Source organism: Trematomus bernacchii, unplaced genomic scaffold, assembly GCF_902827165.1.
Source record: "Trematomus bernacchii unplaced genomic scaffold, fTreBer1.1, whole genome shotgun sequence".
In the NCBI taxonomy this organism is placed as follows: Eukaryota; Metazoa; Chordata; class Actinopteri; order Perciformes; family Nototheniidae; genus Trematomus; species Trematomus bernacchii.
Genome location: NW_022987429.1, coordinates 2,347,848 through 2,469,743, shown reverse-complemented (window position 1 = coordinate 2,469,743; position 121,896 = coordinate 2,347,848). Strand labels below are relative to the sequence as shown.

At 40.4% G+C, this 121,896-nt stretch overlaps 1 protein-coding gene and 1 long non-coding RNA gene across 2 annotated transcripts; both read right to left on the bottom strand.

The window, feature by feature from the left end:
- Positions 1-1,927: 1,927 nt before the first annotated feature.
- Positions 1,928-90,493, bottom strand: rxfp1 (relaxin family peptide receptor 1). The gene is made up of 18 exons (XM_034141575.1): positions 90,405-90,493; positions 84,757-84,894; positions 45,568-45,651; positions 34,369-34,474; positions 30,428-30,499; positions 28,515-28,586; positions 26,589-26,660; positions 26,256-26,327; positions 25,409-25,477; positions 25,197-25,268; positions 24,316-24,387; positions 21,182-21,253; positions 20,408-20,479; positions 19,736-19,807; positions 17,771-18,000; positions 4,420-4,830; positions 3,983-4,201; positions 1,928-2,370 (listed from the first exon to the last, which is right to left on the bottom strand). Exons 1-18 carry the CDS (start codon positions 90,445-90,447, stop codon positions 1,928-1,930), a joined length of 2,391 nt encoding a protein of 796 aa, XP_033997466.1. The 5' UTR covers positions 90,448-90,493.
- LOC117491546 lies at positions 36,333-37,028 on the bottom strand. Its single transcript, XR_004556778.1, has 2 exons — positions 36,850-37,028; positions 36,333-36,739 (listed from the first exon to the last, which is right to left on the bottom strand). It is a non-coding gene; the product is annotated as an uncharacterized LOC117491546 (long non-coding RNA).
- Positions 90,494-121,896: the final 31,403 nt, after the last annotated feature.

Genomic DNA, 121,896 nt, shown 5'->3' with positions numbered 1-121,896 from the left:
AGGCCAGAATAGGGGTGATGTGGTCGCGCTTTTTGTGGCCAGTCAGCAAACGTGCAGCAGCGTTTTGGACTAGCTGTAAGCGTTTAATTGAGGCCTGGTCCATACCCACATACAGAGCGTTACAATAGTCCAGTCTCGAGGTTACAATACAACAAATTAAATTACAACACATTTAAGAACATGTCTTCCCGTCAACATGTAATGCATGCCTGCAGATATTATCAACATATCTCAACGGTTGGTTCTGTCTATTCAGCATGTACATTATGGGATTGTAACGTAAATACAAGTGGCATTTACAACAAATTTATTCTCTAATAGTATTTTTGTTATACATTCATACATTTACAATGTAATTTACAACATCAATTAAAAGGTACATTTCCACAGGAAACAGTAATTCATTGAACAAGGTATATACAGGAGAGTTCATGAATGTCTTCACTAGAGATCAGTGTAGAAACATTGCTGTGTGGTGGTTTGTTGAGTCAAGTTCAAACCCCAGACCAGCTGGGAAATGTTCTTTTACCCAAGTTAATTACATTCTTTGTTGAACATACTTGACATTTGTCATTCAATACATTCAATATTTCCATACATAAAATGTTTGGTGGCAGAGGTAACAGAGAGCGTCCATCCTTCCTCAGGGTTTGGAGGAAGGCAATAAACAATTACAATGAACTTGCTGAAGTTTAAAAAACAAATGCCAGTTGAGGTCAGTTTGATGTCATTTAGACTATATCAGAAAATGTTACTGTCCATTACATGACATAACATTTTTTTTTTTTCTCAATACTTGCAACACAGTGTAAAACAGACAATAACAACACACACACACAATACAGTATGGGGCAGGTAAATACATATACATTTTTTTTAAACAGTAGCAGTGCCTGTGTGTGTGTGTGTGTGTGTGTGTGTGTGTGTGTGTGTGTGTGTGTGTGTGTGTGTGTGTGTGTGTGTGTGTGTGTGTGTGTGTGTGTGTGTGTGTGTGTGTGTGTGTGTGTGTGTGTGTGTGTTGTGTGTGTGTGTGTTGTGTGTGTGTTGTGTGTGTGTGTGTGTGTGGGGAAAGGAGGTCTTATAATATATGGGCACATTTTCCTGGCCTTAAGCCCCCAGACAGATGGCCGCTCATCTGGCATGATGAGTGAAGGGCATAAAAGCTGGAAAGTCAATCTTGGGTTGACTTTCCAGATTTGAAATATCAATAATGAACTTAAACACTCAACATATTCAAAGTATTTTGATTTGGATTAAATCCTTTTTCTATCGTCACATCATGCACATCACATCACACACAGTAAAATGTAGACTTTGCTGGTTCGGGGACTTGAACCAACAGACTGCGCTACTATAGCATTCACCAACACATCTAATGAGTAGTACCCACAGAGGCGCTATACAATGCTTTAACAGTTGTAGTTGATCCTAACTAATACTTGTATGATTTATCACCATTATAAATTATAATTGTCAAAAGTTTACTTAGATAACAATAGATGTACGTTCAGCTCAGAACATGGACTGGATAAACAGCTGTAAGAAAAAAATGATGAAAGAAGCCTTCTGGGGAAACTAAACTGAGCAATGAAAGCTAGGTGGAACAAAAGCCAAACTGAGTGGGAAATAGCTTCTGTCCAGCAGTGATATATATCTTTTTGAAGCCGATTTCTTCATTACAGGAGCTGTACTGCTACATAAGGGATTTCTGCCCTGACTTCATCCATTTCTGTGATGGCTGCTGCTTGGGCAATACATGCACACAGTGGGATTTACAAAGATAATAATGAAAACTAATGATTTTTTAATCACAAGGGATACATCTGGTCACAGATCTGGGACTGAATAATTACTGAGATCAATGAACATGAATCACGTTTAATCTGTTTAGGTGACTCTTTGATAATTATTCATAAACAGATACATGCTAATCGACACCCACATTGTTTGCTTGTGTTTGTGTGTGTGTTTGTGTGTGTGTTTGTGTGTGTGTGAGTGGCACTTCTTCATCCTTTGAGCATACTGACAGCACTGTATGCTTCTTCGGTATTTGTTGTGTGCATGTGGTGATGACATTATATCCATCGTTGGTATTTTCCACAGGTGTGAGCTTAGCTATCGTGGCGGTAGTTTCCAGCGGGTGACCCGTGGTGGGGCCATTGCTGTTTTCCTGCAGGGGCCACATTTCTTGCCATGTTAGAGATGGATGTTGAGCTGGGTGGCCGCTGAGCAGAGGCCTCCTCTGCCTGTAGTTTGCCCATACCTGCAGAATAGTCTCTTTGAAAGGCCGTGTGGTCAGCGTGTAAAGGATGGGGTTTAGGGCGCTGTTAATGGGCAGAATAAATATGACCACCCAGGAACTGATGGTACCTTCAGAGACAGAAAACACAAGTACAGAGCTGTTAAAAAGTAAAGTTTAAAGATGATTAGGTGGACATTGTTATGAATTGGGAGGCTACTTCAACACAAGACCTTTTATCATACCCATTTGTATATTAAATGAAAATCCCCTTTATCCCTACAGGGGACCTAATTAGGGAGCCACAGCTCAGCAGGTTATTTATATAATGGATTATGCACAACACTAATGGGTCATTTGGGTATACAAACTGCTCAAAGGTGGCTCACTGTTTATAAAGTCATTAAAAAGCTTCAAAACAATCCACAACTTAGGCGTAGGCTCCACGGGGACGAAAACGGGTTGAATCCGCATATTTCTCATGCGTATAGCCCTTTAAGCTTGACGACGCCGTAACGGAAACGTAGAAACAGACCCCGCAAACGACAACGGGTCCAAAGGTGGATAGATCTGGGAACGGAGCGCTCTGGGGGGTCCAACGGGGCCGTGGGGTCGCCTATACGGTCATCCGTTTCATAGCCCCGCCTCTCCCCGCCTCTCCCCACCTCTTCGCGTACCCCGCATCATTGCTGATGTGTTTCGTTAACAACAACAATAGCTATTTTAATTACCTCTCAAACTACCTAAACTAGTTATAAATATGTTTATTTTGACTGTCGAGTCATCATTACTGGATCAGCTGCTGCATGAGACAGACACTGACGCTGTGAGAAGAGAGGAAAAAGAGACAGGCTCTGTGTATTTTATGATCATATACCATTATATCGTCGTTATTCATTTGTTTTAAAGCTCAATACATAACAAAGAAGACCTTTGACCGGCACTTTTATAATTTTGTCCGGAAGATTTAAACTTTAACACACGTTGACCGGCGAAAAACTCTGCCCGGATCCCTTGGCCCCCACCGCGGAGAATACACAGAAGTGCAGCCATGACAACCATTCTTCTTCGCTGCTTTTGTGGAGGAAGTTGCTGCTTTTGTGGATGAAGTTACAGCGCCACGTACAGGCTCGGCATATGTACTGCAGCTTTTCCAGCGGTTGGATGTAAACGGAGCCGTCTCGTGGAGCTTGACACAATCCGGTGTATATTGCGTGTGGGCGGAATGCGGTTGCGTTTGCGTTACTCCGATGCGTTTTGCCGTATGGGTTCCCGTGGAGCTGGGGCCTTAGTGGGAATACCTGCTTGACCACTTTGAAGTGTAAACAGACAAGGCAATTCACTTAAGAGACAAACTCAACCAAATGTCTCTCTTCGGATCTGCCTGTAAACTTGAAAGGAGGCTCTTAATAGTGTGTACTTTATTTCTGTGTCATGCAGTTTTGTCATAGCAAAACAGTTCAGCAGAAGTGATACAGATTGGGGGACCTATTTGCACAGGAATCAACAGCTGATAAGTGGTTTATGCAGAAGCGGTTTGAGACATTGTTATGGCCATTTCAAAGCTTTTTACCCAATGTAAATATTGGGATTTAATCACACTATGGCTGTCGTTACTGCACAACATATGCAAGCTACAAACTTTTCTGAGCCACTTCTCTAGCCTACTGAAGGGCTATTTTTGATACTCAACACGTAAACTTTCATCTGAGCATTCCTATAAAAGTTAACGTTTTACTGTACCAGGAATCTCCACCTGCAGCAGCGACAGGATCTTGAGAATGAAGATGGGGATCCAGCAAAGGGAGTCAGTGATGACGATAGAGAAGAACCTCTTGGCGATGGTCACCTCTTTCTTGATGTGGTTGCTGTATTTGGTGGTTTGAGTCCCTGTTCTCTGGATGTTATAGAACATGCTTGCATAGGATAAGACAATGATGAGAAACGCCACCAAGTTGAGACCTGCGGAGAGATATTCACTTAGTTTCTTTGCAATGCAATTGGAAAAGCTCATATGTCCACTGTGGCTGAACAATAACAACAAAAAAGCCAATAATCTGCAAAATAATACAGATATTGTCACTGGATAATGAGACAGTTGGTACAAAAAGCTTCAGTGAGAAGTGAAGAAAATCAACAAGCAAACAAGGGAAAAACTAATAGCAAGATTAAATCCTCACCCAGGAAAATGACGATGGAGTACACATGAGCCCAAGCTGTCTCTGGCTGCTCAGAGTGAAGCGGGAAGCAAACTCCATTGGTGCCGTAGAAGTTGCGAAACAGCCCCTTGCAGACCAGCGGCAGAAGGGCAATGATAAAGCCGAACACCCATATCCCGAGAAGGATGGTGACAGTTCGTCTCCAGCCAGGCGTCAGGTACTGGAAAGGGTACACGATGCATATGTATTTCTCCAGAGTGAGGTAAGTGAGGAGAAGGACGGACACCTCGGTGGACAGCATGGCCAAAGATCCGATGACCTGACACTGACTGCTGTCCATCCAGGCCTGAGCGTGCCGGTTGTATTCGCCGCGGTACTTCAGATCATACGCGCCAATCATGAAGAGGTAGATGCCCATCAGCCCGTCTGCGCCTGTGGAAAGGAAAGCTGTAATTAACTATTCAGAAGAAGAGTAAAGGTGTGTGTTTATCTAGCGCGCTATAAGAGGCTAAAATACAATGTGACTGATCACCCCTTGAGCCTTCTTAATCAGAAATGTGAGCACAATGCCAGCTGAATTGATTTGAACATGCAACATAGACACCAAGACTGATAAAGCAGGTCTTTTCAAAGCAGTTCTCTTCAAAGGGAACCGCCATGTCTTAGAAGTGAGAAAATGTTTAAACATGACCTACATGAAAGGCTTCTGGTCTACTTCTGTAGGGGCTTTTAGCCTTTTCGAGCCAAGACCCTCCAGAATACATGTGTAGGTGCGTTAATGTCCATATGAAAAAGACGTGTATAGGTCAAATGTAATCCCCTATAGCTGTCCACAGAGAGAAGGGGAAAGGCTGGGACGTGATTCACCAAGGGAAAGAAATGGGGCGAGGAGAAAGCGCTGCAAACCTGTGTGAACAGCTGATTGATTGAGTCATTGCTGTGATTGCTTCCACAACCCTCTTGCATCCTTTCAGAAATGATGTTGTCACCCCCAGGTGAAGAAACAATGCACTACGGTACAGAGATGGATGACTAATTGCACACAGATAGCCAATCAATCTTGGAAATCTATGCATAAAAAAGGATCATTGATGAATCCACTAACATTCAATCATGCCTTCATAAGTTCTGAACCGTTAGAAATGTGGTAATTGCAGAGCAGAGAGCCACCTGCTTTGTTATCAAGACAGAAAAACTGTGAGAAACAAATGTATTGCCCATTTTACATGCTGAATATATAGAAAATCAATACACATTGTCACACTGCATTGTTAGACAAGAGGCATTTCAGTGAAATCCTGAAGAACACCAAACCACAATAATCCAAACACACACATACATATTTATATATAGAGCAGTAGTGGTTTCATTATTATGGTAATATTAACAGTCATTCCTGATTACACAAGGGTCCAATGTGTAAGTGATGGGTACGCACAGGATGATTGCATGTGCGGTTCACTATTTTGTTTGTTTAACTTTAAAAATGACGATTTGCAAGCTGAATTACCTTGCGTTTTGTTCCAATTATGTCATAGCGAGGGGCTCCTAGAGTCTCCACTATTTCAATTTGCCCTACGGAGGCGTATTTCTGTTTTTAAACATTTCAATTTTTCTCCAGATTAAGCTGTTTCCAGTCTTTATGTTCATGCTCAACAAGTAATAAAATACGCTGATTACCATACAATTATGCTGTGAATAAATATCTTAATATATGACCACAAATCATACAGTAAAATTGGATAATAGTTTTTTTACCTATTAATTGATATTTTCAGTATGGATAGTTGTACACTAGGCAGTTATCTCTGGGCTTTTTATGTTACATCTCATGGAAAACGCGTGTTTGCAAAGCTCAACAAAGCACACATAAATCCCGATCCCATGTTTTATACTTTTTCTTTGTCCTCTTTTAAATCCATCACAATAGTTTGAGGACAAGTGCTGGTTGGACTTATTACTGTAATCATCAGAGGAATTCACCAATGCTTCATCAGTCACTCCTTGATGTTATTAATACTAAATGAAATAACTTAAACCCGCTGAGAGTGAGTCATTTGATATGGAAACACACCAATGCTCTTCAAAGAGATGTTTTTATTTTACACACAGTGAATATATATATATATATTTATTTAGACATTAAAGACTCCCTGATGGTTTTTATCTTAATATTGGTCATGTGAAAATTAAATGGCACAGCAGGGAGGAAGCTTTGTTGTGCTAAACATGAATGTGGCAGCTGAGAAATGCCATTCAAAAACTACGTTCTTCCTGTGGCTGCAATTATAATTGTTATTTAATTAAATGATAAACATGTAAATACATTTGCCCCCTTAATGACTCAATTTGGTCCTCTGTGAGATGGAGTTTTTTAAGAAAATTAATAAATAAGCCATGTGAATGAAAACGAAAGGTGACATTGGCAGGGAACAATGTGAAAAAGGTGTGAAAGGGTAAAGCTCAACATAACATAAAGTGACAAGTTAATTTTACAACAAAGAAAGAATAATTATTTCAAATTAATTGTAGCTTTGGCTTTTAAACAACATTACCAGCTGACCTTTACTCTATCTGTTTGTACTTTCTTTATCATTTCTTTGTTTGCAGACTCAATTAATTCCACACCTTTAATAACTGGATTAACCCTTATGTTGTGTTCGGGTCTCCCGTGACCCGTCTCAAGTTAAAATGATATAATAACTACGCTCTAGTTTTTTTTATCGGAACATGGCTTCATGATATCCTCCACAACAGCTATATAAACACTACAAAACAGATGTTGACAATTTTAGCCAAGTCTGAAGGTCTCTAAAAAAAAAAGTGTATAATTTGGTGTTCGGGTCTGGGAAGACCCAGCAGAATTGTTGTGGGTGACTCGGGGTCAAATTTGGCCCAATCAAGATTCATCTTTGACTTTAGACACTCCTCCCCCACCCCCTTCATCCACTGTAACAATAATTTTTCGCAACATGCACCTGGCCTCCCCTCCCTCTGGCCCCCCTCCCCCCACAGGAACTCGACCTTTCTCAAAGAATATGTACACTAATGGCGCGTTTCCACTACACGGCCTCGCTCGGCCTCGCTCGGTATGGCTAGGCCTCGTTAGGACTGGCTCACTTTATGGCGCATTTCCATTACAGTTTAGGAACTGGGGTAGTATCTATAGTAACGCAGTGTAGGCGGAGCCGTGACGTCATCTTCAATGAGAACCCCAGAAAAACAACATCAGCCGTTAGCTGTTAGCACTCAGAGCTCACAGCTCCTCATATCTGTTCAGAAACTAGACAAAAGTTAAACAAGTACAAACCACAGACCGTCTGTGTCATGGCGAATACAGTCGCTGCTTTATTTATGTCTGTATAGGCCGTTGTTGTGAGTGTGGACGGTCGGAGCATATACTGCGTTAGCTTAGCCAATCTCCATTTAGAAAACACGCATTTTAAAAGGTTTTTCGCCTGCCGTCTGTTTGCAGACTTGACAAAGCATTAATTCATGGTTTTTACTAACCGGTATCAGTATGTTGTTACTTCGGCATCATTTTGAAACGTGTATTACAATTAAATCACGGTCAAATATGTCCATCTTGTTGTAGTTGTAGCCCCCTTGCCAGCGATTCTCTCTCTAGTTTAGCATACTCAGCCCGACTCAGCCTCGTTGTCTCTGGCCCTAGACCCACGATTTTATGAGGCCAGAAAAACTGTGAATTAGGACTCGCCGGCCGGTCCTAGGCCAAGTGGAAACGCAACCAAAAACGGGCCGCTGACGTCACAGCCCTCTTAAACCGTGCTCCGTGCTGTAGTGGAAACGCGCCATAACACTTGAACCTGAACTCACACATGCACGTGTGCACTATGTGGTGTAATGTGTTTTGGGGCCATACAATTAAATTACAACAGGATTGTACGGTTAGTTATGATGTAGTTCAAACAATATTGGATGATAGTCATTATTTTTGTGTGTTTTGGACTGAAATAAATCATGGGTCAAAATTGACCCGCGAACACCATGAACAGTAACAGCTTTCGAACACAACACAAGGGTTAAAAACAACTTCCAGATATGCCCTGCCTCCACAAAGAGTCATATTCCACTGTTGTTACAAAGATGCAAATAATTAATTACGTGAAAATATTTCGCTTGTGTTATTGACCTTAAGCTTGTTTTTTTCTGGATCTCAGCTATCAGCATTAGTGCGCTACTGAAAACAATCCCCACTGACATTTTAGTAACAAACTTCCTAAAGGTTGAGGTAGAAAGCCCCAAAATGACATAATGAATAACACCTGTCTTCCTCTGCTTGGCTGTGGTAGTAGCAGGAAAGAAAGCAGATATCAGATATAACATAGAACTTCTGCACTTTGCATATTCTGAGCGCTTTGATCTCAGCTGCTTTGAGACTTATGGTAAGTTCATTTATCCTTTATATTTGACTCGGAGATCTGAAACGCCAGCATAGGTTACAGTAAAGTATTATTACGAACATTAATTTCCCATATATCTTGGTATATTTTCTCTTTGATGAAATTCTCATATGAATATTAACCATACAGGCATTGTACCCCCTTTTTTTTTACACATGCATAGAGCCATTCAGTGAATCCTCAAACCAGCCTGTTCCATAAAGATGGATTTGCTTGTTCTATGTTCTCTTCACCGACATGCTGTCATGATTTCAATTTCCTCCTGTGATTTAAGGAAATAAGAATCTAACATGCTACAGCGTGAAAGACAATGCCTTAGATCAGGGCTGTCAAACTCAAGGCCCGGAAGCCAAATCCGGCCCCTGACCTTATTTTATGCGGCCCGCAAGAGCTTGCAAAGAATATTATATACAATACAATTGGTGTAATTGTTGAATATTTGCTTTCAATTGTTTGCCCTAGACCTCTGCTTTCAGACGTAGTTATTACCAGAACTGATAATGTCACAGTCTGCTTTCTCACTCACCTATTTTCTGCATTAACATTCCTTAGTCACCTGGTAGCCACACCCTGTCTCTCTTTCACTCTGTTACACCCATCAGCTCCAGTAGTATATAGGCCCACTTCACTCTCACCTCAGTGCCAGATCGTACTTTGCAGCATGCCAGTCTTTCCAGCATTACTTCCCAGATTGCTCTCCCGGTTCCGACCCTGCCTGTCCCTGACCTGCCTGCCTCGCCTGATTCCTGACCCTGCCTGTACCCGGACTATTCTGCCACGCCTGCTCCCTGACCCGGTCGGTACCTGCGACTCCCGTCTTGCCTTCTCCTGGAACCCTCGCCTGTCCCCGAGCAGCCCTTTGCCTACTACCTGCCTTTTCGTCTCCTACCAGTTATTGACTTCAATAAAGCTGGTTACAGACTATCCCTGGTTTCCCCGTGTTTTGCATTTTGGTCCTCAGCTCGTTTGTGACAGAACGATCTGGCCAGAAATGGACCAAGCAAACACCGGGTCTCCTAGAGACCGCTTTGAGAGGGTTGAGGAAGCCATCCAAAGACAGGAGGTCACGATAGCTACCTTAGCTACCGAGACCCACCAGGCAACCTCAACCCAGGAACAAGCGCTGGCTTACCTGGCCGCCACCGTACAACAGCTAGCCGCTAGCATGGCTGCTACCGTCCCTCCGCCTGCAGCTCCGATGTTCACTCCAGCCTCTGGATCGACTGGATACGCTCCGGAGCCTCGTGTGGGAACTCCGGAACGCTACGCTGGTGAGCCTGAGGGATGCAGTCCTTTTCTCACAAACTGTTCCATATTGTTTTCACTGCAGCCACACACCTTTGCCTCCGAGGCGGCTCGCGTAGCTTTCACCGTTAATCATTTGACGGGGAAAGCCCGCTTATGGGGTACTGCAGAGTGGGAGCAGCAGACTCCAGCCTGCGCCTCTTTTGCTGCTTTTTCCGCGGAGATGCGGAAGGTGTTCGGTTCCGTTCGTCTGGGTCCCGATGCTGCCGGAGGTCTGCTGAGCTTGAGCCAGGGTTCCGGCACGGTGGTGAATTACGCTATTGACTTCCGCACCAGCAGCCGCCGTAGTAGCTGGAACGAGCCGGCGCAATGTGACGCATATCTGAGAGGCTTAGCGGATTATATGAGAGATGAGCTGGTTTCCTATGATCTCCCTGCTTCCTTGGATGGGTTGATCGAGCTCACCTCTCGGATCGACAGACGAATTCAGACACGAAGAGAAGAGCAACAGACACGAGCGGCGGGCCGCCGCTCGCGACAACAACTTCCGGTTTCCGGGAGATTTCAACTTCCGGTTTCGGCGGAGAATTCCCATCCCTACTCTGACTCACGGTACGGGGAGGTCGAGCCCATGCAAGTGGGTCGTACCAGTCTTAGCTCTGAGGAGAGGGAGTTACGTCGAAGAGGGAATTTATGCCTTTACTGTGGTCAGGCTGGACATTTTGTTTCCCGTTGTCTGGGAAAAGGCAGAGCCCATCAGTAATGGGGAGTATACTGGTGGGCCGAACCTCTGAGCTGATCCCCAATGGAAGACCTTTGTGCCATGCTCGACTTCTCCTGAGAGGCACACCTCAGGCTCTGGCTGTGTTTATCGACTCCGGATCAGATGTCAGCATCATTGATGAGGAGCTCGCACTACAGCTGGGCATTCAACAGATTCAGTTGCCCCAGCCGGTACCGGCTAATGCTTTGGACGGTCACCTGCTGGGAACGGTGACTCACCAGACGACACCGGTCCATATGCTCATGTCGGGGAACCACCATGAGACAATCCAGTTTCATGTGCTACGGTCCCCCAAGATTCCTCTGATTTTGGGTTATCCATGGCTCCGCCGCCACAACCCGAACATTGACTGGTCAACTGGGTCCATCCTAGGGTGGAGTTCTTCCTGTCATCAGGTTTGCCTCAAGCAGGCCGCTGCACCTCAACTATCTGTGGATATTAACCTGGTTCCGGATGTCACAGGGGTTCCGGCGGAGTATTTGGACTTTAAGGAGGTTTTTTAGCAAGACTAAGGCAACATCTCTCCCACCTCATCGGCCCTATGACTGTGCTATTGAGCTACATCCGGGCGCAGTCCCACCCAAGGGGCGGTTGTACTCACTTTCGGCACCGGAGAGGAAGTCCATGGAGACGTACGTCAATGACTCTCTGGCTGCGGGAATTATTCGTCCTTCCACGTCACCCGCAGGAGCAGGGGTTTTTTTTGTGGCGAAGAAGGATAAGACCCTGAGACCCTGCATTGACTATCGGGGTCTGAATGACGTCACGGTAAAGAATCGTTATCCCCTGCCACTCATCTCGTCAGCATTCGAGTTACTACAGGGAGCAACAATCTTTACCAAGCTGGATTTACGAAACGCATATCACCTGGTACGAATCCGTGAGGGGGATGAATGGAAGACCGCCTTCAACACCTCTTCAGGACACTACGAGTACCTGGTGATGCCATTTGGACTTACCAACGCCCCTGCAGTTTTCCAAGCGTTGGTGAACGACGTACTCCGGGACATGTTGGATCGTTATGTTTTTGTTTATTTGGACGACATTTTGATTTTTTCAAAGACCCTCAAGGAACGCATCCATCACGTCCAGACAGTCCTCCAGAGACTTCTGGAGAACTCGCTGTTTGTCAAGACGGAGAAGTGCGAGTTTCACACTTCTTCGGTCGCCTTTCTTGGCTACATCGTGGGTCAAGGAAGTGTGGAGATGGATCCCTCCAAAGTTTCAGCGGTTACCTCGTGGCGGGTTCCTGATTCCCGGAAGGAGCTGCAGCGTTTCCTAGGATTCGCTAACTTTTACAGACGGTTCATCCGTGGCTACAGTACCGTGGCCGCCCTGCTCACCGCCCTGACCTCGTCTAAGGTAACGTTTAGATGGTCCCATGCAGCAGAGGAGGCTTTTCAGGACCTCAAGCGCCGGTTTACGTCGGCTCCTATCCTACAGGTACCAGACCCTGCTGGTCAGTTGGTGGTGGAGGTGGATGCTTCTGACGTAGGGGTGGGGGCCATCCTGTCACAACGCTCTGGTGAGAATCAGAAGCTCCACCCCTGTGCTTTCTTTTCGAGGAGATTGAGTCCGGCGGAGAGAAACTACGACGTGGGGAACCGGGAGCTTCTAGCAGTCAAGTTGGCGTTGGAGGAGTGGCGACACTGGCTTGAGGGGACAGAACTGCCATTTCAGGTTTGGACCGACCATAAGAACCTGGAATACATCAGGTCGGCACAAAGACTGAATTCCCGGCAAGCCAGGTGGTCGTTATTTTTCACCCGGTTTAATTTTTTCCTCTCCTACCGCCCGGGCTCCCGCAACGTGAAGGCCGACGCTTTGTCCCGGCAGTTCGGGAGGGAGGGAGACACCTGCGGTATCCCGGACACTATTCTTCCTGCTCCTCGAGTGATCGGTGTTCTCGCTTGGGAGATTGAGGAGAGGGTTAAGACTGCGTTGGTGGACCAACCCGGTCCTAGTTCTTGTCCTCTTAACCGTTTGTTTGTGCCTCAGGTTTTGAGGGCTGAGGTGCTTCAGTGGGCTCACAGCTCCAGACTTTCCTGCCACCCTGGGATTCAACGTACCAGAGGGATGGTCTTGCAGCGGTTCTGGTGGGCTACGCTGGAGGCTGACACCCGGGAGTTTGTGAACGCCTGTCCTGTGTGCAATCGGCACAAACCCTCTCACCAAGCGCCAGCTGGCCTCCTTCATCCATTACCGGTTCCACGTCGCCCATGGTCACATATTTCGTTGGACTTTGTGACTGGTCTTCCACCGTCCCACGGACATACTGCCATCTTGACGGTGGTGGATCGGTTCAGTAAAATGGCTCACTTCGTACCCCTGCCTAAGATCCCGTCAGCTAAGGAGACGGCTGAACTTATGCTTCTCCACGTTTTTCGCCTTCACGGACTGGCGACTGATGTGGTTTCCGACCGGGGGCCCCAGTTCACCTCTGTGTTTTGGAGGGAGTTTTGTGAACTGATCGGGGCGACGGTCAGTCTCACCTCCGGTTTCCATCCACAGGCCAATGGTCAGACTGAAAGGAAGAATCAGGAGATGGAGACCACTCTCCGCTGCATGGCTTCCGATCATCCTACGACCTGGTCTAAACAACTCCTGTGGGTGGAGTATGCCCACAACACACTCATCAGTTCCGCTACTGGTCTTTCCCCTTTTCAGTGTGCATACGGGTTTCAACCCCCTTTGTTCTCTGCATTGGAGAAAGAGGTTACCTGTCCGTCTGTCCAGGCCTTCATCAGACGTTGTCGGAGGACTTGGAGGCGGGCTCGAACTACTCTGCTTCAGTCTGCTAACCGGTACGCCACATCAGCGAACCGCCGACGCACCAAGGCACCTGTGTACCAGCTAGGCCAGAGGGTGTGGCTTTCCACTCAAAACATTCCCCTTCGGGTGGAGTCTAAAAAGTTAGCGCCCAGATTTATTGGACCCTTTGAGATCGTCAAGGTCATTAACCCTGCAGCAGTTCGACTGAGTTTGCCCCGGAACATGAAGATCCATCCCACCTTCCACGTGTCTAGGATTAAACCTGTCCGGGAGAGTCCTATGATTCCCGCCGCTCCCCCACCACCACCCCCTAGGATGATCGATGGGGGTCCGACCTATACCCTTCGTCGTATACTTCGTTCCCGACGCAGAGGAAGAGGGGTTCAGTATTTGGTGGACTGGGAGGGCTATGGTCCTGAGGAGAGGCAGTGGATTCCTGCTCGTCACATCCTCAACCCTCAACTCATCCGGGACTTCCACCTGCGCTACCCGGAGCAGCCTTCTAGGACCCACGCTCAGCCAGGCGTTAAGCCGGGGGGTACTCGTCGGCTACGGACCGGGGGCTTCATCGAGGAGGAGGGGGAGGCGTCTTCAGTCGAGGAGGACGAGGATTTCCAGGAGGGGGAGGCCGAGAGAGCATTCTCAGATGAGTATTAACCTTTCCCATACCCCCACCTTCCACCCGGTGTCTGTAGGTTTTTTGTTGATTTTTTATTTATTTGTTTTTTTCCCCGTAGGTTTGTCTTGGACGTCGGGAGCCGTCCATTAAGGGGGGGGTTCTGTCACAGTCTGCTTTCTCACTCACCTATTTTCTGCATTAACATTCCTTAGTCACCTGGTAGCCACACCCTGTCTCTCTTTCACTCTGTTACACCCATCAGCTCCAGTAGTATATAGGCCCACTTCACTCTCACCTCAGTGCCAGATCGTACTTTGCAGCATGCCAGTCTTTCCAGCATTACTTCCCAGATTGCTCTCCCGGTTCCGACCCTGCCTGTCCCTGACCTGCCTGCCTCGCCTGATTCCTGACCCTGCCTGTACCCGGACTATTCTGCCACGCCTGCTCCCTGACCCGGTCGGTACCTGCGACTCCTGTCTTGCCTTCTCCTGGAACCCTCGCCTGTCCCCGACCAGCCCTTTGCCTACTACCTGCCTTTTCGTCTCCTACCATTGACTTCAATAAAGCTGGTTACAGACTATCCCTGGTTTCCCCGTGTTTTGCATTTTGGTCCTCAGCTCGTTTGTGACAGATAATAATCCAATGCAGAGCCAATAATGTAATATAATACATTATTTAATATATATTATATATTATATATATGTATATTTATATAGAGAAGCCAAGACTGTGCAAATATGTCATCAAGGCAAAAGGGGGGTCATTTGAAGAATCTAAATGATAAATCATATTCTTGATTTGTTAACACTTTTTTGTTTACTAGATAAATCCATGTGTTCTTTTATAGTTTTGATGTCTTTAGTATTAATCTACAATGTAGAAAATTATTAAAATAAATAAAAACCTTCGATAGTTTTAAAGGTCAACTCAAAAGAATGGTTGAGAAACAAACAGACGTGCAATCACCCCTAAATGCACTTTAACACAGGGGTCTCTCCTCTTGTATCTTCTCTTGCACTTTAGGTAGCTCTTGTATCTTCTCTTGCACTTTATATGTCGTTGCTGCTATATTGTATTACCATGATGTCATAAATACTTTTATTACATGGCTTAGTTGAATACTCGATTCTGATTGGTCAATTCAGAACACGTGACACGTTGTTAATCCAGAACAGACAGACCGCTGTCAAGGATTTATTGACCGTTGTTAAGGACGCTTACATCTGCAGAAAGAAGTTCGGTCGATTTAACTGTATACAGTTTGAAACTGGGACAAGAAAAACAGCGGAGAAGTAACGGGGCAGAAACCCTACTTTTTACGCAATGGTCCAGACATAGACATAGACGGCAAAACATATCCAGTTGCCAGTTACTTTGGCAAGTTACTTTGGCATTAGGGCAGGGATATCTAGATACTTTCCAAGGTTTGACATAATGAATTGTGCTACTTTTAAAGCAAGCAGCGATGTTTTCAAATCTGTAATCAAAAAGGTCCGCAAAAACGCTGCCGTTGCTACGTAGTTCAAACGGTAACAACGGACTATTTTTCTTAGCGGATGCATGTAATTTTAAATAAATAATAGCGTACTATTTTTTAAATCAATAAAAACATTTTCTCAATCTATAAAAGCATTTCAATTAATATTGGGAGTCATATCGTTACTTTGTTGAGAATGATCCCTTACGTGTATGCTGCTCTTGCTCTTTTGCACTTTTTGCATATCATGTATTCTGTTTTTGCTATGTTTGTAAAATGTAAACTTCTTAAATGTTTTATGTGAGGGACTGCGGATGGAAATGAGCTCAAAGCTAAATCTGGCACTGTTACGCTTGACACATTTTAATGTTTTAAGTGTTCATTATTGTGCATTGTCCCTGCCAAATAAACGATTAAATGAAAATGAAATAAATGAATGAGAAGGTGTGTCCAAACTTTTGACTGGTACTGTATATTTATAAAGTTACAACCGGCCCTTTGAGTGTAACCATAATGCTGATGTGGCCCGCGATGAAATTGAGTTTGACACCCCTGCCTTAGATGATTGTTGCACAACTGATTGCAGCTTATATTAAACCACTAGCTATGCAGTGTCCATGCAAATTCTCATCTTTACATCATTTCCGTACAAAAATCAGTAGTGAGACAGGAGCAATTGTACAACTGTGCATTGTAAAGCAATCATCTCCAGAATCTCCTTTTTTCCAGAGAACTCTGCAGAAGAAGAAGCCCTTTGATCACTCACCCCTTCATCCCCATCTGAATGCCATCGCATATCTAAGAAGAAGAGAGGGTTGCATATCGAAATATCACACTCACACATTTCTAATATGCCAAGGCGTTCATGTGAAGGGGTTTTTGCAAGTTTGTTGCCCTAAAAAAAGTAATCAATGAACAAGCTATATTTCAAAACTATACATACACTTGGAGCATATTCTACATTACTGTTTACTATCTGGTGGAAGAGTCAGGGAAAGTGCGATCATTTATCAAACACTGATGGTAATCGTTGAGCAGTTTGTGCATGAATCAGTTCTTGGAGTATGTAAATATTTGTATTGAGATATTTATTTTGGACTGAGTCTTATTCATGAGGGTGTTTAACTGTGTGTGTAATATAAAATATGTGAGGAAACGCACTGATAAGCACATTACAAACTCATTTCAATTTCAAAACGCTTGGACCTCTTTTTACTTCCCAAGAAGAAAATTTGTTTTGCAGAATTTGTCACTTTTACACCAGGTCTATAAACATAAAGAGGTGCTTGCAATTATATGAATAGTGCAAACAGTTATCTATCGTATTAAAAAAACCATTTTGAGCAGTTAATACTACATCTTCTTCCTCCTAATGACTTGTAATGTCGTCAATTCATGGTGAACGTAAAGAATATTATGATATAAATAAAAAGCTTCTACATCCATCCTTTAACTCACATGTGTCAAACTCAAGGCCCGGGGGCCAAATCAGGCCCTTGGTGGATTTAATTTCGGCCCGCAGGATAATTTCTAATTAGTATTAGATCTGGCCCGCCGGTATATTGCACACACATCTTCACTCAATCCTGAGGAGCTCCTCCGCTCAGAGCCTGAGCCCAAACATTGATGAACTTGCACCCAAGATGAGATGCCAAGTATCTGGCTTGAACTAGCTTCACAGCAGCAAGCTGAGTTTCAATGGAAGTTTCCTTCTGCCCTTTTTTTTCTTGCGACAACAGGGCATGTTTGTTTCTTTGAGGGACATTTTTTTGAAGTTGTTGTTGGCCTGTGGAGAAATGTAATCATAAGAAATGACTCCGGAAAAGCTGCAGATAGAGCCATAAGAAATGAATGCAACTGATTATTTAATGTTGTTTTTATAGGCAATAATTTAAGCTTTGTTAGTTCCAGGTTTAATATGTGCAATAAGTTCATTTAAATAAGTTTTGCAATAAACATTGAACCAGTCCGGCCCTTGACTAGTACCTATTTTTTTAATGTTGGCCCACTGTGTATTTGAGTTTGACACCTTTAAATGAAGTGTGACTTACAGCAGAGGGAAATGATGCACATGGCATGGAGTTTGTTCTCTGATCGGATGTAGGAGCGCATGCAGATGACGAAGATATTGCCGAAGCATGTGGTGGCGGAGACGACCCAAACGAAGACCCTCAGCACGATGTTGGCCAGCAGGTCCTCGAAGGACGAGATGCCGTCCGTGTTGGGTTTGCAGCTGCGCACGTGAGGAGCGTAGCCGCAGTACTGGAACTTCTTGAAGTAGCTGTGAAAGCAGATCAAAGAAGATTATCAAGTTACATGAACATCAAGAACACGAGGGAGTCTATTTATTTACAGCTGCAAGGTTTTATTTTTGTTTTGTTTTGTTTTACCACCAAGCGTGCATTCTTACAGCACTCTGGTCTGGAGGTTTTAAATTGCTTTATAAATAAAGCTGTATTGTACAGGGTTATTCTTTTTTCATAAACTGAGACAGTAGGAAAGCAGTCTGATTTTTCTTTTGTATTTGGGATTTGTTTTGATTTAAACCGGGGAGAGCATCTGTTCTTGGGGTTTGAAGGTAGTGAACTTAATAAAAAAAAGCTATTTGGATTAAGATGCTTCTCTTTGATGTGTAGTGTACTGTATTTTGCAATTACTTTGGGACATCTGATGAATACCTTCACCTCCACTGGTACAACAAAGCGGAATACAAAGCCATTTATGGTCAGAAGCTGCATGTTGCTCACAATGGCAATATTGACATGCTAATGCTAAGTAGGAAATGTTAACCACAGTCACCATTTTAGTTTACAGCTTAGCAGGCTGTATTTATTTATTTAATTATGAATTTTGAATGTCCATGTTTGTACTAGTGTTTTGATTCTTAAAATGTTTTTGAAATATTTTGAGATTTGGTTGAGCAGGGTGTACTTTTTACTAGTCCTTTTATTAGAGATGTGTCTGTTGTTTGTGTCAGGATGGAACCCTTGTCTTTTTCTCTGCAAACAAATTCTACCTACGGGTACAAATAAATAACCTGAACTTCATGGACACTCAAACTGTAAAGAAAAAATGCTTTTGGAAAAGATAAATATCCTGCTTTGGGGACAACACATTTACTTCCATTGTATTGGTGAAAGAAGAGAAACACCAGAGAAGAGCTATATCTAAATTAATCGATTAGAGCAAAACTAACTATCCTACTGAAACATGAATGAAACTCTATGGAATAAAGAGCCTGGAGGAGGTTCAATGATTGTTTGCAATGCTGAAAGAGCCTTTATTTGTTCTCCATTGCATCCCTGGCCAGAAGTGCATGTGCATCTTCAGCTGTTATACACACAGAGACCATGGATTACATTAAGCCTGACTTAATCATCTCCCAGTTGGAAGAGAACCCTGACAATCTCGATAAGGCTTGTTTTTGGACTCTCCACAAGGAATATGGTGAGAATCAGCATGCGATGCCAAATGAGGTTTAGCAGCAGAGGTTGCGTTAACCGAATATATTCCGTCTATGACAGCTCATATAGTCTTGATTCTTGTGTTTAAACTTTTCGCTCCATATTTTGATGGTTGGGGTGTTGCAATAATATACGTTGGCCAGGGGGACATTATTTGTTGACGCACAGGTGGCCCGAGGGGACGACATGAGCCGAGGGACCAGCTACCACTAAACGACTCACAGTCTGAAAATTACCATTAAAAAAACCCTGGACGTTTACTTTTCGTTTTAAGGTCTAAACGTTTCATTTAGAAATGCGCGTTCCCGTGACACGGGGTGCATTTCACGGTGGGGGTGCATAATTTGACACAACACCGGCGCTAACAGTTCACAAGCCCCCCGTTGACAGTTCACGAGCGTGCTCTTCCCCCCCCGTCAGTTGTGTACAGACCGACGGGTAATAATGGATTTTGACGGAAACTTTACGATCCTGTCCGTCAAAATTATGGGCAGCGAAAAAGTCTAGCGCAACCTTTGTTTAGCATTACAAAAATGAAAATGGAGTACTTACATATGAGTCAAGTATTTGAGAGGTTCGAACATCCTCCGTTGTATGTTTCCAATTTCGATCCCTTCTATGCTCCTGGAGAGTATACATAGATATATATACAGTCAGGTTCCACAGACACATTTAGCTTTATGGATTTATAACTGATAAAAGAGTTTTCAGAAGCACAAAAGCTGTCCTCAAAAGGTCCCCAGCAAATAGCTTTTCAAGGACTTATGTGAACATTTCACATTGTACAGGTCCATCACTGATGTGTTTCTGTTCTGCTCTTCTGCAACTTTAAGCATGCGAGCTGAATGACTCAACTCCAACTCAAAGGGGCCCTATTATGCTAATGTCCAGGTTTATATTTGTATTTTGTGCCTCTACTTTGCCTACTAATACTACTACTAATGTACTGCTCAAAAAGCTCTTTATTCTTCTCATACTGCCTGTGCTGCAGCACCTCTTTTCACCCTCTGTCTGAAACCAGAGCCCAGTCTGAGCCCTATCACGTACAATGTGTTGGAGCGCTAAGCACGAGTGTTACTAGGTGATGTCACTGTGTTACAGGAAGTAAACAAAGTAGTCCAATAGAGGTTTTTTCAGACAACAGGGAAGTCAAATCCCCAAAAAGCATAAAAGGGCCTCTTTATTTTCTCTTACATTTGCAGGAGAGGTATAGTGTGTACTTACAATGACTTCAGTTTATGCAACTTGTCAAAGTGGTCGACTTGGAGCTCCATGATGGGATTATATGATATATTCCTAAAAGATAAAAGATAAGAAAACATTCAATTAATGTCGAAATCAATTCCATTTTACCTAACAAGTGTCTATGCAACGTTTTCTATGCAAGTGGGTGGTTGCTTTTAACTACCATTATCATAAAGTCTTCTCCCATTACTTCCTTGTATTTAAAGGTCCCCTATTATACTGTTTTTCATCAATATATTATAGGTCTCAGATATATACAAACATGTCTCCAAAGTGTTTGGCCTTTACATAAAGGTATCTTTCTGTTATTCGCTCCTGTCTTCATGTTTGGGTCCACATTTCTCCGCTACATGTGACAGCCACAACTGGTGCATGTTCATGAAGCTGTGTCCTTGCAATATTTATCGTTACCTGACATCTTGTTATACACCCACCGCATTGTTGACATTCATTGCATTAACTGCCTGTCAAGTGTCAATTCTGTAGAATTTCATTGAATAATGCAAATGGTCTATTTTTGTTTTCTCAGAAATAGGCATGTAGAGTATTTTCAAGCTGTTATTATCTCTCTAAAGTATGTTTTAAAATGTAGGGGTGTTAGATTCAGATATAACCTCAGAACGAGGGATTCAGAAGAACAAATTAATGGTAATTTCTTAACAGCATCAAAATATAAACCCTAATAAATATTCATGTTATTGCTAAGGTATACAGAACTGTACATCCTGGTGCATTTGTGTACATATAACTCACAGTTGGAGTAAATCCCCGAGTAAAACAAAGAGATTAGGTGGGATGGCCTCCAGTCTGTTGTTCGATAGATCCCTGCGCCCCGAGACAAATCCACAATGGTTTCCGGAAAGAAAAGCAAGCAATAAATATTTATGAGTGGGTATCCGACAGATCATAACAAAAATAATCCAATCAATGAAACTTTTTACAATGTACAGGGAGAGGATTTCCAAAGATACACAATAAAAACATTCAAACCTCAATAACTTTATAAAGTAATTCAGATTGTTGAGGCACCGACGATTTTCATTAATCACAAAACATGAACTTGCTTTATTCAGTTGTGGGTTATATGTAAATGGAGCCTTTGTCTTTCTTAGTAAAGAAATATAATGAAAATACTAAAACCCACAATATGTAAGTTGATCTCAATATACTTTGCAACTAATTCAGATTAACTGTAGCCCTCACTCCCAACTCATTTATTCCTACTGATGAAACAAATCGTTAAATGTGTCGCATACATAGACAATGTTTTGTGCACATAATTCACCAAGACGTTACTCATTGGTTTTATGGACTATATTTTTGAAACCATACGTTTGGCATTTTGGGTGTCACCATCTTTGCTTTTGGCTATTGCAATGTCGTTTTTTTTTACTTAAAATGACACAAAATAGTGGAACTAAATTAAACGGAAAACTGAACAAGACAATTCATGGATACCAAAATGTTACATATAACTTTCAGGACCTAAAGAAATGTGAAAGGTTTAAAGTTGTAAGGCGTAAACACAACACCCAAACTGGAAAACACTGCGGAGGTCAAACATATGCTTTATTGTCTATTTTACTCTAACTGGGACCATCATTTACAAAATAACCTCATGCTTTATTGACGACGACTTCAAACCAGTAATTAGAACCATCAAAGGATCAGGTAAATGTTGAATGGGGCAACACATCTAGTAAGAGTAGGGTCATTTTCTCATACACCTCTATACAAATTGAGTTCTCTTTGCAACCAATGGATGAGCAGTCGAATAGAAAGAATGCAGGATTTAGGCACTTCTTCATTGGCTTCACAAATTGGTCACAAAAGTATTTGTCTAAAAACAGAAGGGCATTGTAGTTCTAAGATGATGTTACTCATAAATACGAATTGGATTAGAAAAATATTTCCTGTTGCAAATCCTGTGCTCAGAGATGTGTTAATGGCACAGAGGAATGTTTTATTTTCATCAGGCTTTGGCCACAACTGTCTAAAAGGACTTACTGATTGTTGGTTTTGTTCTTCTCATGGGATTTGTTGGCAACAATAAATGTTAATTTTGGTATTTGAGGTTTAGATTATTGTGAATAACTCCTAAAGCGTTGTCCAACACTCATCTGTTACTCTCTAAAAGACAAGCACAGACAGATGCTAATTGTTTATCAGGTACATTTTAACCATTTCTGATCCAAAGTATGTGAGTTTCAAATATATTGACTAGTGTTTTTGGTAGCAGAAGTCCAATTTCATGTGGTTTAATTAACATTAAACATGTTATCTATTAAAAAGACAAGATCAATAAAGATTTAAGAAGAGCTGTTAAGACTCATGAGGCTTTTAATGGCTAAAATAAAACAATTTGAAAGACTAAAGGATTCTGTCAGCCAACAGTAAATCCCATACAATGAAAATAACGGGCACTTTGCAAAGATCACAGAGAGACATATTGCACAATGCCCAAGAGGGTGCAACAACATCAAAGGTAGGAAGTAAAGAGCTGTGACACTTCTAGCACCTTGTGTACCTCTGTGTTCGTGAGAAAGTCAGAAACAAGAACTGAAGAGTGGAATGCAAGTACATAAAAGGAAAACATCAATACAGAATACAAACACATATGTTCAAGGTTATACTACAACTAGACATTCCTTACTAATATGGTGGCAACACTGTATTATGACATAAAGCCAGCCATGTATGTAAAATATAAAAAAAAGGGGAAAAGTATGTTCAAAACGACTTAGATTATGTTCAATTAACTGGGCCAATAATTGTCATTGGCCATCTCGGTCAAAGTCCGCAGTAGTTTTCTTGAAAGTTCCTGGATTTAGTCAATTATAGTCATTTTAAAAGTAACCGCAAATAAACTGCATATAGGTTTACTGTGTAACTGTACCTGTGCAAGTTGAAATACATGTCTTAAACCTTTAAAGGAATCATCTTTTAGTTTCTGAGATATTTTCTACAACAATTTACCATTAACTGATGGAAATAGAGGGAACGCTAATGAGGGCTTACATTGAAAGTGGTTCCTCCTCTGGGAAATATGAATGAATTTCAATATCACTTTATTTTAGCTCTTACCTTTTTGGTTTATATTTGGGATTGTCACAAGTCGAAAAGTGTCAGGTTTGCTAACAAACAGCAAAATTCTACTTCTGGAGACCATAGATAATCATAAAAAATCAAACAAAGACCCAATCCGTAGATTCTGAAAAACTTGTCTTTGAGGAAAAAGTTAGGCAAATGGTTATTTTGAAAACTAACCAAAATACTGTAAACCTTAAGCACCTAGCTCACAAATACGTCTACAATCTGCCAAGTTTAAATGTTGCTGAAACCAAGTTTTGGACAAACCTCCCACACTAACTACAACACAAAACAAAGCAAAGACAGAAATGACCGCCCCCAGGCCTCACAGCTAACAGGGCACAGGAGAACAAATGGTCTTCACTAACAAAACAACATGCGTTTGATCATTCAAGCCTTCATTCTAAATGTGAGCTCGTTAGACTTGTGTTTTTGAATGGTATCAGTTGTTGCTTGCAGCTATTTCGAATTTTTTACTGCTTATAAGAAAGCTCAAACACTTTTTAAAAGCACAGGCTATACATTTTAAAACGGTGCCCTAAAGTAAAAATATTAAGCAGAAATTGAATTATTACAAAACATCCACAAAAATGTCTCTTTACGATGCATTTATTGCTTTTTTCCCGAACTGTTTTTTCATTTCATTATCTTCCGCAGCTCTCTATAGTCACCATGTGTAGCACATCTTAAGAATAAGCAGCACTAAAGTGCATATTGCATTTTGGCTGAATCGTCAAAGTCATGTTATTTGTTTCTTCAAAGTTTGTTTGCTCAATACAAAAAAAGGAGGAACTTACAATTCTCCAAGCCTTGGGAGGACTGAGAAAGCTTGCTCGTGTACGTGGCTGATCCTGTTCTGCTGTAAAACCCTGGAAAAAGACAATACATACAAACAAAGGATCATATGACTACTTTTTAAACTTTTTAATTAGAACTGCCAGCATTGAGTCCATGCATAAGCCTAATAACATGTTGGGAAACGGAGGCTGATTTGAAAGCATCTCATAGGAATTCAGGCAAAAGTGTTTTGATGTCTTTTATACATAAATATGTGTCCCCGGTGTGTCGGGGGAACTCACGCAGCGTCAGAAAATAAAACCCTCTCTCTTTTCCTCCGTACCCAAATCTCTAAAAACGGGGCTACAACGGAGCTGATCCAGATTTGCGTCCGATATGACGTAATATCGGAAATGTAGGCTGGCTTTACACCCACGGCCCTATCAGAAACGTTGCTATCAGAAACAATGCCCGACTGTTTTGGACGTAATATGGTCGGTGTTTACATTAGCATCGCTAACACTCAGAGCTAACCTGTACTGGAGAGCATGTGTGTGAAGAAGCAGGAAATAAAAAGGAACTCACCTTGTGGTATAACCGGCAAGAGAGAAAGCCTTTGAGCTCCATACTGTTTCAGAGATAATCCTTGATAATCCATGATATGGCGTTTCATCACGGCAGTATTTAGTTTAGACAGTAGCTGCCGGGTCCCGCATGAGCTCAGACCCCTCCTTTTTTTTTTAATCAATTTTTCTTTTTTTAAGCTTTATACATAAAATCTGCACTTTTGAAACATCTGAGACCTATGCTATTGCCTAAAAATAGCATGATAGGTGACCTTTAATATTAAAGCTAAATCTTTGCCTGCGTCATGCGTTAAATTATGTAAATATCTACTTACAGAACTGTCAGCATACTGCATGAGGAGAAAGACACATTTCCAATGGTTTCAATGAGATTTCCCTCCAAATCCCTGCAAGACGGGTAATGAAAGGCACACACACACAGGAAATATTAGACACATACCACACACACAAAGACAGGGAAAAAATCATCAAAATACATGCCACATTTTTGACAAGACATCTCATGATTTCTTGACATGTTACTTACAGCCAGTTCAAAATTGGCATTTCCCGACATATGTCATCCAGCTTTGTCAAAGAGTTGTTCAACAAAACCCTGTCGATCAGGGAGACACATTGAAAGAACGTGAGGTACAGGAGGAACACTCATTCAGTTCAACAAAGGCTTTTAAAAGCAGAACATTTGATGGTTTGATGAAGGCCCTGACACACCAGGCCGAAATCGGCTGTTTTCGTTAGTCGGACGACGAAGCGTGCCCTGTCGCCCAAACTCAATTTGGTGTGTCCCGCACCGTCGGCCGTGACACGCCTTATTTGGCCTTTCATGGCCGACGCACGGCCGATTCAACATGTTGAATCGGCCGTGCGTCGGCCACAGGCAGTCGGACAACGAAATCACAAATCTGATTGGCTGTTCAGCTAGCGAATCAGTGCATGAGAAGCGAAACGGTTGCTTGAGAATGTCTTCCACAAGCAACACTCCAATGGCTGATAGCTCCAGTACCGCACGAAACATGTTTTCGATGGACGAGAGTGAAAATGGAACGCACACGCTATTTGTTGTTTGTTTAGATCACGCAGTCTGTTCTTCTTCTCTGTCTTCCGGTTGTTGCCTCTTTTGAATGACGAATACACACTACCGCCGCCTGCTGGTAAGGAGAGTTATTGCCACTCACGCATGCGCAGTTCGTACGTGCTCGGCTGAAGTCTTTGCGGTGTGTTCCAGTGCGACACATGGCCAAGACGCAGGAGAACACGGCGACGCAACAGTCGGCCCATCGGCGTCGGCGAGTTCTCTGGTGACTGCTTGGTGTGTCAGGGACTTAAGAGACCACACAAAGAAAACTCTGAAAAAGTGCAAACTTAGAACTCACAGTAAAACGAGCGAGTTCAGTCCTGAGAAGGTCATGGAGGATATGTGTTGGATATTGTTATTTTCTAAAATCCTGAAACAAGAAAACACAGGATACAGTTTCAGCCTCATTCGCAGAGTATTGATTCGGCTGAAATGGCATTAATAAAGATTTGGGCGAAGTATTACCCAAGTGCAATAAAAATAAAACAATGCAAGGGAAGTAAATACGTTTTATCAGAAGGAGTTATTCATCACAAAACTGGACTTCTCGGCCTATGGCAAAGCATTTACATAAAGTAAAGAATCCGTTAACACTATTGTAGAACTTTCTTTCAGTAGAGAAGAAACATACAACCACTCGAGCTTGTGCAGGTCCTTGAAAACCCCCGGCTTCAGGATAGAGATGCTGTTGTAGCTCAGATACCTGAGAGAGGAGAGATGAGTTTGGAAGATTAGAGGATGCTCGAACGGAAACCATGCTTCCTTCTTTTATTGCTTTGATCAGAGAGGCAGACTGTGTCCATACTTTTAAGAGTGCGCTGAAGAACTTCCTTTTAATAAAGCCTATAGAGCTGGTTTCAGATTATTCCCTATGCTTGTCCTCCTGGGTCCTACCATGATGGCATCTTATTTTATAGTGTTATCGCATTTTTAGTCTTTTTGTTCTCATTTTATTTGTATTTTACACAATCTTGTCTTTTAATTATTTTTCTGTAATTGTATTTATCTTTTAGCATTCATTCATGTTTGGTCATATTTAAAGCATACTGAGACAAATGTGTTTTGTGATATTGGGCTATATAAATAAACTTTGATTTATACTATCAGGTATTGCAATTTAATTTCATATTTCATACTTACACTTTTAATAATATATGTGCATCAAATCAAGTTTTATCTAATAGTTTGTCTTTGTATTAGCTAGAATCATACTTATATTTATTTTTAGTGATATTGATGTGCACTACTATTCTGTTTATATCTTTCTTTCTTACATTTATGCAACAAAAAAGTTATATATAAACTCAAATAAATTTCCCTTTTGCTCTCCAACGCACCCACTCTGTTGAAATGAAGTATTTATTGTAATGGAAATGAAATGTGATGTGTTCACAATTCCAGTGCTACCACCATTTATTTGAGTGTAAACAGAGTAAAATCACAGCAAGTACAGAGCCATATACGGCAATACTATAGGCTAAACTGGCAATAGAAAGAGAGCCACTTACACAAAGCCATACTATTTATATGTTATATTTATTAGTCCCTTAGCATTACATTTTTGTTCCTTAATAACATTTATGCAATACAAACTGAGAAGTTATATATAGTGCAGAGGGAAGATTACTGTCGGCTCACCATGGTCCCATTGTGCCTGATATCTAAAAATGGTTTTACCATTATGGAACCTCCCGTTGATATGACATTTAAGTTGAACTCATCAGCCCTAGCGCTCCCTATGTGGCATCAGATTGTCCTTTCTGCTCTCTGTAATCATTTCAGCCAGAGATGCTTTCACCAAGGAATTGACTATTTATAGTCGGTGGAAAAAAGGAAGTAAGAAAAAAGGCTCTGCTCTCCGAAGAAGCTCTCAGAAAATCAGAGCAGCAATGAGGATTGTACTTGAAGTACTAACTCATTTGCCCTTAATAAACACATTGTACATTGTATACGTCAAGGGTAATATGCTAAATAAGGAGGAGGTCGGTGTCATGATGCAACAGCATACTCATTTGCTGTTACATTTGATTTACACAGCCCTCAAATTATACTTTTGTCTCAGGGGGCTTTAGAGTGTCTACAGCGTATGAAACCCTCAGACCGTCGCAGCGAACAAGAAAAACTCTCAAGAAAAACTCTCAAGAAACCAGACAATTCATTGGGAAAAAATGGAAGAAACCTTGGACGGAAGAAAAAGATTATGTGAACATAATGTATATAAAAAAACATGGATCGAAGAGGATGTCAATAAGTCTATACTTCCCTACTTTCAGTGGTGAGGTTGTACCTGTACACACATAGAATAATGTAGTGTAGTGGTATTAATGTAGCCCTAACCAAGTTAAAAGGAAAGCAAGCCAATGTATTTCTTGTGATTGTAGTAATGTGTTTTTATTACATGTACAGCACTTTGGCTCGACCAAAAATCGCTTTTAAATGTGCGTTATAAATAAAACTTGATTTGATTTGATTTCTTAGAAAAACATTTAAAAAGCCAAAGTAGTGCGCAGTTTACAAAGGTATTATAATTGAATATAATACAAATGTACAAACTTACAGTCTTGTCAGATTATGCAGCCCTCTGAAAGCGTCAGGACTCACATCTTGAATTCTGTTGTATTGAAGATATCTATACACAACACAAAGAAAGCACATATCAGGTTAAGAATCGACAAAAACAACCTTTTGAGTCTGTTGGTTTTATACAAAAAAAGACAGATACATTTGGTTGTTTGAGTGAGGGATAAAACCAAGAAAAGAGAAATATCTTCTATCAGAACATCCTGGTTTGTTTAATACCAATCTTCTTTTATTGCACATACTGAGAGCTCAACAAACTTCCACTGACAGCTGTGTTTTGTCTCTTTGTGTATTTTTCACACCTGGCGATTCATTCTGATGTTTATTTATGCATATTTTCAGGGACTTTTTCAATCACGTTAAACGAATGACAGCCTGGCACCGCCAAATGGTTCCTGGCGAGGGATCAGACCTATTCTCCTGCCACCTCAGTGTGCGAGGTTGATAAACAACTGAAGTCGGCAATGAATAAATGCAAGCAGAGGAGGAAAATGGTTCCTTTAAGTATTCCCAGCAGTCCCTGTAGCTTTTATTGGGCATATCAGCTTTGTAGTTGTGAAACTCGTCTGTTGTATCGTCACTCAAAGGTTATTTTCTCCGCTCTTTGGTGTCACGTGAAGGCATTAAGGCAAGGCAAGGCAAGTTTATTTATATAGCACTTTTCTGTACGCGACAATTCAAAGTGCTTTACAAAACAAATTAAAGACTTTTTATGAATAAATACAGTAAAAACACATTATATAATGGCATTTTACAACAGGCATTACAAAGCAAAGATAATACAAATAAACACCACAGGTATACAATACATTAGGGCTGTGCGATTATGGCAAAAATCATAATCACGATTATTTTGGTCAATAATTGATATCACGATTATTAAATACGATTATTCATTGACTTTGAAAACATCAATTTATTGAACTTTAAAACAAATACAAATAATAATTTGAACAGTGTCTTTTTAACTGTTGATTACCCTGAACGTATAATTCAACTGAAAAACTTTAAATAAATGATATCAAAATAATAAATACCAATAACCAAGATCAACAAATATTTTGGAGCGCACTTCAACAAGCTACTAAACATATATAAATATGATAAATAAAAATAAATGAGACTAAAATAAATTAGATCAAATATGTCACAACCTAGCAAAGCAAAATAATCGTTTTTTTCGATTATGTTGTTTTCGTAATTGTGGCAGGCCAAAATCGTAATTGCGATTAAAATACGATTAATTGCACAGCCCTACAATACATGTTTAAAAGGCATACTGTAGTTCGAATATGAGCAGCTCAATTAAAAGCAGCGGCAAAGAGATATGTTTTTAGTCTCGATTTAAAAATGGTAAGCGTTTCTGCGGACGTGCATGATTTGGGTAGTTTGTTCCAGAGTGTCGGGGCATAATAGCTAAATGCTGCCTCTCCATGTTTTGTTGTTACTCTCGGAGCCGATAGCAGACCCGTCCCAGAAGACCTAAGGCACCTTGATGGCTCGTAATTGTGTAGGAGTTCAACAACCAAAACCATGTAATGATTTAAAAACTAGCAATAGTACTTTAAAATCAATTATTTGGCCGACTGGAAGCCAATGTAAAGATTTCAGAACCGGACTGATGTGATCCACTCTTTTAGTGTTAGTGAGGACACGAGCAGCAGCGTTCTGAATCAGCTGCAGCTTTCTGATGGATTTTTTTGTCAGCCCTTTAGGCTTTACTGAATGAAATGTGTAGGCTCACATGCAAGCTGAAAAGGTCCTTTTATTGGACAATAAAGAAGACTGAATAAAGGGAATTAAATAAACAAAAGAAAATGGAAAATTGGCAAAATTAATTTGAATGAAGCAATATATTGTTATTCAATCCATAATTCATGTTATACTCACAGTTTCTGTAGGCTTTTGTACTTAAAGAATGTGTTTGCCTGAAGCTTCAGGAGCTGATTCTTTTGAAGGGACCTAAAGGAAAGAAAGGCTCACATCAGAATTTGAGCCGCCCAGCTCATCCCTCAGATAGTCATGCTATTATTTAACATGTCGGTTTAAATTATGCTATAACGTTTTTCATTAATGGGGCTTTCAAGACTTTCAAGGATCAATTGTCCTATTCAACACTAAAATAATACTCTCAACTTTCATTATGTAAAAATGACACCAATTTGCTGTACCAATTTGCCCCCTCTCTCAGTGGTGAGTATTATCCTCATTTTAAACTATACTGTATATGTCAGTACCCTTAGTATTAAACACAACTAAACTGACAATCAGTTGAATTCCTACATCTCAATATCAAATCACGTTATATTTGTCGCTTGAGTTTTCATGTATTATTGTTAGATAGTCTATACTTTTCCCCTTGTTATTCCATTTTCATACACCTACTCGCAAAGACAAGCCATTATAAATTCACAACTTTGAATAGATTATCACATCCTAACAAAGCTTACACATTGAAATACCAACAAAAACAATCACAGTCAGTCAATAACATGACACACAATGGCCTCCTGGTCTTTTTAATTCCATGTTATCATCTCAAAGAGACCCAGAGTAACCATTTGATTCAGCTGTCGATTCCAAAGCTTTTAACAGATTAAAGGCTAATCCGTAAAGGGTTATGTGTTGGGACTGCGTATATTTTCTTTCTGTTAACTCTGTCTCCGAGGGCTCGCAGTTCTTTAACTCTGTATTTGTTTGCTGATTGATAAACGACTCCATTCGGTCCACTTCTGTCGCAACACTTAATGTACTCGGAGAAGTTTTTGTAAACAAACATGTTTTCTCCACAAAGCACATTGGGCCTCGAGTAGGAACATTAAGGCTGTAAATTGGCAATAATCCGACACAATGAAACGTATTAAGATACAGGGGGCTACACATTCAATATATTGTGATGCATTGCAATACTGTAAGGATTATCATTTTTGAAAGTAAAATATTCATAGTATAAAGACCACATAAATTATAATAATGAATTATATTTGAAACATTTTGGCCAGCTAGCCAATCAGAGCAGACTGGGCTTCAGACAGAGGGTGAAAAGAGAAGCTGCAGCATTTGAACATGTAAGCATGTCACAGTATAAGCACAAAATACAAATAAGAACTTAGATATGTGTACAATATGTCCTCTTTAAACCTGCATCACATTCACATCTTCATCCCTTCTTTTATTGCATTGCTGCATTATAAGGTGCATTAGTGGCGGCGCCAGGGTATGGCTGTAACCATACCAAGATATGGCTTAGCCCCACCTTAGCCCCACCATGAAAAATTATGTTAAAGTAAGCATGTTGAGAACACGGATTGCGAAAATATACTGGACACGACCCGTATATTTCTGTCCACAACACACAAACTGATCCTGCTGTAACAACAAAGTGCACGTTACTGATGCAATATGGTTGAGACCATTCGGGCTAGAAGAGGGGTGCAAGGAATAGTCTAAGTAGTGGGTAGTAGTATTTTTATACACAAAAGGTGTGGAAATTCTCTCGCGTTATAATATCAGCGCGGCCGCGGTCAGATCGAAATGCCTCCGAATGCAATTTGAATAGACCTACAGCCAATCAGAGCAACGAAACGTTGGGTCTGCGCAATGCCCTTTATATATACAGTCTATGGTCATGCCTTACTGATTGAGATCAATCGGAACCGCAATTCAGTATCCCCATTGGATCTTCAACGTGTACTATCATACGTCTGTACCATAGATTACCCAACAAAAATACTCTGGCGCCGCCACTGAGGTGCATTAACACACTGATCTTCAGCATTAACCTAGGGGACTTCATACAGCTGTTGCTCTTTTAATTTATGGACATGGTTGGTCCCAAACAACCTCAAACTGCACTTTTAATTTCCAACACGTCAGGCAATTTGACTCTAGCAGCCCTGAAGACAGTAAATCATTAACCAGCAACATTAAGGCGAGAGAAATCCATAGTACAGCACTCTAAAATAACAGACTCATTGTGCATCCTTGAAGCCAACCCCTCTACAGTCAATCAGGACATTGTCTATTGTGACCAGCTAAGAAAAGATATGAGCCCCTCCCTTACTCTTCCTACATTATTTCCAGACATAAGCACTCTCATTTTTTGGGACAATTCAGTGAAGATATTTTCTAGCAAATCAGTTCCTTTCACGTTAGACTGAATGCAGACACAATTTAGCTCGAAGGTCACACAGATAAGCTATAATGTAACTACAGACTGTGGGTGTGACAACAGGGAAATTGTTTTATTTAAAATAATCCTGTCTTGTTGGCAAATAACAAAAAAATAAAGTCCTTTAGACAGACTGGACCTGCGGGGTAATGTTTTGTATAACCATCCAGAGGGCTTTGTGAAGCAGATTTACAGCTGTCTGAGACTTGACTGTCATACCTAAAGTAAATGTTTATAATTCCTTTATTTATATTTTCATTGTTTTAACTCATAAAGCACCTTACTCATACATTTCACTTTGACTCTTTCTGGCACTCACTCTTTGAAATGAACAAATCCCCTGAGTCAAAAGACCGCAGTCACGGCGCCATGAATGGGAATATCTAGCTAAAGCTGAAAAAAAGTGATCCACTTGCAAATGAGTCACATTTCACTCAATAGGATCAAAGGAAATATGAGTCACTTTATGGTATTTCATTACTTCTGTTAATTACTCAAAGAAAACACTTTAATAAACAGGCGTTATGTGAATCACTTTCTATACACTGAAGTCTTGACAGCAAAAAAGAATGAGATTGTTTTTATTGAAACATGAGTTTCTTCCGTTTCCATTTATTTAAATGTTTCCAGATCTGATAATAAGTAATGCAATATTTCATCCTTAAGTAATTTCGCTATTTCAAATAATGCCATCCTAAACCTACATGTAAATATAATACAATTTGGCGTAGGCATTCATCTTTCCAAAAGGCAGAAAACTGTTTGATAATGGCGACTGTGATCTTTCTCATTTCATCTGGCCAATAACTCACACTGACAGTACATTCACTTCTTAAAGGGATTACTGATTCTTAACCACCAATCCCACCAGACCACCACCAGGACACACTTAGGCAATTTATCCAGCTGTTTTGTTATCTACCCCGAACTATGTTGCCTGTATAAGTAACAACAACTCCAACTGTGTATATTGTCCTCGGTGGAAGTGTCCTAAAAGCAATTTTTTTCTAAATCAAAATAAGGATGGATAACAAAAGTATTCTTGGTCAGCGGCATTCACAAAGATTGACAGCAACTTTGAACATTTCAAGGCAGTGAAGTTTAAAGGGGAGAAAAAAGTGAGCTGACTACAAAGTATTACACAACTCCTAAAGGACATAAAATAAATGATGCAGTGCCAACGACAGAGCAGACACTTTGTAAGAGATAATGAGGACAGGCCAACCTGCGATGTAATGGCTTTAATATTTCAGGACACATAAAATGACTCATAACGACTGAAAACTGTAATGTTCTTTCATGAAACATTGACAAACTTTGTAATAGCTTTAGGATTAAATGTCCTTGTCTGATACATGTAGGAAAGTATGTTGGAAAATCATTTGAAAATAATTAAATCCCCAGAGAAAATGGCGCCACAGATGTACTGTAGGTATGTGCGTAAATGCTTGTTCCTACAACACTTTCAAGGACATAAGTGAGTTGTTAAGTGAGTGTCAGGGGATTGCTGTAGTTCCTGAGACTAATCTGTAATTCTGGCTTCAAGTGAGTCCAGCTTTTGGCTTGCTGTTGTGGGAGACACAAGCCAGGGATGGAGGCTTCCTTTGGATTGATTGAGCTTCAAGATAATGAAAAAAGAAGTGGGTTATTTTCTACTCACATCATGGTGACATTAACCGCCACCGCTGGGATGTCTCGAAGCTGCGCGCCGTCACAGTCCAGCTCCAGGTCTCGGCACTTGCAGAGCTCAGGAAAGACTCCCAGCACTGGAGAGAGAAAGGGGAAACATTAGAGGAGATGTCAATCATCCACTGCCAAACTGTCAAGAAAGATGGAGTACTGCCCATATATCCTGCTGGAAGGGAACGTATGTCCTGAGATTTTAAAATAATGAAAGCAGAATGTATTAAGAGTGACTTTGAGGATGAACACAGGTTGGTGAATAACAAGGTGTCTCAATATTGCTCATTAAATATTCCTGGGTTAAGCCAGCTTTAATTATACTTCATTAAATGCCAGTTGTAGGTGTGATGAAATGGAGCAGATTGTTTAGGCATCCTGGCTTCAATGAAAGCAAATTAGGTTTTTAATGAAAGACGACACTTTGAAAGGAAAACTTATAGTTTATCAAGAAAACTACAAGTGATATTTAATTTCTCCCCCAGGTAAGATTGAGAAATGAAATAATAAAACAATCCGATTAGTTCAAATCCCTTGAGCCCCAGAGTCCCAAGAGGAAAGAAGGATCATGTGTTGTCTGATTGTCAAGTAGTTGCAAAAAAAGCACAATTCCCTACACAGTATTTGCTCCAGATATATATTGAAGTAGTGCTCTGGTACACTACATATTCAAGTGTGTGAAGATAAAATATGGGCAAACCCAGGGGACAGTTCCTAACTTAGGCATTTTTATTGTAATGCAGGACAATGAAAATGCTCAGAATAAGAATTGAATACAATGCCATGAGAGTTCGTGGAAGCAACCATAACAAGGTGGATGTCCTTGCAAGAATCAAATATGTTTGACATTTTTGCAATGCTGCATACAAATATCATAGGCTTGTGAAGCCCTGTGCTAATGTATTGCAACATATTGCAGTTTTCTGCAACATATTGCAGTTTCTGCCATGAACATACACCAACTGCTGTACGATGAGTACGCTTTAGAGGCTGCGAACAGCCGAAGAAAAGAAACCTAAGTGGTATAGTGAGAGAGTTTCTCCTAAAAGCATAAGTTCACAGCTTGTATTCACACATTGACAAGCTGAGTAATCAGCATGCATGGAGTGGTCTTGTTATGTGATGGACTCAATGGTGATCACTGTGAATGTGCTGTGGATAAATAACGGTTTTTTCCCATCAAGCGACAAACTGAGCCTTGCTTTGATTTAAAAAGAACAAAACACTGGCTGTCCTGAGGGAAATATTTGTGCTCAATAAAAGCTGCTATCACACCGACAGTGTGACATTAGTCGCCACCACTGGGATGTCTGGAAGATGTGCTCCGTCACAGTCTAACTCCGGGTCTCAGCACTGGAGAGATGGAGGTGTGAGGGATGGGACACCATAAGGAGACGTCAATCAAACAAAGTTTCAAGACAGGAGCTTTTTTGAAACAATCACAACATAGTCCTGCTGGAAGAGAGTGTAACTCCTGAGATTAAAGGAGGAGAAGAAATGATTTAGACAGAAATAAAAGAGGGATAAACAAAGGTTGGCAATACTTAATAGAAGAACAAAGTCTCTCAAGACTGCTTATGTTAGTACCTGGGTTAAGATAGCTTTGATTTTGTTTAATCAAATCGTAGTTTGGAGACGAAAGATGTGATGAAACGGAGCCGACAAGATCGTTTAACCAGGCATCTTGGCAAAGCAAATTACATTTAGGGACAAAGTAAGCCACAAAAAGCGAGTTAAGACTCCCCTCTGATGGGAAAACCTGTGAAAGGGGATGTTTTTAAAGTCACTAATGCTTTAGATGAAAGGATTTGAGCCGGTCCAACGACAGTAAAAGTCCAGGTATTGTCTGATTTATGGATATTGGCTAAAGCAAAGTTCACTGTGTAACAGGACAGGGCAGATAAAGAGAAAAGTGGTAGTGCAGCAATCACGACAGAGGCAGTGTTCAAATCCAAAAAGAGGCTTTATTGCTAACAAACTCAAAAATACCTTTAACTAAACAAAGGCTAACGTAGCCGGGCCGCTAACCGACTTACCAGCTTACAAAAATGTTTCCTCACGCTGGGAGCCTCCTGCTCCCTCCATGTGCCACACACAACTGAGCAACTCTGTCTGCTTTGTCTCCCTTGAGGGAGTGATTAGCACCAGGTGTGAGGTCTCCACACCTGGTCCCAATACTGCTAATTGGCAGCGGGTGGAGCCACCTATTGGGAATGTAGGTGCCTCCCACTACTCTGCCTCTCAGTCCCTTACACACCCCCCCCTTCAGTTCTGGCCTAGGAGAGGTGACCATGGTCCACAGGGCATCTCTACGGGACAGGGCATCTGCATTCCCATGCTTGGCTCCGGCTCTGTGGATGATAGAGAAGTTAAACTCCTGTAGTGAGACAAACCACCTTCCTACTTTAGCATTTGTGTCTTTTTTATTTGCCATCCAGATCAGTGGGGCATGATCAGTTACCAGAGTGAAGTGACGTCCCAAGAGGTAATACCGGAGGCGCTCAAGCGCCCATTTTATTGCTAGGCCTTCTTTCTCCACAGTAGCATACACTTGTTCCCTTGTGTTCAGCTTCCGGCTGATGTACATGACGGGGTGTTCCTCACCGTGAACCTCCTGGGATAGTACTGCTCCTATGCCCACCTCTGACTCATCCGTCTGCACAATCATCCCCCGGCTGAAGTCTGGGGTCACCAACACCGGCCGTGCGCAGAGAGCCCTCTTAAGTTCCTCAAAGGCGTGTTCAGCCTCTCCTGTCCACTTGACCATTAGCGGCTGTGAGTCTCTGGTCAGGTCTGTAAGGGGAGAGGCTACTGTGGAGAAGTTTGGGATGAAACGGCAATAATAGGACGTCAGACCCAAGAATGTTTTCACCTGTTTCTTTGTTGACGGCCGTGGCCAGTCCTGGATCGCCTGAACCTTCCTTTCTTGTGGTCTAACGTTGCCCCGCCCAATGGTGAAGCCCAGGTATTCGGCTTCCTCTAGTCCAAGCTTGCATTTTCTTGGATTAGCTGTCAAGCCCGCCCTACGGAGAGATTCCAGCACTGCTGCAAGCCTTATGAGATGGCTATCCCATGAGTCACTGTGGATAACAACGTCATCCAAATAGGCAGCTGCATACTCACGATGTGGCCTCAGAACCTTGTCCATCAGTCTCTGGAACGTGGCTGGTGCTCCATGAAGCCCGAAGGGAAGCACAGTGTACTGGTACAGCCCTGTGGGGGTGGCGAAGGCAGTCTTCTCTCTTGAGGCAGCTTCAAGTGGGACCTGCCAATACCCTTTCGTCAAGTCCAGAGTGCTGATATACCTGGCTTCCCCAAGCCGATCAATTAGCTCATCTATCCTGGGCATAGGATACGCATCAAACTTGGAGATTTCATTCAATTTTCTGAAATCATTACAAAACCTGTTGGTTTTGTCTGGCTTAGGAACCAGAACGACAGGGCTGGTCCACTCACTGTGAGATTCTTCAATCACCCCCATAGCCAGCATTTTCTGCACTTCTTGCTCAATGGCCGCCCGTCTTGCCTCCGGCACCCGGTAGGGTCGCATCTTTACCTTTTGGCCAGGCTCTGTGTGGATTTGATGTTCCACCATCGTTGTGCGTCCAGGTCGTAGTGAGAACACATCCAAACTCTGCTGAACCAGTTCCTTGGTTTGCTGTAACTGAGCTTTGGATAGCCCTGGACCGTATTCAACTTCGGCCACCTCATGGTCTGGAGAAGGGGATACAAACAGGGAACAAGAACACAGCAGTGCCTCTCGGGCATACCATTTCTTTAACAGGTTAACATGGTATATTTGGGATGGTTTGCGACGGCCAGGTTGGCGTACCTTGTAGTTGACTGGTCCCACCTTCTCTGTCACTTCATAGGGACCTTGCCACGATGCCAGGAATCTGTGTTCTGTGGTGGGGACCAGGAGAAGCACTTTATCCCCGGGCAGGAACTCACGTGGTTGGGCACCTCTGTTATACACTTTCCTCTGGGCTTCTTGGGCTTGAGCCATGTGCTCTCTGACCATGGGCCAAACATCTTTCATATGCGTCTGCATCGTCTCTACATGCTCAATCAGGCTCCGATGGGGGCTTGGTTGCTCCTCCCAGGCTTCCTTCGCGATGTCGAGAAGTCCTCTGGGCTGTCGGCCATACAGCAGCTCGAAGGGGGAGAAACCGGTTGAAGCCTGTGGAACTTCCCTGATTGAAAACAGGACATAGGGCAGAAGCTGGTCCCAGTTACGACCATCCTTGTCAACAACCTTCTTTAACATGGATTTCAACGTCTTGTTAAAGCGTTCTACCAATCCGTCTGTCTGCGGATGGTAGACAGATGTACGAAGCTGCTTTACCTTGAAGAGCCTGCAGAGATCCTTCATTATCTTGGACATGAAGGGAGTGCCTTGGTCTGTTAGCATCTCTTTAGGAATCCCAACTCGACTGAACAGGTGAAGCAGCTCCCGTGCAATCACTCTCGTTGTCATGTTCCTCAAGGGAATGGCCTCCGGGTACCTGGTTGCATAGTCAAGGATCACAAGAATATACTGATGTCCCCTGGCAGACTTCACCAGCGGCCCCACTAAGTCCATGGCAATGCGAGAAAACGGTACATCGATTATCGGTAGAGGTATTAGGGGACTTTTAAAGTGTGGCTTGGGACTCATCTTTTGACATTCAACACAGGTGCGACAATAATCCTCTATAGCCCTTACCACCCCTGGCCAGTGGAACCGGCTCCCAATCCGCTGCCTTGTCTTCTCAACCCCTAGGTGGGCCCCTAGGACATGGCTGTGAGCCAGATGCAACACTGTGGACACATATTGTTTTGGGACAACCAACAAGTCTCTTCGCTGACCTTCAACCTCTTTGGCATAGTATAACAGATTATTTTTTATTAGGAAATGAGGACATGTAAGCTCACCCACTCCTGGAACTGGTTTCCCCTCTATTTCCGTAACATTGCTGCGTGCATGCAACAGATTGGGGTCTTCCATCTGGGCGGTCCCGAACTGGCCCTTCAAACTTGGAAGCAATGAGACTTCCCCCTCCTCATGACCTGTGCTTAGGTCTCCAGGGAAAGCAACAAAAGGGTTATCATTTGCCTCGTCTGCACTGGAAGATTGGTTGCCTCTCTGCTCCTCCGGCACAGCACACACAACGTTGGGGAACTGCTGAGGAGAAGTACCCTGGGTGGCAGTTTGTCCTCTCTCTCGTTTTCCTTTGGCACACTTGTGCTTTTTGGGACTCACCTCCTTCTGGTGCCGCAGGCGCTTGTATAGTGGGCAGTCTCGCCCCACCAAGACTGGGACTGGTAGGGAAGGAACCACCCCCACTTTCATCTCACAGCTGCCTTTAACTGTGGTAAGGTGGATGAGGCAAGTGGGGTATAATTTAGTGTCCCCATGGACACAGGAGACGGGCACAGTCTCTTCAGATGGCAAATGGTCGAGGAGGTGGGGTTGAATGAGGGTTACCACACTTCCTGAGTCCACTAGCGCCTCTGCATCTTTTCCATTTACTTTGACTGGTATCATTTGAGCCAGGGAGCTTTCCTGTACCCAGCAAGAGTCAAGAAGGTGGCAGGGCCTTGCACCAGATGAGTTGGCGGTCGGCATTAGCTCATCCTTCCCTGGGCAGTCCCGGGCAATATGGCCTGTCTCCCCACACTGGTAGCAACGCGGTTGGCCCTCTGGCAGGTAGGACTGTCGTCGCCTTACCTCTTCTGTTTCCCATCGCGGTTCTCGTGCCCGTCTAGTCCGTGATGCTTCCCCACTGACTTTCCGGCCCCACTCGGTGTCTGGTCGTGTGGACTTAAGCAGGTCCGCTGTGACCACGTGGCTCTCCACTACGTTAACCAACTCATCCAGACCGGCTGGATTCTGCTGGCTTGTCATTTTCTTGATCTCATAGGGCAGAGACCGAATATATTTGTCCATCATTATCCTCTCTAAAACACTTAACTTTTCGGGGTTGCATGTCAGCCAGGCTCTGGTTACCCGGCCTAGGTCATACATCTGGGCCCTGGCTGACAACTCTGGCTTGTATTTCCATTCATGGAACCGCTGGGCTCTTGCTGCTAAGCTGTAGCCATACCTCGCCAGGATTTCCTTCTTCAAGACGACGTAATCCTTTGCTTGGTCCGGAGGGAGGTCGAAGTAAGCTTGCTGTGCCGGGCCCAGGAGGAACGGTCCAACCAGATCAGCCCAGGAGTCCCTTGGCCAGCCCTCTCTTTCAGCTGTGCGCTCAAAGGCCGTTAAGTAGGCCTCTATCTCATCACTCTCTGTCATTTTGGGGATGAATCGACCTGGGTTAGGCTGCATGGTTGCTTCCCTCTGGACAGGAGAGGCTGCTGTAAGGCATTTTTGGACCTCCATGTGGAGAAGTGCATTCTGTTTCTGCTGCTCCTGTATCATCTGCCGTTGCAGAGTCTGCTGCTCAGTAGAAATACGCACCAACTCCTTTAGTACATCCTCCATCTTGAAAACGTAAAAAAAAAAATTGTTCTGACTGCAACACCACCAATAGAGTCTTTATGCCCGCATTCTCCACCAGTGTAACAGGACAGGGCAGATAAAGAGAAAAGTGGTAGTGCAGCAATCACGACAGAGGCAGTGTTCAAATCCAAAAAGAGGCTTTATTGCTAACAAACTCAAAAATACCTTTAACTAAACAAAGGCTAACGTAGCCGGGCCGCTAACCGACTTACCAGCTTACAAAAATGTTTCCTCACGCTGGGAGCCTCCTGCTCCCTCCATGTGCCACACACAACTGAGCAACTCTGTCTGCTTTGTCTCCCTTGAGGGAGTGATTAGCACCAGGTGTGAGGTCTCCACACCTGGTCCCAATACTGCTAATTGGCAGCGGGTGGAGCCACCTATTGGGAATGTAGGTGCCTCCCACTACTCTGCCTCTCAGTCCCTTACAACTATGAACCGTTTTCTCAAGGTATGAATACTGATTATTGCACCCAATTTGCACTTTATTAAAAAACAGGGGCAGTCTCCTGACATGAATGTGCATCAACAATGCAGAGCACACAAAGGTAAATAATAAAAACTGTTTATATAGCACCTATCAGAACAGAGTTTACTACTTGCCTTAAAGGACAAAGTAATTTAAAAGCAGGATACAAGGCAATATAACAGGAAGAGAGGCCAAACAAAAGTGGGAAAAAATGAAGGATAAATCAACACATGATGATGCAAAGACATAGCGGAGATAAGACAATAAAGAAATGTACAATTTTACGAAAACATTTCAATAAAAGGATCAAAACAATCAAAAGAAAACATCACACGTCTGTGAAAGAGGGCTTTAAGAAGTGGTTCAAAAGAGGTTACTATTTCTGCCGCCCTTAAGTCCTCAGGCAGGTCGTTCCAACGCATAGGAGACCAGATGGCTGTAGTTCAACTTTTTATTGAAACCTCCACTTCAAAACAGCCAGAAGGACACTAACTGAGGATCTAATGCTGGGAAGTGGCCCATAGTGCTCAATAAATCCTGCTATGGCTTGGATTCAGACTGATCCATGCGTTCAAGGTGGTCTAAATCAATCCTAAAGCGAACATTATCCAACAGTTTCAGACAGCCAATATTGTGCTTTTTCGTTTACTTTGCAGTAGGGATGCCAGAAACTGACCATGACCAAAATCGAAGATCGGACAGCCCTGGCGAATATTAATCGATTAATCGCCCCCCCCCCCCCCCGGGGAGGAGGAAAAAAAAAACACTGACAAATGGTATTCCGTTGTTTTCTTTTACTGGAACGTGTACATGGTACAAAAGGGCTCTTCAGTATTAATAATAGCATCATTGAAATAAATTAAATAAATAGCCTACTTTATGTGTGTATGTATGGGTGTAGGCGAGAGCGCAGCCGGTTAAGGATTAGTCCTGCCGCCGAAAAAACCCTTTCCGAGGGCACAGAGCACTGCGGAGCCTCTCAGCTAAATTAACCGCACTCTTCATCTCCCATTCACTATCGATATAATGTCAGGTTATGGTAACATAGGATTCAGTTGTGAGTGCCGTCCACCCGTCGGTGGTTATCGACACCTTTGAGACAGTTGATAAGAGTACGGCCCGGGACCCTGTAATCTGGTTCCACGTTTGCCATAAACTCAAGGAAACCGCCTCCTTCCACGACGGAGAGGGGAGGGGCGGGGTCGGTGTGTAGCAGGCTGCAGCACTCTGCGCTGCTGGCTTCCTCCAAGTTTACAGTAAAACAAACTGGTGGTGTGATCAATGGTCATTTACAATTATTAATACTATTACTATTATTAGCATTAGTCTATATTTTGGTTGAAACCAAACCAGGAAAAAAAAGAAAAACATAAATATTAATAAAAAAATATATTAATAAAATCGATTTTTAAAAATAATATTCGATTATGGAGACTGTAACGAATAATCGAATAATCGAATAATCGCTGGCATCCCTACTTTGCAGGTGCATCACACACATTCTCATTCATTGAAAGAACACAATATCCTTTTTGACAGAAAGGTCATTTACGTTTTAAGGGTAGAGATCACTGAGAACAAGACAAAAACAAATCAACCTACATTAGAGTCTCTTGAGTTCTGCAGCAACCCCAGCAGACATTAATGCTTCACCCTGGCTTTTTTATTCTGGTGTGCAGAACCTTGCACATGCTCAAACATCGGCAGACATTATAATAATATTGTGTTTTCATGGAAATAAGAATGAAACGAGTGGAGGTCCTTGTTGTATGAATCATGCTTCCATATTTGTGTACATCTTCTTTAGCTCTGCACAAAATAACACTATTTTCCCGAGACCTTTCCGAAGGTTCAAGCTTGATTCTGAGAAACTGAGTAAAAGGAATACAGACAAAAACGACTTTAGTTATTATAGTCCATATTAAAACCATTCACATCACAGTTATATTAACCTGTAAACTAAGTAAGTGGGTCATTACATACAGTAGATTAACATTAATCTCACATTCATTGTAGCAAATGAAGCCCCTATTTGATTTGTATCTGTAGCCCTGGGCTGGTCACAATATATACATATAAACACATTTTAATCATAACAAGAAACACTATGAAATATGTCTGAAACATAATTTACATTTAGCCCTGTGAATCCAGCACAACCTGTACAAGCAGTTATTTCTTTATTTGATGCAAAATGTGATTGATGACTCCTGATTTAGGGTGATGCTTCAATTATTTCAATTGTAAGGGGTGGCTGAACTTTTAAGAGAAGGAAATTGGTTGGCTGCTTCTTTGTTTTATTTGTCAAAGGTTAAATCTAACGCCCCCATACATAGCCAGTCTTCACAACCAACCACTCAGGGTCACCAGGGCATGACCCCTCACCTGCTTCCCACCCACAACTGTAGGCTACGTGATAATCAGAGATGGGGTCGTTACCAGTCTATGGTCGTTACTCAAAAAAAGTAATATATTACATATTACTTTAAAAAAAAAAAGTAATATATTGCTTTACTTCGTTACTCTCTACATAAAGTAACTCGTTACTTTACATTACTTTTGCGTTACTCAGCAACAGCCTATAACCAAAACTTAAAACTTAGGCCTCCATTTGCACACATATAACAATGACTATTGCAATAAGGAAGACATAACACAAGTCTTTCTTTTTATGCTCTTTAATAAAATAGGCTACCACAAGCTAACAGTCGGTGAAAACCTAAAGAGCATTTCAAGATTTCACCATTGTGCAAATTGCAACATTTCCTCTACTATAAAGGATGCTACAAGCCTGTCCATCTCTGCTTTGGTTACCGGTCCTCCAAATTCTAGTTTTTGCTGCTTCGGAGTCAGCACTCGGCACACACTCAACATCCTCACTCTGGGTTTGGGGGTACTTAGCTATTAGCTTCACGTTAGCATGTTGTCTTTGCAGGTGCTTGTGAAGGTTTGACATTGTGTTTGCAGCAGTGGATAAAAGCTTCTAGCCTGGACACAGTTTGCACCTCACCGTCACATTCCTGTCCTTTCTTCAGACAAACTCAAAATAATGGGCATACCTCCACCCAGGGGCGGACTGGCCATTGGGAATACCAGGAGTTTTCCCGGTGGGCCGGTGTTGTGTAAAATGATGCACCCCCATCATGAAATGCCCCCCTTGTCACGGAAACGCGCATTTCTAAATGACACGTTTACACCTTAAAACGATGTTTAAAACGAAAAGTAAACGTTCAGGGTTTTTATTAATGGTAATTTTCAGACTGTGAGTTGTTTAGTGGTAGCTCATATAGTCTTGATTCTTGTGGTTAAACTTTTCGCTCCGTATTTGATGGTAGTGGTGTCGAAATTCATTCGTCACTTCCTTTTCAGTTTTTTTTTTTGTAATCTTTTTATTTTTTATTATTGTTACGTCCTGTCTGTATACACGTGCTTTAAAATGTATTGTTTAATTTTTACATATTTGTCATATAATAATCAAAATATATGTTTACAAATGTTACATAGTCTTTGTCAGCATATTTTTGCCACGTTATGCACCCCTTGCTATCTTACATAATAAAAGTGTCACATTCATGTCACAACAACACCGGTACCGAAGTGGGCCGGTCGGACGCACCCCCCCCCCCCGTTGACAATTGACTAGCGGTACCGAGTTGGGCCGGTCGGCCGGTCGAGTTTCCCGGCCTGATTTTTAGTCCCAGTCCGCCCCTGGGCTCCACCCCTCGAAAGTTATCGCTGTTGATGATGACTCAGCCATGTTTATGCACTGCATGTGGACGCGCAAGTCGCGCAAATGTTACGTAAATATAAACCTGCGGAGGAAACCCCTCTTGTCTGTCAAAGGGAGAATCTAGTAAATCTTTATGTTAGTAGGCTAACTGTAGTGTGACTGAATTTATAAAAGTGACGAAGTAACGCGTGTCGGGCAATGTTAGTAACTGTAGTGTGATTACTGCATTTATAAAAGTAACGCGATTTACACTACTTCGTTACCGTCAAATGTAATATTATTACAGTCCAACTCTGGTGATAATACACCCGGTTGAATCACAACTGCTGCTGGTGATCAAAAGGCTTTTGAGCAACCCTTTGAGTTTCTGTGAATCGGAAAATACTGCAGCACAGCAGTGAAATCAAGGACAATTTTATCACAGCCAATGCCATAACAGCTTTGATTTATTTAGAGTGGGTGTTATTTTGCAGTCGAGGAACAGAATACTTACAGCACATATGGGACTTTGTTCCAGTGTTGTAGCTGGGCATCCCAAAATACTTGTCGAAAAGATGGGGCCATCCATTATTATCCCCTGAAAGAAGAAAAGACAAACAAAGACATCGATTACAACCCATCATTTGTCCTTTAAAACACAACATCTTTCATTAAGTATACTTTAAAAATGTGTTCCAAAAATGTTCCACTTTGTCAGAAACAGTTTGTCTTGCAGCTCGCTCTCTGATGATACACAGTTCCACCCACACATAAACAAAGATCTGTGATAAAGGTCACTCTGTTGCTATGATGGTCAGCATGCTTCCTTAGTGCTTCTCTTCTGAAGAGTGAAACAGTCCCATGACACTTTTCTGATGTTGACTCTGATGTTCTCACTTTGATTGGCGAGTAGGGGTGAGAAAGCATCAGGGGTTTGAACCTCTCGCTCTTTTTTTCCATTTTTGACAACTCTTCACATGAACAACATTGTTCATGCCTTCAAGAACATATGGTAAACATGTCATTTGAAACGTATTTAATCATGTTGCATAACTCTATATGACGCACTTCGACTGCGACATTCAGACCGACTATGAACCCTTTTGAATTTCCAAAGAAGTCAGGCAACTTGTATTAAAAACAAGGGGTGTACAAAAGTACTGATTGAGCAGAAACCAACATTTAGTCTGAGCAAACTTGAAGGTTGTGAGTTAAGATTGTTTCAAGATGTTAACTCAACTTGAAATGTCTCAACAATCAAAATCCTAAATATACTTAGTTTACATTAACACAATAAGAGAAAATAAAAGTAATTGGAACAAAATAATTGCCTAAATATTTACTCAAATGTTGAGTTATTTACCTAAAAAACGATTTCCTCAACATGTCACTAGATGTCACAAACTATAGCTAGCATTAAGGGTACAACAACCTGCAGAGAAATAATGATTTTAACCTTGAGGTGTGTTACTCCCAGGACAGTACAGAAGCAACTCAGTTTTCACTTGAATCCCTGCGAGACTTTGATGTAGCGTTTGAGGTAATCAGAACAAACTGCTTGTGAGAACCATTTATCCTGCCCGGGCAGACTTGCAAAACATCCAACTTCCGTTTCCAGAGAACTCTCCTCCAAAGTGATTTTCCAACTATCCGTCACCTTTTTTTTTAAGACCCTGGTGCAAAGGAAATAATCCTTAGTCACTGTGCTGCTGCTGTTTTTCTGGCAACTGCTGAGGAAGACTGTGAGATGTAAATGAAATCTTTTAAATACACCTTGAGTGAATATCCCTTACTGTTTCTAAGGTCAATTATGAACTTCACGCTCAACTCTAAATGTCTTGCTTTGTTCAAACAATAATTCAAATCCTGACTATACTAAACGTATATTCTAAGATATCAAGTTTAGACTATATAAAAAACAAAAAAGCAAATCCTCACATCAGGAGAAATGATGTTTGAACAAAGCTGAACTGTATAGGAAATTTGCCAACATTGTGAGAACAGTTTCCTGCAGGGAAATAACTTGAGGTGAGTTTTCATTGAAGCAACCAAGGGCATGACTTCCTGTTTATTGTGTTGGGAAATAGGGGCTCAGAAGGTGTTTACATGGTCTGAAACATAAACACTTTTGGGCGATATTCGGGGGGGATCAGTTTGAGGTCACAGAAGATCATTTAATGGGCCCTAAAATGCACATTTTCAGATTCATATTTGTATTAAGTGCTTCAACTGTTTGATTTGATTTGATTTATTTCAGATGTATAAAACAATAATACAAAACATTTAACATGAGAATTATTATACAATACAAAATTATTCAGTGTCAAATTGATATACACAAATATGAAGGATTCTAAATTATGTATAAATAAATAATCTACTTAATCACACATCCGAAAAGTGTGACACGTTTACATGCTTTAATGTTCAAAATGTTCTTTAAAAACAGATGACACAATTCTTTATCTTTCTACAAAACTTTAATGTAAGGTTAGTTAACATTTCTTGATGCACAATTTTCTATTTTTTACATTTTTGTTAACAAATAATGCTTTAAAAAGTAACTGGGACAAAGTCAGCCACTTGGCCCCCGGTGTAAATGACACCTATGGAAGCAACTCAACTTAAACTTCAATCCCTGTTAGATGTTAAGAGTGTTTGAGGCAGTCAGAATAAACTGCTGTGAGGACTCTGTTTTGTGCAGACCTGCCACACATCCAGATTCCAGAAAAGACTCCTCACAAGTTTCCAACTATCCATCAACTCTAGACAATGGTGCTGTTAGATACTGTATCTTGCAACCTTCGCCAAGAAATAATCCGTATGTCTCTGTGCTGCTTCTGCTTCTCAGGCAACGGTCATTTGAAATACATTAGCCAGCCATTTCATTCTCTCATCTGTAAATGATTCTGTGCAACGAGGCAGTCGTTAAAAGGGGCCCCGTTTATAGGTTTTGTGTATGCAAAGGCTAAAATCCCAAGGTTCCCTCCAGAGGGAGTTTTTCTTTCTTTGAACATTAAAGCATGTAAACATGTCACAGAAGAGACACAAAATGAAAATATTTCCTCTTCAATGAAGAATATACACCGACAGGCTGAGCAGGCCAGCTTATTAAGCGGCTGCACAATTAATAAACCCATGATTTGACTCAAAATATGGATTTAGAATGATTTTATTGATTTAAAAATGACGTATTGCTACCGCTAATACAATAATAGTCTGTTTCATGGCGTACCAACAAATTGAACTACGGCAACAGCAACGTAACCCGACAGCAGCTATGAGCGTGGTTTTCTGTAACTGTAAAGGTCTGTTCACATTTGCTTTTCCAGTAACCAGTCTTAAAACACAGCCAGAGCCCATTTCTTGTTGCGGTTAGAGTTTTCTTCCCGTCTGTCTGCTTCTGGTGACTTCTCTGACCTCCAGCACTCTATCTTTTAACCTCTCATGGGCTTTTCTTTTCATCTTATCATGAATCCAAAGTTTAGTGCTCTCCACAAATAGGAAAATGAATATATAAATAAAAAAGTATTCGATGGTATTTTCTGATTGAGAAAGCAAATGTTTGTTGTCCAAAGCTGATTTTAAAGTTACCGGACTTCTTTCTGCGGATTGATATGACAGTACAGTCAATCAATCAATGTTTATTTATATAGCCCAATATCACAAATGTTACATTTGTCTCAGTGGACTTCACAGTTTGTACAGAATATCAGTATGACAATACGACACCCTCTGTCCTTGGACCCTCACATCGTACAAGGAAAAACTTCCAAAAAATGAAAAACCCCACAGTTTAAAGGGGAACATGGGAGAAACCTCAGGGAGAGCAACAGAGGAGGGATCCCTCTCCCAGGACGGACAGACGTGCAATAGATGCCGTGTGTAAATCGAAGAGATAATACATTTACAGCATAGGTAGACCAAATGTTTGGAAATGCATATGTTTATAATAAGAAGATGAATCCACAAGGATGTCAACAATCCTGTGGGAGCCATCAGGGAAGCAGTATGATGAGTCATAGTGTAGTCCCTTGACCAGAGCGTCCATTTTAGGAACGGTCTGTTCAACTTAGCAGGGGTCTGTCTTTGTGTGACATAAATACATTTGTTCTGGTTTCAAATCAATTACTAAAGGTAAAATACTTTTCTTTCACATCATATTTAGGTTTCCACTGTCAATATAACCACACTGGTAATGACTATCATGACTATATAACACCTCTTATCAGACCATGCAGGAAAGGGTTTCCCGTCATCATTAACACAGCTCTTGGATTATTAACTCGTTAGATGAATAGTTATGTGTTGAAATATACATTACAAAATCATTACAGTTTCAAATCTTATGCTTAATATATTTCATAATATATGTCAGCTATATATGAATCATTCAGATTCACAACTCATGGTGAAGTGCAAAGATATCACCCCAAGATTCCTGTGAAGTAGCTCACAAGGAGAGTATATTGATTCAAAAGGGAGGCACACACCTTGGAAAAAGCTAGATACTGTAGGTGATGGAAAGTCCTCGTGATCTGCATGCTAATTGTTGCCACGCTCGGAAGTTCCTGGATAATATTCCATAGTGAATGCTTACAGGGGATGACATGGGGTGTAGGTTGAAATGAAGATCATACATAGTCAATTATGTGTCTGTTGAGTGGAAAATATTCTCCATACCAATGACGGACTGTGCCTTCAAAACCATTATTGTCTGAAAGCCATTGCCTTTTGAGTACAATCTAGACAAGCTTCCTGCTAATGGAGTTTTTAATGGCATTTGTATAATGGAGCATAGCGCTGATTGGACATTCAGTATATTATAATTATTTCCTGAAATGTCGATTAAGGGATAATCTTACCTTATTTCCAAGGGTTCAGTTTGGTGACCAGGTTACTTTTCTGGAGAGAAACTATGTAAGTTTAATTAATTGTTTTATTTGTTGTAGAGAGAATAAGGGTTTTGTTTACTGCAGCATTAACGCATTTATCTTCAATATAAAAACTAGCTATGTCAAGGATGTGCGAAAGAGAAACTCCCTCTGGAGGGAACACAGGGATTTTATCCTTTGCAGACTATTTACATGCACACAAACCTATATAACACTACATGAAAGGGAAAACCTCAAAAAGCACAATAGGGCCTCTTTAACATGCTGATGAGTGGCAGAAATAACGATTACAATGTTTACTAGGGCTGTGCGATTATGGCAAAAATCATAATCACGATTATTTTGGTCAATAATTGATATCACGATTATTAAATACGATTATTCATTGACTTTGAAAACATCCATTTATTGAACTTTAAAACAAATACAAATAATAATTTGAACAGTATCTTATAACTGTTGATTACCCTGAACGTATAATTCAACTGAAAAACTTTAAATAAATAATATCAAAATAAGAAATACCAATAAACAAGATCAACAAATATTTTGGAGCGCACTTCCAAAAGCTACTAATCATATATAAATATGATAAATACAAATAAATTAGACCAAAATAAATTAGATCAAATATGTTGCACTGTCACAACCTAGCAAAGCAAAATAATTGTTTTATTCGATTATGTTGTTTTCGTAATTGTGGCAGGCCAAAATCGTAATTGTGATTAAAATACGATTAATTGCACAGCCCTAATGTTTACTACTGTATATGGTGTTTTAGTGCAAAAACTAAGTTCAGCTGAGGCGGAATGCCAATAATGTTTTACGGTACGTCTACACAGCAGCGTTAAAAAAATCTTGAAACGCTTCTGCCCATTCACTTTGAATGGGGTGACGTCACTTTCCCTCACTTTTCGCCGAAATGCATTGTGGGCAGGCGAGCGGAGATTTTCAGGATTTTGAGGATTCAAAGTTGAACAATGTTCAACTTTTGAGGCTGAGGTGGAAGCGTCAGCCAATCAAATCCCGTGTACGCAAATCTGACAGTTCAAGCTCTAGCCAATCAAACGGCGTGTATGCTGGGAGAGACATACCGCAGGTCATTTCCTCATATTCCAAAAAATGGAGGAGAAATTAGCGGTAGCGAATCAATCACCCGGTGCTTTATGACCAGACCTACCGGGATATAAACCGGAGGAGCCAGGCATGGAGGGAGGTGGCAGAGACAGTGGTATGTTTTCGCCTGTTTTGGGGAGTTTATATCCAGTTTACTTCGGGCTTTTTTGCTTCGTATGTCGCGGGCGGGAGATTCATGTGATTGGTTGCTCGCAAAAAATCCTCAAGCTTCAGATACGCCCACCTCCAAGATTTTTTTAACGCTGCTGTGTAGACGTACCGTTAGGGCTTTGATCAAAAAGCAAAGTATTATATACATTAACATTTTGAATAAATGTTTGCCTCAGATCACATGAAAGGATCTCTAATGTTTCATCATGAGAGGAAGATGGATATTTACTAATTTCATGAAGATTCCTCTAATACTTTTAAAATAATAATACCTTCACACATTTGGTATTCATGACGGCAAAGGATCTCCAAAGTCATTAGCAGTCACCGTCTAAAACGTGTGCTGCATTTGTAATAAATAAACTAACTCTGTTTCAGGGAAATCGACCGATGTTCTATTAAGAACTTGGAGCTTCTCCACATTACTGAGTAGCTGGAAGAGCCTCTTAGAATCGGTGCCAGAAGGCGTGTGAAGCTTCTAATCATTTGCACTGTGGCCTGACAAAAAATACAATACAGACCCCAAATAAGTGAGATGCCGATTCAAACTGGAATCATTTATGCATGCTTTCTGTGTGTTACTCTCTGTTGAGTCTATTAAACAGAGCAGACAACGTGACTTTTGTTCAGGAACAAGACCACAGAAAATTTGTGGAAGAATACAAGCTAACACAAGTGATTAGGGCAAATCAATGATTTGTCGTGTGGAGCCCTTTATTGTTTGCATTAGGTTTGAAACACAAACGAGGATGCACTGCCATAAGTCGAAAAGGGGGGTAGCAGTCGGTGGCGGTAAAGGTAGCAATTAGTTATCAAAGAGGATAATAATAAGAAGAAGACCACTGTTGTAAACAAAGTCATTTTCAAAATACAAACAAAAAGGCATACAAATGTTTAATGGGGTACAAACCACATATTATCTGTTTACTTGGTCCCCAGGATACAACCAACATGTGTGTTGGTTGGATATAATATATTTATAATAAGAACAATTATTTCCCCTAAGCACACTAAATTGTGTTATACTGTATATATTTATCAGTTATTTTCAAAATCCACACAAACTATTCTTCCCTTAAGCCTAAATCGAATCTACGCCTCAAAATAAACAAAAATAATTAAGGTTTGTCTTTATTTCCTTTTTCAATAACAGTTGCCAAGAACACCAAGAGCAAATATCAGGATTTTAGTTTCCATTAAAACAAAGTTAAGACTGATGCGTGAACTGCAAATGTATTAAGAAGCAGACTTGACTGGCAATAACACATTTAAAAGGCTATTTTTTAAGACTGGCATTGTGCTCAAAATGTTCAGTTGTTACAAATGGAGTGCCCGGCCTTTTGTTGTCTTCTCCGAGTTGAAATTGTCATTGTTATTTGGTTGCTTTGTTTCCTGTTTTATTTTAAAAGTTCAGTCTCCTCATGAGTAATGAGAAAAGTACTTTCCCAACACATCATTTTGCATCTGGCCAAAAAACGTTTACATTTTCAGGACCTATTTCATCAAAAACAATTTGGATGGTCACTCATTGAGAGGAGCTCTAATATGCTTATTTTCAGGTTAATCGGTTTCTTTTACAATTTTGTATGTAAACTAACACACCGCTTTATGGTATGCTTAGTGCCAAATCAGCAAATGTGAGTGCAAAATGAAAATGACCTTTTTAACCCTCCTATTGTCTTCGTTCCCCCCCCCTTACTTTGGTGTTCACGGTCAAATTTGACCGGTCCTGTTTTAACTGCTATTACATTAACACAAAACTTCATTTAAAACCCTTTCTAACTGTAAATATTGTATCAGACTACTGGTATACATGAACAACTGCAGTAAATATACAAAGAATAGACACTGAACATGTATTGCGTGAGCCAGGTGTGATCCATGTGGGGGGATGGGCACATAAGAGCGGGAAATGTGTCAAATTGTTCTGTGTGTTTGTGTGTGCTTGTGTGTGCCAGGTGTGATTCACATGGGGGGATTGGGCACATAAGGGGGGAATACATCTAGAGTGTGTGTGTGTGTGTGTTTTATCTGATCTGGATGGTTACTAATTATTTTTCTTTATGGCGGTAATTTTTGACAGGGAACACCATGGGTGTTACAAAGTTGACTAAATCATCCTAAATTCAATGAAAGTGGTGATCAGCAATTGTATATGTTCAAATGTCTACTGTGAAGGATATCATAAAGCCTTAATGCAATCGAATGTAAAAACAAAAAAGTTATGATTGATGAAAGTAGTAAATCGGTCAGATTTGACCCGAAGACAACAGGAGGGTTAAACATCAGGATGTTAATCGTAATTGTTAAAATGTTAACATGCTGATGTAAGCATGCTGAAGTAACATCAGCTGTACTGTACAGAGCTTCTTGCATGGCTGTAGACCCTTGTTTGATCCATTTGAAAAAAAAGCTCTTATGTATAGCCCATGTTTATAAAAAAAAGACTTTATACACATCTTTGAAACCATTAATGCAATGTATTCCTCGTAAAAGCGTACAGAATGCATTTAGCAATACTAAACACTTTCTGAGGTTTGTCATCAAAGCTTCAGTGGAAAGACAGTTGGGGCATTGAAACCTTGCCGTCATGCACTGTCCATTTATTTTTATATTGTACAATTCAGTGAGAAACCATACTTCAAAAATGGGGTAGGAGGCGTCTCGAACATTTGCCGCAGTGTGGGTATGTAATGCAAATCTCACAAAGCGCAGTTTCCATGAATAATGTACTCCATCAGCTTTGTTACAAAGAAAGCGCTCATGGCCCGAATTGATAAGCTTCCAATGGGTGTGTATGTGTTCGGATATAGGACACAGAGCAAAGAGAGAGACATCAAGACACTCTTTCTAGTTAATAACAATGAGAGTAAAAAAAATGTGATGGAGAAATCTAATTTTGTGTCTAGGCCATTACAATGTCTCGTTGTCAAAAACAGCATGTCCAAAAGCAAAATACTGAGTGGGAAAATATAAACTGTAAAAAATTGAGTTTGCATGTTTCGCCTCTTTTCTCTGTGTGCTCTGGTTTGATAAGCTGTGACCTATTTGCCACGGAAAACCACAAGCCTGAAATAAAGTTGGAAGTGAGTTCAATATTGACATGACGATGGCATGTTATCTGTCCTCTTCCCCTGGTGGTGCTGGTTTTTGATCATATCGGTTTTTTGTTTTTATGTTGTTGAGGCTAATTGGACTCAACCATCTCCTGATGAATAATGAGGTCTTTGAAGCATGTATCCCTTTTAAGACAAGTTCCCGTTTGATCATGATATTGACAGCTTCCTGGATCTAATATTGAATTTCGTATCGACTGATGTTGGCATTAACTTCTCCTTATTTATCTCTGCAACTTGATTATAAAATAGCATCGACGAAAGCCCTGATGAGAACTGCTTTTGATCCAAAGGCTTCATTGAATCCTGCATTCAGAACTTGCTTCGATTATTGATTTAGTTTCATTCTGACTGAAGCAGCGATAATGTGTTATTTTGTGAAAAACGACATGCTTCTATTTGATGCCTTTATGTGATCAAATGTTGAAGTAACAAAACAAAACAAAGGATGGAAATAATTGAGTTTGATTCAATTGCATACATCCACGTTCAATTTAAAAAGATACAAACACACATAATAACAACGCATGAATTGAGAATGTAAAGACAATGTGAATGTTTAAGAAGTTAGTTGTGTTTAGGAACTTGCAGGGAATATCACCGGGATCAGCAGGTCTTCTTGGCGTTGCTGAGATATATTGTGAGTTTCCGCTCAATGTTTAGCTGTTCGGTCCACAACTTTATCTTTGTTGGCACACTCTCACCTCTAGCAGTAAACTCTGCTGAACGCTTCCTGCTCCAAACAGCAGACACATTAAGCGACTAGCTGGTGAAATAAATGGAGCATTATCTATGTGCCAGAAATTGCCCTCAGGTGTAGAGCAGGGTGTCCAAACTTTTTTCACAGAGGGCCATGTACAGAAAATTATACGAAGGGCTGGGCCACTCACTAGAGGTGAGGTATATCGCCTCATAAGTTAAGTTATAAGTCAGCAAAATCAATCAAATGTAGGTAAATTATGCTTGATACTTGAATATGCTTTAACCCTCCTGTTGTCTTCGGGTCAAATCTGACCGATTTACTACTTCCATCAATCATAACTTTTTTGTTTTACATTCTATTGCATTAAGGCTTTATGATATCCTTCACAGTAGACATTTGAACATATACAATGGCTGATCACCACTTTCATTGAATTTTGGATGATTTAGTCAACTTTGTAACAACCATGGTGTTCCCTGTCCATAAAGGAAAGGAATTAGTAACCATACGACACACACACACACACACACACACACACACACACACACACACACACACACACACACACACACACACACACACACACACACACACACACACACACACACACACACACACACACACACACACACACACACACACACACACACACACACACACACACACACACACACACACACACACACACACACACACACACACACACACACACACACACACACACACACACACACACACACACACACACACACACACACACACACACACACACACACACACACACACACACACACACACACACACACACACACACACATCCTGCTCTTATGTGCCCACATGGATCACACCTGGCACACGCAATACATGTTCAGTGTCTATTCTTTGTATATTTACTGCAGTTGTTCATGTATACCAGTAGTCTGATACAATATTTACAGTTTGAAAGGGTGTTAAATAAAAATGTGGTGATGATTAATGTTTTTTGTGTTAATGTAATAGCAGTTAAAACAGGACCGGTCAAATTTGACCGCGAACACCAAAGTAAGGGGGGAAACGAAGACAATAGGAGGGTTGAGAAAAACAACAGCCTACATCACAGCTCTCAAAAGAGGTTTCATTTATTTTGTTAGCAGCTCATTCCTTAAAACAGGAGCCTCAGATTGCTTATAATAAGAGGAAATAGGAATGTTTTATTTCAAGCTTGTTATGAAAATGAGTTATTGGTCTTTTTTCTTATCAACTTAGATTTGATAGAAAATGTTTTCAACTTTAATTGACTGAATCTGTTTGAAGAGTGGGCTTCTTAACACACGAATACTTTGTAATATATTTTTTCATCTATATTTAAGAAGTACAATACAAGACAAGCACAAGTTTCATTTTTGGGCCATACTCCATTATACTTTTTGAATTAGTTGAATCTTGCAACCTGAATCTCGGGCAGCATTTGCCCCCCCCGGGCCGTAGTTTGGACACCCCTGGTGTAGAGCCAAAACAGAGTTAACACTAGGCTTATATTTATCAGGCGGAGAGAAACACGACAACATGAGCAGTAAAGCTGCTCAGTAACTTGCCGGATGTGTAAGTACGATTTTTGCCAGTTTGCCATGTCACACTACATGTCATTTAGAACACGTTTATCCAAAGTGACTACATTCATTTGAATTTGTAGACACCTAGGAGAGCAGTTCAGTGATATCTTTCCCAAGCACACATCAATAAGTTGATCGAAGGGGCAGGGGAATGTACCACCAACCCTCTGATTGATAGAAGCCAATTTTTTCCCTAAACCACTCGGCCATATCAACTTGAGTGGTGTTTTTTTATGTTCATCTGTCAGTTGTTGAACGATTATATTTAAAGGAGCATATGACGGTGCAGGGATGACGGATTTTTTAAGCCAAACTATGTTTAAAGCGCTCCTTTGACAAAAAGCAATGGGATGCTTCCTTTGGATTTTGGAATATTGTAGAAAATAATCTTTGAGGCAAAGAACATTTATGATACTTAAACGTTTTGTTCAGCAGGATAATCTCCACATATTGACACCACCTTGGTTACTTTTACAAATACAATGCAAATCACCAGCAGTACAAAAGGCTAATGTTAGGCTTTAAATACTAATTTCTGCACCACTCTTTTTAGACAGGATCATAGCGATGCATGACTGGTGACGAGTGAGTCGATCAACTTTTGTCTCATTGGAGTTGCTCACCACCACCATCACAGTCAGATCTTATGTTTTGTTGCAGCCTCCTGAAGTGTCAATGAGGTTTCTTGTCATCTACAAACACTAAATCAGACAAAAAATGATTGCAAGAGGTTTTCCATTTAATCCTTTGTGGGTTTTTTACACCTTGATGTCTCAAAAGAGTCATTGAGCTCACCTCAGTGAGGCGCCTCTGATATGTCGGTATAATGGTGTTATTAACTCACATGATGGGATGTACTTCATGTTGAAGCAGGCACCTAAGAAACTAATTTGAGGTATGAAAATGAATGTTCTTTGAGCCTGTTTTTATTTATTTGTGTACAGATCACACCTAATCCAGCCAGCAGTGCAAACAGACATGCCACACATTTAAAAAAAAAAAAAAGGCGACATATAGCACACTGAAAGGAAGCCTTATCTTCTGCAGGAATATGTGTCACAACAAATCATTGGAAAACAAACTAAAGGGTGATGGATCCCTTCACCATCATGCTAAGATCACTGTAGCACAATAGTGTCTAAAAGCCAACAGCTCAAAGAGAATCAGAAGATACACTTGAAAACAACAAACAGAGGAGAAAAGCAATGCTCTTGAAGCAATAGACAAAGAAAAAAGCTCTTCCATCCTAAAGGACATACACTCAAATCCCCTATAATAGAAATCTCTAATTCAATGAGACTGCATTGCCCTCTGATTGGACAGGCGTACCCTCTTGTGTCTCTGCTATTTAAGATCCAAAGCACTGCACATATTGTACAAAGGCTGGAACATCGAACAACATGTTGCTTTTCGACAGGATGAAGGATGTTTAGTGCAACTTCACCATCAAGCTGAACATTTGCTAATGATAACGGTGGCAGAAACTGCACTGTTCTTGTATTGCTGGGCTACTTGGCACTATGATACTAAAACATTTACTGAATTACCCCTTTTAACATAGCCTTGTTTGGATGCTTCGCCTACATACAGTTCCGATTTTAAAAGCTGTATGTTTTTGCATTTGACATAACAAGATTGGTTTTAGAACGAGGACTAAAATGTGTGCCAATAGTTAACTGTTAACTTTCTCACATCCGATAAAGAGCACAAAGGAGCTGATAAAGAGAACAGTGAATAAACTGTGGCCCCTGCTTCTGGCCCCTTTGTTTAGCCTCAAATAACTCTTCTTTTACATTTTAACACATCTGTAACGTTTTGTAACTGCATTGTGCATGGTTGCAACGCTATTGTGTTGACACATTTTGTCCATTTACAGACACCTGGCAAATAACTGAAACTGGCTATCCGCTTTAATAGCCGTCTCCAGGAGCACATGATCTCACACACAAACAATCACAAAGTGAAAACAAAACTAGCTTTGCTATCGTTGCTAGTAATAAAAGTGTATGATCTCTTGTCCTTGGATATAATGCAGCAGTTAGAGCAGATAAACACATTTTTTATTATTTGTTACACACTACAGAGCAATGCTGGTATTACTTTCATTTTACGAGTCTGTGTGTGTCATCATGGCAAAATGTGCTCCTGGATTCTGTTACTGTAGCAGGAACTGCGACAGAAATGGTTTTAAAACAATTCTCAGATGTTTATACTTCTGTCTGTTTTGCAAGATGCAGTCACACAACTTTACAGGTTTGTAGTTTTCATTTTTTCATGCCCCTGGCCAGATTTGGCATCCCGGCTGGTGTGATCCCAACCCAAAAGGCAGTTTCTAGTTTGTTAGTTTTGGAAAGGTTGAAAATAAACCACCACCAGTGTGGAGAAAGACTTGCTGTGCCTAGCAAAGGTCGACCTTACGAGGGAGTAATGGTGAAGTTCATCGGAGAAAGCAAATGACAGAATTCATAGATTTCACGCATGGTTAAGAGCCCACACAGAGGAACCCAATCTTTTTACAATTATTCAACAGTTTATATTATTTCCAGTCAAGAGTGTAATTAGAACTGGAAGAAAACCATAGATCATTCCACGGTTTGATAAACTTTGCAATTATCAGAAGTTCACAGAGTCACTTTGAACTATGGCTTCAAAGAAAGATTAATTTGCGACTCATTTTATCGTGATAACGCACAAAAGTTAGCACAAACAGACTGAGCCCTAATGAATCCAATAATTGAAAAGAAGTGAGAAAAGTTACAGTTCTGTGGGAACAATGAGATTTAGCCTGCCGCTATTTGAAGTCAAACTCAAAGAGATACAGATAACTTTCCTGAAGTCTCACAGACAGGACTTATAATATATATATATATATATATATATATATATATATATATATATATATATATATGTACATTTTTTTCTTTCTGATAACAACCCTTCCTTCACCTATTTGGCCGTGACTTAAACTAGGTAGAATTAGTGTTCACACTCTTCTGTGTCCTGGAACACTTTGGTGTGCATTTTCATGAAATGTACCCACTTCAGATCTATAAATAATAATGCATCATCTCAGACAATACATATGATTGCTTCTGGCAGCATCCTAAATAGATAATGTTCCTGTCTATTACACACAGACCAATTGTAGCTTTCAATATCCTGTTCGTGTTCATTCAAGCCAATGGGAAGGTAATAAGGTAGTTGTTAGGACAGAGTAGTAGCTGTGTTTTTTTTAAGGGGCAGCTAAAGACTCACCTTTTCCGACAGGCTTTTGGGGCGTCGGAGGAGGTGAGTTTGTAGCTGTCCTACATTGGTGTTTTATCCTATCTTTTACTTGCTGTGCTCTATGCCTTTTATTCTACATTTTATAATTGTATTTTGTATTGTGTATTGTCTGTAAAGCACTTTGTACATTCGTGTTGAGAAGGGTGCTATATAAATAAAGTTTGACTTACTTTCTTACTTACAAGGACCCAAAGAAATTACATTACATGTTACTTGTTAGACGCTTTTATCCAAAGCGACTTACATACTCAATACTGTGGGCAATCCCCACAGGAGCAGTTTGGGGTGAAGTGTCTTGCCCAGGGACACAACGACATGCTGACTGCAGTGGGGTTTGAACCTGTGACCCCCTGATCCGAACACATACGCACATATCATTCCTTTCACTTCTTTCTTTCGCCACTGCATTTCTTTTAAATAAAGCCATAAAATGACCAAAACAAGTATCTTAAAGAAGGAAGGATGCAGGGGAATTGAATAACTCCTGTCTGCCAGAGGCGAGTGGGAGCACTTACGTCAAAGACACATCCAACCTTGCCTTTGCACCGCCACACTTTATTATATTACATGCAAATATAGTCCGCAGGAGAAAGCTTTTGTGAATGCTACACTGGAACAAAGTTGGATAAATCAATTCTGAGAAAAACACATTATCGGCTTTAAGTCCTTTGATGTTTATTTCAAAATGACCGGCTCTGCACAATGGGCATGAAGTGACGCAAATGTGTTCAACAATACGACCTGGAAATGTCAACTCTGTTTGGTTCTCCTCATTCTTCACTGAACCTAATCTTCTCTAGGAGGATTACCTGTGTCACGCCAACAAACTGAAGCAAGCACAGTAAGGTTTAGCAACAAAAAAAAAATCATCCTGGAACGGGATTGGAGTGGGTGTTGATGGACTCAAAGAGCTGAGGTTTTGCACTCAAGCCGTTTTCATACATTGAGTTTAATCCACAAATGTTCCTGAAATTGTTTCTGTCCTGGTTTGTCTTCATTGGAGTTGATATGCCATAAAAGGGCAGAGAGGCACATTTGAATTCTGCACAGCATTTGTTTGGAGCAATACTAGAAAAAGTGTACAATGGAAAATAATGCAGCTCCCCATCATATGCACAAGGAAGCACCCACACACACACGTGGACGCATGGCACGATACTAGGGCTGTGCAATTAATCGTATTTTAATCGGAATTACAATTTTGGCCTGCCACAATTACGAAAACAACATAATCGAAAAAAACAATTATTTTGCTTTGCTAGGTTGTGACTGCACTGCAACATATTTGATCTAATTAATTTTGGTCTCATTTATTTCTATTTATCATATTTATATATGTTTAGTAGCTTGTGGAAGTGCGCTCCAAAATATTTGTTGATCTTGTTTATTGGTATTTATTATTTTGATATTATTTATTTAAATGTATCATTTATTTAATTAATTTTTGTATTGGTTTTTCAGTTGAATTATACGTTCAGGGTAATCAACAGTTAAAAAGATACTGTTCAAATTATTATTTGTATTTGTTTTAAAGTTCAATAAATGGATTTTTTCAAAGTCAATGAATAATCGTATTTAATAATCGTGATATCAATTATTGACCCAAATAATCGTGATTATGATTTTTGCCATAATCGCACAGCCCTACACGATACACACATACAGAGAACATCTGCTTTTATTAATACTGTTAACATTTTTGGATATCCCTCAGAATGTATTTTCCGACCTATAAATATAATGATAATACAGTTCCTGATTACATCAACATCTCATATCAAAACATTAGATCACCCTTATATTTTAAATGTTGACTGTATAAAAGGGTCCCAACAAGCTGCACAGTCCATTAACATGGTTGAGGCATACAGAGCAAATTATTCATCTTAGTCTGCTTTTTGTTTGCATCATTGATTTGTAATTGTTTGCAAGAATGAAAACACACTTAATGAAGCAACAACAGAAGTGACTATGATCACAATGTTATTTAAGACTTGTGCAGGGGGAATGCAACTCGGAGGCTCTAAAATAAATCACAAACGAGACTAAGCAGAGGCCCTAAACCAATCACTAGCCTCACAACTGATTGTAATGTAATTGTAAAGAATACAAACATACTTTATCAGTAGACATTTGCACTAATGTCATTTTGGCAACATATCACACACATAGGCCCAAATGCACAAACAGGACCTATACACATTACTGGAGAGGTGTCAGAGGAAGAAGGCTGCCATGGCCCCCCGAGCATTTGGGGGTTTGGTGCCTTGACAAGTACAATTCAGCAGTGCCAAGGAGGTGAATCGGCAACTCTCCAGCAATCAGTCCATATGTACTTGGTCCAATAAGGACTTGAACAGGCGACCCTCTGGTTCCCAAGCCAAGTCCAAACAGACTGAGCTCCTGCCATGTAAAACTTGTTATTCAGAGCACACATTTCTGATGTGTTTGTTTGCATTTATATCTGCTCGTTGCTCTGACATCGACACATTTATGCAATGCAATGTCTGCAACGCAAGCATGTTGCAAAGCAGACAGCTAAACACACAATGAAATACAGTGATTTGACTCAGGTTGGTAACTCAATAAAGTCCACACCAATGCAACAAACAATGGTGGTTCCTTTGAAAAATGATACGCATTCAGTTCATTGCTTTGGATAACCAGCCAATCATTGAGATAGACAACATCATTTTCTACAAGGTATTTTATCTGATGTAATATTTGTTTGTCAGATTTGAGGACAACAAGAGGCAAATCGGCAACTCTCCAGCAACCAGTCCATATCTGTCCTTGGTCCAATCGGGACTTAAACAGGCGACCCTCTGGTTCCCAAGCCAAGTCCCTAGAGACTGAGCTCCTGCCACCAAAAACTTGTTATTCAGAGCATATTTTCTGATATGGACATTTGTGTACATTCATATCCCCTTTCATCGCTCCGACAGTGATAGGTTTATGATGACAAGATGGTGTAAGATGTATTCTTTTAGTATTGTATCATCCTCCCAGCGAACTATGTCAACAGTGCTTTCTTCTCAACATACTTTCATCCTCCTCACTTTGGGTGTGTGTGAAGTATTCTCTTTCTCAGCAAATCCCTGGGTAAAAAACAACATTTCATCTTTAATACAATGTTTTTGCCTTTGATATTCTGCAAACTCTGACCAACAGCTGATGTAGATACAGCGTTGAAAAACCCTTCAAATCCTGACCCAAAATGGAGGTTGAGATATGTAAGCCACAGCTGGTATAGTTTGGTGACAATGTTAAGAAAATATTTATCCTAAGTGTAAGTATAAGTCAGTAGTAACATTAACAAAGCTATTTTTAAAGATCCATGAGATTTTGCATCGAAACGTGTGAGCACAGAAACTAAAACGAAATGTCATGTAGGGCCGGCCGCCCCATACATAGCTGTCATTCTGTGATTGTCGCTGCATGTATGATTAATCAATGTTTTCTAAAACATAATAACTTTTTGCTAAAGCAATTTGTTTGGGGCCAACAGTGTTATTTTCTATATTTTCATTCTCTTTGTTGGGCTTGTGCAATATGTCTTGCAATGTATAAATCACACAAACTCACACATAACACAACATAAATCAATCATACGTTATTTAAAAAAAAAAAGGCACCAGAAAAACAGAAAACAAAAAGGTCTATTGAGAAAAAAAACATTAATTTAAATTGGGATATTAATAAAATGGAGCTTACAAGGCCAGGGTTCAAACTTAGGCTGGAGCCACACGAGGACGATAACGCAAACGGACCGCAATCGTTATCAAAAAAGTCTTCCGTCCACACGCAACAGGCACCAGAAACGTGTCCGTTCACACGAGACCGCTCGAAAGCGCTGGAGACGCTGTAGTACATATGCCGGGCCTGTAACTGGCGCTGTACTCCTACCACAAAAGCAGCGAAGAAGACTTCCTGCGCATGGTTGCCATGGTTGCCCTTCTGTTTATTCTCCGCTGTGGACACTCTGGCTCTTTTTCTCCCTCCCCGAGGCAAGCGTTTGCTCCTGCTGTAATTCTCTCCGGTAGTGCACCAGCAGATGAAAAACACCCACCTCTCCGGCCTCTTCCAAGGGACGAGGGGACCGTGCGGCAGAGTTTCAGTTAGATTTTTTTTCGCCGGTCAACATGTCCGTTAAAGTTTAAATCTTCCGGACATAATTAGAAAAGTGCCGGTCAGAGGTCTTCTTTGTTATTTATTGAGCTTTAAAACAAATTGATAACGACTCTATATAATAATAAAAAACGGAGCCTCTCTTTTCCTCCCCCTCTTCTGACAGCCCAGCAGCTGATCTCTGAGAGGCGGGGCTATTGCTTCGTCGTTATCAGGAAATGATCGTATAGGCGTAAACACGGAGCCGTTTGCCCCCCCAGAGCGATTCGTTCGCAGATCTACCCACCTTGGGACCCGTTATCGTTTTATGCGTTTCCATGTCGGCCTCGTGTGGCCGAACCGTCTATCTGATAGTGAACTGTAGCGGATATGACCGTTATCGTCCTCGTGTGGCTGGGGCCTTAAAGTAGTAAAATGATATTATGATTCTGGCCTATCAAGGCATGTTTTAAATAATGAGTATTGGGAATATTGAGAATACGCCTAAGACTTATCCTTTGTTTCACATCAGCAGTAAATGGACTTGGAGCACAATTGGAAAACAAAAGAGGTCCAACAGCCACTTGTAATGTCTGCAATCTAAAAACATAATGAAATATAGTGAGTTTACTCAGGTAACTCAATAAAGTCCACATCAAAGCAACAAACAATGGTGGATTTTCTTTCTATGCATTGAATTAATTGCTTTGGATAACCAGACAATCATTGAGATAGAGAATACAAATGTTTACAAGGTCTCTTATCAGATGTGATATGTAATTGCTTAGCCTCACTGCAAAATGGATTGACTCCACTTTCGATTTAAATTGTGCAATAGGTTAATGCATGTTCATCAGTTTCATGGGTCTCATACCACCAGAGCATGTACAACAGGCTATTGAGAAGATGCTGAACACTTAGGAAATAGGAAAGCAACTAAATCATGTCATTTAGTGGAACCAATATGAAAAAAAAGAATGATAAGTGGGTAAAAGGCGTGAGCTGCATGATGCACCTGCTCCAGCTGATTGTACATATGGGAGTAAATAAAAATCAACAAAGCAGAGGCAAAAAAAAAAAGGTAAGGAAAATGAAGATTACCATCAATGAATAGGATATAATTCATCCAACCATAAGAATATATATAATGATGTGTTGTATACCTCACCTACTTTTTCCATCTAAGATATGAGCTTAATTTGTTTTATTCTCATGCTTATGTTTTTTTATTCCATACATTTCATTTCGGATATGCTCACAAGGGTCTACTTTCTCAGTGCATCAAAATATATCAAAAATACAAAAGCTAATTTAAGGAAGATAGTGGCACAAAAGGTAGCATTCACCACCTTCCTTTCAAACCACATCGATATGATAATGCAAGTCAAGCGCCTACAGCAATATGTGCAAGATGGAACAGAAAACACTACATAATGCAGAGCTCTCTTGAGCAGAAGAGGTCTCTTGGAGTCCTTTCAACGGTGCAGCCTTCCAGTTACACTGATGGTAAACCAGTCACTATCTTCTAATGGAGAAGATATGGACATTTCAGCCTCAAACGGGTTCTTTCGTAAGAGCATCGCACTGATATGGGTTTTAAGATGATGAAAAGTACTCTACAAAAGGCAGTGAGTGGAAAGAAGCTTCCACCAGGTTGAGGCAGGCAAATGTATCTTTTTGAATGCGATTTTATGCTAATTTTCATGAGACATGTTTCCATGCTTTAATGCTCAAAAAGGTCATTATTTTTCTCATACTGCAGCACTCTTTTCACCCTCTGTCTGAAACCAGAGCCCAGTCATTCGCTAAAAGTTTCCCCGCCCCTTAGCCTATCAAGTATAATGTGTTGGAGTACTAGCCAATAGAAGCGCAAGTGTTACATAGTGATGTCTTTATGTTACAGAAGAAAACAAAGGAGTCCAATGGAGGGTTTAAGGCAGGGGGGAGAGAAACTCCCTCTGGAGGAAACTTTGGGATTTTTGCATTTTCCAGACAATATGTACATGCAGGAAAACCATATAACACACTACAGGAAAGGGAAAACCCCCCAAAGCCCTAAAGGGTCTCTTTAATGTTCCCTCTCATTTTTTTTCCTTTCAAATAACTCACACATCTGCTATGGAGGCTCTCACTGAAGAGGTGGAGAAGACGAGAGGATTAAAAGACAGAGATTGTACAAAAGGCACCATGTCGAAACACAGCAAGCAGCAGCTATGGCAGTGTCTTTTATGAGATCTTAAAAGAGAGTTAGACAGAGACAGGGTCTGTGAGCATCTCTTCAATCGTTTTCTCGGGTGCACAGTTACATCAGAGCAAACAACCCACTGCTGTATTTGTCCTCTTCAAGGGTTGACAGCTTTAAGGTCTCTACAGTCTATGGTGCAGTATCATACCTCATTGATGAGAATATTTCCGGCTGCCCACTAACAGCAGAGATGCTAATTTTTCTCAAAAGGAGCATTCACGTCATAATAAGTGTAAACGTTTTGATGACTGAATAAGAGTGAGGAAAACTACATGCTCCAATAACACCACTTTAAGGTCTTCCTGCATATCAAAAGAGTACATTTAGATTGTGTTATTTTAAAATGCAGGTTTTAATAATGCTCCAGTAAGAAGAAACTTACTTAAAGGTCCCATGTCATGGCCATTTCTACTGATCATAATTCCATTGTTGAGGTCTACTAGAATAGATTTATATTGTGCAATTTTCCAAACTCACATTGGTTTCTCATACAGCATCTCTGTATAGTATGTGTATTCACTCTCTGTCCTAAACGGCTTGTTGGAGCTCCTGCACCCCCCTCCCTGTGAGCCCACTCTGTTCTGATGAGTCCACCACCGTTACAGCGGAACATCAGTGATTATGTGTTACAATGGCGTTAGCAACCAGAAAATTACACCAGTAATGACAAACAGATGAGAATGCTGCGTGGGGTCTGGGTGCCGTGTTGGTCCCGCCTGTCGGCGCGCTTACACTGTCTTACACTATAAACCAAACCAGACATATTTATTAACTTTGATTTGAGTTGTATGCACATTTTACATTCAAAAGAACACCAGTGAACACTTTTCTTTTTGATTTACAATGGCAATGAACACTCAAAGGATGGCTTGATGGTTTATTTCAACTGCACATGAATCTTGGCACTTAGTGACAGCCCTGAAGGGGGCAGGAGGATTTTTCTGGTTTAAGGAAGTTTAAGCTTTAAGTCCTTTATCCGATTTCCTATGCTTGATACATTTGGATTCTGCACTGTATATTTATGTAAAAACTGTTTTGGACATCCTCAAGTCATTCAACAAAACATTGTGTTTTCTATGATTTCTGTAAAAGCCCATTTTGTTTTCAGATTAAGTCTTTTATCTTAAAGGCTTTGCATTTGTCACATCACATTTTCCCAATCATTGTCTTTTCCAATCAATGGAAACTGATAGGCTTCAAAGGAACATGGCCATTATGTTGGAAATGTATAGACCACAAGAAGGGAAGATAAAACGTGTCGCTTTCAAAGTGTGTGCAATTGTGCTTGTTTTCCAATGAACTGTAACGGTTTATACAAGGTTGCTCTCTCATTTCAAGGAATGGCTATCATTTTTTACTGAAAGACATTGTGTTTATTTTCGGTGTTTGCTTTGATATTGTAGATGACATAAAAAGCCTGAAAGTGGCCATGGATCAATAGCTTATTGACCGGATAATGATGTATGGCTGAGAAGATTTCAAGGTACTGGCTTTATTTCAAGCCAAAATGGGTTTGAACGTAGGTGTGTTGTCTCAAGGGTAAGGGTTATATTGAAGACTCCTCTGAACATAGTGATTATGCAGAAACAGGACAAATTGTGCAATGCTTAAAATATCAAAAAGAAAGAAAAAGCTAAAATCAAGAAGTTAGACGTGAAATGTCTGTAAACGTTTATGTCCTGCACTGAGATGACACAGTATTAAGGTTTATGACCATCCATTTCAGTTAATATGGCCAACTGTGTCTCCTCTGTCTTATTGCTGCTACCTTCATGGTTCAGTGATACCCATGTTATCTTTTCTGACCAAGTGTGCCAGTGAGGGGGAAAGTTCAGGAAGACAACAAAAGTGAAATGTTAGTTACAGTCCACTGAGTGTGAACATGATGCAGCTCCTCTCACACTGCACAGCTACTGAAGCCCACCAACAAATTGGAGGAATCAGCTGAAGCATGAAATGACATATTTTTGACTCACAACACATCTGATATATTTTGAGTAGGAAAGCGTAGGAAAACGAATGCTGATTTATAGAGTTTATGAGATAAAGAAAGGACAATTGCTTTTTTTTGTGTTCGTATGCCTGCTGCACATCAGTCAAGCAAAACTCTGCTCTGAGGTTCATATTAGGGCTGTGCGATTATGACAAAAATCATAATCACGATTATTTGGGTCAATAATTGATTATTAAATACGATTATTCATTGACTTTGAAAACATCCATTTATTGAACTTTAAAACAAATACAAATAATCATTTGAACAGTATCTTTTTAACTGTTGATTACCCTGAACGTATAATTCAACTGAAAAACCAATACAAAAATAAATAAAATAAATGATACATTTAAATAAATAATATCAAAATAATAAATACCAATAAACAAGATCAACAAATATTTTGGAGCGCACTTCCCCAAGCTACTAAACATATATAAATATGATAAATAGAAATAAATGAGACCAAAATTAATTCGATCAAATATGTTGCAGTGCACTGTCACAACCTAGCAAAGCAAAATAATAGTTTTTTTCGATTATGTTGTTTTCGTAATTGTGGCAGGCCAAAATCGTAATTGCGATTCAAATACGATTAATTGCACAGCCCTAGTTCATATTGTGAGAAAAACAGACTGTTGCAAACTCCTGAAAGTAATTTCCTCCAACCACAACAACATCCATAACCCAAGCACCACACAAACCTCAAACTAAGATCATTGGTGCAACAACGGAAGATACATAGGCCAATCATGTGAGGGGATCACACCAATCTACAACCAGCAATACACAATAAATCGAGTCTATGTGAGATGTGTTATCCTCTCTTCACCTCACCTACCATCTGTCTGGATGAGAGTTTGGAGTTGTTCAGCACCAAGATACTTTCTATCTGTGGCTCTCACCTCCTTCAGTGCAGTGAAAGCCACCCTGACAGAAAGCAAAATAATGGGTTGTTACTCTGTGGGCAGATCTGAGGTCTCTGGTGGTCAGAGGAAGAGCAAGCTCAAGGCAGTCACATATAACATCTTCACCCATGGGGAGTGTGTGTAGGACAGGATGTTTTCTGTGAGGTGGTAGACAGGGGCGGGGATGGCTGCATTATTTGGCTGTCCATGTGCATTGTAGCATCTATGCAAAACACACAAAGTTGTTGGGTTGTGTTTCATGAAGAAAAAAATTCAGTTAAAGAGGACATATAATGCACATTTTCAGTTTCATGTTTGTATGTTGTGCCTCTACTGTGACATGTTTATATGCTTTAATGTTCAAAAAGGTCATTATTTTTCTCACACTGCCTGTGCCTCCTTTCACCCTCTGTCTGAAACCAGAGCCCAGTCTGCTCTGATTGGTTAGCTGGCCGGCTCTGCTCAAAACACAAAGTGGGTCAAATGGAAAAACTCTGAGAATTATCATTTTAAATAACATTGCTAGCTAAATGCAATCTAATGTAATGGAATATTATGAAGCCATTCAAACTGATATTGTATCTTGAATGATATTTTGTGTAACTGTCTGTGAAATTTTCAGAAATTCACAGACACAGGATGCTTTCTATTCAAGAGTTGAAGGCTAAACATTGCTTTGTTATCAAATTACGCGTAACAGCATATAGTTCGCTTGACAAAAGGTTTTCTCTGGAAAAATTGCTTTTTACAGAAGAAAAACTCAGCGAAATGAGTCACCCAAGGCACAACTCGCTTCAATAACAAACATGTTTTGGTGTGTGCCAGGAATCTTTTAAATGTATAATCAAAAACCTTGAACACATGCTTAACCAAGGATTTGCCCTTCATATGTTTATGGCACATCTGTGTGTCATAAACGAAAATTCTAGTATATATATATTGTAAGCTTAAATGTTCAATTTTTTTGAACACACACACACACACACACACACACACACACACACACACACACACACACACACACACACACACACACACACACACACACACACACACACACACACACACACACACACACACACACACACACACACACACACACACACACACACACACACACACACACACACACACACACACACACACACACACACACACACACACACACACACACACACACACACACACACAGCTGATTTCACATCCTTTGTCTTGTTTCTTAGTATCCTGATAAGTGTTTATGAAAACCTTGGAGTTCTTGATATTGAGGTTTTATTCATTTAAAAATAGACGCAGCATTGGTTGTCGTTTACTGTGACACATTGCACTGGATACAAAAAAAAACATTGACGCAGTGGCTGCCCATTGTCAATTTGGATCTATGGACCCTATACAACTGGTCTGAAACAGGCACACGGTTAGTTACATTTCCTAGTAATATATAGAAGATTGTACTTTCTTGTCATTATTATTATTTCTTGTTTAATGGTACATGTGCCTTTGATGTCGATATAAAATCAAGGAAAAACAAATACGATCTATTCCAGAAGACGTGGTCACATAGCATGATATATTGATTAAAGACAAGGGGGAAACATACAGCCTTCACAGCGTATGTGGTTGTCTTTGATGGACAGGGGCACAAAGGAATATTTTAAACAGTGGCGCGTGATAGGAGAACCCTAATGATAATGTTTTTTATGAAAAATAGCCTGAAGACAGGAAGGATGACAGTCTCCTATGATCTTCATGGCTGTACGTAGAAGTCTGGTTAACTGTGGTCTGATTTATAAGACTGTGCGCAGGATTAATGTGAAAAGGTTGCATAGGGCTTAAACCGGGAAATTGCTTAGTGCAAAAAAATATTCTGATTGAATTACAGTGCGAACACTTCCTCGGTGGTTTCACAATCATCTTTCAATGTGATGTACCTTTGCGAGGCTTTATGTTACGCCCACAGTTGCCTATAAATAGTCAGTGAAACTGCCTTTATTATTATTATTCATTTATACTGACTGCATGAGGTCGATCATAGGGATCGTTATCTAAAAAAATGAAAGTTCACGCAGTGGGAAATTAAAATTCTTGCTGGGAAGGTGGAAAACAGGTAAATAATTATGTTTTGTGGACACAGTGTGGACATTACTTCAAGAGGCAGCATGTGGTGGACGCTGTGAAAGCTGCTGCCTCAGAAGGTCAGACACGTCACCATAATAACAAAGCGGTCCGAAAAGGTGGTTGACAAAGAACACACATATACAACGCCCCTTGATAGGAAACTGTGAGCAATTATCAGGGAATCTCTGCTGAGTTGAGTAAAGACAGAGGAGGATACAGGCGTGTAAGACGATGACTCACACAACATCATTTATCCTCCCTATTTAAAAGTTATAAACCCAATGTATTGACATTTATGTACAAAAACAATTGGGCTTTAGTCACAAAAACTAGTTATATTTACTTCTCTGCTGCATGTTCCAGCTGTTAACCATCTGTGTGCGCCCGGCTTATACACTTTGCACCTCGCACTGTATGTCTCAGAGCTCCAGCAGCGACTCCATTAAGAAATGAAATGAAAAAATGTGACATAAGCTGCACAATGTGACAAATAAAGGGTGTTATTTGTTTCCATACTTCTCCTCCAGTTTTACTAGCGACATCCAGTCAAGTTAGTTTGTCATAAATCACAAACTTTGCTAAGACCAAAGGTTCTGAGCCTAATTTACACCCAGAACAGACTTTCTTGAAATCGACCTTCTTATGGATTTTGTAATTTAATCTATAATACAGTATGTCCTCTGCAGATGCTTCTTTGTGCATCTTTACAAACTTCCAGGACACTTGCCTTTCAGTTACTTATCAGTTAGAGACCCGCAGAAAAGCACAATGAATGCTAGCAATACTGATTAGTATCGGGTCGGCCAATCGGATCCTTTGTTTTATGTATGTACTCCTCAAGCTTTAATGCACAGCAACACAAGTTTAACTCTCAAACCTTTTCTGACTCTTCTGTGAGAAGAGCCTGAGCTGCTTTGCACTCATTTCATTTCAGCTCAGTCTGTATTGTTGCCACATATGCTTTCACAGAAGACAAAACAGATAGTCCATAATGCCACTGGAACTGCAACAAAAGCCCTGCGAGAAAAACCAATAAAAGTAGATTCATAATTTAGCCCACACAAAAGATGTACAGGCAACGGAAATAAACACTCAACGTAATAAAGTGTGTTCAGTTTACTCAGACGAAGGCTGCACTGAAGAAAAAAGCACTGGAGGACACTTTAAAAAAATAAGAGATATTCTGTTGAGACAGCAACAATGGCAAAAATGCACTTTATATACTATTTTTATATCAATATTTGTAACTATTTATTCCCCTGTATGATTGTTTATGTTGTCTGTCCTATTGCCGTGTTTGTTAGTGTTCTGTATGTGTTTGTATTTTTTGCACACCGGGACAGAGTTGCACTCTGTGTACAATGACAATAAAAGGCTTTAACTTTAACTTTTAAAAAGTTTACAGAGACGGTTTGTTGTTTTATATAAAGCAGACATTAATACTGGTATGCTTTTGCATGTGCTCCACACGATTGGATGTACTTTAATAAAAGCAATTTAGATGTGTTGCAGATAAGAACGATGTTTTATGTAACATTAAAGGAGATTATATTTTGATATGGTTGTTTTTTGGCTTATTTTGCAAAGTTGTAGGTAGTCTGCTCTCTCGTCAGCACAGCAGCGATAACATCTGACTCAGCGCCATGTCAGCTTAATTTGCGAGACTGATTCAGTATCTCTGTGTGGAATTCTTGGCTGATAAAGCAGCGCTATAGCTACAGCATATACACTTTATTTCAGTTAAGCATACTTTGCAAACATACCCACACCCTTGATAGCAGGAATACCACCACTGGGTCCAACTAGATTTAAGAAATGTTACATCAAATCAGCCACTGCTGGGATAAAATAATACCATCTTCACGTTCTGTGAAAACGTGAGGGAGTGTTTGTGCTGATGGAAAGTACTTTTTTTTAAAACTTTTATTGAGTCTATTTTTTTGTTTGTGGGTTTAACTTAAAGCCACACAAGGCTGTATATTGTAAATACATGTGTAATTGTGTCTTTCAGAATGCTGAAGCCCTGCTAAAAGACGCAGATCCTGCCAGCGTCCAGCAGGACCACATGAAGAGCCTCAGGGCTACATATTAAATAGACTGATTGGGGCACAATTACATCATTGATTTTTTAATCACTGTTTACTGTTGTGGTATTATGTTTTATTACACCTTTATTCAACCAGGTGGTCCCATTGAGATCACCAATCTTTTTCAAAGGAGACCTGTCCAACATGGCAGCAAGTAGATTACAACGTGAACATAAAACAACAGATAACACAAAAGGACATCGCATTTACAGGGCTAGATTTACATACCTAGAGACATTGACAAGTACCAACAGTATCAATTATCATTGCACCTATTGAAGCTTTGAAAACAGGCATATAAATAAACATACTAAAATGAATCACGTCTGAGGAAAGGGGGTTCATTAATCACCCATAACTTCTTTCAGACTGTTGTGGCAGATTAATTAACTCCCTTTCCTCAGGGGGGTCTGTGGGACATTTATTTCCTTCCAGCCATGTTCACAATATAGCACAGGTGTTTTTTGTCCCTGATGTTCAGGTAACCTTACCAAGCCATCGTAGAAAGAGCAAGAATAGATGCATACAGTACAATACCCGGGTGTAAATAGCTACAGGGCTTAAAATAAGATGTGCCTTTATACATCCACCATAGGGGAATTACAATTTGACGCAGCAGCACAAGGGAATTAAGTTATCAAATAAACATTTCCATAAATACCTATACATCCAAAACAGTATCTAATGTGACATCCGGGTGTAAATAGCATTGTTAGCTACGGACACCCTGGTGTAAATAGCATTGTTAGCTACGGACACCTGGGTGTAAACAAGATCTGCCATATATTAATCTGAAAACTTTTCTTCACTACAAAATGACCCTGTGGTGACAGAAATTGTAGCCAAGTAAGCCATTTACACATTTGCTATCTTAAAACACGAAACACCCCAAGCTTTACACATAAATAAGTGTCTTGTGATCAATTAAATAACAAAGACCTTAGGCCTATGACATAATGTATGTCTTTACAAAGCACAGACCTTTGTGTCCAACCAATCAAACCTTACAGTATATAAACTTTCACATGCAGCCTACACTAAAACTTAGCAGGGACTCGCCTTGAATTATATTACATTATAAAAAGGAACTCTGTGACTGTGCCTTCAAGGTTCTTTATTGTCAATCTGACATAGCTACAGAGTAATTATGCAGTTGAAAATCTTATGTCACAGGCTTCTCCAACAATGCAACATAATAACATAACATAATAACAATAAGAGCAAGAGCAATACAAAAATAATAATAGTTATAAAAATGAAATAAAGTTATGATGTGGAATAGTGCAGTATGAGTCTATATACAAGTTATTGGAATGATATATATATATTAGGTATTAGATACATACTACTGAGTAGCAGTTGAATGTTTGAAGTTGTTTCGACAGTTCAATTTTTTAACAGTCTCACTGCCCGCGGGAAGAAACTGTCTCCGAATCTTCTTGTCCTTGCCAGGATGCTGCGGTAACGTCTGCCAGACGGCAACAGAAAGAACAGTTTGTGGCTGGGGTGATGGGGGTCTTTGATAATCCGTAGTGATTTCTTCCTGAGCCGCTGGGAGTAAAGGTCCTCCATGGATGGCAGCTCCGTCCTGGTGATGTGCTGTGCAGTTTTCACCACCCTCTGTAAAGCCTTACGATCGAGGTCGGTGCAGCTGCCGTACCAGGCCGTCATGCTGCCAGTGAGGATACTCTCTATCGTGCACCTGTAGAAGTTGCAGAGTATCCTGGAATCCATTTTGAACCTCCTCAACCTGCGGAGGAAGAAGAGCCGCTGTCGAGCTTTCTTAGTGATGGTGGTGGTGTGAAGAGACCATGTCAGGTCCTCAGTGATGTGGACCCCAAGGAACCTGAAGCTTTTGACTCTCTCCACCGTAGTCCCATTGATGGCGATGGGGGCGTGTCCCTCTCCCTGCTGCTTCCTGTAGTCCACAATCAGCTCCTTTGTTTTGCTGATGTTGAGATGGAGGTTGTTCTCCTGGCACCAAGATGTCAGGTTTTCGACCTCCTCTCTGTATGCCGTCTCGTCATCGTCTGTGATCTGGCCGATGACGGTCGTGTCATCAGCAAACTTCACGATGGTGTTGGAGCTGTGTGTGGCCACGCAGTCGTGGGTGAACAGGGAGTAGAGGAGAGGGCTGAGCACGCAGCCTTGAGGGGCACCGGTGTTGAGAATCAGGGTGGAGGATGTGATATTTCCCACCCGCACTGCCTGGGGTCTGCCCGTCAGGAAGTTCACGATCCAGTCGCAGAGGGCGCTGTTGAGTCCGAGGTCTCTGAGCTTGATGGCCAGCTTGGAGGGCACAATGGTGTTGAATGCTGAACTGTAGTCAATGAACAGCATTCTCACATATGTGTTCCTCTTCTTCGGGTCCAGGTGTGAGAGGGCAGTGTGGAGGGTGAGGGCTATGGCGTCGTCTGTGGACCTGTTTGCTCTGTAGGCAAACTGCAGGGGGTCCAGAGATTCAGGGAGGGAGGAGGTGATGAATAATTTGACTAACCGCTCAAAGCACTTCATTATGATGGAGGTGAGTGCTACTGGGCGGTAGTCGTTGGGGCAGGTGATGATTGTCTTTTTGGGGACAGGAATGATGGTGGAGTGTTTAAGACATGTGGGGACTACAGACTGCAGCAGGGACCTGTTGAAGATGTCTGTGAACACCTCTGCCAGCTGAACTGCACACACCCTGAGAACACGGCCAGGGATGCCATCAGGTCCAGGAGCCTTGTGTGGGTTAACCCTTTTAAAGGATTTACACACATCTGCCCTATTTAAAACAAAAGGGCAGTGTAGCTCCTGGTCCCTCTGTACCTCCACAGCCTGGCTGCTCTCAAAGCGCGCAAAAAAACTGTTTAGCTCATCTGGGAGAGATGCGCACGCAGACACTCCCGCAGCACCCCCCGCTGCTCCTTTGTAGTCAGTCATTGTCCTTAGTCCCGCCCACATATTCCTAGTGTTACAGCCTTTGAAGTCAGATTCCACCTTCTCTTTGTACTGTCTCTTTGCATTTTTTATTGCTCTCCGGAGATCATACCTAGACTTCCTGTACTCCTCCAAATCTCCCGCTGTGTGCGCGAGAGTGCGCGCTTTCAGTTTGCCGCGCACCTCACCGTTTACCCAGGGCTTTTGATTTGGGAATGTCCGTACAGAAACCTTCGGTACCACGTCATCGATGCATTTCCCAATGTAGCAGATGACAGTGTCCGTGTGTGTGTTGATGTTATTGTCCTCAAACACACTCCAATCCGTAGATGCAAAGCAATCCTGCAGTGCTGAATCTGACTCCTCGCTCCATCGTTGTACTGTCCTTGTTATCGGTCTGTCCCTTTTAAGTTTCTGCTTGTAAGCAGGCAACAACAGTAGTGAGATATGGTCTGATTTGCCGAAGGGAGGGCGAGGGAGAGCCTTATATCCATTCCGGAAAGGGGAATAAACATGGTCCAGTATGTTTCCCCCGCGCGTCGGGAAGTTGATGTGTTGGTAATATTTTGGCAAAACCTTCTTCATGTTGGCGGTGTTGAAATCTCCGGCCACAACGAACGCCGCATCTGGCCGTGAAGTCTCGGTTTTATCAATAAACCCAAACAGCTGATCGAGTGCCGTGTTGTTGTCGGCGAGTGGCTGCGGCGGGATATACACTGCTGTTATCACAACAGATGTGAATTCCCTCGGCAGATGGAAGGCCCGACATGAGATCATGAGGTGCTCTAGCTGTGCGGAACAGTCCGATGAAATAATCTTCACATCTGAGCACCAGTTGTTGTTAGTCATTACACACACACCGCCTCCCTTACTTTTCCCCGAGTTTGCAGTCCGGTCCTGACGAAAAATAGAGAATCCGTCAGGGACAATAGCGGAGTCCGGGATAGCGGGGTTGAGCCAAGTCTCAGTGAGAATTAACACGTTACAGTTCTTAATGTCCCGTTGAAAAGCAATCCGGCTTCTGAGTTCATCTAGCTTATTTTCAATGGATTGAACATTAGCCAGAAGAATACTCGGAAGAGGGGGCCGATTCTCACGTTTTCTCAGTTTGACCAGCAACCCGGCCCGGCATCCCCGCTTTGTCTTCTTCTTGCGTCTCTCAGGTAGAACAGCAACAGGTAGCCATGGTGAATCTCCATTGTCTGTCGGAGGGTTAATATTGTCCACGAAGTTTCGCAATTGGAAAAGTTCCTCTCTGCTATATTGTATGGCAGAGTAGGTGCGGTCGGCTAGCATGTTGCGAACCATGTTAAAAGTAAAACGGCAAAAGTAAAAGAAATATGTACAAAATACGAAAATGGGCAAAGTTGGAGAGGAGCACAAGACGATGCGGCCATCTTCACCGGCGCATCAAGCATCCATTCCTGGTATGTATGAAGGCTACCAAGGGAAAGTCAATCTCTCACTCAAAGGGTGGTTGTGGCGAAGTCCATAGGGACTTGGCTTGGCAACTGGAAGGTCACCAGTTCAAGTCCCGGAAAGACAAGTGCTACTGAGGTGTCCCAACACTAGGATGGGTCAAATGCAGAGAAACCGTTTCGTTAGATAGTACCTGTACTACGTAATGACAATAAGTTGAATCTTCTTCAAAAGCTTATTTTCCAAGTTCTTGACAGATATTTCAGTCACAAAAACCACACCTACTCAAAGTTCACGCTGAAGGCGTTGGAAGGTGAGCCTCTGAATACAGCAGCAGGATGAATTCACCCAGCCCTGAATGTGCCATCATCTCTGAGCTCGACACATAACACATTTCCCTGAGCACTACTCCTCATTGTTATCCTGCTTCCACACCAACGCTTCAGATCGCAAAATAGAGGGAAGGGAAACTAGAGATGAGAAAACCAAATCACACATTTGCAAAATATTACTAGCTAATGTTCTTTTAAAGGTCCCCTATTATACTATTTTTCATCAATATATTATAGGTCTCAGATATATACAGAACATGTCTCTGAAGTGTTTGGCTCCAAACAGATCATTGCAGCATCCCATAAACCCCTCTGTTTCAGCCCTGTTTCAAAAGTGCTGATTCTCTGTCTGTTACTTTAGATGAAAATAAGGAGCCCCTCCCCACGCCCCTCTGAGAGATATTTGGTTACAAAGAACTCTATGGTGCTCTAGGAGGAGATTCAGGTGATAATGTGTGGGGGGGGGGTTACCTTGGTTGGTGATTGGCTAATGGTTACACAAGCCAAAAAATCGTTATGACATCATAAAGTGGCAAAAATCTGATCAGCTCATTTTCAGACAGGTTTTTATATAAATGGATCAGGACAAAAAGAGAGCAAATATTTGTTCCTGAATCTTTCAGAATCTCTTTACACAGAGGGGACACATGTTGATGTATAAAAGACATGAAAAAGTGGATTTTGCATAATAGGTGACCTTTAAGTATCAAACATAAAAGTATGCAATGGGCGGCAGAATTCCCGCTATAATATCCATGCCTCTGCCAAGGAGGTTATGTTTTTGCCTTGTTTGTGTGTTTGATGATGCATGGGCAAAGGAGGAAACAATTTCATTTTGGAGCAGATCCTTAGGTAGATGATATCATTTTCTCTTTGGTTAACATTGCAATATAGGGTGAATGTGTTCAGCCTTGAAGCATTATAAGGTCTTAGGACTGTTCTCTGTACCATGCATAGTTATCCTACTAACTATGCATGGAAACCAATCAAGTGTTTGTAATCAAGACCTCTTCCTCGAATATGGAGAAGAATAAAGGACTGACTGATCGGGTAACAAAATGGCGATTCAGGCTATCCAATCGCACCCACGAGACTTGTACCTGTTCTGTCTAAACCTTTCACCAGATTTGAAGTCCTAAAGTGGGACATGATTTTTTTCTTTCTCACCCCTGAGGCAGGCTGCTATTTTCATCAGCAGTGAATGATTAGGGAGTGATGTGGTATGAGAGATCTGCCCTAGGAATCGAAAAACCATAGAACCACTTTGAAAATGAAATAAATATTCGTACTCAATACCTCACCAAAATGTAGTTTAATGGATCTGTGTGACTGAATAAGGAGCCTTTTAGAGCAAATTAGTTTATGTCTGGTTTAATTCTGAGGTTTAAGATATTTGAGCTACTTGGTATTTTGTCCCATCCCTACTAATCGATTGACGATTTTATCTTCAACACTTTTCCAAAGGGCCTGATGACTTGCTGAGAGATGCTTGAAAGGGCAGTGACAGTCAACGGTCACAAGAGCATTTAATCAGTGTCCCTTAAACTTTAAAAGGCGAGCACTGAGTTTCTCCTGACAAGATTGATCACAGCAAAGCCCCATTTGCAGAGAAAACCGTTTTCAAAGTTGAGAAAAAATTCAATTTGTTAATCTCCTATAACTAAATTCAAGAAAAGTTAGACTTTTTATCTTCCCTCGAATGTAATCATTGAATTTCAATTCAAACGTTTTCCGGGGTTAACATTTAAAAAACGATTTTCAAATGTTATTTCTGCTGAGTAATAAATGAAAAGTGAGTAATGAAATGAATAAATAATACCCAAGCACTGAGAAGGGCTATTGATGGAGGACAAGCTGTCAAGAAGCAACCAGTAGAGTATAAAAGGTCTCATTCTCACATTAAAAAGGAATTGCAGAATCATTATCCCATTAATATCAATCATCTTTTGTGTTGTATTATATTACAAGTTTCCTAGAATATTCAGCTAAATGTCCTTTATGCAAATGTGGCTTTAAGGGTACTAATGACCTTTTAATGGCCACTTGGGCAGTGCAACAAGCAGCAAACAGCATTCATATTTTATCGACTTGTAAAGTTATTATGGTGAATAATTGATATGTTTTGAGGTGTGAAGGTGACGTCGGCTCTTGAAAAAGAGAGCATTACTCACAGTAACTCCCGAATGAATAACTAAATGTGGAAAACAAACAGTAGATTTTGTACAAATCAAGAATATACATTAGTATTCCTTTGATGTCGGGTTTATGTCCCCCAGCTGTATACAAGCCAAACACTAACTGTCATTTCAGCTTTGTTTTGTTCACCACCAACTTTGGAGGAAAAACATGTGGCTCTTTAGTCCCTTACGCTCCACAATGATCAACAGCAACAAACACTGGTTGGGGGCTGGACAGATGGTGCAGTGTGTTTTTACAGCTTTGTTTCCCCCCAAAAACTGCTGTCTGCTACTGGAAACAAAGCTGATGAGAGCCATGAGAGTAAATCACAACCCTGAAGTTGCAGTCACAAAAACCGAAACAATTAACGATATGCAACACTGAGAAAATCTGCAGTTGCGGGTAAGTGAAGTAAGTTTACGTCACATTTCAGAATTATTGCCAGTGTTGACCGTTTTGCAACAGCCAGCTGCAGCAGGCTGATTTCATCCACAAACTCATCCCCCACATGTATTCGCTACAAGGGAGTCACAGCCATTTAGTGAAGTTATGTCACTGGTGTGCTTTTTTTCCGGTCAACAAGGGGAGTGAAACGTGGGTAAACATTCATATATTCATGCCACAGGTGGTAGTGACATCAGTGGATGATTAAGGGGACCACATGAATGCTAGCTATTGTTCTTTCTCTGCGTGGGAGCGTTACTACAGCTGGGTTTACAACATTTATTTCATTCACAATTAAAATGCAGCAGGTACAAGTGGAACAAAAAGGCCCATTAACATTTAAATAAAATGCTGTTGTTTAACACTCAGTTTGTTCTTATTTCATATCAGTGGCGTAATGCTTCAGATGGCTGGAGACAGGAACATCTTTTCTGGTAATATAACAAGCAGTGAAATGGTTCCATCTTTATAAGACTAACGTAAACCATCGGTACCTACTGACACAAAGCCGACATCAGATCACAATCCTTCCTGCGAGATGACTAAATTTGGCCCAGCAAATGGACAGAAGTGAACTGCCATTTTTTATAGTTTGACAGCTCTTTTATCAGCTGCACCTTTTTCAGTACAGCAGCCATGATTGATTATCGCCTCCTGATCAGGAAATCAGTCATTTTTGAGCCCGTTTTCTCAAACTGGAAATCAGCAGGGTGAGGAGACTTCAGTTATAAAATATGTTAGAAGTGGAGGTCTTTGGATGGAAATAAATGTAGTTTTGTCAACAATAATTTGTCATAACAATGTCCTTTGAATCAGGGAGCTGCAGTGTCAGTATAATTATATAATGATGTATTTTTGGGCAACCTTCATAAATTCAGTATCTATAATGAATAAGTTAGTTCAACAAGTTAAAAAGTCCTGAGAGGGGGATGCTTGATAGCTCAGTGGTTAGAGCTGGCGGATCCTATGCAGTGTGCGCTGACAAATACGCAGGTTTGACTCCCGAGACCTCGGAAAATGTCATGCAACGTCATCCCCTCTACCCCTTTTCACCTCTGTATCTATAATAAAATGCACGTTCTGAAAAAAAAAAACTGAGAGGTCTAGTAGACTCCTGCACTGGGTTCACTACTTGGGTAAACCACAAAAAAAAGTAAAAAAATATAATGAAAATGATATTATACAAGAATAAGAATGGTAAAAAGAAAATCTGAAATGTAATAATATTAGAATTGCATATTCATCTTTACTAAAATAATTGAACAGACTTTATAAAAGCTGACATGACGTTATGAAGAGCAATTATTTGCTTAACTGTGACAGATGTGCTAAAAAATAAATGAGCTGCAATGATCTACTATCAAGGCGAGAAAAACAAGTGAACATAATCCATAAAAAACATGGCTCATGCAATCTGTGTTCTATTCACATTGTTAGCGTGTGTGCATTGATCGATTTTGGGACCATGTCAAATGTGTGCAAGATGCAGTCAAAACATTACAGTTGTGTAATTGAGATTAAAATGAATGAAGTAGAAAATAAAATGAAGATTGAGTTTAGTCAATGATACCGCCTTTATCCCAACCCACAATTTGTTTAATAAATTAACTTATTTATTTATTTATCAGGCAGTTGTGAGCACATGTAGTATCCTGATGAATAAGGGTTTTATATATACTGCCTACACCAGCAAAAAGCTATAAGTCTTTTTAATTACGGGCCGAACCCTGAGGCCCACCATAAGAGCAAATTAGCATATAGTTAAACACTGATCAATGAGTATGGAGTATAAAGAGGGCGTCTGGATGTATACTTAAGCAATAGCTCACTTCAGGCCGTATATGCTCAGTATATCACAGATAAGCGGCATGGTTCGGCCCGACGCGAACCACGGTAAAACGGTTACCAAGTGTGGCAATATGAAAGAAAAATACACACTCTAATTTAAATAGTTTTTATGAGTAAATAATGATGTTAAATAAAATAGTCCCTCCGTTGCCTTCTGCACAAAACATAGTGCGAGGTGGTTGCTATGCAACAACACTAACAGCTAGCGAACATATTAGACAGAGAGCGTTGATCGATTATTTGGCTATTTATTTACATTAATGTGTATGTTGCCATTCATTGTGCACCCACTGAAAAACTGTCCAGCATCAGTAGAATGGCTTACGTGGTTACTTGTATAGGTTGAGGTTGTTCTAGGCTGTTGCTTGGCGTGGCGAGAATATTGCTCCACTTTTGCACCTGTGGCCACTAACGGGCCGTCTCCACGGCAGCGTTAAAAAATCTTGAAACGCTTCTGCCCATTCACTTTGAATGGGGTGACGTCACTTTTTTTCGCTTTCGCCGAAATGCATTGTGGGCAGGCGAGCGGAGATTCTCAGGATTTTCAAGATCCAAAGTTGAACAATGTTCAACTTTTGAAGCTGAGGAGGAAGCGTCAGCCAATCAAATGCCGTGTACGCAAATCTGACAGTTCAAGCTCTAGCCAATCAAACGGCGTGTATGCTGGGAGAGACAGACCGCAGGTCATTTCCTCATATTCCAAAACATGGAGGAGAAATTAGCGGTAGCGAATCAATCACCCGGTGCTTTATGACCAGACCTACCGGGATATAAACCGGAGGAGCCAGGCATGGAGGGAGGTGGCAGAGACAGTGGTATGTTTTCGCCTGTTTTGGGGAGTTTATATCCAGTTTACTTCGGGCTTTTTGGCTTCATATGTCGCGGGCGGGAGATTCATGTGATTGGTTGATCGCAAAAAAATCCCCAAGCCTCAGATACGCCCACCTCCAAGATTTTTTTAACGCTGCCGTGGAGACGGCCCGTAACGGTCATAATTTCTCTGCTTTGTTTCAAGACCCGCATCAGAAAGCTTTTGAATGGTGGTACTTTTCCAGTTGGTCTACTACCTGCTCTTCACGTAGCTCTGCATGTCGTCGTTTAGGTGCTTTCTGGAGATAGGCACTGCTCCATAGTAAGTAAGTATTGCAGGTCTCCCTTGAAAAAGAGATCTATGATCTCAATTGGACCATCTGGTTAAATAAAGGTTTGAAATGAAATGAAATGAAATGAAATGAAGGCCACCCCGGAGGTCGAAGTTAACCTTAAATGTTTCCATCTCATGCTTTGTAAGTTTGTTTCGTAACGGACAAAATGTAATAATATTTATAAAACGGACAAGTCAAATCAAGCAATCTGATTGGTCGATAGCGTTTTACAGATTTGAAAACATCGTTGCTTGCTTTAAAAGTAGCACAATTCATTATGTCAAACCTTCGAAAGTATCTAGATATCCCTGCCCTAATGCCAAAGTAACTGGCAACTGAATATGTTTTGCCGATTGATGTCTATGTCTGGACCGCTGCGTAAAAAGGAGGGTTTCTGCCCCGTTACTACTCCGCTGTTTTCTTGTCCCAGTTTGAAAAGCAAACTGCATGCAGTTTGCTTTTCGGCCCAACTGTATACAGTTTTTCTCAGACGCGGAGGGATACTGACTTGTTGTGAAAAGTAACTACAATTCTACCCATGGTATACGCTGATTATATCACGGCTAAGAACCAATCAGATTGCTTGATTTGACATGTCCGTTTTATAATGTACAATAACTTATATTGCAAAAACCACTATAGGGGCCAGAATATATGAATGGTATTATAAAGTCAATTTAAACTTAATAGACCTAGTTTATGTTTAGTGCTTTTCCAGTCTTTGCAAACTCTAAAAACACTTTTACATATACAAATCAGCACTCACCCGTGTAGACACATTCATAGAGGCAGAGGCTACCAATGGAGACTAACCTTCATTTACATTCACTCACTGTTGGCCATGCTTTTCGTTCACTGCAAGCGCTGGGGATTGAACCACCGATTGGAGCATGACCACTCTATCACACAGTCATTCACTGACTCAAAAATGAATTGGATTTTGTTTAAAGGTAATCTTTAAAGTGTCCATTTCAAAACTTGAGATTTTCTGAGTGTCATCTATTTTTTAGCTGGTAAATCGCAGGTGTAGGCATCAAGTTTCACTGCACATTGAACGAGTAGAAAAAAAAATTCATTACCACAGTTCTCCTCATCCGCTTGATTCCCACAGTCATCGATGCCGTTGCAGTGCAGGAGCTGAGGCAGGCACACGGTCAGGTTGCCACAGGGGAAATATCCAAGGGGGCACGTCGTTTTTTCCTCGCTGATATTGAATGCTGTAAACAGAGCAAAAATATTCAGACGTTTGATTGGGAATGCAAAATACCTGCCACTTGTCTATATATGGAGAGCCCTTGTCTAAGATGTACTTGTGGAGTTTGTTCATCTCATTTAACAGTGTCCTATGGCAACTTGTGCTTTATCTCAGAGGCATTGAACAAACAGTACATATGAACATATGTGGAGAATGTAGGACATTTGCCATTAAAAAGGTGGGGGAGGAAATTATTCATCCCTCATTACACCCAGTCTTCATTATAAATATTCCTTATCCATGCACCATTGTGAGTGTGTGTTACCATGCATGTGGTGCACAATACAGGACAAGGATAAGACTTTTTCAGATTATTCAGTCAGCCTGTATGACATCCCTGAACTGGACCTAATTAAGAAGAGAATATTATTTATGATAATATCTACTCGGCACTTAAAGCAGCCTGGCATCATGCTAAATGATAGATTTATCATCTCATTATGTCTCAACAGGACCTCTCACAATTCCTTACACTTTGTCCTTCATTAGGGACTAACGATTATGCGTTTTATCCCGTCATTCGTCATTTACTCTGAATATTTTTACCGATAGTTAAATATACAGTAGGTAAATCTTATTTGGTGCAAAATAAACACATTTGTTACTTTATTTATACATCCATTCGGCTTTTAAGCTTTCAGGTATAGCAGTATCAAAGAGCTCAGGATGCTTCTTCCACGCTGAGCTGCTCAATGACTTGTCAAGTGTTTGGTATTTTTGGCTAAATAAACACAGATGCTCTTTATTCAACATTTATTCAAAGGCAATAAAAAATGCATCATCCAGCTGCGCCCCGTTTGACTGTACGAGCCGCATCAGACTCAAAATAATAATAGTTGCTTTTAACCTCCGTGTCAACAGCTCTTTCCAGCGAATATGCAGATATAATGAAAAGGTTTTTTTTTGCACCGTTCACTTGTGTCTCCAGGTATAAGTATTTAATATCTAGCTCTTGGCATACATACAGATTCATTCAAATAGTATGACCATGGTGTAAAGCACAGAGTAATCTCTTCAGCGGTTACATAATGAAAAGTCAGCATGATCAGATGTGCCGTGAAGCACTAACATCACTTAGATAAGCTTTGCCAATTAGCTGAGACAAAACTGAACTCCAACATGTTTTTAAAGTTGCAAGTTTGCAAAAAAAGTAGTTCTTCGTCACTAATCCATATTTAGAATCTTAAAACCAGCCTCAGCCACTGCAGCTTATGACTGAGTTTCATGGGTTTGCTGATGAAGTTGTGACTGCCAGTCCTCCCTGACTGACAGCTAGAAGGAAACATAATGTCTTCACCTCTACTCAAAAAGGGAAATTGGACCAAGTGTGACATTGAATTTTCTGGGAACGGTGGTTGTGGATATATAGTCACTAAAGCAAAGCAATAAAAGCACTTTAATTATGTTTTTTATAATAATTAATGAAAAACGAATAACAACTCAGTCGTCAATCAACAACCTAAAAACTAGAATTTGGTACTCACTCTTTTTGAAACACATTATGAGATGTCACTTACCAAAAGGATTTACAAAATGTGTCACAAAACCTGTTCTGATTGTACATTTTATTTTTCAATTAATATCAGACTGTTTTAATGAGCAGTCCACATTTCTCAAGCGATATGATTATGAATTAAAGCACAAGAGATCCATTGAGTGTTTTTAGTCATGCAGCACATGTACAATGGTGAGGCGACAGTGAAGTGCTTCCACTTGACAGAAAGCATACTGATGAATCACAACATGGCAACTCTGTTTCAAAGCCAGATGGTAAACATGTTAGAAGTCCTTTTTCTAGAACAAATGTTAAATAACCAACCATTTCCTGGATAATTACATGTAACTCCTAAAGTATTGGCAAATGTGACATTATTTTGAACTCCTAATGCATCCTGCATTGCTGCCTCTCAGCGCTCCTTATCAGCCTCTGTTTGGCCAACTCAGCGTATTGAATCAGGGGATGAGGCTGTCAGTGATGGTGAGCTGTCTAAGTGGATGTCCAGCAAATCATTGTTTCCATCCATTTACTGTGGGAAATGGAAGAAACCTCTCAACCACCAACATAATATGATTTGTTTTTGTTATTTTGTTGTGACATATATAATTAACTCCTAAAGTGTTGGCAAATGTGACATTATTTGATGAAAACACATCCTTTAATGTGTGAGATGCACAATGCCTGCCACTAAATCACCAAATCAAATTACTACACTCAAAGTAACTCCTTTACAGCATATAAGCTCCGGCTTTGACAAGCATTGTGTCATTAAAAATCAGTGCACACATGTAGCCTGTGAGAGATAACGAAGGCTGTCCAAAAGTGTCATATGAATCATCCATGTGGCCCATTGTTGAATGTCCTTGATTACGCTTGTCAGTCAAAGTATAACCTTTTCAGCTGTAATTTACACTCTTTTCTACTGACGTAAAGGTTTCCACTCTCAACCAGCCACTGTGTTCTGGGGACCAGAAAGACTATAAAGCAATTAGACTTGAAATGAAAAAAGGATGTCTTGGATCATTGCATTTAACGGCTCCTGCTGTTCAGCATGTTGAAAAGAAAAACTCCTAAATGATAAATGTTTCACAGGAGCAGGACAGATTCAAAATATAAATATTCATATCACATCTCATGTTGTGCCTTCTTTAGTGATGCTTCGAACAGAGTATTCCCATACAGCACATGTACAAGATACTTTTTTTTCCAATTTGTAGCACCACAGTTCAATTTGTGTTATTGCATGTGAGGTATATGGACTGCATGCATTTATATTTCGCTTTTCCATTCTGAAGTACCCTTCAAAGCACTTTTACAGTACATATACAAGTCATGGTCATCCATTCATACAGAATACACGTTGCAATCTGCTTGGGAAACACAACATTCACACACAGCTGGCCATTGGGAGAAACCTGAGATTAAGTATCTTGCCCCAAGGACACATCGAAATGAAGGCTGCATGTAGGCTGGGATTGAACCTCCAAACTTCCAGCCACATCCTGAGACATTCTTAAATCAACCAGAGACAGAAAAAGTCTCATTTATATTTCAAATAAACCACTCAACTTGAAAGTTTATATTTGCTCTGCTCCTGAAGACACATAAAAGGTTTCCTTTATATAACTTAATTGGATAGAAGGCTTTTTCCCCATGTGAATGCCGTTTCCTTTTTTGACAAAATCAAGTTAAATAGAGATAAGAAGTGTGTGTTTTCTCTTTTTCTCTCTCTCTTTTTAAATGTGCCTGATGCACCGAGCGCTCAACTTTCTTCGGACGTCGGGCGTTGTTGGGCCACCAGTTTAATTTTGGTCCTGTTGCTTCTATGCTGAAAAGTGCATACAAAAACCTTCTTAAATAAAAACCCATTCGTATGAAATGGTTTGATTATTCAGGTAAAAGTTGCACTCAAACACTGTAAAGAAACAGCAGAAGGCCAGCCAACTACCGACACGCATGCAAGTTAAGTTGTGTGCATGTGGATTAGGAAAAATACTCATCTGTATTCATGATTTAACAAATCATAAAAAGATTAACAGAACTAAATATTTGGTAACACTTCATTGTTTTTTGGTCTTCACCAACTAAAGACCTGCCAAAAACCTATTTGCTCCACTAGTTATAAATCTTTCTTGGGATATAAAACAAGAGTCTGTCTGGTCTGATAACAAAAACGAACCGCATTATGTTGGTGGTTGAGAGGTTTCTTCAATTTTCCACAGTAAATGGATGGAAACAATGATTTGCTGGACACCCACTTAGACAGCTCACCATCACTGACAGCCTCTGCCACTGATTCAAAACGCTGAGTTGGCCAAACAGAGGCTGATAAGGAGCGCTGAGAGGCAGCAGTGCAGGATGCATAACATAAACCACAGGCTCTACACAGCCTGGTGGCAGACTGGGAATCAGGGTCCAACAGATCTTTAGGGCATTACTGTTTGAACTGAAAAATGTCCTATCTTCTGTTAACTGTGACAACATGAAATATAGAATCTTATATGGTCGGTTTTTCCTGCAGAAGATCCATTTTCCATAAGGTAGCACACAGGAGCGCAGGTTATGACTTTGAATATTTTGCTTTAGCTAAAATGCATGCAGTTATGCAACATATTCCCATCTTTGCCTTACATGTAGTGCATCAGTGCATCAGCAGTTTCAACCTCAATGCATAAAGACAAGCTGTTTTACAGCCAAACTAAACAATATCTTTATCACACAGATTATTTGAAAGATGAGTTGATTAATTCTTGGTAAAAAAATACAGTTTCTCAAGGTCCACAGTGATGTCTTTACATGTAAATGACTTGTTTTGTCCATCTTAAACCCAAAGATATACACTTTAATATGATGTAAAACAGAGATAGGTGGGAAATCTCCATATTTACAGTAAGAGGTTGAAAACCATATTTTCTGCCATTTTCAAAGGACTTACTGTAAACCATCAATTACTTAATAGTGGGCTGGTTAGGGTTTTTCACATATTCAACTATTCTACTCCTCTTTGTATCACTATTACAGTTTCAATGCTCCAATAAAAGTAATCTTGTAAATTGGGTTTTCAGCTTTTCTCAGGATTCAAAACTCTATACTTCAGGGCATATCTTGCAATGGAGTTATTGTGCACACATTAGTGTGTCAGCCGAAGTGCCACAACTCGGTTTATGAAGACAAAACACACGCACTGGATTAAACTATTTTGCTCTATGGACTAAAAGCTATATTGTGACATGAAAGGCTCTTGATAAGTCTGTCTGACCCAGAAAAAGAGCCTCTGCCAGTTTAAATTTAGTGTGGATACTTTGTTATTCCTCCAGGCTTCACACAGACTTGAATCCCTGCCATTGCAGAAAGCATACAGAACTACATTACAGTGACTGATAAGAGATTGCAAATGTACTGTTAATGAAAAAAAAAAAAGCTTAAAAAGGCTTTAAGACGGCAAGACATCTACCACTGACATGAGGAGATTCACAGCACTACAGAACTTGTATTGTTCAACATGAGAGTGAAACAGGAATACTGTGCACCTTTAAATCCACAAACTCATCGTATTATAAGAGAATAATTGGGAAATGCCTCCCACTGTTTCCAATTTCTTCCATTCACGATAATTTAACAATTTCTAGGCGGTTTCTACTTAGTGGGTGGCAGAATGCATTGCAAATATCAATACGGCTCCCTGATGTGTTGAACCCAATACAAGAACACATAGATTAGAAATGATATCCTGCTGATACAGTGACATACACAACATCTATCAAAATCATACAAGAACACGTCCTCTCTTTCTTAAAGAGATCAAATGTCAGATAAAGTCACTGGGATAACCTCCTAGTTAGGAAAACAAATGTATTGTACATTGTGTGCAAAAGAGCATATGATTGATGAGGGCACAATACAGTATGTTCACAAGACACTGAAGATTCAAAGACTTTATGAATTCGTCCAAAATAGTAATTTAATTAACTTACCGGACACCCCGTACGCGAATATCACAGCCACATAAACTTGCATGGTTCCTCGTGAAGTTTTACTGTGAGAACCGCGTGGGTGGTGGACAAGCAGGATCAATATTTTCTCAATGGTTGTCCAAAGTGAGTACAAATAACACCAAAAAGTTTTTGTTTGTCCGCAGATCAAACGCGCGGTAGGAGCGTAGACTGTATTTAGGGTTGGAGCTCCTGCAGGAGGACCTGTAGCCACTTCGCAAGGTCGAGTCGGTCTGCACCCGGTCCGACAGAGAGGAAGGTCTGAGGAATCACTTTCCATCGTCTGACGCACGAGCTGCAGCAGCAGCAGCACAGGTGCAGCGCGCTCAGAGGGGTGGAGGGAGAGAAACAGAGGGGGAGGATTCAATCTGGGACTCTGCAGAAGAGGGAAATCCATGCTCCAAAGGAAACGCGTGGACACTAATTTGCTGCTCATCAAATTCCATGCTGATCTCGTTCATTATAGTATATGCGTGTTGTATACACTCGCCAGGTGATATGGCAAATCAATTCTCCCCATGTGGGTTTTAAAGGCTGGTGCATTCAGGAGCTTCGCAAACAATCTCTTCAAGCCCAGAACAGCTGTCATGTTTTATTTTTCAAGACTATAAAAGGAGGAGATGTTCTTTCCAGTGATACACATTTAACTCTTCAAAGTAAACAGTGAGTCCAGAGGATGTTATCAGTTTATGTTCGAGTTCACATAAAAGGCTTGCTCCCAGGCAGGGGCTTTGGTCTGACAAGCCTGAAAATCGGATTCCCAGTCTTTACTGGCTCATCTTTTCTCCTCTTCACACAATAGCAATCTTTTCTCCCCATATATAATCAGACTGTATGTAACCTAAGTGCAGAGCAACTCTCACACACAGTTTACAGGGCAAGAAAAAGTAAAGAATTATTAAAGGGTTCGAGCTGAATCAATCAACATTTTTATACAATGGATTCAGTTATCAAATGTCACTGTTTTGGTTCACTTGTGTTGATCGCAGGTGGTCAAACAGCACACAGACGTTGTAAACAACCAGCTGGTTAAGCATTTAGCAGCTGAAAATAAATACATTTTCATCAAGAGTTTGTTAAGAAAGACGAAGTAAACAGAGATAAACTTTGGACTTACACTTGTCAATTCAAGACACGACTCACAAAACAACATGAGGGGGTCACACTGTGACAATAGAGACACGTTTGCTTCAACTTATAATAATTAAGTAAATGCTGATTGTAATGACCACAATACAATGAAACCATTAGCATTTACATCAAGGTTGTGGTTTAATAGACTTTTTGCTTAGTAAAGTTCCTCATTAAGTGAAATTACCCAAAAGTGTCAGTCATGATTAGAGCTGTTTGAATTCTCTGGATGATAAAGAAATTAGCTTTAATGCTTCCTTTGTTTCACACTGTTCTCCACGTTAATCAAGCCCACATTAAACAACACCATAAGAATACACAGGGCACTCGTTAGCACATCATTTGACACATCATTATATTTGCGTTGTGTGTATGTGCAGTTGGATTCTCTTTGCGCTGCGGTTGTCTTTTCTAAGTTCTGGTGTATTCAGCTTCCTAGCTTTTACTATGCAATTGTGTCTGGAACTGGGTACAATCCATGGATGCTGGGCACCGTTCATTCCTATGAGAGTTGCTCAGTGGCGCAGGACGCCTGCAATCAAGAGACTGAATATTAAAAAAGTACCCATTTCTGGGCCCACAGAGCATGCACAATTGAGTGTTTCATAAGCCTTGCCTCCTAGACCCTAACAATTTAAATAAGGGCTATAAAAGTGTTTCTTCTGGGTGAAAAAATTTAAAATACGCTGTTCGCAGACATCTCCTTCCCAATATAGGTCAATGGAACAATGTATTTTTGGTCCGAAATGACATCACAAACTAGAACAGAAGTGTAATAGCATTGTTTGGCCACTACGAACATTTGCTTCAACAGTAGGCGCTCTTCTTGGGGACTTGGTACAATCTCACAAGAAAACAAAGTCCTGATTTACGGCACAAAGTAGTATTTAGTATGTGAGGTCGGCCCAGACCCTAGGGGTTTTTAAATCTACACTTAAAACTCACTTCTTCTCTCTGGCCTTCTAGTCTGAGCGGAGCACGACTCCTGACATTTCCCTGTGTGTGATTTTTTATTTGTGCTGTTGTATTTGTTGTAAAGTGTTTTTATTGTAAAGTGTTTTTATTGTACAGCACTTTGGCTCGACCAAAAATCGTTTTAAAAATGTGCTAAATAAAACTTGATTTGATTTCTACCATTACCGATCCAAAACAGCAAAAAGTTACTGCTTTTGTTTTCCTGGTACCTATCTTGAGCTATTGTTTGCTATCCCAAGTTTACAATGAGAATCAATGTCAGTTCTTTGAAGTTGATGTCCCAAGTAGCGAAAATAGTAGTCGCTGTGACAAACAAAGTGACCGCTGAATTGAAAATGCTGTGTGTCCTGTGTTGTTGAGGGTTGCTTGGCTGAGACTAAGGAAAGCGACCAGTTGTCTTTGTGACAACAACAATACCACTTGGGTACACTAGGGGGAAAAGTGGAAACGTTGTGACTTCAAAGGTGCCAGTGTATGAGGATTACAGTATATAGAAACAGTGGTCTTCGGAGAAGGGGCTATTCTATAAGGCAAGCCCAGAAAAGGCAACACAGTCATTAAAAAGGCTAAACACTAAAAAGGGACAGTGCAATAATTATTGGATTTTATTCAAAAGCAGAGGCAAAAAGAGATGTCTTCAACCTTGATTTAAAGATCACCTATTATGCAAAATTCACTTTTTCATGTATTTTATATATAAATATGTGTCCCCTCTGTAAAAAGATTTGCTAGTGGAGCACGCTCATGAACTGTGAACTCGCTGGAGCCTCGCAGCGGGCCGGGCTACTGTGGAGTGCATAAAGCAGACTCTTCACGCTGATGAAGTGACCTTCTTCTTCAGGGCAGGGAAGGCTAAGCAGTATGCAGGCTACTAGCTGCTGCCTCTCTGTTGGACTCCGGTACTGCACATTACTCACGAGACGTTTAAAAATGTTTTGCTTCAAGTGAAACATTCGGGGCTTTTCAGAAAACATCCGGGGCTTGAGCCCAAGTAGCCACCCCCTAGCGCCGCCACTGGTGGGGAGAGGCTCCTTATTTTCATCTAAAGTAACAGACAGAGAATCAGCACTTTTGAAACAGGGCTGAAACAGTGGGGATTATGGGATGCTGCAATGATCTGTTTGGTATTTCGAGCCAAACACTTCAGAGACATGTTTTGTATCTGAGACCTATAATATATTAATGACAAACAGTATAATAGGGGACCTTTAACCCTTGTATGGTGTTCGGGTCTGTGGGACCCGTTTTCATTATTTAGCTAAAGAAAAATTATATGATCAATTATTTTTTCAAACCCACACTCAATGGCCTCGGCTCATTGTGAAGAACTTATATCAGAACACATTTTCAATGACCACCCACTGTACCCCTCCTACATATTTACATTACATACAGGGTGTTCGGGCCTTCTCTGTGTGTGTGTGTGTGTGTGTGTGTGTGTGTGTGTGTGTGTGTGTGTGTGTGTGTGTGTGTGTGTGTGTGTGTGGTGGTGTGTGTGTGTGTGTGTGTGTGTGTGTGTGTGTGTGTAAGATGTAGGTGGCTGATATTTTTCAACCCTTGACTAAGAGTATTTCAGTGAATCAAAAAAATGGAACATTTAAGCTTACAATATATACCAATAGTGCGACTTGATAATTGCTATAAAGGAATTTTCGTTTATGACACACAGATGTGCCATAAACATATGAAGGGCAAATCCTTGGTTAAGCATGTGTTCAAGGTTTTTGATTATACATCTACATCGACACCTGTTTGCTCTCACATTCCCGCATTATGTTTTGCGGGAACCAATCTTTATTTTTTTCACACTCTATCCAAGCTGCAAATTTGGAGCGAGACACAATAAATAAAGCTTTGCCAGTTTGGGTCCTGATCACAACAATTCTCTGCTCAGAGGGCCTTGCAAATTATTTTGGAGGAGAGAGAACCATTTGATGATGATGTCGAGGAATAGGAAGAGGTTTCAGAATGAATTTCTGACTTTGAAGAAGAGGATAAGATTGAGCATCAGCTAGTTGCAAAAACAAGACGAGCCACAGGACCAGCCGGTCAGCAGGCAAAAAAACAAGTAGCACTTTAATTCATTAATGTGATCTAACAAATGTAAAAGGGTAAATATTAACCATATATTACATTACATTACATTACATTTAGCTGACGCTTTTATCCAAAGCGACTTAAGCGAAGTGCATTCGACCAAGAAGATACAAACTTGAAGAAAACAGAATCATATAAGAATATTAGGTTTCATCGAGCCAAACCAGTATTTTAACATCAAATAGTTTGATTGTGTTGAATTGAAGCCCAAAAAGGCAGCGGGTCCACCAGACCCACGAACACTGGCTGAGTAACAAAAATATGAACACCACACAAGGGTTAAAAGAATTGAGAGTTGCAGATCAGCTGAAAGCATGAAAACTGAATGGAGCATAAATCCTGAACGCTGCCTCCCCATGATAGTTTTGACACTGGGTAAGAATGCAGATCCGTCTCAGAAGACTTGAGGGTTCTGGATGGTTCATAATGTACCAGAAGATTTGAAATGTATTTTGGGTCTAAAACATTATGTGCTTTAAAAACCAATACATTCTCTGACAGATGCAAATGTAATAGTAAACAGATTGATCACTAAGTGGATGCACTACGTAATGCCAGTGTCGGTGCCATAATGCTACTTAGCCCAAGTTCATTATTTGTATTATTATTATTTGTTTACGTCACTTTTATTTGTTTGTTGAGCACTTCCGGTAATTGTCACATAGGTGTGGTTTGTCTATTTAAGTCACCTGTTTCATGTCGAGTGCGGATGACAGAGGGTGAGCTTGTGCTGTCATTTTTTCTGTTGACTGTTTTGTCCATAGTTACTATGCTATGATTTTGTTTATTAAATATCCTTAAAACTATATGGCTTCAATATGGACTTTCTCTTCGAAAACGCGTCACAGTTTATAGCCAAGTTTAGCCTCTCGGCGACTCAAACGTAACTGGGGATTGAGCCGCCACAGCCAGTGTTGAGCGCACCACAGAAAAGAAATACAATCACTAGAAAATTGCTTCCAAGAGGGCTTCTCGTTGTAAACAGTGAGTGCTCAAATGCACAGAGATCCTGGAGGCTATGTGTCTCTGAGGGAATCGGACTGTCAAGATAAAATCAATTATCTATTTCTAGTGAAAAACACAGGCAAATCAAAACTGTCAGGTTGTTCATTTTTGACTGCCATGCCTTAATGTATGAATGAGAGTAATAGATATCATAGAGAATCATATTTACATACGCATCTTCCCCGGGATGTTTAATTGAAATGCATTGCTAGGCAACAGCCTGCGTCCATGTTTACCTCCTTTGAGCTGATGTAATTTACATAGATTGCAACATGGGACCCTTAATTATATTGTATATGTTCTTTGAGCTGACACAGGAATTTCTCTGAGAAACATTTAGAACAATTTAATTTTAAACTGTGCTACATGTTGCAGTCACTTGAAAAAAAAGTTTCACCTCTCAAAACCCGAAGTATTTAAAATTATTTTCTGCACCAATAACTCTGTTTCTAAGGCGGCCATTTTAACAGTAGTGGAAAGTATAAGTACATGTACACTGCTCTTTTACTTAAGTACCTTTTTGACATACTTGAGTATTTTCCGTTTAAAGCTACTTCTTATCCGCTATACATTCAGAGGCAAATATCATACTCCACTACATTTATTTAACACACAGTTACTTTGTACATATAGAAACACATTAAATGGTATAATACAGTGTTTTACACCTAATCTCAGTATTTCACTTATCAATATTTGGTCCACATTGACAGATTACCTCTTAAATGCTCTTACATTACATACAAAATGTATAATGTAAAATCATAATAATGAAAAACTGCAAGATCCATTCTGTATAACGAGAACTTTTACTTTTAAAACTTGAAGTATATTTAGTTGATAATACGTCTGTACTTTATATTATTCTTAAAGGGCCCATGTCATGCTTTTCCGGTTATTACCCGTCCCCTTGTGTGTTATGAAGGTTTTTATGCATGTAAACGGTCTGCAGAGTCACACACCCTCAAAGTACACCCTGTAGGGAGTAAAACTCTAACACAGAAAAGACCTGTCTATGCTGCCCTAGAACGCCTCGTTGGAGATTTCTCATTTTCCATTGTTTGCTTCCTGGGTTCTGTGACGTGTGAACACCCAAATCAACAACAAATGACCGGATTGGCCCAAATGGACCAATCCGCGGAGCACCTCACACACCAGGATCCCTTGGCTAACTAACAGGGAGTCCCCATTGACTTGCATAGAGCTCCCTGAACGCTGGTAATAGACGAGTTGGGATCGCGGAGAAATGCTCTCCGTAGACCCATGCTCACAGCGTTATAAACCTTTTTCTTACTCAATATCAAGCCACACTTATTGTTGTTACTTCGGCTGTGAGTGTTTGTGTGTGCTCAGGATGAGTTTCGCTTTGTCTCGCTGTATCGCCGACCCGGAAACCTGTCCGCTCCTCGCAGCGAGCCTCGCAACGTCCCGACCAATCAGAGCACACTGGGCTCACAGGGAGGGGGGGGGGCAGGAGCTCCAACAAGCCGTTTAGGACAGAGAGTGAATACCTGGTGAATACACATACTATACAGAGATGCTGTATGCGAAACCAATGTGATTTTGGAAAATTGCACAATTTAAATCTATTCTAGTAGACCTCAACACGGGAAATATGATCAGTAGAAATGCCCATGACATGGGACCTTTAAATTAGATAATGTGCAGAATGTACTTCAACATTTTGTAAATCAAGTACATTTTAATGCTAATAGGATCTGAGTACTTCTTCCAAAATTGCCTCTTAACAGATAAAACAGTTTAAGAGCTTTTTTGGAGGTTGAAAATATTGAAAGGCTTGGCTTCACAACATTACATGTGTTTGTTTTTTTGTGGTTTAAAGTTGCTGAAAAGCCTCAGATTGTCAGATCATTAGATAAAAACAAGGCCTGTGGGCGCTTGGCAGCCTGCTGGAGCTTGTAATGTTTTGGCAGCCAGTGGATCACTTGAATTACCCCACTGTAGGCATCCTCAAACACATCTCTAAATCATTTTCTCTGTTCTTGGAAAGAGGATTGTGCATTTATTTTTGGGTTTAACTTGTTGAGTGTCCCTCTGTGGTTTCTTTCGGAGAATTCACGAAGAGCTCTGATCGGACAGATTCAAGGAGAGAGGACGAAATCTAGATCTGAGTGATGAAAGATGAAGAGAGCTGATTATTAAATGTCTCCTGAATAATGTCAACTTAATTTGGCTCAATGTAACCCAGAAATGTCAAGCAGCGTCGCCCTTTCGATCGGGGCATCAGATCAGAACATCATAAGCGTTTATGCAAAGGACAGTTTGATGATGGGATGAAGAGGACCTCTGATGAGCTGGGCAGCGGAGGTGGATCAGGCGGAGGAGGGGCGCCTGCAGCCATGACGCCTGAAATGACAGCTGACTGCAAGAGAGAGGAGGACACATTTTAAGATTGAATGCAGCACAATGATTGGCTGTTGGAGATTGTGGCAAAATGTGGTTGGTTAACTAAAAGAGTGGCGCCCATGATTAGCCTATTAGAGCTGGGCATACAGTAGGGTCTTTCTGATTGAAATTGCACTGAACATCATTAAGTGACGTTCATATAGCAACCACAGTCATATATGTATATACATGGGTTTTCAGGCATAACATCAAATTAGCAATTGGAGAGGGAGTCAACATGAAAGCATGATTGGTACAACTTGTCTGCTGTCTATTGTTAATAAATTATACATTTTGTGTTAAAGTTTTCTGAAAAGCCATGAATTAGAAAAATTATTAAATATTCAGACATGGAAGAAGTCATGGGAAGACTCATTTGAGAGTGAAATAAAAAAATGAATGCAACTTTGTGACGGTTGAGTGTCAGCACAAACCTGTAAATGTTATCTGACATAACTTGTATGCTCTTTAAGCTTTACATCTTATAACCACGATTCATGATTCTTACTGCACAGCTCTTTGCATTTCAATGCATGTGCAGTCATTGTTTTTCTTCTTTGTCTTCTTTTTTGAAATTCACAGCACTGGAAAATATGGCTTTTTCCTCCTGAAAGTGCTGACTATACACGGTGGTATACAGAAACAGCTGGAAATGTCACTTGAGACTTTTTGCTTTGCTACTGCATAAAACATTTTGTGGAGCTCATTTAAATACAAAAAAGAAGTTTCTATAATTGATAATACTTTACTTCCACTTCCGATGCACAGCAATACCATTTTTTTGTATAAGCCAAATTCATGTAATTTGAATAAGTAGTAATGTTGCATGGATAATAGAACCAGGGAATTGTATACCATGTGTATACCCTTGAAGACATACTGGTATACTTGCTAACCAATCTATTATTTTCAAATTATAATTTAAAAAAACCTAGGGCCGTTTTTACTTGACATTTTTAGTAACAGCTAATGATAGCTATCAGCTGAGATTGACATTTAATTTATATTTAAATGTAGATTTAATGAAATATCTCAGAGCATGATTCAATATACGCACATATGTTTAATTAACATACAGAAGAAACAGAGGCAGACTAGGATGACTAATGGCTGAAGCAAACTAACGAACCCCTTCAAAATATCATAGATAGATAGATATTCAAATCTAATCTTGAATGTTTAAGGGTAAAAGTTGTTTTCGTTAGTTAAAGGGCCATGGGGTTCCTTATTAAATCTTTGTATGAGGTCATTTATAAAAGTGTAGATCCCAATAGGTCAATGCCACACATATACACTACAGAAAACAATAGAACAAACATTCAAATTGTAAGTCTGATCCGAAAGATTGCATTCAATCTTCTCCTAAAATCAGCCTTGACACACAGTTCCATCTGATCTGTTATAATCTGCTGAAAAAAAATATACACGTCACAGCCTTGCATAGAAACAGCCATTTTTTTTTTTTTTTTGGGTGGCACTAATCTGAATAAAGCTCCAGATTTCTATCTTCTAATGTGTGAGAACTGCAAAGGCGTTTTGCATATGGAAATCATTCTTGGAAGGATACTTTTAGCAATCATTTTCCAACTAATATAAATCTAGGAATAGACATTAGCATGAGGCAGAGTATTGAACTGGATCAATCTCATGAATCACAGAACCGAGTCGTGCGCACTTGATCTGAAACTTCAGCCAGAGAAAGCACGTCCTCACTACAAGAAGAGCGTGTCAAAAGGAAATACTTTATGTTGTGAATGTATAACTATACAGGTTTATTATTGTGCTCCTGCAGCAGGCTGTGAGAGGGTTATGAAAAACTAAATAATCACTCAAACTGTTTTGGAGGAACAAATGGCTTCACAGCAGAGTATTCCTCATCTAGTGAATCAAAAGGGATCAAAATAAGTGAACACAAAAGACTGCTAAATAAAAAATTCCCAGTCACCACTCCTCTGTACATTTTACATTTATATATTCAGTCTAATATGTAATATTCCATCTGTCACATACTTATGTAAATATAATACCTTGCTCATATCTTGTTATTGTTAATTTGTAAATTCAACATGTATATTTTCTACTTTCTTGTTTATTTATTGTCTTTTAATTTGTATTGTACAATGCCATGTGTTTTTATGCTGCTTCAACACAAAAATGTCCCAAATTGGGATCAATAAAGTTATATCTTATCTTACCTTATCTCTAATGGACACAAAAATGCAACAATTGTCCATATTGCTTGGAATTGAATCTATTGCGTTTGTTATTCTATCTCCCATTTGTGTGAAGCGTCCTTGGGTTTCTTGAAAGGCGCTATAAAAATCAAAATTATTATTATTATCATTTATATTGCAGCTTAAAGTGAGCAGAATCATGTGTCAAGTACGCAATATATTGTATAGCACCTTTTGAAACACAGGTAAGGACTGCTTTACAGTGAGAAATATGAATAAGAGACCTTGGTCAGATGATCTGAGTGGCCTCGAGTTGGAATGAGGTTATAGGAGGTCGGAAATGTGTTAATGGGCAACACCTAGGGTTTTGTTAGTAATAAGCAGTGTCTTGTAGTCTTTTCTGTATTTTGTGTGCTATACTTTTTGCAATTTATTACTGCTATTACTGGCTGCTAGTTGATTTACTTGTATATGCTGCTACTTATTTTTTCCGAGGTTATGTACTTTTATTATATGTGTTTGCCTCTTTTATTCAATATATCAGCCCTATTTTATTTTTGCCTTTATCTGCACTGTGCTTTTGCTGTTGTATAACGCTGTAAATGTATCTCCTGTAGGACAAATAAAGCATTTCTGATTCATGTGGAGCCAGTGAGGGTTGGTGTGATGTAGGATCAATGATTGGATTTTGTTAACAGCTGCTTGGCTTAAACAGGAGAGAACATTGTTGACATCCTCGTGGATTCATCTTCTTATTATAGACACATGCATTTCCAAACATTTGGTCTACCTATGCTGTAAAATGTATTATCACTTCGATTTACACACGGCATCTATTGCACGTATGTCTGTCCTGGGAGAGGGATCCCTCCTCTGTTGCTCTCCCTGAGGTTTCTCCCATGTTCCCCTTTAAACTGTGGGGTTTTTCTCTGGAAGCGTTTCCTTGTACGATGTGAGGGTCTAAGGACAGAGGGTGTCGTATTGTCATACTGATATTCTGTACAAACTGTGAAGTCCACTGAGACAAATGTAACATTTGTGATATTGGGCTATATAAATAAACATTGATTGATTGATTGAACATTGCAATTTTCTTGATGTATACAAATGAGTTATTCTTGATGTTTTGTTGATAGCATTGATTTAATGTGTTGGATCTTGGAGAGATGGAAGAAGCCGTTTTGCATGCTTCTTTGTGTGAAGGGCAACTTATGTTCAAAGGTGGGGGCACGATTCTTTGTCTGATGCAACGTTGAAGGAGGAATGGAGGTAAGTAGCATTTATTCCTCGATAGCAGCCATAAAGAAGATGTATTTTACACAACTGAAGTACTGAATATCCAGAGATCATTAAAGACAAGGCTGGTGTACACAGAAAATGAACGTGTTCTTTAAGCAGCGGCAGGAGCAGCCTGTTATCGATTGGATAAGTGAGAAAAAAATGCTCATATTATTCATTTACTTATTTCCTCTACGCTTTACAATTCACTTCCTGTAACTCCTTCTTACTTACTGATTGTTCAGGTTAAACCCCACCACTTGATCACAAGCAAATTATTGTCATGTTGGTGTTCTTTCTTTTGCCAATTTGTCTCTGTCTGAAGGAGTAGCGATGATCAAAGAGTTAGGCACAATGTAAACACAGATTGATGTTTGTTGCACGTAGAGACTGTTTTGTTACTTCTTGCACCCAATTAGATGTGCCCACGGCCACTGTTATTCTAATCTAACTATACAAATTGTATACCAATGTTTGCGTTGCAGCAGCATAAAAAGACATGGCATTGTACAATAAAAATTCAAGACAAGAAATAAAAAAGAAAGTACAAAATATACATGTTGATACATGTATTATATATACATAAATATATACATAAATATATGGCAGATGGAATATTAAATATTGAACAGATTATATAAATGTAAAATGTACAATGTGGTTTTATTCCAAGAGGAACTATGGAGCAGAGAGTTCTAACACATGTGCAGCTGCTTGTACACGTGATAGACGTCTTTTAAGCAGGTGCAGACTCAAACAGATGAAGAAAAGCTTCACAAAGCAATGATGAAAAAACGTGGGCAATAATGGAGTCTCCTGCAGAGGACCTCATTATTATTTTGTCACGACAGCATGCCGTGCACTTAAGTTACACTGCAGATGCCATAAGACCCACCTGTCAGCGCTGTTCACTCGCCATTAGGGAGCCATTATGTTTCCATCAGACTTTAAAAATAACTTGTACAGCAGTGAGTTGTTGTTTGATTACTGTTATCACCCCCAGCAGGTATGAACTTGTTGCCTTCAACTGGGAGGTAAAGGTCTGAAAAATCCATGATTTAGTCCTTGTTCAAAGTTGAAAATTATGGCTGCATTGCTTTTTCTAGGTTATGGGAATGTAGGTGATACCGTACGACTCGCCCACATTCACATAAAGAGAACAATTAGTTGCATCTGTGTCTCAGCTAATGCATTAAAACGGCCTTGAAAATCAGATGTAAATACAAAAAAATGTAGATACAAAAAATTCTGGTAAATAATTAATTTTGTTAATGCTTCTTCTGGACTTGCAAATAATCATTCACCTCATATTTAATTTGTATTGGATAATCATTCCTCAGAGGATAGGTAGCGCTTAAAAGAAGGTTTGGTTTCACAAGACATAAAACTGATGAAGTAAAAAGTAACGTTTGGATGCGAAATAGTCCCATCCCGTTATATTCATAACAACGGCAGGGTTAATTTAAAATGTCTTTGCATGAGGAAACATTGTGCAGTGAATCCGAGAACAGATCTGGCCTCTGACATTTTGCATATAAATGTAAAACAGAACAATGTTTGAGTGAAAAAAACATAGAAAAATGAGAAGTGGGAAAAAGCAGCAGGGTTCCATGAAGAGTGAAAGGCCGCCCATCAAGTGGAAAATAAAGCGTTTGTCGCACGACCACTCACTGACGAAGAATACTTAAAAAAGGAACTGTCAAAAAGAATGGATCTGATATAGACCTTACAGTTGAGGCCATTTATACGGGAGTTCAATTAATGAATGTTAAGCACCCTCACTTCTATTGAGCCTTATATATTGAAATAAATTAAGGCCATCATTTATTAAAGGGGACCTATCATGCAAAATGCACTTTTGTACGTATTTTATACATGAATATGTGTCCCCGGTGTTCCAGGGAACTCACCAAGTGTCAGAAAACACAACCCTCTCTATTTTCCTCCATACCCAAATCTCTAAAAAAGGGGCTGCAGCGGATCTGATAAAAACTGATCCTGATTTGAACACTGTCCTGACGTCAGGCTATTGGGCCAACTCCACCAATCAGAAGGAGACAGCCACGGCCATTGCCGTTCGAAAGCGCTGGAGACGCTGTAGTACATATGCCAGGCCTCTAGGTGGTGCTGTTGCTCACAGAATCAACCCTTGCAAAACCAGAGCTAACATTTTTCAAATTGAGCAAAATGAGGCATGGCTAAAATGCATGATCTGTTTGGTATTTTGAAAAAAAAAAAAGTATAAATATGCCTTACTGTGTATAGGTATGGTCCTACACTATATTATTCAAATATAGCATGATAGGTCCACTTTAACTTGTGCATTCAGGATGTTATCTATGGGTGTAGCCTTGATGTAATGTGATCTTAACCATGGTTTGGTTAATCCTCCTTGCACATAAGATAATGTAGAGAGCCAACACAACAGAGCGGCAAGGCAAGGCAAGGCAAGGCAAGGCAAGGCAAGGCAAGGCAAGGCAAGGCAAGGCAAGGCAAGGCAAGGCAAGGCAAGGCAAGGCAAGGCAAGGCAAGGCAAGGCAAGGCCAAGGCAAGGCAAGCAAGGAGGCAAGTTTTATTTATATAGCACCTTTCAGGCAATTAAATTCAAAGTGCTTTACACTTGGAAGAGAAAAAGCAGGTACGTCGCTCCAAACACTTTGCATACATCCTCTGGTAACCATGAGGACTACACATTGAGTAACTAGGCAAAAGCAACCTTCAAGTCGAAATCATCAAACCTGCATTAAGCAGGCGAAAGCAGGAATGAATGAATGTAAATATGATTAAATCAAGCACACCATGGGGATGATATCATTCAATTGAGGTCACAAATTATAACTCATGCTCAAAAGGTAGTATCTCGTGCACACAATTTAATCAAAATGTAGTAATGGTTTATTAATGGTTTCATTACTTTGACGTACAAAATAAAAGGTATTTGTAAATCGTGGCATCAATATATTTTCTCTTAATGGCCACTCCAGGACTCCATACACTGAGCCCGATATCACAGTTTACATTCAGTAAAAAGAAGAAAAACAAACAGTGTTTTGAAGACAGCAGTATAAAGAAAAATGATCAACAATATAAGACAATGTGATATATCTTATTACAAACCAGCTGTATTGAAACAAGGCCCTAAACAACAGTCATTAATCACAGTTTAAAACCTCATTGGTAATCTGAAAATGTAAGATGATGTGGAATTACTGAACAATGCAACCATGATTAATGCTCACATATCCCCAGAAAACGTTTCCTGATTTGAAAGAATGGGAAGGACAATCTCAATGAAAATGAAACACAACACCAAGATGAATCCCTTTAAACTATTTCTTTAGGCACTTATATCTGTTGCTTATGGAGAAAGGTAAATATATTTCAATTCTGAGAGGAAATAGGCAAATGCACAATCTAAGAAAGCATTGTGGTGTGGTTTGCAGATGATATAATTTGTCAGGATATTCTTTCACAGATGACATCAGCTAATGTGTAGGAGGCAGAGAAACGGAAGTACGCTAGTTATTCCAATATTAAATGCGATGAAAAGCAATAGTTCTGAATATAATAGACCTTCCATCTTGGACAGCTGATCTTATCTAAATAAAAAGGTTCCTGCTGACTGCAGATAAATGTGTCTCTCACTGATTCTTGAGCCATGCAGCAGGGGGGATGAAAAGGTATTCATTCAAATAATAGACGGACGTATTGAATGTTGCTGACGTCGCGCTTCAAATTGTCCTCGAGCCTTGAGAGAAAAGATCACCGGCTAAAGTCACATTTTTAGATCTTGCTTTAATCGAAAAACAAAGACATATTTTTATCTTGGAACGCTGCATTGGGTTTAAAGAACAGTGACGTGTACAAAATAGAAGAACAATCCATAAATAGACACAAGTTCTTGCCTTCTCTATCTTAAATGATTACTTTGAATTCACAGAAACAGTGGTAATATCTGTAAAAAAGGTGCTTACTAAAACAAATGTAGCTCTGACCACTGTGGCTGTACACTTGATCTACAACATTTCTTGTAACTGTAACAAGTGTTTGAACCAAAATGCAGCACACAGGAAACTGGAAATAGTTTCTCAATAATGTTTGATTATGAAACTCAGCTGGTACGGAGCAGGGCAGGTGATAGGCACAGATATATAATATGTAAATATAAAAAGCAGACAAACCAGTAGGGAACAGGCAGCGGATTAGGAAAGCAGGTAATTGTTTGATGCAAATACACCAAACAGGCAGACAGGAACAAGAGACACGGAGGCAGATGGCGAGGTCAGAGACAGAAGACTGGTTGGTTTACCGGGGATCAGGAGAGGACGGCAGGTCAGAGGCAACAACAGGGAGACAATCAGGAATAAGGAGAATCTTGCATGAAAGGCAAAGAACAATCTGGCAGTGAGTGTTCTTCTCCTTCCTCTTCTGTTGTTTTAATTGGGGTTGGCATTGTGGATCAGATAAACCCTAAATCCTTCATATAAACCAAGTCCTAATTCAAAATTAACTCCGCTTCCTTAACTGCGTGATAGTTCTTTCATGCATTTCATTGTTTAAGCATTCCAACAGCAATTGTGGATAAAAACTTCAAAGGACAAGCACAGGATTCGTGTGGATTTCAGGAATCTATGAATGAAACGCTGTTTACAATGGGATCGCTTCATCAAACAATGCAAGGACTGATGTGTGCATAGTTACGGATGTTTGACAAAACGAAAGGGAAATCCACCCAGTGATATCATGATGCTTACTGGGGATGATATGAAATGAAGATAATCCACAATTGCTGTTGGAATGCTTAAACAATGAAATGCATGAAAGAACTATCACGCAGTTAAGGAAGCGGACGTTAAAGGAATGTTTGGCACAAAAACAGGATTCACGAAGAACTGTTCTTGGAGATATTAATGACTTTATTTCATGTGGATTAATTGAAGAAAAAACAAACAAAAATAAACAATGGATCCTGATATTCCTCCAGCTGATGTTGCAGCGGCAGAGGAGAGATTTAAAACTCTCAGCCAATCGCGAAGAGGAAAACTTGGAGCATGCACCCGCAGAAATGAATGAAAATTAAACCATTACTGGTGCGAGGTGGAAATATGGAAAAAGGTGGATGAAGCTGTTGCAACGTTCAAGATGTTACTCAATGAATTTATTGAGTGTCATGGACATGTTCAAATGCTTTTATCTGAGGAAATAAGGGAAACTGAGAGAATGGATTGGTATGAACCAAAAATGTCTGCATTCACGAATTTCCTTAAGGATGTGGAAATGTGGAAAAGCTCTCAAATGGATCCTCAGATACTGATTGAACCCCATGACAGTGTTTCCAATGCATCACACAGGAGGAGCTCAAAAGCAGGATCAACAACTTCTTCTGCTTCCTCAACCCACCTCAAAATAGCCACAGAAAGAGCTGCCCTCCTTGCCTGGGCAGCAGGATTAAAGGAAAAGCATGCACTTGAAATGGAAAAGGCTCAACTGCAAGCTAGATTCGAACCGGATGGGAAATGGAAGCCAGCCTAGCTGAATCTGATGCAAAAATGAAAGTTCTGGAGCATTTTGAGACTGGTTCACAAAATCCAACACAAGACGGCATGAATGACTATGTAAAAGACTACAGAGTAAAACCACATATGTCAATGGATGCAGAGCCGTCTCCAATTACCTTTGCTGAGTTTGGAGCCATTCCCAAAACACCACTTCAAAGGCTTCTATACCAACAACCAAGACCACCAGAAAATATTGATAATACAAACCAAAGCCCTCAACACACAGCTAGAGATGCAGGAATTACAGGGACAAATAATAATGACAATTTCCTGACTGTGATGCAGAGACAAAATGACATTGTTAATTTACTTGTACTTCAACAAAAAGCAAACATCACTGCCCACTAGGGAAATCCCAGTCCTTTGATGGCAATCCCCTGAATTATCAAATATTTGTGAGGGCATTTCAACATGGCATTGAGGAGAAAACCACCAGTAACCAGGATCGATTATATTACCTGGAGCAATATACTTCGGGATCCTGCAGGGAACTGGTGAGAGCTGCCTTCACATGGATTGCTAATAGTGGCTTGCTGAAGCTACAGATGGAGCCTCTTATTTTGGACCCCCAGCATACAGCTTCCTGCCAGACTGCCAGCCAGTTGCCTGCCAAAGACCAGTATTTCAGGAAATGTTAGGCCCTCCCACTATTCTCCAATTTCAGGGTTTAACCAGGAGATGGGCGCTATATATTAAATAACTAAGACTTATTTTTTCACAATAGAAAATGCAGATTTATATAAAAAACTAAAGTTAAAATCTTGTTTTTAAATGCCATGCCCCAAGAGCAATAAACATCTTGTCACACAAAAGCTTTTTGGGAAGGAAAAAGACTGACCCAAGAGACCTGTAGTTGACTAATTACAGGCCTCAATAAAGTTCTTCTGGCCATTGGTTGTGAAAAACAACGGTGGACATAGTGGAAAGTGAAATTGACATTGTCGAATTTAATAAAAATACAAAATAATGTATCTGTGTACGTGTTTTACTATGTGATCTGCACTTATCAAACATCTAATTAAAGAATGGTAGCTGTACCTCTCAAACAACCTAACTAGTTATAAATGTTTAAATGTTTAAAAACTCTGCCCGGTTCACCGACCCCCCTCTGAGTGAATACCCAAGATATCTTGGTTTGATTTGGAGAAGGCTTTAAGTATACTAACTCTAACTCTATTGTATACTAACTCTTCCCGTCAAGAATATGAATAGAACTTAGATAGATCACTTTAACATTCTGCAAATGAATAGCTTAGCACTTGGCACTAACGGGCCGTCTCCACGGCAGCGTTAAAAAAATCTTGGAGGTGGGCGTATCTGAAGCTTGGGGATTTTTTTGCGATCAACCAATCACATGAATCTCCCGCCCCCCGACATACGAAGCCAAAAAGCCCGAAGTAAACGGGATATAAACTCCCCAAACAGGCGAAAACATACCACTGTCTCTGCCACCTCCCTCCATGCCTGGCTCCTCCGGTTTATATCCCGGTAGGTCTGGTCTAAAGCACCGGGGTGATTGATTCGCTACCGCTAATTTCTCCTCCATTTTTGGAATATGAGGAAATGATCTGCGGTATGTCTCTCCCAGCATACACGCCGTTTGATTGGCTAGAGCTTGAACTGTCAGATTTGCGTACATGGGATTTGATTGGCTGACGCTTCCTCCTCAGCTTCAAAAGTTGAACATTGTTCAACTTTGGATCTTTCAAAATCCTGAGAATCTCCGCTCGCCTGCCCCACAATGCATTTCGGCGAAAGCGAAAAAAAGTGACGTCACCCCATTCAAAGTGAATGGGCAGAAGCGTTTCAAGGTTTTTTAACGCTGCCGTGGAGACGGCCCGTAAGAGTACAGATATGTCTACCCTTTCTTTTCAGAGTGTAATATCTGCATTTTCTCTTTTGGTTTGAATAGGAGAAGGGCCACTGCTATTATTGCAATATACAACTACACAAAAATAATAATTTTTTAATTTACTATATCAGTACTTTGTATGCACTCATTTCATAATACAGAGGCAAAACTCTATACCTAAAAATAATTATTTAAAAAAAAATCCTCACAGAACCCCATATTCGCTGTTAACGCAGTTGCAGGTGGGAATTATAAGACCGTGACACATCGAAGGCTGAAGGACAACACTAGAACTGTGTAACTTTTTTTCAATAAAATATTAAAGTCTTCCAGTCCGTGACTTTCCTGAAAGTGTGTTATGTAGCACCCTATGTTGTTAAAATGGTCAATTTATACCTATTTCCGCCCAGCGGGTCATATTGACCCCCACCCCTTTTCATATAAACATGACGTGTTGCTATAGCAACGCCTTTTGTCTACTGCGGTTCCTTATAGATTGAGAGAGATAGTAGATTGAGAGAGAGAGAGATAGATGGATAGATATATTGATAGATAGTTATAGATAGAGAGAGAGAGAGAGAGAGAGAAGAGAGCGAGAGAGTAGAGATCTCTCTCTCTCTCTCTCTCTCTCTCTCTCTCTCTCTCGCTCTCTCTCTCTCTCTCTCTCTCTCTCTCTCTCTCTCTCCCTATCTTCTTTCTTCTTGCTCTCCCGCTCCGGGAGACTGCTCTCGCTGCTCTCTCGCAGCAAACAGCTGTGGGCGAGTTGAAAGTACTTATGCTGGCCGCGGTGTCTAAATAATGCTTCCGGGCCAGCGGGCCATTTATAATGTCGAGCCCTGAGATTATATTGGTATACGTTTCATCCCTGTGCTTTGATGAAGCCTAATTTTATAAAGTTTCAAATTAATTTCTGAAATATTTCGTTAATAATATTTCATGAGTAATTAGTTGTCTTGTCACATTTATTTGGCATTAGTAAATAATTATGCACATTTACAGATATTTTTACATGATATGAGTGATAACAGTGTTATAAAGGGCTATTTTCGCACAATAGTGTGCCTTGAGATTTTTACTTGTCCTTTGGTGTGCCTTGGGCACAAAAAGTTTGGGAACCACTGCTGTAGAGAAATGTAAACGTTCACCATCCCCCACCCGCCTACTGTATGTTGCTTTTTGACATGTAAATGAGTAACTCTACCCCCCTCTGAGTGAATACCTGTTGTACCTGTCCGGGGCTAAGCCCATAGGCCGATGCTCTGATGTCATCACCCCTCGCACATTGGTCAATGTTTACAAAAAACGATGTAACACTTTCTCGTTCTTATTATATGCTATATTTAGGGTCGATATGTGTTGAATTTACTTAAAATAGCAGATCACTGTGATTCACTTCTCCGCGGCTCCTCCGTTGCAGAGAGGCCCCCCCCCGTTGACAATTCACGAGCGTCAACTCTCTCCCCCTGTGAAGAGATATCACAGGGGGGGGTTGGGAAACACACATTCCGATTGCCAATTCGTATGTAGCAACAAAGAGTAGGCTATACTCAACATAGTGGGGTGGGGGCTGGTGAACGGTAGGTCAATGTTTGTAAACACTGTGACATTTTGACTTTATTTGATCATGTTCAGTTAAAAACTAACGTTCATATTTCATATTACTGTTTTGCCTGGCTGGACCTGTAATTTACAGGAAAGGAGTGCACGCTAATAAAGAGACACGCTACCATGGAAACCAAACAATGGTGTTGCTGTATTGAAGTCCGAGTGGAAACAGTCATTGGATGATTGGATGGTCATTATGGGGAAAAATACACCCAGGATCATCGTAATTTTTAGTGAATTAGATAGATAGATAGATAGATCGTACTTTATTGATCCCAAATTGGGAAATTGTTTTTGTTACAGCAGCATAAAGGCATTTTACAAATAAAACAAATATACAAGAATAGAAATAAAATAAAATAAAATATAAAATAAAATATAAAATATACATGTCAAAATACAAAAAGAAAATATACATACAGATATATATATATATATATATATATATCAATATACAAATATATATATATTCAAAATATATGGAATTATGGATTACTGAGTTTAGGCCGTTAATAACATTTTAATGAAGTTGAATACAGTATATTCATATTTGTCATTGATTTCATGTCAATTCGGCGAACATAAACGATTAAATTAGATTAAAAATCGAGAGCCGGCTGCTGTTCGTTACGGCAACCCAACTAGGACACTTGACACAGTGGCTTTTGGCAAAGCACACAAAAAAACAAAAAAAAAACCGAGAGATATAGTTATTGTTATTACAACGTGACTTCACTATTATTTAACAACTATTTTTATTGGGTTCTTTTATTTGGGGTTAAGTACATTGTCAGAATAAGTGAAAATGGATTTAACTTCTGTTAGACAGCTATCATACTGAATAAATATTTATGCAAAAATGTATGGCATTAATATGTATATCTAATTACATTTAAAAATGTATGGCATTAATAATGTATATCTAATTACATTAACTTGAATGTCTTTCATTTATTTAAAATGAAATAAAATTACATAAAACATTTTCCATAAAAAAGTTGATTCAAGAACAAATCAGTACTTTTCTTATATGACTATTATTGCTAAATTTGAAAGGTCTTTCCCAGCTTTGGAATTATATATATATATATAGCACCTTCTGCCATCCCTCATCTCTACTAGACATATGGATCTTAACAAAGATCCGCTATACATTAGTACCAGATATACTGTACACGGACATTTTAGTGAACCAGACCAGCTGTTTCCCCGCCGGGTCTTCGCTTCCCGGGCATCACTTTTTACAAGTTTTCAATGCTAAATAAAAGTTTAGCTTGTACTTTTTGATACCCCGCCTCTCGGCACCACAACATCCAGTTTCTGTAGTTCACATGAGCGATGTCGCATTGAAAGTCCTTATAAAATCTCTGTTATTAGATCAGTACTTTTCTTATATGACTATTATTGACTTGAACACTGAGAATGCTATTTATTAACTTCAGACATTTGAAATATTTGAAATCAGATGAAAACAAACTGTAACGGACCCTGCCGTGTTATCTATGATTACTATGCCTTACTGTACATTCATAATTTCAGCCGGAGGTAGGTGGTAGGCGTTGCGGAGGAGCAGATTGCGAGTGAGGTGCCTGTTCTAAACGAACTATTCCAGCTGTTATAAAGCATTAAATAAAAAGTAAGCAAGGAATACAGAATGTTTCGTTACGTAACTTTGTTGAGAATATGGTCATGTACATGTAATACATGGGATCATTTGCAGCGACTTGGTCATTGTGGGGAAAAATAACACCCATCCTGATCGTTTCAATGAAGTTGAATACAGAATATTCATATTTGTCAGTGATTTTATGTCAATTCGGCGAACATAAACATCAATGATGATGATTAAATTAGGATTAAAAATCGGGAGAGCCGGCTCGTTCGTTTTTTCCGACTAAACAACATTATTAACAACAAAGAAGTTAATTTCACATGACTCCAGTGTGGAACCCCACTGCACCCCCTGGTGGATCAATGATCCATTGCAGCTGGCTTCACAATAATTAAATGTATTTATCATGGGGGCGGTATCAAGTTAGACTGGGGGCCGGCCGGCCATCACGGAACGTGCACGAACCGATCACGACCCTCGCACTTTAAACTGTCCAAAATAAGACGCTTCATCTTATCTGCAGGAAATCCAAATAAGAGAAATAGATGCTGACGTGGGACTTCTTATTGGAGTAAATACTCCAAAGGCTATGGAACCATGGAAAGTTATAAATAGCCAAGGAAATGGCCCCTATGCAGTGAAAACACTGTTAGGATGGGTCGTTAATGGTCCACTTAATGCTTCCACGGATCTGGATGATGAAACCCCCGTGGCATTAGTGAACAGGATCTCAATTGTTCACCTTGAGAAGCTAATTGAAAGACAATATATTAACGACTTTCCAGAGAAAGAGTATGAAGAGGAAAGACAAATGTCAGCTGATGACCGAAAGTTCATGCAGATTGTATCAAGCTCGGTTTCTCTTAAAGATGGCCACTACAACTTACCTCTTCCTCTAGATAATCCAAACACTATCATGCCAAACAACCGCCAAATGGCAGAGCAACGAGCAATGTCACTAAAAAAGAAAGTCCAGAAGGATCAGACCTATGCAGCTGAGTATAAAGGCTTTATGAGTGACATTATCAAAAAAGGATATGCAGAGAAAGTACCATCGGATGATCTACATGTGGAAAATGGCAAAGTGTGGTATATACCCCCATCATGGTGTCTATCATAAATGTAAAAAAACGATCCGTGTGGTCTTTGATTGTGCATCATCCTATAAAGGCAAATCCCTCAACAGTGTACTCCTTCAGGGCCCTGACTTGGCAAACTCATTGATTGGTGTTCTACTCAGGTTTCGTCAAGAGCCCATCGCCATTATGGCAGATATTGAGGGGATGTTTCACCAAGTGCGTGTAAACGAGGAGAACATAAACTTGCTGAGATTCCTGTGGTGGCCTGAAGGAGAAACCAGCACGAATCTGGAGGAATACCGGATGAGGGTCCATCTCTTTGGAGCTGTTTCCTCTTCAAGCTGCGCAAACTTTGCATTGCGAAGAACAGCTGAGGACAACTGTGGCAAATTTGATGGAGAAGTGGCAGAAACAATCAAATCAAATTTCTATGTGGATGATTGCCTCAAGTCGCTAGCAACAGAAAATCAAACTATAAGCCTTATTAGGTCTCTCAGAGAAATGTGTTCCCTTGGTGGATTCAAGCTGACGAAATGGATAAGTAATAGTCGAGCGGTGCTAGCATCCATCCCTGATGAAGACAAGGCTAAACAGGTGAAAAACTTGGATCTGGACAGGGATAAGCTGCCACATGAAAGAGCACTAGGGATGTACTGGGACATTGAAAATGATATATTCAGTTTCCGTGTGACTGTGAACAACAAAACCCTTACAAGAAGGAGTATACTTTCCACTGTCAGCTCTGTGTACGATCCTCTTGGTCTTCTCGCCCCTTTCATATTGAAGGCAAAGCAAATACTTCGATTACTCTGTAAAGCCCAATATGGATGGGATGAAGAAATTCAAGTGGAACTCTCAAAGCCATGGCAGAAGTGGCTCATGGATTTAGACCAGCTGGCCAGATTCCAAATTGACAGGTGTGTAAAACCCAAGAACTTTGGAAGAGTAAAAACTGCACAGCTACACACCTTTTGTGATGCAAGTGAAGAAGGATACGGTACCGCAAGTTACCTGAGATTCACCAATGACATGGAGGAGGTACACGTAGCCTTTGTGATGGGAAAATCAAGAGTTACCCCACTAAAAGTCATAACAATTCCAAGGTTGGAACTCACTGCTGCTACATTGGCTGCACGAATGGACAAAATGCTCCGATCAGAGCTACAAGGAGAGCTCCTGGAATCAGCATTGTGGACTGACAGCCAGTCAGTACTGAAATATATTCGAAACAGGACTAAGAGGTTCCACACTTTCGTGGCAAACCGGATTGCTGTTATTCATAACCTCACAAAAGTGAACCAGTGGCGGTTTGTAGACTCCAAAAACAACCCCGCTGATGATGCTTCAAGAGGTCTGAGCATTGAATCCTTTTACAGTTCAAAAGGATGGCTTCAGGGTCCAGAATTCTTGAAGAAATCCGAATCACAGTGGCCAAGTATTCCAAAAGAACTTGGTTCTCTCCTTCCAGATGACCCTGAAGTACGCAAAGAAGCTATTGTCACCAGCATTGTCACATGTAAGATGGAAAAAACTCCAACAAGCAAGCTCTTGGACTATTACTCTTCATGGAATGACCTAAAAAGAGCTGTTTCATGGATAATGAAATTAAAGACAATCGTCCTGCAGATGAGAGAAAAAAGAAAAGATTGCTCCATTGATCTTGGAGCAAAGCAGGATAAAGGACAAGAGGAATGAAGGATCAGATGCCTTCTGCCTCAAATGCCCTACAGCTAATGCACTAAGACTTTCAGTGGAGGACATGGAAAATGCTGAAAAAGCCATTATTTGCCATGAGCAGAGACAGCATTTCAAAGAGGAAATTGCCTTGCTGGAAAAAGGAAAACAGTGCAATAGAGAAAGCTCCCTATACAAGCTGGACCCTATCATTGATGCTGGGCTTCTGAGAGTTGGAGGAAGAACTAGAAAGATGGCTATGCCAACTGAGGTCAAACATCCAATGATTCTACCGAAAACATTCTATATATTTCCAAGTTTGATACTAAGCCACATCCATAATCAAGTTGGTCACTCAGGAAGAGGTCACATGCTCTCCAAACTCCATCAACGTTACTGGCTATCCGCTGCTAACTCTTCAGCAAGGAGGATAATAAAGAACTGTGTGTTTTGCAGACGCCTACAGGCTAGAGCTGGAGACCAGAAAATGGCTGATCTCCCACTTGATCGAATAACCCCTGATCTTCCACCTTTCACTCATGTAGGCATAGACTATTTTGGAACCCATCGCAGGTGAAACGTGGCAGAGCTCATGTCAAAAGATGGGGAGTAATCTTTACCTGCCTGGTAAGCCGTGCTGTTCACCTGAAGTTGCCAGTCATTTGGGATACAGCTGCATGCATAAACGCTCTTCGTCGATTCATCTGTCCTCGAGGCACAATAAAGAGCATCAGAACAGATCGAGGGCACCAACTTCATCGGCACACAAAGGAACTGGAGGAGGCTGTAAAACAAACTGGATAAAAACTAAATCAAGCAACGCTACTCAAAGGAAGGAATTGATTGGACGTTCAATCCCCCCTCTGGAGCTCACCAGGGCGGAGGTGTGGGAAAGGCTAATACGACTGGTTAAAAGATCTCCCATCTGTCTTGAAGGAACAAACATTGGATGATGATGCTCTGCACACAGCCTTGTGTGAGGTTGAGGCAATAATTGAACGATAGGCCAATCACAACTAGTGACAAAGGACCCAAACAACCTTGAGCCCCTCACACCTAATCACCTTACTTCAGTTAAGAACAAATCCAATCTTGCCCCAGACTCCTTTCAGTAGAGAGGATCTGTACTCACGGAGAAGAGGAGGAAAACAGGTGCAATACCCTTGCTGACCTGTTTTGGAAGCGCTGGACCAGGGAATACCTTCCTTGATGCAAGAACGCACAAATGGAATACATCAAAAGAAACTTCACCCCCGGAGACCTGGTCGTCATCGTTTGATGAGAATGCACCGAGGACCACTTGGCTCCTGGGACGTGTAGTTAAGACCCTTCCTGGTTCAAAAAGGACTTGTTAGGAGTTGTCCTGGTTAAAACCAAGACAAAGTACCATTGAAAGATCCGATAACTAAGTTATGTCTGCTCCTGGAGGCAATAGACTGAGCCTACTAAGCCTTAGCCTTTCAGTCACGTGTACCTCTGACTGTTAGACAAAAGGACTAGACTCTTGGTCTCCTACCTCCCCATCAAAGGCTGCCTTTTGAACAGCAGAACATTACAGACAATTAGTACTAGACCTACACATTCAGTACTGGTCTTACTGTGGACTTGAAAGTATGCAATATACTATGAACTTGAAAGTATGCAATATACTATGCTACGTATGGATGTTATATGTTTTGTTAAAATGACTCTTGATATATTATAATTGGTAATTGCTATGTAATAAGCAATTAGGGGCTGGTATGTTAGAGCCATTTTCCTTGAGTTATTATTGTCTGATAGTTAGGCTTGATAATAATATCAATTAGATTAAACTCACCATCTAAAGGTATTTTTGTGAGTCATACTATGGTTTAAAATGTATTAATTTAAGGCTTATTTGATATGTGCGTCAGTATCACGTGCATGGCTATATGCCTATATATGGTAGGTTGATAGGACACAGCTTGATGGTGATGAGACGGGGAAACGGAAAAAGTCTTTTGACCGTGTTCTTTTGTTCTTTTGGAGACTATTAACTTTGATTAAGATGAAGCGAAGAAATGATGTGGACTAACGATAAAGCTCATCTGACTCAACCATGTTCTCAGCTCATTTGTTTGGAAACAAAGAGAGGCGCGTCAAAACCACAACCCGATAGAGGTGGACTATTAAATTGTAGAGAAGGATTAAAACGCCACCACAACTGCCCTGTATGCTACATCCCCAGAACTCCCCCGCAAAATATTTTTTATATTTAAATATGTTTGATTTCTGTACAGTGCTTCCTGACAAAAAAGGTTGCGTCATTGCCACAATATACACATTCGCCTGATGTATGTTTTTTCACGTGATATGTTTGCCCTGTGTGACCAAAACTCATTCTGGAAATGATGTCCTCTTTTTTCCTTCTGTTGACTTCTCTTGTTTCTCCAATATTCCTTTGACCCTTATAAAGATGTCTGCTCTTAACTCCTCTCTGTCAGTGAGTGTGTGAGCATGAGAAACTTAAATACTGGCTTTTTTGGAGATCAAATCAAATCAAGTTTTATTTATGTAGCACATTTTTAAACGATTTTTGGTCGAGCCAAAGTGCTGTACATATAATAAAAATACCCTACAGTAAAGACACTTTACAGCTAATACAACAGCACAGTTTGTTCAGAATATCAGTATGAGAAAAACGACACCCTCTGTCCTTAGACCCTCACATCGTACAAGGAAAAACTTCCAGAGAAAAACCCCACAGTTTAAAGGGAAAAATGGGAGAAACCTCAGGGAGAGCAACAGAGGAGGGATCCCTCTCCCAGGACGGACAGACGTGCAATAGATGCCGTGTGTAAATCGAAGAGATAATACATTTACAGCGTAGGTAGACCGAATGTTTGGAAATGCATGTGTCTATAATAAGAAGATGAATCCACGAGGATGTCAACAACAATCCTGTAGGAGCCATCAGGGAAGCAGCATGACGAGACCCAGGCAGGACCGCAGAGACAGGCCCAGCCACGACCCGAAGTCCACGACTAATCCAGAACTCAGGATAGAGGATCCAGGGCACAGGACCACAGCAAGAGGATCAGCCTCGACTCCGGATCCCGGTGTAGATATAGACACAAAACAAAAAGAATTTGGGGGAGACTGGGTTAATCGGAACATGAGAATACACAGACACAGACAGGCAGAAGGAAGAACAAGCACTCCCTTAGGATAGGTTAAGGGAAAAGGGTAGCAAGTAAGAGAGTAAGAAACAGAGGTGGAGAGGCACACGCAGGGAGCAAGGTCCCCACTGGAGCCTTAGTTGGAATTGATGAGAGATAGGGAGGTACGCTGTGTCTACGGTCATAACACTCCCCGGCCTGGATAAGCTTCTCTGCAAACCTGTTTCCCTCTAATAAATCCTCGAAAGGTCAGAGAGGGAAAAGGTTTTGGATAAAGAGAGGATAGAAAGAATAGATTACAGGATGATGAGATTCAGCTGGGAGTACAGGTGAGCTGATTTGGTGGGAGTGGCTTGCTGATAAGGGGAGATGGAGGCGGGGGTAAAGCACAAACCTCGCAAAGAAAATGAATATTTTAGGGTTGCAATACCAATATTTGCTAATAAAAAAGAGACTCTTAACAAAATGTTAATGGTGCTTTTAATAGAGCATGTTTTCTGCCAAGAAGAGAAATAATCGCTGCGTGCCCTTGTTCTCCTGATTGTCCTCAGTTACCTTTGTGACCTGCTGAAAGACTGCTGATGGAAAATATCTTTTTAGCTATGGTACAATGCATCAATTTATGTAAAATATTGTGCATAGTCCCAGGGTCGGAAGCAAAGGCCAAGTGAAAAATTCATTAAAGTTTAATGAGGCATACTGATAAGGTTGAGGGTTGTTGTGGAAATAATTAAATCTATGTTTTTCTGGCAGAATAATGTCTAAGTGAGTTCCATTTAGTCGCAATCCCTGGAAAAAAAACGATGTTTTTAAAGAGGAATGAGGGAAAAATACAATTATAAGCTGACCTTTGTTACAGGCACATAGAGTTTTGCATTTGTATTTGAGTAACACATCGGATCATTTTATTGTAAATAACAATGTGCTGTTGTTGAAAGGGGATATATGTTTTCTTGCTATGAGTTTTAGAACAAAATGTGTGGAAAAGATAATTTAATGCTCGGATGGCTTGAGGTAATTTATAAAATGAAGTGAATATTTTACCAGGAGTTTCATCCCTATTTGTGAATATAGTTGGCCCATAAAGTAGCACTTTTCCTTTCTGACATTGTTAAATAGTATGCCCAGGGACACGACGACATGCTGACTACAGTGGGGTTTGAACCTGTGACCCCCTGATCCGAAGAGCAACGCACTAGTCCACTGCGCCACATGCCTCCCTAAATACAAAAATAGATCAAATGCCTGAAGTTCAGAGCACAAGAAGCCGGCCTGAATGGTAATTTTGCATAATAAATGTCTATAGGCAGTTAAATGTTATATTCTCTCATTATTGTATGTCCTCCTTTCACTGGAGCAGTAAGAAAGCAACGGATATAGAAATAACCCGTCAACGCAAACGCTGCGGAGGAACAGGAAATGTTCAAATTGAATTCAGAAGATTAAGAAAAGGCAACGGGGCCATGATCAGTGGAAGAAACTCAACCGTTTTCATCTGGAGGCAGTGATCTGTAGCATTGCAGCAGGGTTGGCTGACATGAGATTATATTAACATAATCACGCTCTCTTGTGTGATTATGAAAGTTCATAAAGGCTGGGACAGGATGTATTATAATCAGGACTGCTGGAGTCTTTATTTAGTGGATCTAAACACACTGAAAAGACTTTGGTACATACAATGATGCAGTTGTAATTATTCAATATTTTTACCAATATTATCTAATTACCTTTTGAATAAATACATTAAATCTCATCGAATGTACATTCACGTATACATTTCATATAAATGAGAAAAAAGTGGTTTTTGCAACAGGAAGGATACGAGAATAATAAGTCCCAGGTGTGCATCCTCACAGTTATAGTGGTATATTTTATAGTGTGACATGTGACAGGTGAATTTCAAGTCAGATCATGTCTTTCATGAAAGGAAGTCCCCGAGAGAAATTGGGATTTTGTTGTCAGATCATCCTGTTGTTGCTTCAAAAGGGAAAGCTGTATCCAAGCGGTTTGCCTCTGTGACATTCATTAGACTACGCAGGGAAAAGAAGCCTTGCACTTGGTGGTGTTATTCAATGTTTTTTGAAATAGTTCACACGTAGCTACTTATTACGGATAATATTATTATTTTTCCACATCCATGTTACAGAAAATACATAATGATGGGCCTTGGAAAAAAAAGACAGATGTTTCCAAGTGCAGTTAAGCTGTTTTTCTTAACTGTCTTCTGTCAGTTAATCCTGAAAAAATGGTGGTTTTAATTTCGACATCATTATTCTGCTAGAGGAATTATGTGTTGCCAGTAATACCTATGGGAAAATGTGATCACTGATTGGATGAAATAATGGTAATCCTTAATGCTGAGAACATCACTGAAGAGGAAGTCAGGGCAGATGGTTCAATCATGCTCAAAACGTTGGCTGTTGATTTAAAATGTACTTGTGTATCTCACATTTAGGCAACTGAGATACTGGTTAAACATTGAAAACTGTTTGTTTATAAATAAAACATTATCTGGTCAGCATTATTTTTACATATTAGCCAATCCAATATTCTACATTCACAAAATAACACGACAATATCAAATAAATGAATGATTCATACAATTTATGAATGTCAAGATCTATTTAAAATATGACATGATTAAAATACTGTACACCAAAGTTCACAGGGGCTGGTCCCAGCTGACTGCTTCAGGCCTTTTGACATAACATTATGTTTGAAAATGAGATGTGGGCCGTATCTCCCCCTTTCATTATGGCAACATCAGATCACTGCTAATGAAGTGGACAAGCTAACGGTCCGACTGAATATAGGTCTTCATCATGAGCCTGAGTCTTCATTATTTATTTACCATGAGCCTGAGTCTTCATCATGTCTTCACCATGAGCCTGAGTCTTCATCATGTCTTCATCACGAGCCTGAGTCTTCATCATGTTTTCATCCTGAGCCTCAGTCTTCATCATGTCTTCATCCTGAGCCTCAGTCTTCATCATGTCTCATCATGAGCCTGAGTCTTCATCATGTTTCATCCTGAGCCTCAGTCTTCATCATGTCTTCATCCTGAGCCTGAGTCTTCATCATGTCTTCATCTGAGCCTCAGTCTTCATCATGTCTTCACCATGAGCCTGAGTCTTCATCATGTCTTCATCCTGAGCCTGAGTCTTCATCATGTCTTCATCCTGAGCCTCAGTCTTCATCATGTCTTCACCCTGAGCCTCAGTCTTCATCATGTTTTCATCCTGAGCCTGAGTCTTCATCATGTCTTCATCCTGAGCCTCAGTCTTCAATCATGTCTTCACCTGAGCCTCAGTCTTCATCATGTTTTAATCCTGAGCCTGAGTCTTCATCATGTCTTAATCCTGAGCCTGAGTCTTCATCATGTCTTCATCCCTGAGCCTCAGTCTTCATCATGTCTTCACCCTGAGCCCTCAGTCTTCATCATGTCTTCATCCTGAGCCTCAGTCTTCATCATGTTTTCATCCTGAGCCTGAGTGTTCTTCATGTCTTCACCATGAGCCTGAGTCTTCATCATGTCTTCACCATGAGCCTGAGTGTTCATCATGTCTTCACATGAGCTGAGTGTTCATCATGTCTTCATCCTGAGCCTCAGTGTTCATCATGTCTTCACCATGAGCCTGAGTCTTCATCATGTCTTCATCCTGAGCCTCAGTGTTCATCATGTCTTCACCCTGAGCCTCAGTGTTCATCATGTCTTCATCCTGAGCCTCAGTGTTCATCATGTATTCACCCTGAGCCTCAGTGTTCATCATGTCTTCACCATGAGCCTGAGTCTTCATCATGTCTTCATCCTGAGCCTGAGTGTTCTTCATGTCTTCATCCTGAGCCTGAGTCTTCATCATGTCTTCACCATGAGCCTGAGTGTTCATC

Bases quoted from the DNA above. Each gene is read 5' to 3' on its own strand.
- rxfp1 (XM_034141575.1), bottom strand. From the start codon at position 90,447: ATGCAAGTTTATGTGGCTGTGATATTCGCGTACGGGGTGTCCG. The intron at 19,808-20,407 runs GTAAGTACACAC...TATACTCTCCAG, and splicing joins TTGCATAAACTGAAGTCATT to GAGCATAGAAGGGATCGAAA. The intron at 18,001-19,735 runs GTAAGTACTCCA...CTGCTTTCACAG, and splicing joins CTCAAATACTTGACTCATAT to CTACTTCAAGAAGTTCCAGT.